At 39.7% G+C, this 144,179-nt stretch overlaps 2 protein-coding genes and 1 pseudogene across 14 annotated transcripts; all 3 read right to left on the reverse strand.

Annotated features, from left to right (window-relative positions):
• Positions 1–5,070: 5,070 nt before the first annotated feature.
• On the reverse strand, positions 5,071–23,001 carry NUP42 (nucleoporin 42). 5 transcript variants are annotated; one of them, XM_005549991.5, is made up of 7 exons: positions 22,773–23,001; positions 19,699–19,927; positions 17,907–18,001; positions 10,786–10,862; positions 9,937–10,023; positions 6,371–6,455; positions 5,071–5,755 (listed from the first exon to the last, which is right to left on the reverse strand). In XM_005549991.5, the coding sequence occupies exons 1-7, from the start codon at positions 22,891–22,893 to the stop codon at positions 5,178–5,180; spliced, it is 1,272 nt and encodes a 423-aa protein (XP_005550048.2). In that variant the 5' UTR covers positions 22,894–23,001; the 3' UTR covers positions 5,071–5,177. The 5 variants fall into 5 exon arrangements, 3 of the variants coding, with proteins under 3 accessions (XP_005550048.2, XP_045244851.2, XP_045244850.2); XM_045388916.3 differs by having other exon boundaries at positions 22,490–23,001; XR_012432597.1 differs by lacking the exon at positions 10,786–10,862.
• Positions 23,002–28,548: 5,547 nt separating this feature from the next.
• On the reverse strand, positions 28,549–98,868 carry KLHL7 (kelch like family member 7). 9 transcript variants are annotated; one of them, XM_045388913.2, is made up of 13 exons: positions 98,507–98,868; positions 86,658–86,788; positions 80,894–80,996; positions 80,012–80,105; positions 79,618–79,742; positions 78,984–79,022; positions 64,236–64,411; positions 60,801–60,975; positions 52,450–52,592; positions 38,297–38,537; positions 36,185–36,386; positions 31,270–31,367; positions 28,549–29,959 (listed from the first exon to the last, which is right to left on the reverse strand). In XM_045388913.2, the coding sequence occupies exons 2-13, from the start codon at positions 86,709–86,711 to the stop codon at positions 29,676–29,678; spliced, it is 1,734 nt and encodes a 577-aa protein (XP_045244848.2). In that variant the 5' UTR covers positions 86,712–86,788; positions 98,507–98,868; the 3' UTR covers positions 28,549–29,675. The 9 variants fall into 9 exon arrangements, with proteins under 9 accessions (XP_045244848.2, XP_065398279.1, XP_045244847.2 ...); XM_065542207.1 differs by lacking the exon at positions 98,507–98,868 and adding an exon at positions 97,864–98,205; XM_045388912.2 differs by lacking the exon at positions 86,658–86,788.
• Positions 74,807–75,774, reverse strand: LOC102136184 (GTP:AMP phosphotransferase AK3, mitochondrial pseudogene; annotated as a pseudogene).
• Positions 98,869–144,179: the final 45,311 nt, after the last annotated feature.

The following is a 144,179-nucleotide window of genomic DNA, read 5'->3' on the forward strand; positions in this document are numbered from 1 at the left end:
GAAATGCAAATCAAAACCACAATGAGATACCATCTCATACCAGTTAGAATGGCAATCATTAAAAAATCAGGAAACAACAGGTGCTGGAGAGGATGTGGAGAAATAGGAACACTTTTACACTGTTGGTGGGACTGTAAACTAGTTCAACCATTGTGGAAAACAGTGTGGCGATTCCTCAAGGATCTAGAACTAGAAGTACCATATGACCCAGCCATCCCATTACTGGGTATATACCCAAAGGATTATAAATCATGCTGCTATAAAGACACATGCACATGTATGTTCATTGCAGCACTATTCACAATAGCAAAGACTTGGAATCAACCCAAATGTCCATCAGTGATGGACTGGATTAAGAAAATGTGGCACATATACACCATGGAATACTATGCAGCGATAAAAAAGGATGAGTTTGTGTCTTTTGTAAGGACATGGATGCAGCTGGAAACCATCATTCTCAGGAAATTATCACAAGAACAGAAAACCAAACACCGCATGTTCTCACTCATAGGTGGGAACTGAACAATGAGATCACTTGGACTCGGGAAGGGGAACATTACACATCGGGGCCTACTGTGGGGAGGGGGGACGGGGGAGGGATTGCATTCGGAGTTATACCTGATTTAAATGACGAGTTAATGGGTGCTGACGAGTTGATGGGTGCAGCACACCAACATGGCACAAGTATACATATGTAACAAACCTGCACGTTAGGCACATGTACCCTAGAACTTAAAGTATAATTAAAAAAAAAAAAAAAAGAGGTTTAATTGACTCATAGTTTTGCATGGCTGGCTAGGCCTCAGAAAACTTACAATCATGGCAGAAGGAGACGCAAACACATCCTTCTTCATATGGCAGCAGCAGAGAGAATAAGAGCCCAGCAAAGGGGGAAGCCCCTAAACCATCAGATCTCATGAGAACTCACTATGATGGGAACAGAATGAGGGAAACCAGCCCCATGATTCAGTTATCTCCACATGGTCCCGCCCTTGACACATGGGGATTATTACAATTCAAGACGAGATTTTGGGTGGGGACACAGCCAAATCATATCAGTGCTTATTATCCACATGCTATTATTCCTATATTTATGTATCCATAAATAATACTATAGTATTGTTTTGCTCTTTTGTACTTTAAATGGTATATCATACATACTTTTCTGTACCTTCCCATTTTTGGTGGTTGTTTATACAAGTAACTAGAGTCATTATACAGTTATATTCCATTATGCCAAAGTTTATCCATTATCCCGTGGATGGACTTCTGGTGCTTTGTTTTGCTATATAAACAATACTGTGTACATTTTTGTACATCTCCTTTACACAGGAAATAGTTTCTCACATGTTCATGTGCATACAAATCATTTGGTTGGTCTTGTTAAAATGCAGACTGATTCAGTAAGTTTGGGGTGGGACCTGCAAATTGTACTCATATGAAGAGAAATGGGGGAAACATATAAAGTTAATGCTATTGTAGAAAACACAAAAAAAGACAAAGTGGCCTCATAATCTAGTATCTAGTATAGCAGAGTGGTTTAAACATGGCCCCTTTAAGTTCAGTGTTTGAATTACAACTCAACTATTTGCAAGTTGAGTGACTTTGTCTAGGTCATTTAATGTCTCCAAATCTTGCTCTTCTCATTTAGAAAATGAGGATTGTTATAATAGCACCTAGATTACATGGTTGTGATGAGGCAATTTGCTAATATACTAGATACAGAATGCTTAGGACATTGTCTGGCACATAGCAAAAACTCACTAAAATTTGAGCTATTATTGTTAACTTTTAGGCTCCCCCCCATGAATATATTATTTCCCTCCAAATGGATCACAATGTACATGCTATTTTTATAGCAAACTCTGGTCCACTGATTGCAGAAAACATTTCATAGTTATTCTCTATTAAGTCATTTAGACAGGCTATTTAGTATTCCAGTGTATGTATTTACCACAATTAAATCATTGTTGATGCATCAAGTTGAATTATTTTACTCTTATGAATAATACTGTGTAGCTAAATCATTTCATTCCTTTTAGTTTTAATGTCAGCTCACTTTCTCTCCCCTTCTAATCAGCTCTCAGCTGTTACTGTTCTCCCATTCTAATCTGTGATCAGATAATCAAGCGAGTTAAATCAGTTTATTTGCTATACCTTATCTGCAATTCTGTCACTTGCTCTAGGCCTTTGGTAAAAGGGACAGCTATTGCAGCAGCTGTGAAGGGAGGCTGTTTTTGCCTATTTTAGGGTATGCCTCTTAGTCAGTCCAGCTCTCCTAGTCTCACTGGATATGAGATTAGGAGATACCACCCAGAAGATGCTGGCACATCCTCTTGCTGTGGGTGCCTTTTCCCTTCTACTCCCTCCCTATTGGGGTCTGAACACTCAACCTACCTTTATGCCCAGCTGCTGCCACTTCATTACTACCTGTTTCTGATTTTTTGAAGCCCCGATGCCCCTTAGCCTAGGTCTGGGAGTTACCAGTTTTCTTGACTTCTGACACCAGTATGCATGCATGGTGCTAGATTCTACTTTGTGGGCCTCTCTGCTTTAGTTTCTCAATTTTTTTAGTAGCCGTAGCACTTATTTGTGCTTTTTAAAAAACTTTGGATCCTGTTAAATTCCCACATTTTGTGTATATGGGAGCACAGAAAACAGACTTCAACAATTAAAATTCCCAAATACAGCTGGATAGGCCTGTTTCCCAAACTTGCCTGAAAGATCACAAGGAATACCTGTTGACATACTCCCAAGCCCATCCCAAAGGGCAGCCCCTGTAATCTGGATATATTATCTGGAGATATTATTTAACAAACACCCCAGGTGATTCTTATAATCAGGCACAGCTGGAAACAATGGGCTTTTAACTTGAATTCTCTGAGATCTTCCAGGACACTGGGACGTTCAACTGATACCTCAGGGAGCTTGTATGCAATTTAAAGGTAGTGTAGGGCTCATCCCAGGGGGCAGGAAAATTCTAGGATTCAAGTATTAGTTCGAATACTGGAAAGTCTTTAGAGCTTGAGACCAAAGAAGGAATTTATGCTCTTTTTGTTTTAATCTTGCTCCTTCTAAAGGAACTTATGCTCTATTTACCATCTCTACACCAGCATGGTTTCAATCCCCTGGGTATAGTATAGATTCTGTCCCAAACACTGGGGTTCCAGAACTGTCAAATGAGTCGTGCAGCTTCTCAAAAAGCATAATGGAGCCGGGCTGGGTGGCTCACGCCTGTAATCCCAGCACTTTGGGAGGCCGAGGTGGGCGGATCACGAGGTCAGGAGATCAAGACCATCCTGGCTAACACGGTGAAACCCCGTCTCTACAAAAAATACAAAAAAATTAGCCAGGTGTGGTGGCGGGCGCCTGTAGTCCCAGCTACTCGCGAGGCTAAGGCGGGAGAATGGCGTGAACCCGGGAGGCGGAGCTTGCAGTGAGAGGAGATCGCGCCATTGCGCTCCAGCTGGGCGACAGAGCGAGACTGTCTCAACAACAACAAACAACAACAACAACAACAACAACAACAACAAAGCAAAATGGAGAATGCGGGTCCTTTGAGGACTGAATCCTTTGCATATGTTAAAATCATTTGGAGTGCATATCTTTTATTACGTAAGGTTTTATATTCACTTAGAAAAATCAGCTCAATGCCAGACCCGTGTTAGTAACTGCTTTGGCAGTGCTAGCTATGTAATTTTTGAGGCCTGAGAAAGCACAGAACTCTGATATACCTGCTTCAACTCGTGACAGGCCGTTAGTTTCTTGGATCATCCATACGTAAGATACAAATCTTACTCCCTCAATCTGAGGACACAGGGAGATCCAAACACGCACGATAATTCTTTTTTTTTTGGGTTGGGGGGAGAGGGGACGGAGTATGGCTCTGTCACCCAGGCTGGAGTGCAGTGGCGTGATCTCAGCTCACTGCAACCTCTGCCTCCCGGGTTCAAGCCACCCCAGTAGCTGGGATTACAGGTGCCTGCCACCATACCCAGCTTATTTTTTGTATTTTTAGTAGAGATAGGGTTTCATCATATTGGCCAGGCTGGTCTCGAACTCTCCTTACCTCAAGTGATCTATCTGCCCGCCTCAGCCTCCCAAAGTGCTGGGATTACCGGTGTGAGCTACCGTACCTGGCCATGCCTAAGAAGATCTAGAAACAGAAACTGGTAAATCCTGACCACACTACACACATTATTTACTCATATGAGATCACAATTTGTTTCTCTTACAACTCATCCATTTGACAGACTAATGTGATGAATAAATAGAATTCTATAAAAGTGAGGCCAAAATAAAAAGCAGCCTAAGATTGTTGAAGAAAACTCAAATGGTGGTCCATGAGACTGCCAAAGTTGAGAGGCAGTCTCAAACTAATGGGGGGAAATGCCCCTATGGTTCTAAAAATAAAAGCTTGTCACTCTTTACAAACTGTGATTTATCTCTTTGAGAGAATCTTGAACATGAAGTCATGCTATTAATGTTTATTCTAACAGTAGGCTAAATATTTGAGCATATTCCCCCTAATAGTTCCAGAAATTATCTCCTTCCTAAAAAAAAAGTTTAAAACTTTAAATGGTGAGATAGTAAAGTGGTGTGGCATGAGAAAAGTACTTTATTCATGCAAAATTTTTCGGTTCCATTCAAAATTACAGTACAAAAAAATTCCCTTGCTTGCTGAGTTTTTGTTACTTTTTACTTAAATATTTAGACTTAAGAAAAAATAAAATTTTTTTTTTTTTTTTTTTTTTTTTTTGAGACGGAGTCTCGCTCTGCCGCCCAGGCTGGAGTGCAGTGGCCGGATCTCAGCTCACTGCACGATCCGCCTCCCGGGTTCACGCCATTCTCCTGCCTCAGCCTCCCGAGTAGTTGGGACTACAGGCGCCCGCCACCGCGCCCGGCTAGTTTTTTGTATTTTTTAGTAGAGACGGGGTTTCACCGTGTTAGCCAGGATGGTCTCGATCTCCTGACCTCGTGATCCGCCCGTCTCGGCCTCCCAAAGTGCTGGGATTACAGGCTTGAGCCACCGCGCCCGGCCGAAAAAATAAAATTTAAAATCACTATTAATGGAAGCTTATATTCCTTATGAATACATGTATGCATATATGCACCTCTATATGAATCACTCAAAACAATTTCAAACATCATTCTTTTTTGTATTTAAAATTGCCCTTTTAAATATTTAGAAGTTCCAGAGGTGGAGGCTTTAATGGAATTTTTCCCAGAGTAAATTTCTTGGATTGAAATTGTTCCAGTTCTTCTACTGTTAGTTTATCTCTGGGTGTGAATAACACATTATCTGTTGCAAAGATGCTGCTTGAGGCTGAGAGAGAAGTGGATATGCTGCTATTTCCAAAAGTGTCACTGGATGGCTTAGAAAAAGCAGTGTGAGAATGTGAGCTCGGACTACCAAAACCAGCCACAGAACTGCCACCTCCAAAGGCTGGGGCCACTGGAGCTCTAATAGAACCTGTTGCCAAGGAAGTTGGAAGTCCTGAAAATCCAGGTGATCCAAAGCTGGAAGCTGCAGGGCTTTTGAATGAAAATGATGCAGCCGATGTAACTTCAGGTTTCCCAAATCCAAAAGCTGGAGCAGAAGTAGAGATAGCTGAACTGGTAGAGGCTGCAGCTCCAAATGCTGGGGAACTCCCAAAACCAGCAGGGCTTCCAGAAGAGGCAGCGGCAAATCCAGAGTTTGTTTTAAAACTAAAGTTCTGAGCATTATCACTGCTGCTGTTATTGACTGGAAAGCCTACAAAAAACAAAACAAAGCAGAAAAAAAATTTATTATAGTCAAAAAAATGTCACCATTATTTCCTTCCCCTATCTTTCTTTTTTATGTCATGTTTCAGTATTGAGAAGCTTACTGGAAGGATGAGATGAGAAAAGTAAAAATGAGAGGCTAGAACTACCCACTAAAGCCTGCTTCCTGCCTTTTCTGCTAACAATCCCATTTTCACCTTGATTGACCTTCACCCAAGGAGAAACCACAGGGACTAGAGAACAGACTTTCACTTTGGTTTCTACTTACCTCACCAGAGCTGCCACCTGAAGACAATGCTATGCTGTTAAACACAGTGACAAGAAAGTTCTCAAAGGTGCTGCTATCATAGCTATGTACTTCTACGAAACTCCTGAAAAACCATTCCTAAAATGGACTTCTAAAGCTTAAGTGTCTTTCAAAGAACATGCCCAATCTGGCCTCCATTTCACAAATGTCTAATGAGCCAAATGCTTTGAGGTTCTATGATGGAAGGTTGTAGAATTTATGAAGGTAATTTAAAATGGTGATTCAGGCTTATAATTTGAAACCTATAAAATCTAATTTTTCTAAATCAGTTAAGTCTTGTATTACTTTATCACTTACCTGGCGACACAAATATTGCTGCTTGACTACTGCCAAATCCAAATGCAGGTGCTGCTTGATTTACACCATCCTTTACATCAGAGAGCTGGAAAAAAAAAAAGTGTGCAAATAATAAAGTGCTTGATGAATAATGCTCCAGTATCTTTTCTATACATTTTATGGACAAATTCAATTTTTTAAAATGTGCATTAAAGGCTGGGTGTGGTGGCTCACACCTGTAATCCTAGCACTTTGGGAGGCTGAGATGGTGAAGGGCTTGAGCCTATGAGTCTGGGATGAGCCTCAGCAACACAGTGAGACCCCCATCTCTACAAAAAATTAGCCAGTGGTCCCAGCTATTTGGGAACCTGAGGTGGGAGGATCACTTGAGCCTGGGAAAGCCTGGGTGACAAAGTAAGACTCTGACTCAAAAAAAGAACAGAAAAGAGAAGAAAAAAGTGCATTAAAAAAGGCAAAGTTAAATGCTTAACATGGAAAATGCCCATAATATGATGTTGAAAAGGATAAGATCTAATACTGTATAAACAGTATAATCACAACTAATAATATGAATATGCATAAAAAAATGTACATTAGTAAGTTAACAGTGATTGTCTCTGGCTGATGAATTACGGTTGATTTAAATTTTATTTATGCTTTTTTATACTTTCTAAATTCCTAAAATGAGCAGATATTATAATGAGAAAAATATTTTTAAATTTTTTTCAGTGTCTATAAGGTTAGATCTGCATTTATAGAGAAATCTAGATATTAGGTAAAAAGGACCTTTATAGAATACCCAGTCAACTTTAATACTCGAAATGAAGTAGATCCACTATTATATAATTAAAAGCTTATGACCAAATATCCATTAAACATTTCCCATTCCCTGAAAGTACTTTATGTTCTTGCTATTCTGTGCTCTAGAAATGTCTTTCATCTCTGCTTACTGAAATCTTAATCCTCCTTTCAAGGAACTTTGTACTTGCTCCTTCCTTCCAAGAAGACTTTCTTAATCATCCAAAGCAAACATAAGTGATTTCTTTCACTTGGAAGCCTCAAAAGCATTCTCTGGCCGGTGCAGTGGCTCACAACTGTAATCCCAGCACTTTGGGAGGCTGAGGCGGGTGGATCATGACATCAGGAGATTGAGAACATCCTGGCTAACACAGTGAAACCCCGTCTCTACTAAAAATACAAAAAAATTAGCCAGGCATGGTGGCAGGTGCCTGTAGTCCCAGCTACTCGGGAGGCTGAGGCTGGAGAATGGCGTGAACCCCGGAGGCAGAGTTTGCAGTGAGCCGAGATCGCACCACTGCACTCCAGCCTGGGCGACAGAACGAGACTCTATCTCAAAAAAAAAAAAAAAAAATTTTTTTTTTTTTTTGAGACTGAAACCTCCACCTCCTGGGTTCAAGTGATTCTCCTGCCTCAGCCTCCTGAGTAGCTAAGATTACAGGCGTGCGCTACCATGCCTGGCTAATTTTTGTATTTTTAGTAGAGACCGGGTTTCACCACGTTGGTCAGGCTGGTCTTAAACTCCTGACCTCATAATCTGCCTGCCTCGGCCTCCCAAAGTGCTGGGATTACAGGCGTCAGCCACTGCGCCCAGCCCTCAAGAGCATTCTTTAAAGAATCAACTTTTTTTGAGGTATAGTCTAATACAATAAAATGCATCCATTTTTTGTATATATTTCAATGAGTTCTAACAAACTTGCAACCACCACAATCGAGATTCAAAACATTTTTGTTCCCTGAAAGTTCTTTTGTGTCCCTTTCCAGTCAACTCCCTCTCAACTCCTCGTCCCCGGCAACCACTCTATCTGCTTTCTATCACTACAAATGAGACTTGTCTTTTCCAGAGTTTCATACAAATGGCATCACATGGTCTACACTATTGGTTTTGTTTTTTGGTCTGGCTTCTCTTCCTCAGTGTAATATTCATTAACAGGCAGATGATAAATTATAATATATCCATACAATGGGTTACCATTCAGCATAAAGAAGGCATGAACTACTGATACATGTTAAGTCAGTTATGGGTGGGTTGTCCCACATCCTCACCTATGGGGGGTCCCTGGGCAGCTAGCAAAGAGCAGGGACTTTCCAGCCCTGAGGGAAGTTCCACAGTTCTTTGGACTCAGTTATCCTTTCTCCATCAGCTCTCATCCATGGTGATGGTGGCCCACCTCCCACACAAGGACAGACTACTTCCGAGAGGTCCCACTAAATTCAAATAGCATTACAACAACTAAAAGGTCAAAGAAATTAGCTTGCACAAGAGTCTAGTTATTCAGGAAGCACATATTTAAGAAAGGGGAGGGGTGTTGGGACTGTCAACCATTCACTAAGTGTAGGGACACAGTACTCTCATATCCTTTATACAGAGTAGAAACCATCTGAGAAATTGGAAATATTAAAATTATAAATGTGAATATCTTATTTTAAAATAAAATTCTTAAGAACTTTTTAATGGGTGTAGAAACATCATAACTTTATTTACAAGGATAATGAACTTGCTACAGTCAGGACCATAGATCTTTGGAGACACGTGGGTATATATCTTCCAAAGGCATTTCTGTTTAAGACAAGGAACATACTGTGTTCTTCAGTCACAAAATGATACATTACATTCTAAATGTGCATTCATATAATTGTTCAAAGTAATTTCTTTTTTTTTTTTTTTTTTTTTTTTTTGAGACGGAGTCTCGCTCTGTCGCCCAGGCTGGAGTGCAGTGGCGCGATCTCGGCTCACTGCAAGCTCCGCCTCCCGGGTTCACGCCATTCTCCTGCCTCAGCCTCCCGAGTAGCTGGGACTACAGGCGCCCACAACCGCGCCCGGCTAATTTTTTGTATTTTTAGTAGAGACGGGGTTTCACCGTGGTCTCGATCTCCTGACCTTGTGATCCGCCCGCCTCGGCCTCCCAAAGCGCTGGGATTACAGGCGTGAGCCACCGCGCCCGGCCAATTTCTTTTTACATACAGATAACTTTAAATACTTGAATTTATATAAGTTTGCCATATTCAAAACTAGCACTACCAAAGTTAACAACTTTACCCTAAAAAGCTTTTAAAAGCATAACTGGCCGGGTGCGGTGGCTCACGCCTGTAATCCCAGCACTTTGGAAGGCCGAGGTGGGCAGATCACGAGGTCAGGAGATCGAGACCATACTGGCTAACATGGTGAAATCCCGTCTCTACTAAAAAATACAAAAAAGTAGCCAGGCGCGGTGGTGGGCGCCTGTAGTCCCAGCTACTCGGGAGGCTGAGGCAGAAGAATGGTGTGAACCCGGGAGGCGGAGCTTGCAGTGAGCCGAGATCACGCCACTGCACTCCAGCCTGGGCCACAGAGCCAGACTCCGTCTCAAAAAAAAAAAAAAAAAGCATAACTATTTCTGCTTTTCTGACCAAGGAACACAGAGAAAACTATTTCAAGACCTTGACTCTTAAGTGATGCTATTTTGGGAACGTGTATCATAATTCTTGACAGAAAATTTTTGTTTTGCTTTCCAAATCTAAAGTAAAATATTCTCTTCAAAAAAGCAATAGGTAAGACACTTCCCTCAAGAAAACTCTCCCATACTCACCAAAGCTACTTTAGTTGATATATTTAGACTTTTCAGTTCATTTACCCTGTTCCTCCATTGATTTATTAAATGTTGGACAGAATTTAGCTGAAAAGGGAAGACAGAAAAATAACAGTTCAATATTGTATGTTTAAGTTAGTTTCTTCAATAAAAACTTCACATATTTTTTTGCCAAAATCACGAAAGGTTTATGTAACAGTTTTATGGCCCATGACTTGCAAAATTTGCATTGACTTGGCCTGTTTGTCAAAGATATTCCAGCTCCAGTTCCCTCTCCCTGTTCAACTCCTTGTATCATCTGGTTAATATCACAAGCATCTGGCAGCACGTAGTTAGTTATATTTGGATGGGAGGTGAACACATGTACTAGTTGAAATGCATGATCATGACTGTAGAAACAGAAAAATACAGCATTTAAACTGCTTCCTTCAGGTACTCAACTTATTGTCAAGATTTTTATTTTTTTTTGATATCTGATATATGAAGATGTTAATCTGTATTACAGACTGTATCTTATTTAACTTTGTTTTTCTAGCATTCATCACTGGATCTGTACCTAACAGATGTTCAATAAATATCTGTCAAATGGTAAAACGGTTTCATTTCTGGGACTGACTGTTAGGTAATTTGTAATAAAAATAGTAATATTCCTAATTATTAAAGTAAAAATATACTATCATTTTAATAACCAACCAATTTAAATGAAAATAATATAGAAAAGAAAAATAGCCTTCTCCTGAAAAAAGATCATAGACCTCATCGGTTTTGCCAAAATACAAGCCACAATAAAGAAAGCAGTAATTAACAGCTCATCTGTTATTGCAGTAGATTAATAGGAAACAAACTTACATAACTCTGTAAGTTATTGCTGGTTAAGAAGTTATGGTATTCAAGTCTCAATTCCTCTGGTGAAATGTCTGTAAAACCTGAAGTGAGGAATCAATTGGAATCTTTAAAATAAATGCCAATAATTTTGATAGTAAAGCTACAGGTGCTAAACAAGAAAATATCTAATGTTGATTAGAAAATTTTCATAATCATAAGGAAGAAACTTAAAGCCTACACTCTACTTAATGTTTAATAAAGTGTAAAATTACAGTAAAATATAGTTGGTTATTTTGATCTTTAAATGGGGAAGAATTTTCTAAAGATAGGTGGGGTAGAATGAACAACAAACACAAGAGAAAGATTTGACTACACTTATATTCAAACTTATATTTTAAAAAATCTGCCAGAAACTATACTAAGCAAAATTACAAGGTAAATTGTACACTAGGAAAATTGCAATTTTAACATGTATGACAAGAGAAGAACTAATGCCCTAATGTATAAATAGCTCTTACAAATAAATGAGAAAAGTAAATGAATTTGGGCAAAGATAATGAACAGGCAATTCACACACAAAAAAATCAAATAGTAAATAAATGAAAGTTAAATGCAACTTAAAATATAGATAAAATGCTTTACTTATCAGACTGGCAGAAATTTTAAAAGCTGGTATTTACTGTTGTTCCAAATGTGGTGAAATGTATCATTTCCTAAATTACTGTTAAGGGAATTAAAATGGTACAAGTTTTCTGGGAGGGGTAATTATTAATAAGCATCACAAGCCTGAAAAACATTCATATCCTGTGACTTATAATACAATTTACAGGATTTAACCTTGGGAAATAGTTATATATGTAAACAAAGGTCACTATGTATAGGGGTGCTCATTCTAATATTTTTAGTACCAGAAACAAACTGAAAGCAAAAATTAGGATATAAAACTAGGGCCAGGTGCGGTAGCTCATACCTGTAGTCCTAGCACTTTGGGAGGCTGAGGCAGATGGATCACGAGGTCAGGAGATCGAGACCATCCTGGCTAACATGGTGAAACCCCGTCTCTACTAAAAATACAAAACATTAGCTGGGCGTGGTGGCATGCGCCTGTAATCCCAGCTACTCGGGAGGCTGAGGCAGGAGAATTGTTTGAACCTGGGAGGCAGAGGTGGCAGTCAGCTGAGATTGCGCCACTGCACTCCAGCCTGGGCGACAAAGCGAGACTGCCTCAAAAATAAATAAATAAATAAAACTAGATTACAGCTGGGCACGGTGGCTCATGCCTGTAGTCCCAGCACTTTGGGAGACCAAGGCCGGTGGATCACCTGAGGCCAGGAGCTCAAGACCAGTCTGGCCAACATGGCGAAACCCTGTTTCTACTAAAAATACAAAAATTAGTTAGGCGTGTTGGCATATGCCTATAATCCGAGCGACTCAGGAGACTGAGGCTGGAGAATCACTTGAACCCAGAAGGCGGAGGCTGTAGTGAGCTGAGATTGCGCCACTGCACTCCAGCCTGGGCAACAAGAGCGAAACTCTATCTCAAAAAAACAAAACAAAACAAAGAAAAACTAGATTACGATCCTAATTATATATATGTATATGTATATATGTATAGATATACATATATACACACATAGAACAACTTGTACATCCCTGTACAAGTGGACCCTTGCAGTTCTGCTCAAGAGCCAACTGTACACAAAGCTGTACAGGGCCCACTTGTACAGGGATTTTCTTCTGCCTCTGCCACTCCTGAGACAGCGAGACCAAACCCACCTAGCCCTGTGCTTCTCAACTTAAAGACAACAAGGATGAAGACTTTTATGATGATCCACTTCCACTATGTGAAGAATATGTTTTCTTTTCCTTATGATTTTCTATTTTTTTTTTTTTTTTTGAGACGAAGTCTTGCTCTGTTGCCCAAGCTGGAGTGCAGTGGCGTGATCTCGGTTTACTGCAACCTCTGCCTCCCAGGTTCAGGCAATTCTCCTGCCGTGGCCTCCCCAGTAGCTGGGATTATAGGCATACACCACTAAACCCGGCTAATTGTTTTTGTATCTTTAGTAGAGATGGGGTTTCACCACATTGGTGAGGTTGGTCTCGAACTCCTGACCTTGTGATCCACCCACCTCGGCCTCCCAAAGTGCTGGGATTACAGGCGTGAGCCACTGCGCCTGACCCCTTATGATTTTCTTAACATTTTCTTTTCTCTTACAGTAGGTTATTAGTAGTTAAGCTTTTGGGGAATCAAAGCTTATATGTGGATTTTTGACTGCACAGAGGATCAGTGCCCCTAAACTCTATGTTGTTCAAGGGTCAATTGTATACATAAACAAGAAATATGTTTGTGTGTGTATGTTTTGAAAGAAATATACTAAAATGTAGTAGTTATCTCTGTGATAACAGGTTATTTTTATTTTATTTATATATTTCTGTACTTTCCAAGTTTTCTAAAGCAAAAGCTGTAACCGGTTTTTTTTTTTTATTTTTGAGACAGGGTCTCATTCCTGTCACTCAGGCTGGAGTGCAGTGGCTCATTGCCGCCTTAACTTCCTGGGCTCAAGTGATCCTCCCATCTCAGCCTCCTGGGTAGCTGGGACTATAGGAATGTGCTACCACACCCTGGTAGAGCCACGGTTTCGCTATGTTGCCCAGGTTGGTCTCAAACTCTTGGGCTCAAGTGATCCACCTGCCTCAGCCTCCCAAAGTGCTAGGATTACAAGCATGAGCCACCACATCTGGTCCAAAAGCTGTAACTTTATAATTGGGCAAACTACTAAGAAAGGCAAAAAATGTTCAAGATATTTTCTACAAAAAATTCCTTGTAACCCAGTTATTATTAACTCGAAGGACACCTGCTTCAGAATAAAGGAAAGATTAAATGTTCAAAGCAGAACCCTGGATTCCTTCTAATGACTTGTCTTCCCCATCTTTACTGACGCCTCAAGCCAAAAATCCCTAGGAATCACCTTGGATTTCTCTTTCCCTATATCTAATTAATCAGTATCCTGCCAGTTCAAGCTCCAACAGAACCCAAATATGACCAATTCTGTCTTCACTGCTATGAACTCTAGTCACAAGCAGCAACGTCTTCTGTCTCCCTATCTCTACTTTTGCCTCTGCTCCCAACAGACCTTTTTTATCCCCCCTCACACACATGTTGAGTTAGCTTTTCCTAATCAGATCACGTCCCTCTTTTGCTTAAAGTTCTTCATGGCTGCCTGCCCAGTGCAATTAGGCCCAACATGATCTGGCCCCTGGCTATCTCTCTGGCCTTACTGTCATATTACTTTCCCTTGTTTACTCTCCTCCAGTAATTCAGGCCTCACTAGTCTGTAAACACTGCCAACCTTGTTCTTACCTCAGGGCCTTTGCAATAGCTAGTCCTACTGCCAGGAATGTTTTCCCCCAAATCTTCCCGTAACTGATACCCTCTCTTTATGCAGGACTCATTCCCAATACTGCCTCCCAGGAATAGATAACCACTCTATCTAAAGGAACATTGTTCCCCTAATTGCCTCCTATTCCTTCCAGCCAAGCTCAACCAGAATTCCTCATCTGAACCACAGAACACAGAAAACGATTTGAGTGACAATTTTCTCAAGTCTCGTAAAATGGGGCAAAAGTAGTATCATTCTATTATAGCTGCATAGAAAAAGTTAATTTATTAATACAATGGATTAATTCTACATGCATGATAAACCAGTGGATTTTAATATAATACCACAAAAGGATAGAAGTACGCAAACTTTTGGTCTCAGGACTCCTTTACATTCTTAAAAATCATTAAGGACCCCAAAGAATGTTTGTTTACATGGGTTACTTACATTGATAATTACCACATTTGAAATGAAAACTGAGAAACTTAGTATTAATTTATTTAAAAGAAACCAATTACCTATCTACATAAATGAAAAAGCTATTTTCCAAAACAAAAAATGAAAATTTAGTAAGTTTAATAGCCTTGCTTTATGTTTATACATCTCTTAATGTTTGGCTTAATAGAAGGCTGCTGGATTCTTATATATGTTTCTGCATTCATTCTGTTGCAATATGTTGTTCTGACTGAAGTGTATGCAGAAAACGGGCACTCACACAGACACGTATTGGAAAAGGAAGACTTAAATGGCTTTTTCAAGTAACTGTGGACATTTTTCTTTGATACTACACCAAAACTTGACAAGTGGTAGTTTCTTAAAAGTTAATTATAACACAGACTCAAGCCATACTAATGAACTTTTTGTGGTATTATATTAAAATCCACTGGTTTATCATGCATGTAGAATGGACTTTCAGCCATGCATAATTTTGTAATATCACACATAAGTCATTTTAAAAATGCCAGTTCACCGAGTTATGCAGAACTTCCCAAACATTGGCATGTTATTATACAACATAAAATTTTTTTTTTTTTTTTTTTTGAGACAGTCTCGCTCTGTCACCCAGGCTGGAGTGCAGTGGCACAATCTCGGCTCACTGCAAGCTCCGCCTCCCAGGTTCACACTATTCTCCTGCCTCAGCCTCCCGAGTAGCTGGGACTACAGGTGCCCGCCACAACATCTGGCTAATTTTTTGTATTTTTTAGTAGAGACGGGGTTTCACTGTGTTAGCCAGGATGGTCTCCATCTCCTGACCTCATGATCCGCCCACTTCGGCCTCCCAAAGTGCTGGGATTACAGGTGTGAGCGACCACGCACGGCCATAAAATTTTTTTAAAGAGACAGGGTCTCACTCTGTCACCCAGGCTGGAGTGTGGAGGCACCATCAGAACTCATCATAACTTTGAACTCTTGAACTCAAGTGATTCCCCCCCACCTCAGCCTCCAGAGTAGCTAAGACTCTTGGCATATGCCATCATACTCAGGCTAATTTTTCTATTTTTTGTAGAGACAGGGTCTTGTTATGTTTTCCGGGGGGTGTCTCAAACTCCTGGCTTCAAGCCATCCTCCTACCTCAGCCTCTAAAAGCACTGGGATGACAGGCATGAGCTGCTGTGTGTGGCCCTCACATTTGTGAATGTTGCCATCCATTTCATCAGAAGAGATTTTTAAGTATTGAGAAGTCATCATGTTCATGATGACAAAAAAGTTTTCCGTAATTCCAATTTTTGCTTGAAAAGTTTTAATTTTTTTCTTTGGCAATAAACACTATCAACTGTTTTCTTCTAAATAACCATAGTTGTCATTCCTTTCAAATAAATATTGTCTTTGAAAAAAGTGGCTAGCTCAGTCCAACATGAACAATCACACAAGATAACCATCACACTTGGGCATGGGGCAGACACACTTTGTATGTGCTCCCCATTTTGTCACACAGAATACTAAAAAGGTGTGTACTCAGGGTCAAGGGTTAACAAAATTAATAATTTTTATGTCTTCATAAAGGAAGTTCTTAAGTTCAAATGGCATTAAACTTTTTTTTATTGTGACATCTACTAGTAATTTATTGCCTCTGCCTTGATTCATGCTAAGATACAAGTAGTTCTACTCATCAATGCTTTTGCACCAACAGTGCAAATGTCACCACAGTGAAAAATGGCAATTAATCACTTCGTATTATTAGAAAATATTTTTGAACTTAGGCAACTCCTAAAAGGGCCTCACGGATAAAGTTGCCAGATTCAGCAAATAAAAATACAGGATGCCCAGTTAAATTTGAATTTCAGATATACAATAAATACTTTTTTTAGTATAATGTGCCTCAAATATTACATGGGATGTACACATATTAAAAATACTGTTTGTTTATCTGAAATTTAAATATAACTGGATGTCCCATATTTTATCTGGCAACTTTATTCAGGAATCCACATTTTGAGAACCACTGCTTTAGGGCAACAGGCATTAGGTTCAATTTGGAATGGATTAATACTCAAGTACTAATACTTAAGCTGATTAAGGGCTTAATACTTTGTTGTTTCTCTATAGAAAATATCATTATCTGAAATCATCTTAGTTTATTTGCAGCACTTATTGTCTTCCTCCCTCAAGAATGTAAGATTCATAAGGAAGGGATCTTGTCTGTCTTGCTCATCACTATATTCCTTAGCACTTAGCACAAAAGAAATTCAGTAAATATTTGTCAAATGGACAAGTAAATAAATAACTAAGAAGCGTTGCAATGCAAATGCTCACAGAAAATGAGCAACTAGAACTGAGACAGAGGAAAGATCCCAAGGTTCTGCGATATTGATTGCAAGGGCTCCCATCTGCAAGATACGCACTGTTTCCTCAAAAGGATGGAGGCCCAGGAACACCTAGAGTGGGCTTGGAAAAGCCTGGTGGTGTAGGTTTCAGCCCAGAAAGGGCTTAGGGACTATGGACAAAAAAAAAAAAAAAAAAAGAGAGAGAGAAGAATATTCTAAAGCAAATGCTATTTCAGGCCCCAGGCCAGGTGTGGTGGCTCACATCTGTAATCCCAGCACTTTGGGAGGCCATGGCGGGCAGATCACCTGAGGTCAGGAGTTCGAGACCAGCCTGGCTAACATGGCAAAACCCCGTCTCTACTAAAAGTACAAAAATTAGCTGGGTGTGGTGGCGGGCACCTGTAATCCCAGCTATTCAGGAGGCTGAGGCAGGAGAATCACTTGAACCTGGGAGGCAGAGGTCACAGTGAGCCGAGATCGCATCAATGCACTCCAGCCTGGGGGACAAGAGTGAAACTCCGTCTAAAAAAAAAAAAAAAAAAAAAGTTGCTGTCCCTGTAGCCCAGCTAAGCCTCCTCACATCTAAATATTATCTCCAGAACGGGTCTCCACACAACTATTCTTAGAAGGAAAGATAGGGAAGAAAGAACAGAACCAGGCAGCCAAGGCCTCAATGACAGGCAGGATGTGACTCTTCTATTCACTACAGGAAGCTAAGAGGTTCCAAAGTTGTATATACAGGGAATCAAGAATGTAGACTCTCTTCCTGGGCTTTATTTAAATGTTTTCTCCCAAGAACTACATGTCTTAAAATACTATATTCTCCAACCTTAATCTCTAAATTATGAAGTTTGGCTAGAATACTCAAATACTTTAAACAATGTCCAAACTCTCCTAGTTGTAGCTAAGTTGGTGGTTGATTTCTTTATTTGGCATTCTTTTGGTTTTAGAAAATAATAGTTTTAGAACATATTTTTTAAATGCACAATTTTTCAGTTACCTGAAATATTAGGTTTCTTTTTCACTGGTGAATAAACAGAAAACATCCACTGCCCTGATGATTCCCAAACCTCCATATCTTTTACAATTCCTTCCCTGCAAAAAGAAAAAAAAACAAAAAAGAGTAAAGGATCTTCTTAGCTGCTTGGTAAAATTTATTGTTAATGGTTTTCCACAACTGAAAATTTAAATTCTAGTAAATACATAGTTCAAAATATTTTCCATTATATTTTCTGAAGAGCGTTCTTTAAAGCACAAGTTTATAGAAGTGTGAACTATATGGTTACAAATGGTATTATAATGTCAGAGAAGTTAATGAGTTTGATTTTCCAATACACTGACCCATTAACCAATATACTTACATAAATACTATCACAGATACCATACTTTTTTTAGGAATTAAAATCTAAAATAGTAACTTTAATCTTTCTTTGTTAATTATCACAAACATCAATAATCATTTAACTGGGAAGAACAAAGTACCACTTACGTGATACAGAATCATAATATTTTAAAGGTGGGTTATAGGACTTCAGAGATCATTTTATCTAATTCTCGCATTTTGCAACAGGGGAAACAGACCCACATCCATACAACTAATCTGTGGTAATGCCATGGGTAGATTCGGCTGTAAATTAGTTTCTTCCTACTTAGACTATGTCAATAAAAGGAGAATTATCACAGAGAAAACTGTATTAAATTTAGGACTGTAACAAATGCAGAAAGTAAGGTTTTGTTTGTTCATTTACTTAAAAAAAAAATCAGCTGTATATGGTACATGGCTCAAAATATCTACAACTGGTTCTGATTTAATTAGGAGAAGTAAAAGACTAACCAGTTACATTTAAATTCCATCCTGGTCACCATGAGTTGAGGGAACATTACAGATAGCCAAGCATTGTTTTGACACCAGCCATAAATTTTACCGTAAATATTCTCAAGAAATGTCATATATCTACCTCACAATAAATGTAGGAAATCAAATGAGATCAGTTTGAATAGGATAATCCAAGTAAAAGTTTTAGAAATAAATAAGATATGTGACTGGGTATGGTGGCTCATGCCTATAATCCCAGCACTTTGGGAGGCTGAGGCAGGCAGATCACTTGAGGTCAAGAGTTCAAGACCAACCTGGCCAACATGGTGAAACCCCATCTCTACTAAAAACACAAAACATGAGCTGGCGTGGTGTCAGGCACCTGTAATACCAGCTACTTGGGAGGCTGAGGCAGGAGAATGGCTTGAGCCTGGAAGGTGGAGGCTGCAACAAGCTGAGATTGCACCACTGCACTCTAGCCTGGGCAACAGAGCGAGACTCCATCTCTAAATAAATAAATAGAGAGAGAGAGACAGAGATGGTATAAGTGACCTCCAAGTTTACAAGTTGTTCTAAATTACATCACACTTTGTAAAGGACTTGTAAGTTAGAATGAACTTAAGGAGGACTAATCTTAGAAAGATATTCACAATATAGTGTTATCAACACAAAGTGGAAAAAGCATAATTATCCCTAGGAAGGCACTCTACTATTATAGAAAGATAATATATTTTTAAGTGAAATAAAGTTTAGGATAATACATAGCAAAAGAGTGGCTATCTATGAGTGATAGGATTGTGGGTGACTTTTTTTTGCTTACTCTGATTTAAAAATAATGCATTATTTCTTTTTTAAAGAAAATATTGTATTATGAAAAGATGTTACAAAAAAAGAGAAAACAAAATACAAAGATTGTAGGTGCTTTTGAAAAAACATAAGCAAATGGATAGTAATTTTCCTGAAAGCTTTCACTTACAGAAGTTTCTTTTCATCTTTCTGCTCATCAGGACTAAGTGAACCAAATGGGTTCTCAGACAATCCAAAGCCTTCTTTCCTGTTAGTTGAAGCTCCAGAATCAAAAGAACCGAAAGATGGCTTTTCTTGATCTCTGCTGCCCCCCCATGGTGTGGATTTGGAGAAACTGGATGGCTGGATGACATTGGAGTATCTCTGGCTAGTGGTATTCCATCCACGTCTATTATTACCTAAAATAAACAATAAAACAAAATAATTTTGCTAGCAACTTTTCTTTTTATTTTATTTCTTTTTAATTGAGATAGGGTCTCACTCTGTTGCCCAGGATGGAGGACAGTGGCATGATCTTGGCTCACTGTAACCTCAACCTCCCAGGCTCAATCCTCCCACCTCAGCCTCCTGAGTAGCTGGGACCACAGGCGTTTTTTGCACACCACCATGTCTGGCTAATTGTTGTACTTTTTGTAGAGACAGGGTCTTGCCATATTGCGTGGGCTGGTCTCGAACTCCTGGGCTCAAGCAATCCAGCCGCCTTGGCCTCCCAAAGTGCTGGGATTACAGGCATGAGCTACTGTGTCCAGCAACTGTTCTTTTAAATCTCAAAAATCTTTGTATCTTAGTATGTCTAGACATCATAGAAAGATTCAACAAGCACTACATTTAAACTCATTTTAAATGACAATCTCTTCATTTTTTATTTACAGACAGTAGTTAGGTTGTAATATCAACAAATCATATAGTGGCCAATTGCATTTCTGTTTGAGATTCAGAAGAAAATAATATAGAAAAATAGTGATATTTTACTAAATTCAGCTGACAAAGCTTATTAAATAAACAACTGCTTGATAGTCGAGTTGACAGAAGGCATGCATCATAAATCATAAACTCCTTCAGGATAAAAACTTGTGTTTTTATCATTCTTTGCTCCCCCACCAGGCCCTATATTGTAGTAAAGGCTGAAAAATGGACATTGAATTAGTTTCTTGAATATGAAAGATTAGATTCTACCCTCTGTTTTTGGACAGATGCTTAAGTCTATTTGATGCAGTCTTTTCTCTGGGCAAGCACCTACACACCTATTTTCATGGAGAGATTATACATGGTATTTACATGTGAACAAAATGCATGTAGTTCCTCTATGAGTAGCTTTCCAATATTTCATAAATATCAAAATGAAGATTATCTCCTCTGTTTACATATTGGTTTTGTTTTTTAAAATCACTTTAGCAATCTCATTTACTCATCACTTCCTTGTTGGGGCCAAGATTAAGGTAATTCATCTTGTTTCTGACTGAATTAGGAGATAAGCCATTAAATATATCAAAAGTTGGAATGACAAACATGCCCAGTTGTGAAAGTTCATCCTGCAACTCTAAACTACCCTAATAACAACAACAACAAAAAAGTGGAGATTGCTAGACCAGATCCTTCAAGTAGGAGTTAATGTTATCTTCTTCTAAAATTCCAAATTTCACTGGGGTATGATATAACTGAAGAAACTCACTTCCTCCTTTTTTTTTTTTTTTTTTTAAATATTGCTTTTGGTCTTCATACTTAAAATTCTAGAAACATTCATTTGTTTCTGGGAGCTAAATACAAAGTTTGTCTGCTAAATTTTGTTTACACTCACATTCTTCAGACCTGAGTCCTAATTTTTGGTTTGAAATATTTCACTAGATTAATTGTGGATGAAATAAAAGGACTGTCTTCCCTTAAGTGGGATCAGACGTGAAACCATCAAGCAATACAAGGTTTAAAGGTTAGACGTAGCCTGCCGCGGTCACTCACGCCTGTAATCCCAGCACTTTGAAAGACCGAAGCGGGCGGATCACCTGAGGTCACGAGTTCAAGACCGGTCTGGCCAACATGGCGAAATCCTGTCTCTACTAAAAATACAAAACTTTTCAAGGGCATGGTGGCGGGCACCCGTAATTCCAGCTACTCGGGAGGTTGAGGCGTGGGAATCGCTTGAGCCTGGGAGGTGGAGGTCGCAGTGAGCTGCCTGAGAGAGCAAGAGGCTGTCTCAAAATATCACATCACACCACACCACACCACACCACATCACATCACATGAAGAGCCCTAAAGGAGGGGAAGGAAGGGAGGCAGCACCTAATTATTAACCCGATCTTTAAAATCTTGTGTTGTTCTAAGGTTTCACGTCTAATCTCTCCTTTCCTTTAAGATAAAAAGCTTTGACAATGATCTAGGCCCAGGGATTAGATTAACGAGGCCCCCACATCCCCTTTCCTCATCTCCCGGAGAGTTACTGGACTTCCCACCTTCCCAATTTCACCCCAAATTTATGAGCAGGTGCATTTTTTCTGCGGTATGGCTCTATAGGTTTTATTAGATTTTCTTTTCTTTTCTTTTTTTTTTTTGAGACAGAATCTCGCTCTGTCGCCCAGACTGGAGTTGGGTGGCGCGATCTTGGCTCACAGCCACCTTCACCTCCCGGGTTCAAGCGATTCTCCTGCCTCAGCCTCCTGAGTAGGTGGGATTACAGGCGCGCGCCACCACGCCCGGCTAATTTTTTTTTTGGTATTTTTAGTAGAGACGGGGGTTTCACCATGTTGGTCAGGCTGGTCTCGAACTCCTGACCTCGTGATCCGCCCGCCTCGGCCTGCCAAAGTGCTGGGATTACAGGCGTAAGCCACCGCACCTGGCCGGTTTTATTAGATTTTCAAAGAAGTCCACGACTTATCCCAAATGAAGTCCTGATTCTGACCCCAGCTGCTAGCCTCACCCTCGAAAAAACAACTTAGTAATAATTATATTCAATTACGGCATTTACCTACAAGGTAGTTTCGATAGTTAATTCCGATTTAAAAACTCAGTTTCGCAAAAGCATCCAGGCCCAAACCCAGGTCCTCTGAAGCTCAATAAAAACGGACCCCATGAATAATATGTAGATAAAACCCTCGGTTTAAAAACGTTGTGCAGGGCCCATTGGGGCCGGCAAGGCAGCGATGCGGGCACGTTGGGGTCACCAGCACTGGGACACAAGTGGGACGTCCGGTCCCCGCCAGCCGGCCCTTCACGGCTCGGTTACCGCGGAGGATGCAGAGGACATTCACCTGAAGACTGCTGCTGCGGTTGCTGCCGTCCTCCTCCTGCACCCCTGGCACCAGGATGTTCGTTCCAGCACCGATCTCCAAAGCGGCACCGGCCTTGAAGGAAGAATTGACAAATGGCCATTGCAACTGCGCTGCCGACGGAGGGGTCTTCGGTCGGCACCGGTGGATGCCAGTTACTGGGCAGAGAGCCCCAGGCAACTTCCGCGCCCCGCCGGGCTACTGTGACGTCATCTTCTCGCGCCGGGGGAACCTGTCTCACCCCCCCAGTGCCATGAGACGCGTGGACTTGAGCCAATAAGATTTGAGAAGAGCGGACCGCTCTGACGCTTGAGTGTGTCCTGGGAAGGCGGGATGCTTGAACGGTTACGTGAAGACCGGAGGCGCGTTTGACCCCGGTGCAGGGCCTCGGACTACAGGAAGGCTTGAGGCCCAAAATGAGGGGAAAGCGGAGCAAGCAAACGCACAACTTCAGCAAGGCCCTGAGAGGAGACTTAGCTATGATTTGCGAGACCGAGTCGTTCTTGCTAAGACAGTAAAACTTAGCTTGGGTTGAGAAAGTAACAAAATGCCCAGCCTTTCATCTGAATGGATAACAGAGTCAAATAAAGCCAGACGTGACGTTAAGAGGAAACAATGTTTCTTTTAGGACATACTGCAACGGAAAAGTATTACCCCTTTGAGTGAGTAGTACATTCTTACTACTACTCAGAAACCTTGTTCTTTCAAGTCCACATAAACGTTGCTATTTGAAATTATATCAGAACCAGTGAAACGTCCCATCCTTGCCTGGAGGATCTAAGTCTCTCTGACGCAGAGAAGCAGCCTCAATTTCTACCTAGGTGTAGAGCTTCATTCATATAAACGGTTTCTGAAAACATTATATATTTTCTTAACTTTGCAGTTTCCAAGGAAACATGCCCTACATTCAGTTCTCGTCCAGACCTGATGTTAATGCCTTTACACACAGCTATGTTTTGAGATTTCATTTAAATTTCACCTAAACTTCACTCTCCCTGCCAAAACATACAATAACTACCTTTTATTTTGTACGGTGAGACACCCCACAGCTCCTCTGGTGTGCAGTCTTCTTGATTGCAATAAGTCAATAAATCTGACTTTGTTGGCTTACAGGTTTGTGCTGGTGGTTTTAGGATTATTGGGCTGGGAGTGAGCCATCATTCTTGCTCATGTAATTTGTTTGGATTTTGAAGACAGAATCTACAGGACGGGAACTACTTGTCCAAACTAGTTTTTTATTTTCTTTAATCAAGGCAATTCATTTATTTTGAAACAAATTTATGGAAAAGTTACAAATAGCAGTACAAAGAACTTTTTTCCTGAACCATTTGAGACTATGTTGCAGACCTAATGCCCCATCATCCAAATACTTACTGTATATTTTCTACAAACAAACCAGGGCATTCTATATAACCACAACACAATCAACAAAATTAGGACATTGATACTGATGCACTACTACTCTCTAATCCTTAGACTCCATTTATGTTTTGCCAAATGTCCCAATATTGTCCTTTAGAGGAAAAGGGTTCAGTTCAGAATCATTGTTGCTTAGGCATATTTCTTTTGTCTCCTTCAATTTGGAAGATTTTTTTGTTTTTCCTTTTCATAACCTTGACACCATTAAAGACTACAGGCTGGTTATACTGTAGAAGTTCCTTAGTGCAGGTCTGTTTGATGTTTTCTCTTGATTAGATTCAGATTATGCATCTTTGGCAGGATTATCACAGAAGTGATGCTGCGGTTTTCACATTGCAGGTTGTGCACAGTTTCAATTTGTCCTGTTACTTGTGATACTCAATTGATCACTTGCTTAAGGTGGTGTCTGCCAAGCCGCTCTCCCATAAAGTTATTCTTTTCCTTTTTGTTATTAATAAGAATTTTGTGGGGAGGTACTTTGAAAGTATCTAAAAATCTGATTGTTCATTCAACTTTTAGCTCATTATTTATTCATATCAGTATGGACTCATGATTTCTAATGTTACTCAGTGGGTTATAATCCATTACTATCATTATTTATTTTGATGCTCAAATCATCTCCAATTTGGCCAGCGGGAGCCCCTTTAAGCTCCTTTGCACTTTTGAAAAAGGAAAAAAAAAATCACCATGATTACTTGAGCACTTTTTTACTTTCTGATCTAGACATGTTCCAGGCTCATTTTTACATTCTCTACTCCAGTCCTGAAATCAGTTATTTCTCCAGGGGTCCTTTTGGTGCTGCTTAGAAACCAAAAGCTGAGCTTTAATGTGCTTATTGCTACTGGGATGTCTTTGCTCTCATGAACATTGCTGGGAAATACATAAGTATAAACAAACACAAACATTTACATCAAACATTTCTATATTTTATATATTAAAACTATTATGTCTTCTATATCAAAGACTATGAAAAAAAAGAAAAAACTTGAGTTCACACTGATAATCTCCAATTTCAATCCAAAATCACATGATTCATTTTATTTTCCTCTATTTTTAACTCCATTGATAACAAGAAACTTGGCTTTCATTAACCTTAATATATTTATTTTATTATCTCCTTGTGTTAACCAGAATTGCTTTGTAGCCACTGACTTCTCATTCCTGCAAATGTCAGCATGTATAAGGACTCTGCTGGGATTAGATACCTAAAATAATACCAGTGGTGGCTGAAACTTAAGTGAGGGTAAGCCCAGTGCTTGGTGAAAGTAGAGAGGGGCAAGGTCAGAATGCCGGTTGAGACTGTCTAGGTGGAGTGTGTGTGAGACAAGGAGAGCCTAGGGCTTGCAGAACTTGGTAGTGATCAGTTTGGTGATGGGTATAGGTGGAAATCAGGAGAGTGGGGTTACAGGAAGGAAACTTCTGATTTCTTCAAGATGGCAGAGTAAAAATACTGCTGCCTCCCCTTCCAATTGGATGACACAACTGTCTCAACTTGATAGGAGATAGGATTCCTCCCCCAGTAAAAGGGAACAAGAGACACTTCAGATTCTAGGACATAAGGTACAGAGAGGGCTTATGCTTATTGAATGGTGAGTCAAACAGCCCAGAAAAATACCTATGTATCTCTTATGGACCAGCAACAAAAATAGTTGGCCGTCTCCTCATCATATAATGAAGTTCACTGATTAAGCTCACCCTTGTACCCCTGAATTATCAATTTTCAAATGTCTCATTATAAATACAAATGCACAGTCAGGGACTAGACATTTGAAGGCAGATGCCAATAGGAAAGAGCACAGCAAAGAAACAGAAAGTTAGAGAAAACAAAAACACCAAAATATTTTAAAAGTTAAAGAAACTAAAATATCACCAGAGAGGATAACATGAAACAAGAATGGCATACTGTACAAAAGAACAACTATAGAAATAAAGTACTCTTGGAAAACATAGATAGTGGGAGCAAATTAAAGAGGGTTAGAAGATAATGTTTGAGGGAATTTCTGTAAGATTCAAACTAGATCTTGAACCTCATTTTAAATCTGTTATGAGAGAGGGCGTAAAGCTCTGGAGAGTAAAAAGATTTCTAGTTAATAAGGGCAACATTTCAAACAATTTCCCAGCACAGATTTCTTTTTTTTTTTTTAATTTTAATTTTTTCTAAAGTAGTGTGAATCATCTTGGGAAGGAGGAAGGTTAGGAAGATAAAAGTGGATTCAAGCTTTTTAAAGTCTTTTGAGGCAACTGTAAAGAGGGAGGAGGATTTTTTTTTTCTTTTTTTTGAGACAGAGTCTTGCTCTGTTGCCCAGGCTGGAGTGCAGTGGCGGGATCTCAGCTCACTGCAAGCTCCGCCTCCCGGGTTCATGCCATTCTCCTGCCTCAGGCTCCCGAGTAGCTGGGACTACAGGCACCCGCCACCGCGCCCGGCTAGTTTTTTTATTTTTTAGTAGAGACGCGGTTTCACCATGTTAGCCAGGATGGTCTCGATATTCTGACCTCGTGATCTGCCCGTCTCGGCCTCCCAAAGTGCTGGGATTACAGGCTTGAGCCACCGCGCCCGGCCGGGAGGAGGATATTTAAAGGAAGAATTTATCAAATGCTGAATGATGCCACCTGTAAAATGTCCTTTCATTAAAAGGACAAATTATTTGGACTTAAAGAGTCCAAATAATGACTCTCAGTGAGAGCTGGTTTGGTGCCATGTGGGAGTAAATTGGATTTTCTCAAGTCTTTGGTATAACCTTAGAAAGCAAAATTTCCTCTGAATACCTCCTTTACCCGTGCATATGTAGCAAATCCAAAATTTTTGCTGTTAACAGTATATATGGCAAAAGGAATATAGACTGCTTGGTGGAATAATTCTTTATTAAATGGCTGATTTTGATTTTGTTAGTAATACTGTCATGTCAAAATAATTCATGACTCAAAATTTTCATGGGACGATATGTCAAGTTTTTGCCAGCTAGGCCACAAAGTCACAAGTGTATTTTTTTTTTTTTAATAGCAACAATTTTTTAAAGATGCTAAACTTTTCTGTCCAAATTGTGATTTTTGAAAGCATAAACTGAATTACTTTGTCATCAAAATAGTATCACTGCAAAGGATATAACATTAACTTATCAAATGTCTACTAAAAAGCAAGCAGAGCACTTTACAGGACAGGAAGTTTTGGGGAACAAAATAGAAAATGTGCTTGTCAGTATGGTGGGTGTACTTTTACCCACTATCTTGATATTGACAATTCTGTAGAAATTTCCAAGGCAGAAAAAGACACTAATTAGGAATTATGATACAGATTACTAAGGAAAAAAACTACTTCATTATAATCCACACCAAACCTGTGTATGTATTTACTAGTGTGTTCTAGTCAATTGACACAGCCTAAAAGGAAATGCTAGTGTACTTAAAATATCTCAAACAGGTACTGTATATTCTACATAGGAGATTGTCAAATTATATAGCTATATTTTAATATAATAAATGAATATTTCATCCTCAAAAAAAATTAAAGTAGACACATTTTTCACTAGAGTACAAAATTGAAAACCCTACTAAAAATGTTCAGAATAGTCAAATCTAGAGACAGAAAGTAGATTAGTGGTTGCCTAGGGCTATGGTATTTGGGAGGTTTTCTGTGTTGAACAGCGTCTCCCCAAATTCATGTCTACCCAGAAACTCAGAATGTGACCTCGTTTGGAAATGGGGTCTTTACAGGTGTAATTAAAGTAAGGTCATACTGGATTGGGGGCCCTATGTTTTCCTTTTTATGTTTGTATTTTGCTTTTTTCTTCTTTTGAGAAGGAGTCTTGCTCTGTTGCCCAGGCTGGAATCAAGTGGCACAATCTCAGCTCACTGCAACCTCTGCCTCCCAGGTTCAAGCAATTCTCCTGCCTCAGCCTCCTGAGTAGCTGGGACTACAGGTGCGCACCACCATACCTGGCTAATTTTTCTATTTTTAGTAGAGACGGGGTCTCATCATGTTGGCCAGGCTGGTCTTGAACTCCTGACCTCAAATGATCTACCTGCCTTGGCCTCCGAAAATGCTGGGATTACAGGCGTGAGCCACTGTGCCTGGCCTGAATAGTATACTTTAAATGGTGAACTGTATGGTATGTGAATTATATCTCAATAAAGCTGTTCTGTACATTAAAAAACCTACACAAATAGAAATATAGCTATCATTATGTTTTTCCTAATTCCTTTTTGATTTAAACATTTTTAGGGTTTAAGACTATTATAACCTCTGTATAAAGAAAACTGAAAATTAAGAGACACTGCTTCACAAATTCTAAAAACAGCCATTACCTAACATACTTGAAGAACGAATAAATTGAGTGGCCTATTTTAAGTTAAAAAATATTTAATATTATCAGATAAAAACATTGATGGTGACAGCTTTACATGGTTCATTCCATACACAGTGAAAAAGGCAAAGTATTACTAAAAAAGAAATGAGTAGTTGGGTTTGTAAAAGATTTATTGATCACATAAAAGCAATGAATAGGAGATGACATATATATAACTCATGATTACAAAACTTTTAGAGACAACTAGGTTAAATATCTCATGTTTTGGCTAAGGGAAAATAATTCATGATCTCTTTAAAGAAGTTCAAAGTCAACACTGATATTGTGGTACAACTACCAGTGATTTTCTAATGATCTAGAAATTTGCTATAAATAGCTTAACCTTTTGCTAGTTAATCACTTATTATGATTGGATTTTATTTAACAGTGAGGACTAAAGAGGCAGAATCCTTTTTTAACCACTGAATAAAACATACATAAATTAATGATTGGTGCTAAGCTTTACATTTTGTGTTAAAAATATGGAATATATTTAAGTGGATCGAATACATTTCATGAGGAGTTGGACACATTAAACCCCCAAATCTGTTTAGGAAGTTTTTTGAGAAAGTGTGTATATGCCTTGACTCACTCTGGCTTACTTTAAAAATGGAATACATTTGGCACTAGAAAAATAAATAAAGACAAGCAAACTATGTGAGACTAAGCTGCTCCATCTGAGTTGCCCATCTTGACTTACAGTTCATACTATTTCTTAGTTCTTGACTGAGCACAAACAGACCTAACCACGTAGCACTTCTGTGATGCATGAAAACAGAATCTAGAGCTAAGATACTGCGCTTCACTGATGAGCCAATCTGCCATTCTGCCAAAATCATAGTTACAAATGTGAAATTCATTCAAGAAATTCATATTTTTAACAAATGCTTATACTTTTTCAAGTTTTCTTGCTAGATATGTTCTTGGTTTTGTGGTCAGCTAAAATATGATCTTTGAATTAAGGAAATCCATATAAAAGAAACATCTATTGAATAGGAACCTCATTTCACTTGAAACTTTCTTTACCAAAACACCAAACCAAAACTTTGTCACCAAACTCTTGGAACAAAGCACTGGTGGCTATATTTTTGAGTCTCTGATGATTCTGAAGTCCACTCATTTTTCATGTTTCAAGGGTCTCTTCATTTGCTCCACAAGTATCGACAACACAAATTAAACAACTTGTGACTGGAAAAGCACGAACTTTGGAGTTGGCAACCCATTTGTCCGTTTCAGTATTATATTCGAGAATGTGTCCCAATCGACCAACACCCTGAAAACCAGCCAAGACATAAACTATAGAGCCAACTGCTGCGCACTTCACTGTTACACCCTTCCATGGCATTGGTGAGACCATCTTCCATTCGTTCAACTTAATATCGTAATATTCCACATTGTCCAGACCACCTTTAAAAGAATAAAACATGAACAACATGAAAAACTGTATGAAAAATTCTAAGGTTTCTTAAAGTAATAACTTTTTGTATTTTTCCAATATTTTATTGTGAAAATTTTCAAACACACAGAAAAATTGTAATCATTTTACAATGAATGTCCACATAGCCACCACCTAAATTCTTACTCTTATTTTAACACAATAGAAATTTAATATTTCTTTTTAAATATTGATTTTTTTTCTACAAAATTAAACATATTCTATCTATTCTGGAAAAATGCAAAATAAACAGATCAGTGATTTCCCCTCTGATTAACTTTGACTATAATTATTCAAATGTCCTTCTTTTCCCTCTTATCTTTTAGCACTTTATGGAAAATAGCAATGGGCGGGGACACAAGAAGCAAAAGACGTTATTTGTTACATTTAAGTAATGCTTTAATGTACTGACTAAAATGAAGCTTGTGTCTAGATTCAGTTCCGACTCTCTTTCATTTAATAAAATTATTTAAGATTCTTTAGTACATCATTTACGAATATAAAATGCCAAATTTAGTCATTTAAAAATTACAATATTGGGCCGGGTGCGGTGGCTCACGCCTGTAATCCCAACACTTTGGGAGGCCCAGGCGGGTGGATCACGAGGTCAGGAGATGGAGACCATCCTGGCGAACACGGTGAAACCCCGTCTCTACTAAAAATACAAAAAAAATTAGCCGGGCGTGGTGGCGGGCGCCTGTAGTCCCAGCTTCTAGGGAGGCTGAGGCAGAAGAATGGCATGAACCCGGGAGGCGGCGGAGCTTGTAGTGAGCGGAGATCGCGCCACTGCACTCCAGCCTGGGCGACAGAGCGAGACTCCATCTCAAAAAAAAAAAAAAAAAAAAAAAAAAAAAAAAAATTACAATATTGATATTTTCATGCAATGTTTAAAAATATTTAGGAAACTTTACCATTTAGGCCCTGCATACAAGCCTTAAAACTTGTATTTAAAAAGTTTCTAAAGGTTTTTTAAGGTTCACATATTTCTATTGCTCAATAGTTCTTAAGCTGGTGTGACATCATTCCCCAGGAGGTATCTGGAAATGTATAGCAGCCATCTAAAATTGTCACAATGACTGGTGACCACTGCGACATTTCATAAACAAGAATGTTTAACATCCTGCGATATTTTATCAAGTATGTTAATTCCCAGAAACTATAAAAATAGATATAATAATATGCATGGCAAATGCTATCTAGATTTAAAAAAAATGCTTCAATAATTTAAGGAAGTATCAGCAAACTCATCAGGAAAGTGGAACAGTGAATTAACATCACATACCTAAACCATTCTGACCACCCACAGCAAATATCTTGTCTTTTACAAATACCAGCCCATGATTCTTCCTGGCTTCAATCATTGGACACAGCTCAGTCCATCTGAAAAAATTAAAGATTTTAGTGTGCTTGTTTACAGGAAGTAAAAGAACTCATACTAATAAGAAAGGTCTATTATTCTAATTAAGTGCTTATTTACTACTCACATATGTGTACATATACACACAAAATGTCTAGAAGGGTAGAAAACAAAAGTTTAACAATGATTATGGGTAATTTATTAATACATGGGGTAAACAGGGATTTTATTCCTTTCAATTCTGATAGGATATAAGAAAATGAGGATATCTGACTATTAAAAAACACATTTTTAGAGGAAATCCATTTCCTGAGGTTCATAAAAACTTGTAATATGGGAACAAAAAAGAAGAGGAAGATACTTAGAAGATAAAGAAATAATTCTTTTTTCTTTCTTCACACCTCTGCTGGCAGGAAATATGAACTAGTTCTATCACACGTAGCTTTAATTATTATTTATACATGTGTAAGTAAAACACAAACTTATAATGGGCCTCAGGCAATCAGGAAATTAATAGTATCTGTTACTATTCACATGTCCATCTTTAAATCTACATTAAGAAGTCTATGTTGCTCTGGTAACAAAAAAGTACTATCATTCTGTCAAGTTTAGTAACTCATGGTGCTCTGTTCACAGCCACTATTATAAATAATGAAGCTGAGAATATAAATGTGGACACAAGAGTTAAAGGATATTAATTCACAAGTAGCAGCATTATACATATATACACAGACAATAGAGTTTAGTTATTTTTTTTTCTGAGATTTAATACCTTCTTCTGCATACACTCCCAAGTCTGACATTTGTGATTGTGAAGGTGGTACTGGCACATAGGCTTGTGCTTTTAGCAGCTAACTTAAACCAAAAGACTCCAAACAACAGTAAGGACAACAACAAAAGGGAAACTTGGCATAAGTGTAACTCTCTATAATTATTGTTTATATTTCTTCTTTAAAACAATTTGATGGCCAGCCAGGCGCGGTGGTTCACACCTGTAATCCCAGCACTTTGGGGGGCCAAGGCGGGTGGATCACGAAGTCAGAAGATCCGAGACCATCCTGGCTAACACGGTGAAACCCCGCCTCTACTAAAAATACAAATTAGCCGGGCGCGGTGGCGGGCGCCTGTAGTTCCAGCTTCTCGGGAGGCTGAGGCAGGAGAATGGCGTGAACCCGGGAGGTGGAGCTTGCAGTGAGCCGAGATCGCGCCACTGCACTCCAGCCTGGGCGACAGAGCGAGACTCTGTCTCAAAAAACAAACAAACAAACAAACAAAACAATTTGATGAATTTAACTTTATAAAACGTAATTAGGGCACCATGATTAACTCTGAAATATTAACAATTCTTTTGTCTTACATTTATATATTGTTTTAAAAATGGTTTGACAGTCACCACTCTCATTTTCGAAGTACTCTGTTAAGGTGAGGTGGACAGCATGGCTCCTGTTTTTAGGAAAAACACCCTCATCCAGGTGAAATGACCGGCATACAGCTCGGATGTGGGAAAGCAGTAAAAACTAGGTCTTTACTGCCCTGCATGCAGTGAGATTTATAGACTGAGCTATCATCATGCATTAAACATAGTATTTGACTTGGAAAAATTCCATTTACATATCACTTTCTTCTCCATATACTATGTTAATGATACAAAAAGAGAGCATGTATTTATGTATATCTAAATCTCCTGAAGGTTTAGAAAAAAGTTTCGCAAATTCCCCTTCCTTCTATAATTCACATGTGGAGGACGAACTAGGTCCCTGCTATCTGCAATCTTAAGTTTAATGTTTAGAAGCATTTCTTCGCCTGTAATCCCAGCACTTTGGGAGGCCGAGGCAGGCGGATCACGAGGTTAAGAGATCGAGGCCATTCTGGCCAACATGGTGAAACCCCGTCTCTACTAAAAATACAAAAATTAGCCGGTGTGGTGGCGTGCACCTGTAATCCCAGCTACCCAGGAGGCTGAGGCAGGAGAATTGCTTGAACCTGGGAGGCAGAGGTTGCAGTGAGCTGAGATCATGCCTCTGCATTCTAGCATGGTGACAGAGCCAGACTCTGTCTCAAAAAAAAAAAAAAAAAAAAAAAAAAAAAAAAGCAAGCGTTTCTTAAAATTCTGACAGCTCAAACTGTGTCACATTGTTTCCACAGGCATAATTTATTTCTTCAGTTTGTTACTTTATTATGAGCTTCTGCTCCTCTCCATCTTTTTCAAAATTGATTTTAAAAATGCGATACATAATACATGTACATATTTTTATGGTACCTGTGATATTTTGACACATGTATACCATGTGTAATGATTAAGTCAGAGTAACTGCATTATCTATCATCGCAAACATTTATCTTTCCTTTTTGTTTCTTTTTGGGCTAGGGAAGGAACCCAGGCCTCCCATGTGGCTGCTGAGGGATATCTTTTCTTTGTCTTGGGAACATTCCAGTTCTTCTCTAGCTATTTTGAAATATGCAATAAATTATTGTTAACTATAGTCTCCCTACTGTACTACTGACTATTAGAATTTACCCTAACTGTATTTCTATACTTGTTAACCAACCTCTGATAACCATCATTCTACCCTCTACCTCCATGAGATTAACGTTTTTAGCTCCCACATGAGTGACAACATGTGTTATTTGTATTTCTATGGTCCATAGGCTCAGTTTTTCAGCTTCCAATTAAACACACTCTAATTGTAAAACACTTAAAATGTCAAAATTGGGAAGAAATTCTTATAAAAAATAACTTGGCTGGCTAACTTTTTTTTTTTTTTTTGAGACGGAGTTTCACTCTTGTTGCCCAGGCTGGAGTGCAATGGTGTGATCTCAGCTCACTACAACTTCTACCTCCCGGGTTCAAACGATTCTCCTGCCTCAGCCTCCTGAATAGCTGGGATTACAGGCACGTGCCACCATGCCTGGCTAATTTTTTTTGGTATCTTTAGTAGAGACAGAGTTTTACCATGTTGGTCAGGCTGGTCTCGAACTCCTGACCTCAGATGATCCACCAGCCTCGGCCTCCCAAAGTGCTGGGATTACAGGTGTGAACTACCACACCTGGACTAGGTAACATTTTTAAAAGGAAATAATATAACATTTATTTTGAGAGTTGGATAATTATATTCATACTAGCTTTTCATTTGTGAAAATTTAAAGGCATTGAAGGGAACACAGAGAATTGAAATTTAAGCTCAATATATGTAAAATGAAAGAAATGTTAGGTCTTGTAAGTTTTTAAATATTCCTGAAACTGAATATTCACCTAGTTTTAAAAAATGCAGAAGCTGCAGAACTCCTTTATATTTTTACTTTGAACAAAAGTAAGTAAAAAATCAATACTAATTTACATTGATAGTGCCTGAATAAAGATGTAAAAAATTAGAAACCTGGAGTTTTTATGGTTATGGCTTCTCTTTTAAGAGATTTTTTAGAAATAAAAAATAATTAGACAGCAGAATGAATCAGTTTTCCAACTAGTATGCTGTTACACTTTTTGAACCTAGGGTTTATGGGAAGTAAGGTAGAGGTTCACATGAAAGGGAGCAAAGTTGGTAAACATCTTTAACAAAAGGCAAATTTCAAGACAAGTTGCTTTTCTATTATTTGCATTGGAAAGAAGTTATTGATTATGCTTCCTTAAATCTTTTAAAAATAGGTGGGAGTCATAAATAGATAAATGCACATAATTAATCATATTTTATAATTAAACTCTTATTTCTTAATTTTTTTTTTTTTTTTTTTTGAGATGGAGTCTTGCTCTGTCACCCAGGCTGGAGTGCAGTGGCACAATCTTGGCTCACTGCAACCTCTGCCTCCTGGGTTCAAGCAATTTTCCTGCTTCAGCCTCCCAAGTAGTGGATTACAGGCATGTGCCACAACACTCAGCTAGTTTTTGTATTTTTAGTAGAGACAGGGTTTTGCCATGTTGACCAGACTGATCTCATACTCCTGACCTCAAGTGATCTGCCTGCCTCAGCCTCCCAAAGTGCTGGGATTACAGGCATGAGCCACCGTGCCTGGTCTCTTATTTCTTAATTATTAAAAAAGCAGCAGCTGGAGTTGAAGACTTCCATGTTTTGTACTTTGGCAATATTTCCTAAATATAAAACTTCAAGCACCAGAGTTTTGATGCAACTCTGGCACAACATTGTAGTGAACATATTTACCCAGTAACTTGTTCTAGTAAGGGAAGAACAATGGGCAATTCAGCCATATGATCAAGTGACTTTTCTTATCAAAGCTCTTTGGATGTTTCCATAAAAGGTACAACTAGGGTATCATCTGTTTTATGTCCTCATCAGCTTTAATGTCACTACTCACAACCCCTGCCCTTGTCTCCTCTCCATTATTCAATGATTAGCACATTTCCTTTGGCCACATTGAATGTGTTCCATCATTAACTACAAGGTCAGAAAAACTGGCTAACCAGTTATTTCTTTAGCACTTTACCTTTTTGATACACTTTGCCTTTTTAAAAGCAGTTGATTTAAGAATAATTTTATTTAATAAACATGAATCTAAACATACTTAGGAAGTTACCACCTAAAAAGAACTAGGGAGGCATGATTTATTAATGTCATGAGCCAGTGTCTAATATTTCTATTTAAGGACAAATCTATTTCTAATTAAGGACAAATTTATTGCTGATCATAAATTCCCCCCTCCTCCTCTACATTTCCTGACCGCTCAAACAAAAACATTTTGTTTGAGCCTAGCACACTTAAAAGTTTATATACACTCTTCACTCAAGGACAAAATTCTTCTGTTGGGTTCCTCTGGTCTTTTGACATCTCCTACAGAGCTTATAGAATACAATTAACTGTAAAATAAGTTTTAAATAGATACATACGTTTCTGTGGCAGGATCATAAACTTCACAGGAATTAAGCACTCTCCCAGAAACATTGTTTCCTAAACTTCCACCACAAACATAGATCAGGCCATTGGCTTCCACCATCCCATGGCTGCATCGCTGGGTCAGCATGCTGGGCTTTGTGTGCCAGCTTTCAGTTCTCGTATCATAGCACTCAAATAAATACAGAGCTGAGTTTCCTGTAAAAGAAAAAGGCCCCATCATACTTAACTTTAGTGTGTGCGGGGGTTTGGAGAGAACTGACTGTCGATCTTACTAGTTAAGGAAGGAAGAATTTAGGGTCATAGGGCCATTTTCATACTCAATCAACAACAACAACAACAAAGTGTAGGAATAGTTTAAGAAAACACTAATAATCCTGTTTGTATAGACCCTGGAAAACATCCTTAAAAGGATCTGTTGGAAAGACTTATTTATTGGTAATTAAACTTTAGAAAAAGAAATTTTATTTCAAAAGAAAAATTAAATACGAAGCCTTATATATGTCTTCAAGCCCCGTTATGCATGACGGGAATTATCCATGCTTCAAATGTTTATATAAAGTGGAAAAGCATAATAGTTCCTGACAGATGGTAGACCCACACCTTAAAATACGAAAATTACTATCTGATCATATTCTTATTTAATATTCTGGAATAGCTATAGCACCATTAACAAAACTATACTTCCTAACTATTCTCAGTGTGGTATTTCCTGAAATCACACTGGTCCCTGCTTGAGTATATTCTCAAAATACTGATGTATATTTCTGATGTATTTTGATTACACAACCTAAAGGCAAAACATACATTCATCATGTTTTGAAACTTCTACACACTGCAGGAGTTCAATAAAAAATTTTAGAAATGATACTATTAAAGATTAAGTGCTTTTTTTTTTTTTTTTTCTTTCCCAAGGACAAAAAATGTTAGAAGTTACCAAACTATTTCTCATCTCCCACCATTCTGGGCTAATATCAAATGATTTAAAAACAACATCACCTTTATAATTCTCCATTGCAACTAAGGTCTGTGAAAAGTAAAGATCAGAAAATAACAACTAGAAGAAGCAATGGTCATGACCAAAAATAATTTATTTTTAACTTTTTAAACATTTCTGATTTGGTAGGTTCAGTGGGTGGACACCATGGGAAAATATATAGTATATAGTAAATTTAAAAAAACTATTTAAGCTAAAAACACACTTAGCAAAGGCTGAAGAAATGAAGTTATCTGCAGTACCACAGAATAGTTACTGTCTATCATCTTTAGGATTTATTTTTTGTATTTGAAATATTCTACATTATAACAGCCCGTGAAGAATGCTTTTAAAGAGAGAAAATGGTTACAATTAGGAAATGATTTTTTTTTATTCATTTGACATATAGTTGGGGGTAAAAACCTAAGTATGCAGACCAAAAGTATAACTGTTTACTTGGTCTTCCTAGTTTTCTTTATTAGCCCATTATTTATGCTGAAGAAATTACTTGAAAATGAAAGCATACAAAAGCTATTATGTGTCTAGTCTGCACCTAGAATATTCATTTAGAAAAATTATTCATTTAGAAAAAGAGCACTACTGGACACTAACACACGATTCAATAAGAAAGGTTTTTATATCCACACCCACACCCCATTCTGCTCATAAGCATGAATACCATTACAGTCATTAAAAACTTAAAGAATAAAACGAATGAAAAAGAGCATTATTTTTTCTAATAAAAAGAAAGCAAAAATAATACAAATTTTAAAAGCCTGAATACAGTAATGAGTTCTTAAAGAGTCTAAAAGTTGAACTCTGAAATCTTTAAAACAAATATTATGTAGCCCAAATAACTAATTTAGAACTATAATTCTGATAGTGTCAACTAATGCTTCATTATGATAAAAAATGGACCATTAATCTACGAAGCTAAATTCTGTAATTTAATAGTTTGTAAAGGAATGAGATAAACCTTCAGGGAGATGAGCTCTAAAATGTGACAAACACGTATTTAAATTACCAAGAAAGTACCTGGAGAAATAATACCAGCTGTTTATTTAAATATGAAAGCCAAGATACTTGGCTTTAAAGCATTTGCCCCAAACCAAAATACTTAAGGAGTCCTTACCTACTTCTGAACCTCCAGATGTATAAATTTTGCCTTCTGCAGCACATGCAGCAAGGCTGTCTCGAGGTGTCGGAGGACCCAGTTTGGAATACCAGCTATCCTTCACTACATTATAGCAGTCCATTCGCTTTATCGGGAAAAGCTGAGAGCCTCCCAAAATGTATACTACATTGTCCCAAAACACGCATGCTGCATCTCTTCGTTTTTCAAAGGGGCAGCGGATGTCTGTCCAGCTATAATCCTGTAGCGGAAAAGGACAGGAAGCTTTCAGTAAGGAAAAAAATATAACTGAAAAGGACAATGCAAAGATATAGCCAAAAATATATAAGAATATGTTAATTTATTAGACTACACATACAAATGTTTGGCTTGAGACTATTACCAATTTAATCTTGTGTGGTTTCTGCAGAATGTTGATTAGATGGGGCAGAGGGCAGAAGGCAGGCACTTGACTGCTTTGGGTCCTTTCTGGCTCTAAAATAAACTTAAATATATTTGGATATACCATCACCACCCTGTTTTCTATTCCTTTTGTTACTGAAGATAATACAAGAAGATTCTAAAATAAGTTTTTATTATTTTTAAAAAGCTTCTTTTTCAAATGTAAATGTCTCCATCCCTTCCCTGCCAGATATGTAGTGTGATATAAGTAATCAATGGATAATATAAAGCTCAAATTGCCATTATCCTACCGATAGTCTAAAGCCAGAAGGTATTTTATGGATTTCTTTATTACTTTTCTATATTCAGTTGAGCCAATGTAGTCAGCTGGACTTTAAAACTGTTGATGTTTATAAGGAAATACTTGAGTAATCTCTTCTGAGTATTCTGGATACTCACTTTTCACCTCAACGATTAGAAATATACACCTATCAGTACTTGACAGTAAGGGCTGTTCACAGCACCTGTTTCTTCACTATGTTTGATAGCATCCAAGAATGCTTGTGCCACCCTTCCATGGATGTGCATGGAGGGATGCCCCTAAAGTTATAGTATCTTGGACCCTCCCCTTTTTTGAGATAGGAAGCTACAGTGTTCCTGCTATTTTCTGAAAATAATCAGGGTCAGATAGAAATTCATACCATTCCCAATCTCACCAAGGAAAGCACTATGTGTGATTATTGAGTTTCCTTTGAGAAAATCTGACTGATAACGTATGATCGTATCCAGTGTTTCAGGCAGTCACTGGATTAAAGTATCACAGAACATCAGGAATGGTCTCTTAGGAAAGGAAGAGCCCTTAATGTAGAATACTTTGACTCCTGACAAAGATGAACATTCTGCTTTTTAGGTGACCAGGAAAATAGAGCCTTAATAGCTTAGGATTTTATTCTCAAATTAGGATCAATATCCCCCTAGGTTACTCAGTGGTGGGCACACAAAACAATGGGATAAACATAACATGTTCCTGAAACTTCAATTCCACTCAACGAACACTTGAAAAACTGGGGGAAAATATTTTCACTTGTTCTCTTAAAGAAACTGTATACCACAGAATGAAATAAAGAGATAAAATAATGATCATATTGTACAGGCAACAATCCCTCAAAGATAAACTAAATCATTCTCTTAAATGTTCTTCAAATCTACTCATAATTCCTATCTAATCAGTTTTAGGTAGCAGAGAAATATGATTTCATTAACTGCATTAACTCAGTGAATCTCAAATCTTGTCCCTCTTACCCCTTATTTATTTGACATTTATTACTTGAGAGCTATATGGGAAACTTTTTTTTTTAATTTTTTTATTTCTTTTTTTATTATAGTACCTAGATACTGTATGTAGTTGTGGGAGGGGGAAAGAGTAGATGGGAAGTCAGCCTTGTCAGCTCAGTGGGTATGACTGGTTGGGCATTACCCTAGTGATAAAACTAGTTCCAACCTGGGCTTGCAGGTAAAGGCAGTGCTATTTATTGCTCCCTGCACTCATAGGCTAAAGGGAAATCTAGAGGAATATGCAGTTTTCGTGTTAGCAAGAAGATGGACAAATAACACTAGAGTCACAGATGGGAAGTTGTATGTGTGTGAGCAGAGTCAGGGAACGGTTACCCTAAAAATATGATTTAATTCAGTTAAGTTTTACTGAGTATCTATTCCATGCAAGTTCTTACACTTAGGTGCTGAGATGTGAAAATGGGAAAATTGGAAAGCCTGGAAAAGACATGGGTAGAAGGATTTTTAAAATTTTGATATATCTCTCATTATACACATGTACACATGCAGACACATCCATGTATAAAGTCCTGTCTTCCTTGGCCCTGTCAGCCTTTCTTGCCTCTGCTGTGATATGCCATGCTATACTTTTTTCTAAGCTCAAGACTGCTTTCCTTTTTGTAGGTTTTCCTGATTTCTTTCTTCTGAATCCTTACCACTTGAAGTTCAGGCCTGATGACTGAGCACTCCATTGTATCTTGCCCTGTGTGATTTTCTAGCTATTAATACAATAGCTCTCATTGCTCCTCCAAGAGTAAAAGCTTCGGGTGGGATGTGGTGGCTCATGCCTGTAATCTCAGCATTTTGGGAGGCAAAGACGGGCAGATCACCTGAGGTCAGGAGTTTAAGACCAGCCTGGCCAACATGGTGAAACCCCGTGTCTACTAAAAATACAAAAAATTAGCCGGGCATGGTGGCAGGCACCTGTAATCCCTGCTACTCGGGAGGCTGAGGCAGGAGAGTTGCTTGAACCTGGGAGGTGGAAGTTGCGGTGAGCCGAGATCATGCCATCACACTCCAGACTATGCAACGAGAGCGAAACTCCGTCTCCCCCAAAAAAAGAAAAAAAAAAAAAAAAGAGTAAAAGCTTGGGGGTGATAAGTTGTAAATATTTTTCTCTAAATGCCTCAAGGCAAAAGATCAGTGTGATATTTTCCTTCAGGCCGGGCGCGGTGGCTCAAGCCTGTAATCCCAGCACTTTGGGAGGCCGAGACGGGCGGATCACAAGGTCAGGAGATCGAGACCATCCTGGCTAACACGGTGAAACCCCGTCTCTACTAAAAAATACAAAAAACTAGCCGGGCGAGGTGGCGGGCACCTGTAGTCCCAGCTACTCCGGAGGCTGAGGCAGGAGAATGGTGTGAACCTGGGAGGCGGAGCTTGTAGTGAGCTGAAATCCAGCCACTGCACTCCAGCCTGGGCGACAGAGCGAGACTCCGTCTCAAAAAAAAAAAAAAAAGAAAAAAGAAAAAAAAGATATTTTCCTTCAAAGTAAGGATTGATTTTACATAATGTATTCTGAAAACACATAGATCCTCAAATAATAGAAATGCTGTAGTATGAAGGGAACCACAATCCAAAATGAAATACTTTTCATTTTTAACACCTGAGAACTTTATTTCAGATCATTTTGAGAGAAAATCGAGCCAAATTAGGGAAGGCAGGGTCTTACAGAAAAAAAGAAAGCAAAATTATCGAAACTTTAAGATTCCTTAGAGAAACCACAGGGAATCAATCCAACCTGAGTTTAAGATGACCAAATTGCAAGTACTTTCTCTTAAGCCATTATTTGATATAGCTCAGTTTCTAAGGGCTTTAAAAAAGGCCACACGCCTATGGTGACAATCTACATGAAAAGCAGGTTTATGCCAGATACCAGAACATTCCTAGAAGTAGTTTCATGAGAAACACATAGAAACAGTTTTGGCTTCATTCATTTTACAAGGACACAAAGAATGCAGTTCAAGGGAACTGGGAAACTTGGGTATAAAGCCAGGCTCTGTATGGAGGAGCTACGGATCTCAACTGGGTCACTTAACTTCCAAGGGACTTTACTTTATCTGTACAACAAAATGATTGAGCTAGATGACCAAAGGTCTCTTCACTTTCAGCCCGAACATCCAATGATCTTAGAATCTAAATGACTTAGGATGTATCCCTAACCAAATAGCTACTATTAATTTATTAGTTATTAAGTACTTACCTTTCCAGGAACTATGCTGAAATATTTTAAAACATCATCTAATTTAATTTCCTTAATAACTCTATAAGTTAATATACTCATTTACAGATAAGAAAACTAAGAGATATTAAGTAACTTATCAAAGGTCACATAGTTAGAAAATGGTGAACCCAAGATCTTAATCTAAATCCATCCGACTCCAAAGCTGTGTCTTTAGCCTCTACGCTGCTTCTCTAAAAGACTTTCACGGCCTATTAGAAAGAACAAAGGATTCGGAGTACAGTGATCTGGGTTGCTCTTGTCACTATTGTGTTTCTAGCAAAGTGATTCTGGGCACTCGAATTGTCATCGTTGGATCTCAACAGCCTCATCTATAAAATCAGGAGGTTAGCAGGATGGCTGCTGATGTCCTGCACAATCTCCATATCTTTTCACTTATAAACACAATGCTCAACCACCAAAAGCACAGCTGGTGTGAAAATAGAGTTTCTCTCCATGTGTTTGTACAGTATTTGGCCCAGGGCTTAGCATACTGAGGGAATGTTGTCATTGAGTGATAGTTCACATTTGTAGAAAATATATATCATTCAATTGGGCCACCCTCATTTTTGACTCTGCAAATGTCATAGACATTTGCTGCACTCTGCTACTGGTTTGTACCAGTTCTTCATTGCAGCACTATCTTTATACTACACTAGTTCCAGCTGGCATCTTATCACTATGGCTCCTGGTTCTGTGGTGGCTGTACCACTGAAGACCAGAGGGACCTGTAACCAACCAACTGGCAGTTCCTGGGGTTGAGGGCCAGGTTTTCATCTCCTGTTTTTGTAAATCCAAATAGTTTCCACTTTCATCCTTTGCTAGAGCAATTTTTCTCCTAGGAATTTATCCTAAAGAAAAAACTAAACAGCGTGTAAAGCTGGCAGATATAAAGGTGTTTCACTGCAGGAGTATTTTAACAGGAAAAAACTGTAAATCAACCAAATGTGTTTGATGAAGACAGGTATTAAATTATGGTATATCCTTGTGATGGAATACTCTACAGCCCTTCAAAAGGATGATATTCTCACTGATGTGAATATATCTCCATAATAAAATGGTGAGAGTAAAATACATTTTGTAAAATAGCATGTAGGCATGATCCCATATTTGTAAAATGTAAGGACTGAAATGATGTTCACTAACTACTGATGACTGTCTTTGGACGTTGGGGGCACTTTGGCTTTCTCCTTTATATCTTGCTATATTTGAATTTTCTACAAAGAATATGTATTTAAAAAAAATAACAAAAATACAAGGAATGATACCAAAAATACGGTACCAGGAAAACAACTACTTTTCTCAGCAGAAGCCTATACTAGTGCTAAATGTTTTAACAGGAACATTTAATTCAAACTAATTTAAAGGCTTTAAGAATTGAGAAACACAAATAGCTATATTATGAGACTAAATTTCAACTATAGGACAGATTAGAGGCAGTCTTTGCTTTCCTTCCAAATAGCACATTCTTAAGGGCACTCTGGTTTTCCAGAAGCAAACACTTGATCATGTCAAGTAATTCCACAGGATGTATCCATATTTTGAAATATGCTCATTTTCAGTAGAGTCACACAAATATTACTGGAAACATATTAACCTTAAGTCCAGAAAGAAATTTAATAATTAGCCATTAGGAAAAATACTCTTGTAACTCAAATTCTTCAACAACAGTAACATTGTAGCTCAATAGTTTCCACAGTTGGGGAGGAGGGAGATTGTGCTATTGCAGGCTGCTAGATAAAATCAGGCTTAATTAGCAACAAACAATATATAAATGGGCATTCCTTAGCTGTTAATGATTAGCTAAAATTAGCAAAGAGTCCAAAGTGAGGCCAGTGGCAAGCTGAAAGGGAATTATTAAGAATCACTGCTGCTTTATAAAGTCACAAAATGTTCTTCCTGTCTCCACTCTCAAATTAAAACCACACCACCAACAAACAAAAATCAAACCTAAGCTACTCAGAAACTCAACCATTAAATAAAACTCAGTCTGAAGGTGAATGAAGCATGACATGGCTATTACGCTTGATAACAGTACTTGTCCTTTGAGTAGAAATAACATATTAGAGAAGTATATAGTATCCCTGCACTAGTACCTTGCCAGTTATCTAAACAGAAGATTGCCTTTAAGTGAACTTTGCCATGCAATTTTTAATCTTGGTGTAGCAAGGTATATTATGCTTTAAATTATCTCAAATCCCAGAAAGTAATCGTATACTCATTTATAAAAACGTTCTCACCAATGAAACAAACATCTACTTTTTGTACAGAGTACAGGAGATGTCCCAGGTGTCTAGAAGAGTTCAGAAGATGAAGGGAAAAACAAAGTGGGGAAGATGGCAAGCATTTTTATATTTAAATATGGGAAGATTAGAAAACCCAAGGGTGGCAGGGAGAATCTGACAGAGGAGTTAAGGAGAGCAAGGAAATGAAAAAAGAGTCAGACGAACATAAATGACATTCACATAAATCCTGAGAAGATTTAAACTTTTTGGCTTTAGACCAGAAAACTGGTTTAGAAAGGCTGATGGTGGGGTATGGTGGTGCAAGCCTGTAATCCTAGCACTTTGGGAGGTTGAGGCAGGCAGATTGCGTGAGTTCAGTAGCTGAGACCAGACTGGGCAACATGGTGAAACCTGTCTCCATAAAAAATCTAAAAATTAGCAGATGTACTGGCATGTAGTTCCAACTACTCAGGAGGCTGAGGTGAGAAGAATGCCTGAGCCTGGGAGGTTGAGGCTGCAGTGAACCGAGATCACGCCACTGTACTCCAGCCTGGGCAACAGAGTGAGGGAGGGAGAGGCAGAGGAGGAAGGGAGGGGGAGGGGGAGGAGGAGAAGAAGGAGGAGAAGAAGGAGAAGAAGGAGAAGGAGGAGGAGGAGAAAGCTAACTGACTTGCCTAAGATCATATCTAGAAAAAAGAAAAAAGGAAAGAAAAGTCTCAGCCAGGCTTGGTGGTTCATGTACTTTTATCCCAGTGCTTTGGGAGGCCAAGGCAGGAGGATGGCTTTAGGCTGGGAGTTCAAGACCAGCCTGGGCAACATAGTGAGACCCCTGTCTCCACAAAAAAAAAAAAAAAAAAAAAAAAAAAAATGGCCATGTGTGGTGATGCACGCCTGTAGTCCCAGCTACTTGGGAGGCTGAGGTGGGAGAATCACTTGAGCCCAGAAGGTTGAGGCTGCAGTGATCACCACTGTACTCCACCCTATGTGACAGAGGAAGACCCTGTTTTAAAAACAAAACAACAAAAAGATCTCACAAAAGACAAAAGACCAATGACCTAATCCTTCAGCTCTTCCACCTATGTCTAATGTCTTTTTTTTTTTAAGTGCAAAGTCAAGTTAGATTCCATTCAGTTATATAATACTTTTGGTGGCTTTTATGAAAAATTTTAATAATCATACTTACCAAGTCAAGATGCATTCATACCCAGGATTCAATATACTTTTAAGTCTTTTCTCTTTCTTCCTACCCAAACCCTATGAGTAAGTCTCCCTCAAGAAAACTTCCATGAAGCTTCCACAGAGGATTCCTGATTGACAAATCCCACCCAGGCAGCTCTCTTCTTTCCATGCCACCAACACAGTCATTGTCTATCACACATCAGGACAATTAACTGTTAAGTTCAGCTGAGGTGTTGACCGCCACCTCTGTGCTAACTGCTGTGTGCTTATGTGTACACCTCATGCACTCTGTGAGGACAGGGTCCTGTTGTATGTGTCTTTCATATCCCCTGCTGGTGTTCAACCCACAAATTTCAAATCCTAGATGAACCATGATACTGGTAATATATGCTAAAATATTATTTGTTTAAATTATACTTTTACAACCAGCTAGCCATACAACACACCCTGTTGTTAGGTAAGGATAATTATCTTTTATACCTGGATTACCAAATTTTCAAAGAAAATAATCCGTGCCCAACCCAACCAAATATGATTCAATACTTCTGAGATGACAGCTCTTAATGCAGCTCTGGGTCAACATATGAACAATAACCAAAGGTAATCAATATTAATTATTGGTGACATGGTCTAGTAAAGAGTGTGAATTTATCTCCTTCCCTGTCAGTTATCCTTAGCTTGACTTATCCCTTTAGTCCTGTGCTCATAGACCCACTGCTGTCTAGCTACCTCCCAAAGGCTAGAGTCCCTTAAAACCCCACCCCAGGCTGGCTGTGGTGGCTCACACCTATAATCCCAGAACTTTGAGAGCCTGAGGCAGGAGGACTGCTTGAGTCCAGAAGTTCAAAACCAGCGCTGGCAACATAGAGAGAACCCTGTCGCTACAAAAAATGAAAAAAATTAGTGGGGTGTGGTGGCAAGTGCCCGAAGTCCCAACTACTGGAGAGGCTGAGGTGGGAGGTCACTTGAGCCTGGGAGGTCAAGGCTGCAGTGAGCCACGGCCGTGCCACTGCACTCCAGCCCGGGTGACAGAGCAAGAACCTGTCTCAGAAACACAACATAACACAAACTTCACGGAGGTATCATTCCCATTTTCCTCATTTCTTCCCATTTACAGCCTTCAATCAAATATATGCAGCTCTGTTTCCACTCTCCCTGAGCCTTTTTAGAGGGCTGATCTGTTAATTTATGATAATTAAGGCCAGCTGTGGCTATGGAGCATGAGTTTGATGTCATGACTCCCAGCATCAGTCATATTTTCCCTGGGGGTTTCTTGGAGATGCAGTGACATAACACAAAGAGAAACAAATCTTTGAAGGTGGGAACTTCAGGCACTATGCCAAGGTGGGGTGGAAGGGGCTGTGAAGTTGATTTTAGAACAACACTACCAACCAGTGTATTAGGGAGGTACTTGAAAATAAATTGAGACCCTCAATATTTCTATTTTGGAAGACGTTCTAGGAAACCAGAGCATATAACTGAGAACTTACCTCAGGATGTGATCTAATCTCTTCTTTACATGAACATGAAGACCACCTATCTTACAAACTGCCTTCAAAGAATCAGGGAGAATACCTTTCAAGCACAAACTGCAGAGAACACTGTTTACCCCTGGCTGCCCATGATGCTGACAACTAAGGAAGCTTAAGGGATACTTATGATGACCCAAACTTGCATCTCAGCAATGTCAGTTGCTGGGGCTTGCAGCTAGAGGTCCAACTCATCTGGGATGGTTGCTCCCTATTTTAGATATTTTGTTCTTGTAGGTACTTCTGATCATTGTAGCAGTGTTCACATTTTTACTTCTGTATAGTACTTCTAAAGCTCTTTGCTGGTGACAAACACTACTCATATACTGTTATAAAACTCTCATTTTTTAAAAAAAATGTAACACCATTTTCCTTTAAGGTTTACACTTCATTTATGCACATGATCTTTTAAAATTGTACACAGTTTATAACAGCTGATTTCCGCCATGATCACAGGGTGGGACTGTTTCCTCCTTAGGGAGGACCTGTTTAAGAGGGAGGGTGGCTATGATACAGGCACTGCAATACCTTTAATATAAAATATTTCTGACAGGAAAATGTGTCCCAAGTTAAAGATAACTTCTTTTTATCTTCTTTTCTTTTATTTAGAGCCCTCTATATTTAGATCCAGTCTTATACAACCGAGAAAATTATGTAAAGTTATATTGATTCACTCATCCTTATAAACTTGAGTACTCACCCTGCGCCAGACACTCAGCTCAGTAATGAGTCTACCTTAGAGTTCTGAATACGAAAATGCACCCAGGGTAAACCTTCTGAACCTGGTGGTTCCATGAATAGGGCGCCATATGGTTTTCTGCCTTAGTAATTTACAAGCTCTGGCCCTCGCCCTGCTAGTCTTACTACTAGTTTATTGTTGGCAGGGAATATGCAGAATCCTCTTTTCTCCAGGGCATAGTCTCCTGTTTCTCCACGTATGAAGCCAAGATCCTTACAAAGCCCCAGCTCATCATTTCACTGGGAGGAGGAATCCAAATAAAAACTGGTCAGTTAAGTCAACTTTTATTTAGGTATCAATATCGTAAGACATTACCATGCTACAGATTGAAAACACCAATACTAGGATAAATGGAACACTGAATACATAACTCTTTTAGAAATCACTAAGCATTTGATGATTTAAAAACAGATACAGGATGGGAAGAGGCAGCTCAACAGGCTTTATAAAAGGATAATAACAAGAAAAATATCATTTCAATTCAATATAGCAACCCAAGACTTCTTTTTCTGTCAATATTCAGAAAAAAAGTAAGATTTTTCTTTGCTATAACTTTTTAGTCACCAGTAAGAAAAAATATTTGCCTCCTGTCACCAATGAAATACAAGAACTATAATTGATGGAATGAAAATGTTTTTATTGGTAGTTCATTCCTCAATTATTTGAATTTTCCCATAAATTTTCAAAGTACAATTAGGAATGAGTCATTTATAAGAGCAAGGCAAGACAACAAATGAGAATTCTGAAGTTACAGTCTCACTTCCAGGCTTGTGTAGAAGAATATGCATCTCTTTTCAACTGTCCAATTAAAAAAAAATCAAGGAAAGAATTAGAACTACAGACTAAAAATAAAGTGCTAAGAGTCATCCCACATTTGCCTTATTGTAGGAACAGTGCTCCCTACCTCCTAAATGAAATCAGAATTCTTCTTGCCCATCTGTACATCAAAATAGCCATCTACTTTATTTTAAAATAAAATACCTTCCACCAACACTTGGCTTAATTGCTTTTTAACTGCCAAAATCAATACCACAGTTACGGTTTGGGAAACAAATTGGGTGTAATTATTACTAATACCTGAAAGCTGTGGTTTTTAGAATTACAATTTTTGTTTTGTTTTGTTTTGTTTTTGTTGCTGTTCTCATTACCCAGGCTGCAGTGCAGTGGCAGGATCTCGGCTCACTGCAATCTCAACCTGTCGGGTTCAAGCGATTCTCCTGCCTCAGCCTCCCCAGCAGCTGGGATTACAGGCATCTGCCACCACGCCTGGCTAATTTTTTGTAGTTTTAGTAGAGATGGGGTTTCACCATGTTGCCCAGGCTGGTCTCAAACTCCTGACCTCAGGTGATCCACCCACCTCGGGCTCCCATAGTACTGGGATTACAGGTGTGAGCCACTGTGCCTGGCCTAGAATTACAATTTAAACTACCATTTCAGTTTTTGTTTGGGAAAAAAGGAAGTTTATCATTTTCCTGTTCTTCACTCAAAAGGATCCTGAAAAGTTAACTGTCCTCACAGTGAGGCCAGTGTGCTTACTGGATAGTACACAGGCCATGAATTCTCATGGCACCTGCTAGTCACTCAGTCTTCTATTGAGAAAGCCAGAATTCTGTAGGTGAAAAATCAGCCTATTTTCTGGAGATGAAGGAATAGACCAGAAATCGATGTCTGAGCCAAGAGCGGGGCAACAGGGACAGTCCAAATATGATGGTGATTAGCCAGTTTAAACTGATCTTTCCCTCCTTGGGGAGCTGTTTTTGCTATCTGGCGGCATATTTGCTCTATGGGTTATGGTGTTAACTGTTATGGTAAGAAAGAAAAGCTGATGGAAGTTTCTTTCTCTACCAAAATATAAGAGGAACTGCTTGCCTTGGTGGAACTGCTGAGACTGGTAACTTTGTTGCAAGAGGGCCAGATGTGGTCTTCTTACTGGATCAGATTAATATAGCCAGGAAAACTTGCCATATAGCTAACACTTTGGCTAATGCATATTTCTGTTTCTATCTATTCAGATCATTAGATCGAATTCCTTTTCAGCCGGCAGGGAAAATTTTTAAATGTCATGGTCTGACTTCAAGGATCCCTTGACTCTTTAGCTCTATGCCATAATCTAAGCTGCAGGCATCCTGGACCATCTCACCTTCCCAAGGTCACATACTGGTCTCCTGTGTTGATGCGCATAATGCTAACCATTACTGGAGACCAGAAAATGGAAAGGATCCTACATCTTGGTAAGAAATGTTGCTTGACAGGACAGAAGATAAGTCTAGAATACAGTGCTGATTGCTTCAAAGTCCCTAGATGTTCTTAGGTCTAGAGCAGAGGTTGGCAAATTATGGCCTGAAGGCCAAATCCAACCCCTTAGCTGGTTTTGTAAATAGTCTTTTTTTGTTTGTTTGTTTTGAGACACAGTCTCACTCTGTCGCCCAGGCTGGAGTGCAGTGGCATGATCTCAGCTCACTGCAACCTTCACCTCCTGGGTTCAAGTGATTCTCCTGCCTCAGCCTCCCAAGTAGCTGAGATTACAGACATGCACTGTCATGTCCAGCTAATTATTTTGTATTTTTAGTAGAGATGGAATTTCACCATGTTGGCAAGGCTGGTCTCAAACTCCTGACCTCAGGTGATCCATCCACCTTGGACTCCCAAAGTGCAGGGATTACAGGCACAAGCCACTGCACTTGACCTGTAAATTAAGTCTTATTGGAACACAGCCATAACCATTCGCTTATGTATTGTTTATGGCTGCTTTCCTGCTACTGGGTCAGACTATGGATGGCATGCAAAGCTGAAAATACTTACACTAGTCCTTTATAGAAAAGTTTGTGAAGCCCTGATCTACAGCATGTTGGTATAATCCCTTGAAAATGAAGGACAGCTTGCTGACCCCTAGCACCTCCTACATATTAGAGATGGCATATGGTTATTACACTTCTGGGTAAACCGCAAAGCTATCAGTTACAAGTAAAATCTAGAGTACGAGAAATCTTTCTGAGTGGGACAGGCTACAGTAGTATGGTTCAGCTGCCTGTGATCCTGGGGCATTAGGATGCTGCATATAGGTTGAGGTATGTCTCAATATAATCAGAGCATGCCCCAAATTCTGGAGCAAGGCCAGCCTCCTTTATGCAGGTATCATTCTTTCAGTAGACAATTCCCAGCTGGCCATGAGGTTCTGACAGATGGCAAATGTCTGACACCAAGGTAAACCAGGTGACCAGTCATTAACCCATCTTGAACAATTTTACCTGACCTGCCTAGCCACAAATACAGCATGTCTTCAACCAATAATGCAGCATGTAAATGCAAGACTGGGCTTACGGAGGTTCCAAAGGCACAAAATACCCAAATAGGCTAATGACAGTCCTTATCCAGTAGCCCTTCACTTAATTCACTACCTTTCTCCCTCACCCAGGACTATGCCTTCATGGAGGGGTGTCACTAATATATCAGCTAACAAATTTGAGGGGCCTGGACTTGGTTCACTTTTGATAGTAATAGCCAATAATGAGCTGCAAAAGCATTGTAGCTCCCCGTGTCAGGAACTGTTTTGAAGGACAATATGAAGGAAAGTGTTCTGACTTGACAGAATTCCAAGCAGTTCATTTTACTGTCCATTATACCTTTTAGGAGAAAAACCCTAAGGTCAGTTGTTTATCAAGTCTTGGGCAGTTGCTAATGGTTTATCCAGATGGATGTAGGCTTGAAATAATGCTCTGGTCTCATCAGGTATCTATTCAACCAAAAATGGGTTTGCAAAATGATGAAAAAGATCATTATGTGTTTGGATTCAGCACCACTTATGGATATCACTGTGCAAGTTTGGGGTGTTATCCTTTAGGATTGTGGTATTTGCTCTTCCCCAGCAATACATGTAGTACCAGAAAAATATGGTATTCTTTCTCCCACAGCCAAAACATACAGGTCTAAGACACAAGGAGTAGAAACGTGAGTGGACTCTCTCAAGGTTATAAGTAATGACCCACTGAAAAAAGTTTTATTCCTATCCCTATGACTCAAGCTCTCCTGACCCAGTTGGTCGGCATAATATGTAATGAAAAGTTCACTAAACTTGGTGATCATTTCTAGATGGTTCAAATAAAGGTCATTTAATCTTTTTTCTTTGTGGTTTTCTAGGGTTTCCAAATATTCTAGAATGACTATGTATTATTTCATATTAAAATTACTAAGGGGAAAAAACAAACAAAATATAGCCCCAGCAGATTTTCATTTAAAATGGGACATAAGGAAGAAATCGTAATGAATGCAAGGAGCTGCTGACAAAGAGAGGTGGGGAAGAACTAGTTTCCCTTTTTCTTTGACAGTGGTTACCATGTAACATTCCAGAACAATTAAGGAAACATTTGGAATCTAAGCCTGATTTCCTTATCTGTAAAATGATCTATGTATCTCCTAAGGTATGTGAAAGAACACCATAAATTATAATCTCTGAAGGTATGAGTTATTACCACTTGTGGTTGGTGAGTGTCTTATGTATTCAGTGCTTTCAAAGACAACATCAAAAAACAAGAATAAAAATCAGTTACCTTTGGGTTAAAATATCTACAAGACTGTGGTTGAGAGCCTCCAAATAGGGCTATGCGGTAGTCATGTTTCTTTCTTCTGGGTCTTGTGCCATCTACGAGTTCTTCTCGGTCCTCTGGAGACAGTAGATGGTACCTCATTCCACCTGTAGTAAAATACATGGCAACTCTTCAAGAACTTCAGGCACTAACCAGTGCTTTGAAAAGGAAATACCAAGACATAACAGGGCCTTTATTTCAGTAACTTTCTTTTATCCTATCTTTATAGCATTTGAGGAAAGTGAGGGAGAAGAGGCAGGAGAAATGTATAAGGATCCGAGTACTAAGCAATTCATTATTCTCAGCAATCACCATTATTCTAAGACTGCCCCACCCAGCAAGCAACTTACTATGTACCAGTGAATTATCTGGCAACAGCTGTCAAAATAATATCCACATCTCCTAACCCAGTGGTTCTCGATCTTTACATTAGAATCACCTAGAAAATCTCTGAAACTATTTATACCTGGGACCTACCACAGACCAATTAAATAAAAATCTCTAGATAGAGTCTAGGAATTGGTATTTTAGAGGGCTTCTTAAATCTTGCCACTTAAAATGTAGTTCAAAGACCAGTGGCTTCAGCATTTGGGAGTTTGTTAGAAATGCTGAACCCCAGGCCCTATCCCAGACCTACAGAATCAGCATCTGCATATTTAACACCCCACAGTAATTAGGATGTACATAACACTTTGAGAAGCACTGTCTTAGATGACTCTAAAATGCAATAAGGTCAGAACTACTGTGATCTATCACGATCCTTTTCCTTCGGCAATTCCTTAATTTTGTCAATGCCACTTAACAATCAAAAACTGTTAAAGTATCATTTCAAATCAGTGTGGGAAAGGAGGATTGTCTATGTTAGACAACAATATGAAGAAAGAAATTATACCCCTACCTCATATTTCACTCTCAATTCCAAATCAATAAAAATCTGAATATATAAACTCATAAATGCAGTAAAAGCTTGGAAAAAAAAAACAGGCCCAGAATGGAGAAGCCTAAGAATGACCAAAAATATAGGAGCCAGAAAAAAATGTTCACACTTAACTATATAAAACTTTAAGTTAAAATAGTGCACAGCAAAAAAAAAAAAAAAAAAAAAAAAAAAAAGGCAGAATTAAAAGATGACAAACTAGAAAAATATTTATAAATAATAAAAAATACTATTAAAAGATACTTTATTAAGAATTACCAGCAACTTAACCAACAATTAGGTGAAGTATCTGAATATAGTTCACAGAAAAAGAACTATAACTCTTAAACATATGAAAAGATGCTTGAGTGCTCTAGTTAGAAAACAACAAATTAAAACCATACTTTTTTCACTTATCAGATTGGCCAAGATCAAACTGCCTGGATCACAGGGTATAAAATGGTTGTATCGGGGAGGCAGCACTCTCTTCCATTGATGGTGGGGATGGATGGGTATAACCATGGGAAGGGTGATATAGCCCAATCTACAAAAATTATAAATGTATATACCCTTTAATCCAGGAATTCCCCTTTCTAGGAGTTTATCAACTGTTAGCGAAATGGTTAAAAAATTATGCTATGCCTATACAATAGAACATTATATGTGGCTGTTAAGATGAGAAAGATTAGTATGTACACATGGAATGATCTCCAATAAATAATAAGGAATGAAAAAAGCAAGATGTAGGACAGTACACAGAGTGCAATACTGTTTGTGTTAAAAATGTATATTTTAATGTAAATATACAAATTTTATACATGTAATTTATACATGGATATATAAGTAAATGACTGTATGTACAGTCTCAAGACTACCTCTGGAAGGGTATATACAAGATAATAATGTTAATCTCCAGGGTAAGAGAATGAGAGAGTAGTGAAAAGGGATATCAGGGAGACTTACTTTTCACTATGTATCCTTTTAATATCTTTTGAACTGTACAATATTATTAATCTAAAGATAAAATAAGGCCATTTTATTTTATTTTTTTCTAGAGCCAGGGTCTTGCTCTGTCACTTGGGCCAGAGTGCAGTGGTGCCCTAACAACTCACTATAACCTCAAACTCTTAGGCTCAGCAGTCCTCTCACATCAGCCTCCCAAAGCACTGGGATTGCAGGCCTGAGCCAGCATGCCTGGCCCAAAAATTCCTGAGACATGCAAAACTTTTCTATAAATGAGGCTATGTTTTGGGTCTTTATTAAAAGGATAGAGAATGGAAACTCATTTGGAATAGTTGGTGAGTTAATGAACATCTTTATCAATATTTATCATTTCTTCCATTTCAGAGTTTGAGTAGAAGCTCTTTTGTATTCAAACAGCTGGATATTTCAGAGGCCAAGGCAAGCTGATGCATGCTGTAGGTCAGGGATCTGAAAACTTTTTCTGTAAAGGGACAAATAGACTTTGTAGGCCACATATGGTTTCTGTGGAATATTCTTTGTTTTATAATCCTTTACAATTGTAAAAACCACATTAGCTCAAGTCTGCATTTAGCCTGTGGGTAGTTCTTGAAGTGTGGTTCCATAACCACCAGCATCAGTATCATCTGGAAGTGTGTTGAAAATCCTAATTATTGAACACTAGCCCAGACCTTCTGAATCAGAAACGCTAGGGAGGGGTTTGAGAGCCACTGCTCTAGGATGGTTCCACACAGGTTGAAAGTGGACTGTGTAGTCTATGAATGCAAAATATTCCCAGTAAGAAAAAGGTTGGAGGGAAGGAGAGAGACAAGAGGGAACTGTTTCCACCAATAGGCCATGGGGTAAAAGTGGCTGACAGTGGCCAACTGTGCTGACACACTGGAGGAGGCATGTCTTTGGATCCTTCACTGATGGGCCTTTTTTTCCCTCCCCAAGAATAGGGCTGGGGGACACTTTGGTAACTTTCTCTGAGGAGCTCTTTGTTGCTTAGGCTTATTCCTTCGTGAGTTATTGTTTCCAGATTTAGGTATAATCATTTGGAAATTTTCAGGGAAGTTGGCCTGGCCCTTTGTGGTGGCTTTTACTGTGCACTTCATTTGTATTTTGTAATTTGTTTTCTTTTAGATGTAACTTTTTAAGCTTAGTTTTATTCTATTTTTCAATCGTCTTCTGTTTTTCTTCAACTCTGGAAAGGCAACAAAGTTAGGCGGTAGGAAGACAACTGATGATCTGAAAAAGAGAGGCTGGAAGGCTTTCCCCAATTTAGCTCTGCCCAGGCCCCAAAGCTTGGAAGCATCTCAGCTGCTTGTGCTTAGTCAAGGAGTAATAGAACAATCCACTATTATTTATTTTAAAAAAGGAAAAGAAAAAAAAATGTAATAAGCCTAGTAAGTTAAACTAAACAACAAAGCATCCTGCTCAAGTGTCTACTCCTCACACTTGGTTGACTTTCTGAAATAATGCCTCTATCCTGTTTCTTAATCAGTTCAGAATCCATGTAAGAACTAAACACTAGATTCTGAGACTGGCTGGTTGTTTTCAACAGCTCAGACCATGTATGAAGACATAGAAATTCTAAGGCCAGGAAAATAACACACAGTTTGGGAATTGGGCATAACAAAAAAACCTGATACTAGCATGTACAAAATCTAAGAGATAAAGTCCTAATGTAAAGGCATCTTCTTGGTCCTGATTTTCTTTCCTCTCTGCATTTAAAGAGACAAGTGGCCACCTATGTTCTACCTTCTAAACACTCTTTTACACTATGGTTTTCCAAGACACCAGGCTTTGGTTCAAGTAGCTTTGGGGCTGCTCTTTTATTTTTTTTCATTTTCTTGTACCCCTTAAATATAGGTATTTGTAAGGATGTGTCCTTGACGCACATTTCTTCTCCTTTTCCCTTGACAACCTCAACTAGGTTCAAACACACTTAGTCTTTTTCAGTTTTGTTTTCATTTAATTAAAAAAATACGCTTTTGCCACTTATGAAAATTTTCATTATTAGATATTCATGTAAAATATTTTTAGTAACTATAGAACATTACATTGTATGGATATATTTTTTTCCAATCTAGGGACGACATTGGGTCTACTTACCTAAAACCACATCATACTAGTAAGCAGTAGCTATGTGATAAGTCTAATGAAAATACTGGAAACCTAGAAATTGTTTTTATTGGCTGTGTGAGGCAGAGAAGATAAAGTCTTGGATCTGCTCAAGATAAGGAGTTGGAACTGAGATAAAGCTGGATCACTTGGATTGGTGGTTATACTTTTAGTGAAAGGATAGGCTAAGAAAAATATCTGCCCGATGGCAGAAGAAGCAGCAATAATTTTGTTTCAACTTCAGCTTCAGGTAAAGTGTCCCTCTTTTGAGAATTTATATTGACAGCCCTACCTTCATGCAGCTTTGAGGTTTGAATTTACCCCGCCTGCAAGTCTAGGAAACCATAAGCCAAAGAAAACTCAAAGTAGTCCTGGATTGTTGTGCCCTATAGAACTCGGCAAAAGCAAACACCATTCTCCTATTGAGGAGAAGAGAGAAGACATTCCAGAGAACAGAGAAGACACTACCTAAGCCTCCCAATATTCCTGGTGATTAAAGTCAATCAAATATAAGCATACCATTCAAAATTACAAAACATACAAGGAATTAAGCCACCAGAAATAAGTCAATAGAACCAACAAATAGCAGCATTGTTCTTCAGGGACTTCAGATACTGGCATTATGAAACATAGAACATAAAATAACATTTGAAAAGTTTAAGGTAAAGCAAGAACTGAAAACACAAGCAAGGAAAAAAGACCATAAAAAATGACCAGGGTAGGCCAGCCTTGGTGGCTCACAACTGTAATCCCAGCACTTTGGGAAGCAAAGGTGGGTGGATCTATTGAGGCCAGGAGTTTCAGACTAGCCTGACCAGCATGGCGAAACCCTGTCTCTGCTAAAAATACAAAAATTATCTGGGTGTGGTGGAGCACCTGTAATCCCAGCTACTTGGGAGGCTGAGGCATGAGAATCACTTGAACCCAGGAGGTGGAGGTTGCAGCAAGCCGAGATTGTGCCCCTGCACTCCAGCCTAGAAGCCAGCGAGACTCTGTCTCAAAAAAAAAAAAAAAAAAAAAAAAAAAAGCCAGGCTAATAAATAATACATACATAAAAGGAAAAAGATACAATTTACAATGACAACAAAAGTATCTGAAATAAATTAAGAATGCAGAACTCATAAGAAAATTACAAATTCTCCAGAGACACATGGCAATTTAAATGAAGGATAACAATAATTAAAAGGTATTAGAATGAAGTAGAAGAGAAACTGTGTGTATGTGTACCTACACTACACTTGATCTTAGCCAAAAGACTGAGAAGTGATGTGTGTACATATAGATATATGGAAATTTAGTTTAACGGTTTCAAATCAGTGGGAAAAAATGAATTATTCAATAATGGTATTGAACCATCTTATCAGATATATTAGGAAAAATATTATTTATTTCACACCCAAATGATTTCAGTAAGATATACCCTTAAAATTTTTTTTAAAAAGAGAAGAACTCTGTAAGTGATAAATGCACATGAGGAAAATTTAGTTAATTTTTAAAAATCACCTTGGAATAGGGAAGACCTTTCCAATCACATCACAAAGGAAAAGACTAGTTCAGTCTTAATATAAAAAACAACATGAGATCAGACTCGCCATTTTAAGATCTTTTTTCTCCTCTTCTCTCAAAAGCTATCCCAAACGACAAGGTAACAAGAAACAAACACAAACTCTATCTTTGATAATACTAAGAGACTTGCAACCCCAAAACACAATTAATGAAGACAGCTAGCAGATGGAGTGTCTGTTAAACCTAAATGGTTGTGCCAGGAGACACCAATGAAAAGCAAGCCAAATTACCCTGCAGAACCCTGAAAAGGCTCATAATTGGAGATACCAAGTGCCTAGAAGTGCAGGTAGGCATGAAAACAAGATAACTCTAAAATACTGAACAAACGACAATTGAACTTCCAGCTCTCCTTCCCCTGTTGCACAGTCAGGTACCCACTATACCTGTACCACTGTAGGACACAGGACTGGTCTCTGAAAATACTGAATGAGAAATGTTCCAGACTCAGGGAACAGCATAGAACAGGATGGGAGTCTGAAAACATGGATTAAGGCCAGGCACTGTGGTTCACGCCTATAATCCCAGCATCTTGGGAGGCCTCAGCAGGAGGGTTACTCGAGCCCAGAAGTTTGAGACCAGCCTGAACAAGATAGTGAGACATCATCTTGACAAAAATATACAAAAATCAGCTGGCATAGTGGTGTGCACCTGTAGTCCCAGCTACTTGGGAGGCTGAGGTGAAAGGATCACTTGTGCCGGGGAGGACAAGGCTGCAATGAATTGTGATTTTACCACTGTACTCCAGCCTGGGAGACTCTGTCTCAAAAAAAAAAAAAAGAAAAATAAAAATATGGATTAAGTGAAAGTCTGAATAGCAAAATATTATCTCATCCAGTTCCTAAATGCCTACACCCAGCTTATAGTTCCCTGAGACAATATCTACAAATATTGACATCTGGGGGTCCCCAATTAAAAAACTGAACAGCTACTCTGATTATGCTACAGTTTAGCCCAAGAACTGAGATGCCCAATCATACATACAGCATGATCTATCAGTTTTGTAATAACTCACTCTCATATGATATAAAACCAAATATTTAAGAAAAGCTTCCAATAAAAAAAGGAAATGAAAACTCAAAAATATAGAAAATACAGACAACATAAGAAAACCTCAAAAGCACTACAAAGACTACTTTAGAGTGATAAGATATTGCAGCCATGAAATAATAGAGAATAAAAACTCCAGAAATTAAAAATTATAGCTGAAATAAAAGGGTTGAAAAAAATCAAGCTATCTCAGAAAAAGGCCAAGAGACAAAGATGGATAATAAAAAAGAAAGAAAGAAGAAAGAAAAGAAAGAGAGAAAGAAAGGGAAAGAAAGAAAAGGATCAGATTGGCACTAGACTTCTCAAAATAACATTGGAAGCTAGAAGATAAATTCTACCTGAAAATGATTTTCAGCATAATTCTATCTTCAGTTTAACTTCCTTCCTTCCTTCCTTCCTTCCTTCCTTCCTTCCTTCCTTCCTTCCTTCCTTCCTTCCTTCCCTCCCTCCCTCCCTCCCTTCTCTCTTTCTTTCTTTCTTTCTTTCTTTCTTTCTTTCTTTCTTTCTTTCTTTCTTTCTTTCTTTCTTTCTTTCTTTCTTTCTTTCTTTCTTTTCTTTCTTTCTTTCTCTTTCTTTTTCTTTCTTCCTTTCTTCCTTCCTTTCTTTCGACAAGGTCTTACTCTGTTGCCCAGGCTGGAGTAATGCAGTGGCAGGATCAGAGCTCACTGTAACCTCAAACTTCTGGGCTCAAGCAATCCTCCTGCCTCAGCCACTGGAGTAGTTGGGACCACAGGCACATGCCTCCACGCCTGGCTACGTTGTTTTTTTTTTTTTTTTTTTTTGTAGAGTTGGAATCTTGCTATGTTGCCCAGGTGAATCTCAAACTCCTGACCTCAAGCGATCTTCCTGTCTTGACCTCCCAAAGTGCTGTGATTAGAGGTGTGGCCTACTGTGCCTGGCCTCCTTCAATATTTTATGATAAAATAAAACATATGAGATTTGTCAAGTCTCCAAATATTTACTGATCATATACTCTATCAGGAACCTTTTAGAGGATATATTGCATCAAACAAAAAGAATTAAGATAGAGGACAGCCAAGATCCAAGAAGACAACAGATCTAACAGGAGAAGAGTGAAATGGCTTCCCAGGATTGTGGAGACGGAAGCCCCAGGACAAGAACCGTGTCTCAGGTCTAGAGAGCAAACAGTTCATATTGGAATAGGCAGAAGGAAGGTTCTACAAGGCATGTTTCCAAGAAAGAAAAGCAACAGATTGTTTAATTGCATAGACAATTTTATTAAGTGGCATTTTACAAAGGTGTTGAGGGGTTGGGACTTAGCCGGCAAGCAAGAAAATCGAAGCAAATGAAAACAATGTGGCAATTTTTATCTCTGGGCCAAAAAAGAAAAAAATATATATACTGTTGAAGAAAGAAAACGTGATCACAGTAAACTACTTGGCTAAGTAAAATAAAAAAGGAAACACTAGAAACAAAAGTGCATGAAAGTTATTGTATATAAGAATAGAAAAAGCATAAGTAATTTGTACTTTCTATGATATACACCCCTATAAAATAAGGGCTGAGGCCAAGTCCCTTCCAAGTGTACAGTTCAGAAACCCAAGGGATTAACTATCTAGAAGAGCAAAATCTTGACTCTTTCTCCCTGGCTACTGAGTCTAATCCATTCTAAAGGGTTTCAAGCCCATGAGAAACTGGCTACATGATCAGGTTACAAATGGATATTAAGGCAACTTACTTATCACCATCTTAAGGCATTCAGGATTGTCTTGAATAAGTGGTTCAGCTTGTACCGTTTTACTTAAGAAATTCTTTGATATAAGAGGAAACCTGACTTTAGCAAGGATATCAACCATAAATGGCTGGCGATTAGGTTCATCGTATTTCAACCACCTGACTGCAGCATCATAAACCTAAGGGGGAAAAACAGCACAGTAAAGTTCTTAGAAGACAGCAACATTTCCAATTACCTATGTTTACTCTCACATTGAAGGGAGAGAACCTCATAAGGAGACAACCACTTATTCCTAATATTTTTCATCTCTGGACACTTGCTGGTACTTCAGAACAGTTTACTTACTGCTCTAGTGAGTCTTGTAGGTAATATGTTTTTTAGAACTAACTACTATTATGTAATGTAATGACAGTGAGGATGTTGAATTTATGATTTAAAAAAAAAGATAGCTTCATTTTCAGACAAAGACATGATATACATTGCACTAAAAAAAAAAAAAAAAAACTGCAGTCAACAAAAGTTTCAACATACCCTCATTTAGTTTAGTACCGGGAAAACAGGTTAATTTCTCAAGAGGCCGTCCATTCCAGGAGATATGAAGGTCACCCATGATTTTATTTCAATATTATATTCCTGCATTATGAATGGATAGACTTATCTGCTTTTTAGAAACTTTAAGATATGAAGAGTTCTATACTTAAAAATAAATTACAGGATATTTAAAAGAATTGTTTTCCAAAATAATACTGTTGCTGCACTTAACTGCACTGAACAAGTCCAAGTTCCTCAACATAATTTAACTTACAAATCATTAAACATCCCCCAAAACATCAATTGCTTCATATACACACACATCTCCCATACCCACTAAATTGATTTTGGGGTGATATTTGAAATTAATTTTGGGGTGATTTAATAAGGCCCAACTTCTGATCTCTTTCTGAGTTAATTTTTTATGGGAATTGGTGTTTTTTTAAACAAATTTTTTATTTTAGAATAGTTTTAGATTTATAGAAAAGTTGCAGAGATAGCACAAAGAGTTCTCATATACCCTGCCCCAGTTGTTAAGGTGTTGCATTAGTATGGTATATTTGTTACAACTAATGAACTAATATTGACACATTAACTAAATTTCATTTTTTTTTTGGATTTCTTTAGTTTTTATCTAGTGTTATTTTTCTGTTCCACAATACTATAAAAGATACCACATTACATGTAGTCATTAAACCTTAGAATCTTCTAGACTGTGACAATTTTTCAGCCTTTTCTTGTTTTTGACAACCTTGACAGTTTTGAGTTCTGGTCAGGTATTTTGTTGAGAATGTCCTTCAATCTGGGTTTGTCTGATGTGTTACTTATTAGACTGAGGTTACGGTTTTTTAGGAGGATGATCATAGAGGTGAATGACATTTTCATTACATCAAGTGTGCATACTAATCATCATGACATCACTGATGATGCTAATGGTGACCACCTGTAGGTAATGCTCGTCACATTTCTCCAGTCTAACGTTACTTGTTATTCCTTTCCCATACTGCATATAAGTCAACCAATTTTGAACATGGAAGTAAATTTTTTCTATTTACCTAGTGAGGTCCTCCAGGTCTAACCTGTTAACTTGCAAATTGACACCCTGGGCCACGAAGAAGACTGGGCAAAAGAACATTGCTAAGTGCCAATTTTTGTTTTTAGAACAAAAGCAACTTAAAACATATGATCTTTTTTTTTTTTTTTTTTTTTTTTGAGACTGCATCTCGCTCTGTTGCCCAGGCTGGAATGCAGTGGCCAGATCTCAGCGCTCACTGCAAGCTCCACCTCCTGGGTTTACGCCATTCTCCTGCCTCAGCCTCCCGAGTAGCTGGGACTACAGGCGCCCGCCACCTCGCCCGGCTAGTTTTTTGTATTTTTTAGTAGAGACGGGGTTTCATCGGGTTAGCCAGGATGGTCTCGATCTCCTGACCTCGTGATCCGCCCGTCTCGGCCTCTCAAAGTGCTGGGATTACAGGCTTGAGCCACTGCACCCGGCCTAAAACATATGATCTTATAGTACCTACATTAGTTTTCTATTGCTGCTGTAACAAATTACCACAAACTTAGTGGCTTAAAATACAGAGAAGCATGTGGGGCTGAAAACAGAGATTGAGTTTGCATATTAAAGTGTTCCCACAGCCAGGCATGGTGGCTGACACCTGTAATTCCAGCATTTTGGGAGGCTGAGGTGGGCAGGTCACCTGTTTTGAGACCAACCTGGCCAACTTGGTGAAACTCCATCTCAATTAGCAGGGTGTGGTGGCACATGCCTATAATCCCAGCTACTTGGGAGGCTGAGGCATGAGAATCACTTGAACCCGGGAGGTAGAGATTGCAGTGAGCTGAGATCGCGCCACCGCACTCCAGCCTGGGCAACAGAGTGAGACTGCATCTCAAAAAAATAAATAAGGCTGGGTACGGTGGCTCACGCCTGTAATCCCAGCACTTTGGGAGGCCGAGGCGGGCAGATCACGAGGTCAGGAGATTGAGACCATCCTGGCTGACACGGTGAAACCCTGTCTCTACTAAAAAATACAAAAAATTAGCCGGGTTTGGTGGTAGATGCCTGTAGTCCCAACTACTTGGGAGGCTGAGGCAGAAGAATGGCGTGAACTTGGGAGGTGGAGCTTGCAGTGAGTTGAGTTCATGCCACTGCACTCCAGCCTGGCCAACAGAGCGAGACTCCATCTCAAAAAATAACATACATACATACATACATACATACATACATACATACATACATGAAATAAAGTGTTCCCCCACCCAGCTCCCAAATGACTGCACCCAGCTTACACTTCTGACAGTTTATCTGATAATTCTATAGGTCAGAGTCCAAAATGGGTCACAGTGGACTAAAACCAATGTGTCTGCCTGGAGACGCTATAGAAGAAACCATTTCCTTGCCTTTTTCAGCATCTTGCAGCTGCCTGCATTCCTTGGCTTATGGTCCCCTTCCCCCTTCAAAGACAGCAACGACCAGTCAAGTCTTTCTTATATTGTACCACTTGACGCTGCCCTCTTTTGCATCCCTCTTCCAAATTTAAGGATCTTTATGATTACACTGGACCCATTTGGATAATTTCATCTCAAAATCCTTGACTTGGTCACATATGCAAAGTCCTATCTGCCACAAAGGTGTATTCCAGATGCTGGGGATTGGGAAGTGGACATCTTTGGGGAAGGCATTGTTCTGCCTACCATGGTACCCAATGGTTTTATCTCTATGAAGTGACCTATTTCTCAAACAGCCAGCCTGGCAAGCACCTAAGATTGCAATACTCTGTTTAGTGTAAAGAACATATTCTTTCCTAATATGACTCTTTCCCTTGTCATGTGTCCAAACATGAGTTATAAGAAACCAATAAAGACATTTTTATTAAGAAAAATGTGAGAAGCCAATTTAGTCACCTGATCCTCTGCTCTCACAGTCAGAGTGTCCTGGTTGAGAAGATGTGTTACTCGCTTGACATCAAGTTGAAGAAATTCATCAGTTTTGTAAACTTCAGTAAAATGCTGATGAATAAAGTCATCTGCAGTTGCTTTCAATTCAGGACAATCTAGACACTCTGCTAGCACACTTATACCTAAATACATAAAGAAAATAAAAGAATAGAAAATCATTTTTAGAAAAACCAAGTATACATTTAAGATGAAGCATGATCAGGAAAATCAGTTGAATAAATTTCATAAATCTGGATCCTTTTCTGTTTCATTGATTTGTCTATTCTTGTGCCAATACTATACTGTCTTATAAAAGACTGTTTTGTTTTTTTTTTGAGACAGAGTCTCGCCCACCTGGAGTGCAGTGGCGTGATCTCGGCTCACTGCAAGCTCCACCTCCCAGGTTCATGCCATTCTCCAGCCTCAGCCTCCTGAGTAGCTGGGACTACAGGCACCCGACACCATGCCCGGCTAATTTTTTTTTGTATTTTTAGTAGAGATGGGGTTTCACCATGTTAGCCAGGATGGTCTCGATCTCCTGACCTCGTGATCTGCCTGCCTAGGCCTCCCAAAGTGCTGGGATTACAGGCGTGAGCCACAGTGCCCGGCTGGTTTTTATATTCTGTAGGAGAAGCCCCCTTCAATGTTTTTTCAAAGTTTTCTTGGCTATTGTTGGACATTTTCCCTTGCAGACAAATTTTAAAATAAGCTTATCACATTCTACTTTACAAAATCTCCATGTGATATAAATCAGAATTGCACTGAACTTTTGGATTACTTTGGGACAACTTCTGCAGCACGGAGGAGCTCCACTTAAAAACATGACATACATCAAATTTATTCAGGTATAAACTTTTATGTCAGGAGTCTGCAAAGTACTGTTTATGGGCAAAATCTAGCCCATAGCCTGTTTTGTAGGGTCAGCAGCTAATAATAGCTTTTACATTTTTTTGAAAGGTTAAAAAAAAAAAAAAAAAAGAGGAGGCGAGAAGGGGAAGTGAAGACGGAAAGGAAAGAAGAGATAAGGACCACATGTGGTCCATAAAGCCTAAAATATTTTCTCTTCTGGTCCTTTACAGGAAAAGTCGGCTCCCTCTTCTATATGAAACCACAAATTATTTATTTATTTATTTATTTATTTATTTATTTATTTTTGAGAGGGAGTCTCGCTCTGTCGCCCAGGCTGGAGTGCAGTGGTGTGATCTCAGCTCACTGCAAGCTCCACCTCCTGGGTTCACGCCATTCTCTTGCCTCAGCCTCCTGAGCAGCTGGAACTACAGGCGCCCACCACCACGCCCGGCTAATTTTTTATGTATTTTTAGTAGAGACGGGGTTTCACCGTGTTAGCCAGGATGGTCTCGATCTCCTGACCTTGTGATCCGCCCTCCTCGGCCTCCCAAAGTGCTGGGATTACAGGCGTGAGCCACCGCGCCCGGCCGTCACTAGATTTCTTGACATTGAAATGATTGAACCATTGTGTCACTTTTAAAGTAAATTCTAGCTGGTCACAAAGTATTATTATTTTTAAAATAAATTTCATTTTTTCAGAGCAGTTTTACAGCAAAACTGAAGAAACATTACAGAGTTCCCATGTCCCTGTTGTCACCACGCATGCATAACCTTTCCCACTATCACCATTCCACACGAGGGGTATTCTTGAATTTTTTTTTTTTTTTAGCATCAATAAACGTTTTTAAATGAAACTAAAATGTTATATGTATTTGTACACATACGTATATACATACGCACACACTTTCTTCATCCAATGTTGGTATTATGGTAACCTTACCCTAGAAAAATGAACTGGCAAGTTTTTTACCCTTTCTAGAGATTTAGAAAAATTTAAATAACATAAGCATTAATCTATTCTTTGAAAGGTTGATAGAATTAACCCACGAAGCCTTCAAGCCTGGAGCACTAATTAGAAATACATCTTCATGGTGGCTCATACCTGTAATCCCAGCACTTTGGGAGGCCTAGGCGGGTGGATCACTTGAGGTCAGGAGTTCGAGACCGGCCTGGCCAACACGGTGAAACCCCATCTCTACTACTAAAAATACAAAAATCAGCTTAGTGTGGTGGTGCTCATCTGTAATCCCAGCTACTCAGGAGGCTGAGGCAGGAGAATTGCTTGAACCCAGGTGGCAGAGGCTGCAGTGAGCTGAGATTGGGTCACTGCACTCCAATTGGGGTGACAAAGTGAGACTCTGTCTCAAAAAGAAAAAAGAAATACATCTTTACTTTTTTTATTGTTCCTGAGGTTACCAGCTTCAGGTTTTATAACTTTTTTCTTTCTTTTCTTTTTACAGGCTCATGCCTGTAATCCCAGCATTTTAGGAGTCACTGTGCCTGGCCCAAAATTGTCTTAAAAAGCATAAAATCTGTCCAGGCATGGTGGCTCATGCCTGTAATCCCAGCAATTTAGGAAAATGAGGCGGGTAGCTCACTTGAGGTCGGGAGTTTGAGACCAGCCTGGCCAACATGGTGAAACCCTATCTCTGCCCAAAATACAAAAATTAGCCGGGCATGCTGGTGGGTGCTTGTAATCCCAGCTACTCAGGAGGCTGAGGCAGGAGGATCACTTGAACCAGGGAGGCGAAGGTTGCAGTGAGACGAGATCACACCACTGCACTCCAGCCTGGGCAACAGAGTGAGACTATCAAAAAAAAAAAAAAAAAGAGACAATTTTGGTCACTGTCTTTTGCTTTCATATCTATAGTTCTAATTCCTGATGCTGTTCTTTGATCTTTTCTTCTTGATAAGACTTGTTAAGTCTGAGGCTATTTTGTACCGTATTTTGAAATACTTAGCTTTAGTTTTTCTGACTAAGTCTATAGTCTATTAGTTTTATTTCTCTACTTTATTACTTTATATTTTCTTTTCTTTTTTTGAGATGTAGTCTCACTCACTCTGTCACTTAGCCTGGAGTGCAATGGCGCAATCTTGGCTCACTGCAACCTCCCCCTCTGGAGTTCAAGTGATTCTCCTGCCTCAGCCTCCTGCATAGCTGGGAATACAGGCACAAACCACCATGCCTGGCTAATTTTTGTATTTTTAGTAGAGATGCGGTTTCACCATGTTGGCCAGACTGGTCTCGAACTCCTGACTTCAGGTGATCCACCCACCTCGGCCTCCCAAAGTGCTGGGATAACAGGCGTGAGACACTGCGCCTGGCCTAATTTATATTTTAAATCATATTTTTTTCTACTTTCATTAGGTGTTTACAAATTATTTTTCTCTACCTCTCTGAATAGGATACATAAGTCAAGAAAGAATAAAAATAAATACATTTATTTGGAAAAAATTTAAGACTACAAATTTTCTTCTAAGAAATACTTTGGTTATATTCTAAAGATTTCAGTTTATTGTGTGCTTATTGCCATGTTTCTATATAGCCTATAAGTTTACCTTTAATATCTCTAAAAAATAACTTTCTAAATAATTCTTTGGTTAAATTTTCAAGTGTTCAGAATGGGGCGGGAGAGAAGAGTTGTCCTTCTATAGTTAATTTCTATTTTTACTGCACTATAATCAGGGGATGTGGCCTGTGTCTCCTCTTTTTTAGGTGCTCCAGCTTTTCTGTGGCTGGTGATCAGTACTTGTAAATACTCCAAGGGTATCTGAAAACAATCTGTGTTCTCTGATGACTAAGTAAAACATTCTGTGTTATCTAGCTGAACAAGTTTGTATTATTCAAATCCTTATTCTTTCTAAAATCTGACTTGAGATTTCTGGGCAATGCTATGAGTTACTCACTAGCCATTCCATAAATTCTCTTTCTGTGTAAACCAGCAACATTTGGTTTATTTTGCTTGCAAGTAAGAAAGCTAACCAGTACATCTTTATCTTGAGCTCTTTATCTCTCTCACTTAGCTAGCTTTAGTACTTCTTCCAATACTTTTCTCAGAAGGGATACATGTGATTGTTTTCTTGCAATATCCAAATGAATGATGCCTTGAAAGTCTCTCCCTCTCATTTGCAACCTTTGATATTATGTTCTAATTTTGCGTTGCAGATAAAAAATTAATGGCATTCTGATTCTCTTTCTTTTCTGAGTAACTTGTTATAAACACCAGCTGGGATAGTTCATCTCTGCCATATGGTCTCTAGCCTTCTTTTCATGACAGCAGAAGAGTTCCCAGCAACAATGGAGAGCAAATCCCAAAGCACAAGCATTTTTCTATCCTCTGCTAACATCCCCTTTGCTAATGTCCCACAGGCTATAGCAAATCACATGGTCACAGATTACGAGGCAGGAAAACAGACTCTATCTCTTGATGGGAGGAGCTATCAAGTGACATTGCAAAAGGGTGTACATAAATGGAAGGAAAGAATTTATGGTTATTTTTTGTAATATACTATACTGCTTCTCTTTGAAAGGCTGTAAATTTTTTAATATTGATATTTGTTCTTTTTTACTGTTTTAAGATCAACTTATTATTACACAGTCACTCATTCAGAAGCCAGGGAAACATCAGGGCAGCAGAAAGGAAGGTGGGATGGAGTAGGCTCTGTGAAGGACCAAAGACAAACTGCCACAGTTATGAAATTTTGTTTTATTCTAATAAAGACTAATGTATGCCTGATAGCCTAGTGATAATACATGTTTAGCAAGTCACAACATTTTTAGAAAGCATGTATCATTCAAATAAGGGCATTATATAGCTGGAGACTTCAACACCCCACTTTCAGCACTGGAAAGATCTTCCAGACAGAAAATCAACAAACAGCAGACTTAATCTGCACTATAGAACAAATGGATCTAACAGATATTTATAGAATATTTCATCTAAGAGCTATAGAATACACACCTTTTTCCTCAGCATGTGGATCATTCTCAAGGATAGACAATATGCTAGGTCACAAAACAAGTCTTAAAACATTAAAAAAAAAAAACTTAATAGTATCAAGCATCTCCCCTGACCACAATGGAATAAAACTAGATATTAATAACAAGAGGAATTTTGGAAACCATACAAACACATGGAAATTATACAATATGCTCCTGAATGACCAGTGGATCACTGAAGACATTGAAAAGGAAACTGAAAAATTTCTTGAAACAAATGATAACAAATGATGATAATATCCCCTAACCTATGGGACACAGCAAAAGCAGTACCAAGAGGGAATTTATAGCTATAAGTGCCTACATCAAGAGAGGAAAAATCTTAAATGAACAATCTAATGATGTATCTTCAAGAACTAGAAAAGCAAGAGCAAACCAAATCCAAAATTAGTAGGAGAAATAATAAAGATCAAAGAAAAAATAAAACTGAAATAAAAAAATACAAAAGATCAATGAAACAAAAAGTTGGGTTTTTGAAAAGTTAAAACAAAATGAACAAACCTTTAATTAGACTAAGAAAAAGAGAGAGAAGATCCAAATAAATAAAATCAGAAATGAAAAAGGAGACACTACAACTGATACTACAGAAATTCAAAGGATCATTAATGGTTACTATGAGCAACTATTAATATATGCCTATAAATTGGAAAATTTAGAAGGAAATGAACAAATTTCTAGATACATACAACCTACCAAGATTGAATCAGGAAGTAATACAAAACGTGAACATATCAATAACAAGGAATGAGGTTGAAGCTATAATAAAAAGTCTCCCAGTAAAAAAAGCCTGGGACCTGATGCCTTCACTGATGAATTCTACCAAATATTTAAGGAGGAACTAATACCAATCCTTCTCAAACTATTCAACAACAACAACAACAACAAAAAATAACAGAGGAGGGGGCAATACTTCCAAACTCATTTGATGAGGCCAGCATTACCCTCATACCAAAACCAGACAAAGACACATCAAAAAAAAAGAAAACTACAGGCACCAATATCTCTGATGAACATTGATGCAAAAATCCTCAACAAAATATTAGCAAACCAAATTCAACAACACATTAAAAATATAATTCATCATGACCAAGTGGGATTCATCCCTGGAATACAAACGATGGTTCAACATACACGAATCAATGTGATACAGCATATCTATAAAATGAAGGATAAAAACCATATGAAAATTTCAGTCAATGCTGAAAAAGCATTTAAAAAAATTCAACATCCTTTCATGACAAAAACCCTAAAGAAAACTGGGGATAGAAGGAACATACCTCAACATAATAAAAGCCATATACAACAGACCCACAGCTAGTATCATATTAAATGAGGAAAAACTGAAAGCCTGTCCTCTAAGATCCGGAACACAACCAGGATATTCACTTTCACCACTGTCACTCGACGTAGTACTGGAAGTCCTAGCTAGAGCAATCAGACAAGAGAATGATATGAGGGGCAGCCAAACCGGAAAGGAAGAAATAAAATTATCCTTGTTTGTAGACAATATGATCTTATATTTGGAGAAACTGAAAGAATCCACAAGAAAAGTATTAGAATGGATAAATTCAGTAAAGTTGCAGGATACAAAATCAACATACAAAAATTAGTAGCATTACTATATACCAACAGTGAACAATGTGAAAAAGAAATAAGAGGGCTGGGCGTGGTGGCTCATGCCTGTAATCCCAGCACTTTGGGAGGCCGAGGCGGGCGGATCACCTGAGGTCAGGAGTTTGAGAACGGCTTGGCCAACGTGGCGAAAACCTGTTTCTACTAAAAATAAAAAAAAAATTAGTCGGGTGTGGTGGCATGCACCTGTAGTCCCAACTACTTGGGAGGCTGAGGTGGGAGAATCGCTTGAACCCAGGAGGTGGAGACCACAGTGAGCCAAGGTTGTGCCACTGCATTCCAGCTTGGGTGACAGAGAGAAACTCTGTCTCAAAAAAAAAAAAAAAAAAAATAAATAAATAAAATAAAATAAATAAAATAAAATAAGTAGCCCCATTTATAATAGCCACACATACAATTAAATAACTAGGAATTAACCAGAGAAGTGAAAGATCTTTATAATGAAAACTATAAAACACTGATAAAAGAAATTGAAGAAGACACCAAAAAGTGGGAAAATAGTCCATGTTTATGGATTGGAAGAATCAATATTGCTAAAATGTCCATACTTCCCATAGCAATCTATAGATTCAATGTAATCCCTATCGAAATACCAATGGCATTCTTCACAGAAGTAGAAAAAACAATCCTAAAATTTATATGGAACCACAAAAGACCCAGAATAGCCAAAGCTACACTAAGCAAAAAGAATGAAACTGGAGAAATCACATTATCCAACTTCATATTATACCACACAGCTATAATAACCGAAACAGCATGTACTGGCATAAAAACAGACACACAGACCAATGGAACAGAACAGAGAACCCAGAAACAAATCAACATACTGACAGTGAACTCATTTTCAACAAAGGTGCCAAGAATACACACTGGGGAAAAGACAGTCTCTTCAATAAGTGGTGCTGGGAAAACTGGATATCCATATGCAGAAGAATGAAACTAGATCCCTATCTCTCATCATATGCAAAAATCAAATCAAAACGAATTAAAGACTTAAATCTAAGACCTCAAGCTATAAAATGACAACAAGAAAACACTGGGGAGAAATCCCCAGTACACTGGTCTGGGCAAAGATTTCTTGAGCAATACCCCATAAGCATAGGCAACCAAAACAAAGATGGACAAATAGTCACGTCAAGTTAAAAAGCTTCTGCACAGCAAAGGATACAATCAACAAAGTGAAGAGACAACCTATAGAATGGGAGAAAATATCTGCAAACTACTCATCTGACAAAGGATTAATAACCAGAATACATAAGGAGCTCTATAGGAAAAAAATCAAACAAAGCCAATGAAAAAATGGGCAAAAGATTTGAATAGATATTTCTCAAAGACATACAAATGGCAAACAGACTTACGAAAAGGTATTCAACATCCTTGATCATCAGACAAATGCAAATCAAAACTATAATGAGCTATCATCTCGCCCAGTTAAAATGGCTTATATCCAAAAGATAGTTAATAACAAATGCTGGCAAGGATGTGGAGAAAAGGGAACCCTCGTACACTGTTGGCGGGAATGTAAATTAGTACAACCACTATGGAGAATAGCTTGGAGATTTCTCAAAAAACTAAAAATTGAGCTAACATGTGATCCAGCAATCCCACTTCTGGGTATATACCCAAAAGAAAGGAAATCAGTATATCAAAGAGATATCTGCATTCTTATGTTTGCTGCAGCGTTGTCTACAATAGCTAAGATTTGGAAGCAACGTAAGTGTCCATCAACAGATGAATGGATAAAGAAACTATGGTATATATACACAATGGAGTACTACTCAGCCATAAAAAAGAATGAGATCTAGTCATTTGCAACAGCATGGATGGAACCAGAGATAATTATGTTAAGTGAAATAAGCCAGGCACAGAAAGACAAACATCACATATTCTCATTTATTTGTGAGATCTAAAAATCAAAACAGTTGAACTCATGGACATAGAAAGTAGAGAGATGGTTACCAGAGGCCTGGAATGGTAGTTGGGAGAATGAGGGGAGGATTAATGGGTAACAAAAAAATAAAAATAATAAATAAATAAGACCTATTATTTGATAGCACAACAGGGTGACTATAGTTAATACTTAATTGTACACTTTAAAATAACTTAAGAGTGTAATTGGATTGTTTGTTACTCAAAGGATAAATCCTTGAGGGGATGGATACCCCATTCTCCATGATGTGCTTATCTCACATTGCATGCCTGTATCAAAACATTTTATATACCTCAGAAATATACCAACTATGTACCCACAAAAATAAAAACACAAACACACAAAAAATAGGCATTAAAGAAAGTTTTATAAAGAATGAAATGTCTACTATAATCCTCTTTAAAAGCCTTGATTCATTTTCAAAGATCAACAATAATTTTTTTTCAATCAAAAGAAAAGGAAAATAAGGTTTTTTCCACCAAAATACACAAGAACCATTTATTGGCATTTTTGTTTCAAGTTCCTGGGGAAAAAAAGCCAAATTTTCAAAGGCAGTTAATAACAGCTATACAAGGGCTTGTTTCATTTGATTTAGCATCAAGTAAAAGTAAATATGCCATGGAAGACAGTCGAGTTTTATCTCCACCTCTCATATTGGCCCGCTTCTCCTACCAAGTCACAGTACATAAGCATGCATCCTTGTTGCCCCACTAAGGAATCTAAAATGATTCAAATTTTTAAATGGTTGCTCAGATGACATTCACCAGCAGAATTCTTTCCCCTTAAGATAGGGTGGCAGTGAACACTACCAGGTATCAATGTCATCAGAAATAAATAACTCTTTCAGGAAAGTCACGTTCCTGATCCCTGTTAACCATTATGTAAATTATTTTTGTTGCTATACCTGTTTACTAATTATGTTTGTTACTTATGCAAAGGGAATACTCCCCAGACTTGCCTGATCTATTATTTCTATTTCCTAACAACAAAGTATGTTCACTTTACATAGTGCCATAGGTTTACTCTTTTTTTTTTTTTTTTTTTTTTGAGACGGAGTCTCGCTCTGTTGCCCAGGCTGGAGTGCAGTGGCCGGATCTCGGCTCACTGCAAGCTCCGCCTCCCGGGTTTATGCCATTCTCCTGCCTCAGCCTCCCAAGTAGCTGGGACTACAGGCGCCCGCCACCTCGCCCAGCTAGTTTTTTTTTTTTTTTGTATTTTTTAGTAGAGACAGGGTTTCACCGTGTTAGCCAGGATGGTCTTGATCTCCTGACCTCGTGATCTGCCCGTCTCGGCCTCCCAAAGTGCTGGGATTACAGGCTTGAGCCACTGCGCCCGGCCAGGTTTACCCTTAATCTTTTTTCTTTCTTTTTCTTGGTACCAGATGTTGTTATTTATCAAGGCAGATCATGTTTGATCGAAAAGATCTTAAAACATACATTACTAAACCTGAGTAACAGATGAAAAAATAAGTCTTTAAATTACATTTTCCATTGAAAATTCATTCCACTGTGGTGCAAGAACTTATCCAAGAACTTACAATGTCAATTTCTGACATAAATCATATCCCTCAGCACATATGTATTTTCAAAAGAAAACAAGTCATCTTAAAGTAATATATTCCCATATGCTAATTGATAATTGTATAGCAAATTGAAAATTCTGAGTAAACTGAAGATACATTTAACAACAAAATAAATATAGCAATATGGTTAGCTTATAAATGTCTTGGTGTAAAGGCAGCAGTGAATTTGCATCTTGTAACAGATCTCTAAATCCAGTTGCTGGTTTTCTGGAATTTTATAGACATGATGTCTCACAAATCCATGTTCCACAGGGCTAGAAATATCTCTATGCAAAAACTTTTGAGATATTTTCCCCAAATGACATATAACTTTTAAAAACTTTTCCAGAAAAATATGAAAATTTTATCAACCACTTACTCTTACTGAAAAAAAAAAGACTACTAATTGCTCTTTTTAATTTTGCTCTAACAGATGTTTTAAAAGTTTAGACACTGCTGATGTTTTTGAATTGCACACTGCTAGAAGGTAACTGGATAAAACACATTAGATGATTTCAAAAGATGAATCAGTACCTGATTCATTTGGCACATCATTAGTATCCAGAATAAATAATTTTCAAAGAATTTATACATGCATACATTCTTATACATGCATACATTCTTATTTACATATCCTCCATTCTTAGGAAAAGGAGCTTCTAAATCCAAGGATAAGGAGGTTCTGCTCATCTTACTAGTTATAATCATTTCTCCTCATGGAGTAACTGGGGCTTTCTGCTTTATTTGTGGAACTTTAGTTTGTAGGAAAGCATAAACATAGTGTTAAATCTTGTTGGATTCTGCTCTGGAGAGTGTTTCCAACATCCTTTTTTTCTGGTAAATTCTGGGACTGGCTCCATAAATCTTCAGTCTCTTGATAACTGTGTCTCTGGTCTATCATCCTCAGGCTGAATGAGAGGCCTCCCAGTCAGATCAGCAATGCCCACAGTTTGGGGAGGGTTGAATTCAATGTAGCAGACTCCGCCACCGGCTGGATGAATAGCAGGCAGTGAAGTGTTGTTTAAATGCCCTCAAAGGGCACATACGAGTTAATCATTGTGTCTATCTGATAAGCTCATCTAGGGCTTCTGCCTATGGCAGTGTCCTTGGACAACCAGCTATATTAGGTGAGATTTTTCAGTTCGTGAAGGGCCTCAGCCGAGTCGTAACATCATTTGGAATGAGTTTCCCTTGGTCAAGAAAAGCCTTGGCTAACATACCAATTTCTGTGTCCTGTAGCATGTTGTCCTGGAGCAGTCCCTGCTGGAGAGGTGCCTCAGTTTGAAGTGTTTGGTGATGTACAACAACACGGCACCCTTGCCTAAGCCCAGGGCTGGGGCCCCCATGATCATTGCATGCAGTAGCTGCGGAGATGCCCCTGCAACCATGGACAGAGGCCCAAGCCATGCCAACCGCAGGGTTTTGGTCTGACCTGTGCACTCACCTGATCCACAGCCAAGGTCCCAGATGGCAGAAAGCACTTTTTTTTTTTTTTTTTTTGGTTCGAGTTAACCAGCGCTTTCCTTTTTCTCTATAAAATGTGCTGGCTTGGAAACAATTCAAACATTCACCAATCATTAAATGGATAAACACATTTTGGTATATCCATGCAATGGAATATTATTTAGCCGTAAAAAGAAAGGAAGTACTGATAAATGCTACAATATGGATGAACCCTAAAAACACTGTGCTCAAAGAGGCCAGACACATAGGGCCATCTTTGGTATGATTCAGTTTATATGAAACACTCAGAATAGGCAAATTTATAGGGGCAGAAAGCAGATTCATGGTTGCCAGAGCTGCCAGAGGAAGAATGGGGAGTGACTGCTAACGGGTGCGGGAGTTTCTTTTGGGACCTGCTAGCCATAGGGTCACTTTTTTTTTTATTGTAGTAAAATACACATAAAACTTACCGTGACATTTACTACATTCACAATGTTGTACCACAGTCACCACTATCTAGTTCCAGAACACTTTTATCACCCCAAATGTAAGCTCTTTTTTGATCTCTGAAGGTGAAAAATATCACTAGAATATATCTGAGGGAGGAATATTTTAGTTCATTGATCAGGTTTAGCACTCAGTATAACTTAGTCCGAGAGATTTTTCTTTTTTTTTTTTTTAAACCCAAAGAAGTCGTCGTCTTATTCGATTATTGCTTTCTCCATCTGTTTCTTCTGGAACTCCTACCTCACACTGCAGTTCCTGTATTTTCCTTCCCTTTCTTTTATCTTCTCACTAGTGGCTTCCTTTGCATTTTTGTTTTGCATCATGAGGCAACTTCCTGTTTGATCTTCTTCGGGTTGATTTTTAAGAGTATCCATTCCATTTTTCAATACAATTGAATGTCAAAAAACTGTAAAACCATATTTTTACATATCATGTTTTTAAGTTCGCTTCTTTTTCTTTTTTTTTTTTCTTGAGACAGAGTCTCACTCTGTAGTCCAGGCTAGAGTGCAGTGGCGCAATCTTGGCTCATTCACTACAACCTCCGCCTCCCAGTTCAAGTGGTTTTTCCCTCCTCAGCCTCCGGAGTGGCTTGGACTACAGGCGCGCCATCACCACTATTTCTTACATTAAATTTGCCTTACAGGAGCCATTCATTTTGGCTGTTTAGCTTGGTTTTCTGTTCCTCAAACTACTGGGTTTCTCTCTTTTTTTTTTTTTTTTTTTTGAGACAGGGTCTCACTCTGTCATGCAGCTGCAGTGCAGTGGCATGATTTCGGCTCACTGCAACCTCCGCCTCTTGGTTCAAACGATTTTCCCGCCTCAGCCTCCGGAGCAGCTGGGACTACAGGTGTGTGCCGCCACGCCTGCGCTTGGCTAATTTTTGTATTTTTTTGGTAGAGATGGGATTTCACCGTGTTGACCAGGCTGGTACTGGGTTTAATTTTTTATATGATCTTTGCCCGATTCCATCAGCTGCCACTGGTCCCTTTAGCATTTGTGGAAGCCCGATTGTTGGACACTTTCTGGGCAGCAGAGAATTGACAGGTGGTGAAAACTATGATAGGAATTCTCCAATCAGCTGACATTGAGAGCCATGCTCAGAGCTAAACAGAAAGCAAGCAGAAGCAGTTTCACCAGTTACTGGGCTATGGCAGTTGGCTCACCTGGCTGGGCCACTGTCTTTGCCACAAGCTTAGCCAGAAGTCAGGCTACTTTCTAGGTTGCTGGGCTGTCCTTCCTCCCAGCTTTGTGAACAATGAGGATAGAAGGTATCCAGAGGCAAAACTGAGGGTATCCTCAGAAGCCCAAAGCCTAAGATGTGCTTAGCACAGACTAACTCCAAGTTTCACACTATGCTTTGCACCACCACATCTACTACCTACCTATATTTCAGCCATTCTTCTTTGTAGTTGAATCACCCCAGGAGGAAATTTAGAGTGCCAGAGAGTTATAGAAACATACACAAGCCATCATCTTCAAAAAACTTAATTAAGGTAATTATCTTTTTATAGTACATTGTCTGAAGATAATTATTTATATAATGGAAGTAAGCTGAAATCTTAAGAATATAAATCTTATTGATGAGTGAAGCCCCAACTATGGCCCAAAGAGATGGAAGAACTCATGCCAGAGTGTCTCTGCTGTATACCTAGGATTAGAGATTGGCCTTTTATTTCCTAACATAGGGATCTTTTCAATACCTAGACCCATGGCTACCTTTTAAAAATTCCATCAATATATTCACCTGCATAGCTGCTTCTCTTCCTGCTCCATCTAGTCCAATTCCTTTTCTGGATATTAGACTAAGTCTCATTTTTATTCCCTTCACCTGGCTTTTACTCCCTCTTGAAATTTATTCTGCTTCTTTCCTACTTGCCTTCCAAGATCGCTCTCTCTGTGCTCACAGTGAGGGGGTATGCAGGAAGGAGTACTAAAGTGTCCAGAAGGAGGAAAGCCTAGAAAAAGTAGAGACAGAGGAGGCTTGCCAAAATTCTGAAGCATCTCCAGGAGCCCTTTGCCTCAGTCTTTGAGTTCTTGTCATTAGCACCCCTCTTCTTTTCCCCTGGGTCAAATACCTTAGCACTGACTTGAATCTCTGACCCCTCTTTATACTTTTCTTCATTCTACTTTTCTTTCCTCCCTGCTTTCCTAGCACTCCTATCCCAGCGCTCTTCCCTTTCTTTAAAGCCTCTGAATCACAGCAAGGGAAGGAAAATGGAATTAGAGTAGTCCCTCTTATCCATGGTTTTGCTTTCTGTCATTCAAAAACATTAAATGGAAAATTCCAGAAATAATTCATACGTTTGAAATTGTATGCTGTTTTGAGTTGTATGATGAAATCTCACATCATCCTGCTCCATCCTGCCTGGGACAGAAATCATCCCTTTGACCAGCATATCCATGCTGTTTAACCTACCTGCCTGTCTGTCACTTAAGTAAACGTCCTGGTTATGAAGTGGACTACCCTAGTACTGCAGTGCTCTTTTCAAGTAACCCTTATTTTACTTAATTATGGCCCCAAAATATAAGAGTAGTGATGCTGGCATATTGTTAAAGTTGTTCTATTTTACTATTGTTGTTAATTTTTTACTGTCTAGTTTAGAAATTAAACATCATAGGCATGTATGTATCATAGAAAAAAACACAGTATATATAGGATTCAGTACTATCTGCAGTTTCAGGCATTCACTGGGGGTCTTGGAACGTATCCTGCAGATAAGGGTGGGCTACTGCACAAACATCTGGACGTTCATTCATGTGCCACTAAGGATCATCACATAGCCAAAAGCATACCACACTCTGGAAGGGTCTGATCAACTTTTTCTGCTTCTCCTATCACAAAATAGAAAATACTTTATTAATAGCTTCAAAATGAATGGCTATAGCAGTCCCTCAGTTAGTATCTTAATTTATAGACTAAGGTTATATTTTCTAGTATAAAACATCATTTTGACAATGTGGGGAAGCAGCAAGGTGTAGTAGCTAAGAATTAGATTACTTGAGTTCCAATGCCAGCTCCTTCATATACTAGCTATGTGACCTCAGGCAAGTTACCTAACTATAAGTTGCCTTATCTGTGACGGACTTTAGCATATCATAAGTGCTTAAATAAAAGGAAACATTCATAATCATGTTACTATCACCACATGCAATCCTTATTCCTTGTCCTCGATCCATGAAAAACCATTATAAATGCCATTTTGTTTTAGAAAATGTTGATATAATATTTAATAAGCTTGCTGCTGCCCAGGCTAATATGCATCGCTCTAAGCCCCTCTTAAATTTTATTACTAGAAAATGTTCTAGTGGACAATGTCTTTAAGGTTAAATGAGGATACTTATAATCAGCCTTTTAAAAAAATTAAATTACAAATTGAGGATAAAACAAACAAAAAAAACCACACAACAGGAATCTGATATTTCTTACCAAGGCAATTTGAAGCATCAACTTGTTCTTTCAAAAAATCAACACACATTTTCTTCACAGGTTCAATCTGATATTGGTTTGCTGCATCCAACAAAGACTGAACATTGTTGCTATTCACGGAAATTCTGCAAATAAGTTAGAGGGAATATTAGTTACCCATGATTTTTTATTATTTAAATGTTACTGTAGAACGTATCCTAATAGCCCCTGAAATTAAACACAAAATTAAACTTTCAGTCCTTGAATCAGTATGGCATAGGATACTCAAACTCTTCCATCCTTGCGGTTTTTCATTTTGAAGAATTTGTAGTGCAACCATTTGTTACAACAATGCTTTGCCATGGCAGATACCAACATTACTTCTCTAAAATAAAAATAATCCTTCTTAACTCACCTAGCAGTATAAGCAAATTCCACAAGTTGTTCAATAATATCAGGTTCAGCATCTTTGAGTTCTACTTCAAAGGACTTTGATTCAAGCATGTTAGCTACAATGAAGAGAAGAAACATAAATGGCATCTGTAATACCACAAGTTTGACTGAGGAACCACGGCATTCCAGGCCATGTTAAATATGGAGAAAAATAACAGGACAGTTCTCTCTGGAAGAAAATACCCCAGCAAGCCCAACATTCCTACAGTAAATGCAAATTAATTCTCCACACAAGATGTGCCTTAAATTAAGCTAAGAAAACAGTGAATTAGTGTACTTTTTTTTAATTTAAAGACCATATTAACAGAAACATAAAACTAGATTTTGTTTTCTTCCCAAGCTCATAAAATAGTACTAAGTAGAGGAAGTAGGAGTTGGACCCAGTTCTCAACACCAAATCCAGGGTTCTTTCTAGCACAATATGCTATATCTATTTTTTTTTAAGTTTAACTTGCTGGCTAAAATATTATGAAATTTATCTGTTTCTTTGTCTTTCCACCTGAGGTTAAAAAGAAAGCGCTGGGCTTTTTTTTGAGATAGAGTCTCGCTCTGACGCCCAGGTTGGAGCGCAGTGGCGCGATCTCGGCTCACTGCAACCTCCACCTCAACCCTGGGCTTTTAAGTTGACGCTATACCTCCATCTATAAAGGCATCAGGCCTTTATGTCTAATGAAAGGACATTTTTTCCTTTGGTTATCAGCTGGCTACTTTTTCAGTCTCTTCACTGTTCTGCAGCCTTAAGTTCTTAACTGCTTTAAAAATTAGAAAAATGACATATTCTCTTTTAGATTTTACTTCATTCTCATAGAAGAAATAATGGCATGTTTTACTTTAAGATACTTACTTGTGAACATTAAGTTAAAAAAATGACTTGCTGCAGCAAGAACAACACGATGAGCAGGTATCTTTCTTTCCTGGACCATGAGGATCACGTCACACAACGTTTTCTAATCAAAGAAAAAATACATAATATAAAAAGAGGCTCACTAGCCTAGCTTGGCAATACATATTAAAAAGGTGCTTGCCAAATGCTTTATCTCTTTTTTCTATTTAAAGCCAATCTTTTTTCAGCACAGAATTTCTTTGAAGACATGTTTAGGAAGGACTTACAGAGTTGCTGCCATGTAGTATGAAAATTTTGCACTGAGTTGTCCAACAGTCAAGAGGAAAGAAAACGTTCCTCATAATCAGAAACAAGTCTACTAACCCTTCCGAGAAGTCTTTTTTTTTTTTTTTTTCTGACACAGATTCTAAGACATTTCTCATGGTAAGCTTTTCTGGGGGAAATTAAATGACATCATGGCAGTGCCCCTGATAGTTTTTCAAACACAGCAATTAGTTTTTATATGATTTGTTTTCCATTATTTATCCTTGATGAAATCGAGAACACACACTGCATTTCCTAAGAAAGTAGCATTCACAGATCTAACTTGAAACAGAAACAGCTCAGAATACAGAGAGGAGATGAACTAAATGTCCTTTCAGCAATCTTTTCTTAAATAACACTTCTCTCAAATGTACTTCTGATAGAAGCTGGATAGCAGCCAGTTTTAAATTGTGATTTCTGACCAAGGTCAAAATAGTATCACTATAAGCTGCTTAAAGAAGGCAGCTCTGAGTAAATACTTAATTCAAATGTGGGGAAAATGGAATAATAAAGAAAAAAATTTAAGGCTTACTCAAACACTTATAAATGATTATCAAGAAAAATAAATGTCCTTTTTGCCAAATCCAATCTTAATTTCTTAACGAAGTTAAAGATAAAATATAGAGGTTAGGCTTACAGAAAACTTGGTGCATACAATGTGTTAAACACTGTCCTAGGCACTGGGAATATGAGACAAATAACATATTCAGAGTAAAAAAAAAAATCGCTTACAAATCTAAGATTGGCTTCATAGCTCAGAGGATTTGCATTTTGCAAATTTTAAGTATTTTATTAAAACTGTTAATATAGTTTCTGATAGATAAATCCCTGTTATTTCTTACTGTATTATTTTGTGAAGATAAATCAAAATAAATAATAATGATGTTTATAATGAGAGAGAAAATAAGCCTCAAATAGCAGGCTAGGAAATGAACAAAATTTCACTTTTACCACTTATTTGAAGATTTTCAAATAAGGCCTACTACTGACTATTGCTAAAAACTTATATACAGGTTAATAGCTAAAGCTGTTTTTATTCTCATAGTGTCTTGAAGTTTTAAATTTTATTTCTTTTCATTTGGGGAGGGAATACAGAGGCAGATGTCTTAGGTGATTTTGCTACATACTACACCAAAAAATACCAAGTAGCAGAACCAAGTTAACTATTTGGTTACCACCAAAAAACAAGTGATCAATTTGCCTTGGAGGTCGAGGGAGGGAGAGAAGGAGAGGGAGAAAGGGGTGGGGAGTGAAGAATAAAGATGATAAAGCATCAAGCAAATCAGATTACATCAGATCATCAGGGAGAAATCTATGGCTAGTGATGGAACTTCTGTGAAACATAGGGTTAAACCAAAATACAGCAAAAATATCTCCAAGGCATACTCAACAACAGAGTTTAAAAGTAGAATGACTTTCTAGGCACTGAAGGAGGTTGAAGAAATGTAGATCATTGTAGAGCAACTGAGTTTTAGTCTAAGATTAATGGCCAGCTGGATATTAATGGTTTGAGGGGTGGGGAGAATAAGTCGGAAGAGTCTTTTGTATCCAAATGGTATATTTATTTGCCTGTACTACAATAGACTGATAATTTCCAATAAGAGATGGGATTGCTGGGCGCGGTGGCTCATGCCTGTAATCCCAGCACCTTGGGAGGCTGAGGCGGGTGGATCACAAGGTCAGGAGATCGAGACCATCCTGGCTAACACAGTGAAATCCCGCCTCTACTAAAAATGCAAAAAATTAGCCGGGCATGGTGGTGGGCGCCTGTAGTCCCAGCTACTCGGGAGACTGAGGTAGGAGAATGGCGTGAACCCAGGAGGTGGAGCTTGCAGTGAGCAGAGATCGAGCCACTGCACTCCAGCCTGGGTGACAGAGAGAGACTCTGTCTCAAAAAATAAATAAATAAATAAATAAATAATAAAAAAGAGATGGGACTGACCTATAGTGAAAGGCCCCTCCTGTTATCAATAAGCAAAAGAAAGGTATATCCACAAACAAGAAATGGGAGCTGGGTGTGGTTGCTCACACCTGCAATCCTAGCATTTTGGGAGGCCAAGGCAGGTGGATTGCTTAAGCCTAGGAATTCGAGACCAGCCTGGGCAACATGATGAAACTCTATCTCTGTAAAAAAAAAAAAAATGCAAAAATTAGCCAGGCATAGTGGTGTGTGCCTATAGTCCCAGTGACTGGGGGTGGGGGTGGTGCTGAGGTAAGAGGATCACTTGAGCCCCGGAGGTGGAGGTTGCAGTGAGTTGTGATTGCATCACTGTACTCCAGTGATATTATAACAAAGAGACATCTGCACCCCCATGTTTACTGCAGCACTATGCACAACAGCCAAGATACAGACTCAACCTAGGTGTCCAATGATAGATGAATTGATAAAGAAAATGTGGTATATATACACCATGGAATACTATTCAGCCATAGCAAAGAATGAAATCCTGTCTTTCACGGCAATGTGGATGGAAATGGAAGACATTATGTTAGTTGAAATAAACTAGGAACAGAAAGTTAAATGCTACATGTTCTCACTCATATGTGTATATCCAAGTAAAAAGCAGAAAAGAAGACACTAGAGGCTGGAAAGGGTAGAGGGAAGGCGGTGGGGGAAAGGAGGGATAGAGAGGTTTGTTAAAGGACATAAAATTACAGTTAGATGGGAGGAAAAAGTTCTAGTATTCTATATCACTGTAGGATGACTATAGTTAACAGTAATAGATTCAGGCTGGGAGCAGTGGGTTACACCTGTAATCCCAGCACTTTGGTAGGCTAAGGCAGAATTGCTTGAAGCCAGGAGCTCAAGGCCAGCCTAGGCAACATAGTGAGACCCTGACTCTACTAAAAATAAAAAATTAGCCAGGTATGGTGGCACATGCCTGTAGTCCCAGCTACTTGGGAGGTTGAAATGGGAAGATCACTTGAGCCCAGTAGTTTGAGGTTGCACTGAGCATGATCATGCCACTGCACTCCAGCCTGGGTGACAGAGCAAGACCCTGTCTCTAATAAAATAATAAAAAATCAACAGCAGACATCACATGTAATGGGAAACATCAGACATGTTCTCATTTCAATCTTGAAACAAGGTATATGGGGCTGGGTGTGGTGACTCATGCCTGTAATCCCAAGCACTTTGGGAGGCTGAGGTGGGCAGATGGCTTGATCTCAGGAGTTCAAGGTCAGCCTGGGCAACATGGTAAAACCCATCTCTACCAAAAATACAAAAATGTAGCCAGGTGTGGTGGCACGCATTTGTGGTCCCAGCTACTTGGGAGGCGGAGGTGGGAGGATCGCTTGAGCCCAGGGGCGAAAGGCTTCCATGAGCTGAGATTGTGCCATGGCACTCCAGCCGGGGTGAGAGAGTGAGACTCAGTCAAAAATAAAATAAAATAAATAAAATAATAATAAAATAAAACAAACTACGTATACAAATCCTTGTCATTACTATTATTCAACCTTGCTCTGGAAATCTTAGCCAAATTAGTAAGAAGATAAAGATAAATCAATTTACACTTATAGAAATAACAAGAAAAGTCAGTAAAATGGCCAGACACAAATAAGACAAATATGGAAATGCAATTAACTATCTTGTATGAGAAATAAGCCGTAAAGAAACACAAATGAGAAAAAAATCCCAAGGCACAGAAGCAACAAAATAATTAAATATTGAGAAACAAAAAAAAAATGTGAGGGATCTTCATTAAGTGGCAATTTGATATATGATAAAGATACCATTTCAAAAATGTAGTGGGAAGGTGGAGAACAGGACATGTTTAGGGCAGTGAAACTATTCTGTAGGATCTTGTAATGGTGGATATGTGTCATTATACGTTTGTCAAAACCTGTAACATGTACAACACAGAGTGAACCCTAATGTAAACTATGAATGTTAATAATATGTAACAACATTGGGGGTTGGGCACAGTGGCTCACCCCTGTAATCCCAGCACTTTGGGAGGCCGAGACGGATGGATCACTTGAGGCCAGGAGTTTGAGACCAGCCTGGCCAACATGGCGAAACCCTGTCTCTACTAAAAATACAAAAACTAGCTGGACATGGTGGTGCCCGCCTGCAATCCCAGCTACTCAGGAGGCTGAGGCATGAGAATCACTTGAACCCAGGAGGCAGAGGTTGCAGTGAGCAGAGATCTTGCCACTACATTCCAGCCTAGACAACAGAGCGAGATTCTGTCTCAAAAAAAAAAAAAAAAAAAGTAACAATATTGACTCATCAATTGTAACAAACATACCACATGAATGCAACATGTTAATGATAAGGGTAACTGTAGAGAAGGAGGTGAGGGAATAAATGTAAATACTGCACTTTCTGCTCAATTTTTCTTTTTCTTTTTTGTGACAGGGTCTTCTCTATCATCCAAGCTGGAGTGCAGTGATGCAATCTCGGCTTACTGCAGCCTCAAACTCCTGGGCTCAAGTGATCCTCACCCCCTGTCCTCCCAAGTAGCTGGGACCACAGGCACGTGCCACCATGCCTGGCTAATTTTTTATCTTTTGTAGAGACGAGGTCTCACTGTGTTGCCCAGGCTGGTTTCCAACTCCGGGATTAAAGTGATCTCACTACCTTGGCCTCTCAAAGTATAGGGATTACAGGTACAAGCTACCTCACCTGGCTCAAATTTTCTATGAAGTTAAAACTGCTCTTAAAAAAAAAAGTCTATTAAATAATGTGGTAAGAGATCAGATAATCAAAATTGATATTGAGATAACTTAATCATTTAGGGAACCATTAGATTCCTCACTCATAATATACTCCCTCTTCCCCTGGGAAGGTAAGTACTAGAAGGAAGTTTCAGTCTCCATCCATCACATGTGGAAGAGTGAATACAGGATGAACAAGAGTGTAGCAGAGGTCACTGACAACACAGAGCCAGGCATTGTGGCTCATTCTTCTTTCCTAGGTCTGCCCCAAAAGTGGGACATCAATCATTGGGGCAGGCTTGCCCCTCTGGCAAGAGAGGACTGTTCCTGCTCATCAGTTGCTCTGCCTCAGACTGGGTAGGTAAGTTGAGTTTAGGAAAGAAAGAACAGAAAGCCCAATTTAATGCTTAGGTCAATGTCCTATAGTTAGAACTAGTAGTGACGGGTCCTCAAATATGTATGCATAGATACTCAACACATCATAGAGAAAGAAACTTTGGTGCTGCTTTAGTGCTTACAAGATTTGGGGGCTTTTACAGGAAGAATCCTTTGGTTCTAGGAAAGGTTAACCTCAGAAGAGGCAGACATTTTAGGTATCTGTTGGTATCATGACCTTTTGCTCTCTATCAAGTTTACCACATGGGATTACAAAAGGCAGCTGGGTCCATGTAAGCGCTAAAGCACTGTATGAAGATTAGCTTTTAATCACACGTGCTGTCATTAGTAAGAGGCATGCAGTCAACTGCCCCACGTTCTATTCTTTGTTATATCCCAAGGAGGAGACTGAGGAATGACTAACCTTTAGATTTATGTGGCTTGTCAAGAAGGTTCTGCAATCAGTCCCTCCCAGCATGATATCAAATTGGCATTGAGTATAAACCCCTGAGCAGATTGTAGATTCAACTATAGCTGGGTGGTAGATTTAAGTCACTGAAAATATAAAGGGAAATGAAGCCCTTATTAGATGGGGTAAATAATTTTCTTGGATTAGTTACTAGAAAAGCCTCAATAAAGCAATAGTAAATGCAAAGGCTAAGAAACATTAAAAAGACTTCTCTAGAGATCACATTTGTCAGAAAAGCAATGAAAAACAGGACTGAACTTAAATACACATATTAGAATAAGGCAAGTGGGATAGTGAAGGAAAAACAAAAGAAGATACCTAGACTAAGCAGAAGGAAAAGAGGGACTGCCTTCCTCAAGGGAAACATATACCAGGTCAGGCCGAACAGCTTTGCAAAGGAAAGGAGACTTTGGCATAATTGCCCTTTAAGAGATGGGACTAAGAAAAAAAAAAAAAAAGCTATTTTTGTTGTTATTTATTCAAGGAAAGTGTTATGGACCAAACAGGAATAGAAGAAGAGAAGTAAGAATTCAGGAGTAGATTAAAACGGTTCTCTCAGAAAGGCCTGGATCAGCACTTTGGGAGCCAAGGCATGTGGATCACCTGAGGTCAGGAGTTCAAGACCAGCCTGGCCAACATGGCAAAACCCTGACTCTACTAAAAACACAAAAATTAGCCAGGCTTGGTAGCACGCATCTGTAATAGCAGCTACTCAGAAGGCTGAGGCAGGAGAATCACTTGAACCTGGGAGGCAGAGGTTGCAGTGAACTGAGATCATGCCACTGCACTCCAGCCTGGGTGACAGAGCGAGACTTGATCTCAAAAAAAAAAAAAAAAAAAAAAAAAAAAGCCTGGATCTAGGAAAATTTTATGATTCCTCTTAATGCTAAAGATATTAAGAGAAAATTAGAGGACTTCCCTTAAAGAATAGGACAACTATAATAGGCCATTACAATTAAGTTCAGACAGATTTGAAAAGGAGGAAGATCAGCAAGAGTATTTCTTGCATTATTAAGTAATTTTCAAGTTGATATTGCTGGGAAGACAGGTGTGGTATTTGCTATATGGCATATGGTATATAGTGGAACTGAGAAGTTTGTGGAACTAAGACTCTAAGGGAGAGTACTAGATCACATTAAAGTAAGGCAAATAACCCAAAAGTAGTCCGGCTCTAAGTTATATGCTGGACATCCCCACAATTAGAATTACCTTTCTGAGATTAGTGAAGGCTGGCAGTACCTGAACTAATTCTGAACACATGTGCTCTCTTATTTTCCACTAGGGGAAGCTCTGTAGGAAATGCATTAGAGGAATAAGTATGTAAGCAAAACAAACAGCAAAATCATAAGGAAAAGAAAAAGAAAGGTATTCTAATCTAAAAGGGTCAGCTACCTGATGTAGAAAGGAAAAGATCCAACTTAAGCAGGTTAACAAGTCAGCTGAGGCTGCCTGAAAGAACAGATGTACCACAGAGGAAAATGCAACACTAGAGACATAGCCCATTTTGACACCAATAGGTAACAGAAAGGAACATGTCTGCACTGCTGCTGAGTTTGCAAGGCCTAGAAAATTCAAATACTGAGGAAAAGCAAGGTTTTTAGGAGCATGCTGTAAGGGCCATATTGGTCCCTGTGGGACCACAGGTCTTAAAGGAATGTTAAAGGCCATTCTCCAGCTGAGACAAATGGAGAGGAAAGGAGGACAAACCCCTCCAAGAGACAGGATTCATAGATATAAGGAATTTCACAGCATGACAGGATCTTAATGGGCACACAAAGGTGCAGAACAATCAGGAAGCTCAGAATTTTAAGGAATGCAAGGCCACAAACTGGTCTGCAGAACTGCTGGCTACAAATGTGAATCACTCTTCTCTCAAAAATGAGAGAAGCTTTGTCATTAGATAGAACTCAATCATTTCAGTATCAGGTTGCCAGGAACACAGGGTTCAAAAAAGATGTCAAAATTAAGCTTTAAATGTGCAGGATGGACAATAGGGAAAGAAGGGAAACTCTATGATACCTGATAGCTGAGTATTATCACCCTGGCAAATTTCTAACAATTGTCCAAGACAAAGAATGAGTCCTGGCCATGTGTGGTGGCTCATGCCGGTAATCCCAGCACTTTGGGAGGCTGAGGAGGGCAGATCACGAGGTCAGGAGATCAAGGCCATCCTGGCTAACATGGTGAAACCCTGTCTCTACTAAAAATACAAAAAATTAGCCAGTGTGGTGGCGTGCACCTGTAGTCCCAGCTACTCGGGGGGCTGAGGCAGGAGAATTGCTTGAATCCAGGAGGCAGAGGTTGCAGTGAGCTGAGATCACGCCACTGCACTCCAGCCTGGGCTACAGAGCAAGATTCCATCTCAAAAAAAAAAAAAAAGAATGAGTCCTATGCCACAGAAGCATCAATATATATGGAAGAAATCTCTTCTATAGATGGTAAACAGTGCCCCTATAAGCATGGAAGATTCCCCCCAACTGAGTTTAGCCTAGAGTCTGTAGTTTATAGAAAGCTGATTCAGACTGGCAAGCCAAAAGCCAAGATTGTTATGTTTTATTTGAAAACCCTCTGTTCCCCAGAAACCAAAGTTTATACTCTGTTTTTGGCTGTGAAAAATAATGTGGGTTAGGATTGTATAAATAACATGTCAACATCTGGGCTGTTTGGTATAGAGATGAGAGATCTTCTTGTATCAATCCTAGGGACGTTCTGACATACTGGAAAAGTGTGGCATCAACTACCTCGAAATTGGAGAAAGTCAGCTTTGGAGGTGCTAAGCTAACTAAATCCATTCCAATGGAAGCTAGCCCACATTGCAGCTGCTGAAGAAGCTACCCTGACTGTACCCAAACACTCAAGCAAATGCTTTCTGGCTGACTAAACTGAACAGTATAAGAAACCAGGGTGAGCACATATTTGGAATTCAACTGCCTTTCATTTTAATTCAGAGGAAGAACATAGATGTTGGAATTTAATCATGAGAGGGCTCATAACAGTCAGATTTGGGAGATTTTGTGTTGCTAATACAGAATTATACAGAGTGCTTTAGGCTGTCATTTGGTTCACCACAGAACATCTAGAGAGCTATGAATGACACCTCGGCTTAGAAAAATTTGAGATGGGAAATAGAAGTGAATAACTGCCAGCCTGTAGTATCTCAAGGCCTGGTGTTAATAGTTATCCACCCATTTCAAAGCATTCTTGGGTAAAAATTTTAAAAACCTCTTAAGCTGGTCTTCAGAGGATACAAAAAAGAACAGTTATTGGTAGAGGAAAATAGCCACATAAGCACTGAAGATAAAGCATTCCCTGAGGTAGTAAGAAAATAGCCCAAAAGACAAGGCAAACTTGGAAAAAATAACTTATAGCTACTTGGTCCAGCTACTTTGTGCTGGAGGTTTGCGGCGGGGCTTTGGTGCCTGAATTCTATCATTCAGCCCACTGAGATTCTCAACTCAGGTTGTTTATATAAGGAAGGATCAATAACCAAATAAGACATAACAAGATGCACTTTTGACTGAAGGGCAAGTACTTGTTAATCTCCCATATGCAGTGCTTCTCTCATAAAACAAAGTTGGAAAATGAAGCTTTGCTTGATAAGCCAACCTTTAAATTGCCCCTACATATCCCAATAATCTAAATTTTGGAATCTGCACAGTCATATGTCCTACATGGGAAAAATGAAAGAGATGGCTTGGCCCAAACGCAGCTTATGGAGTCCATCATAACACATACCTTATCTGTCCTACTCAGCAGATGGAGTCCTTAAATACAACAAGGTAGCTCTCAACAGAGTAACTTTACCATTAATAAAACAGCAGTGTCTTCAGTTCCAACTTAATTAGATTAGCTACTCCTCTCTCGTTTGACAAAGTGAGGAAGTGAGACAGATACGAGCTCAAGATGCCTCATTTCCTTTCAGCTTCTTACATTCGTGCTTTTTGAGCTTCTTTTTTATGTAGCAGCATTCTCAAATAAGCTAATCTAATATAATTTATATAGACAGAATGGTCTCTCTGTAGCAAGAATTAACAGCCTGGCAACCAAAAAGTGGAAGAGGCTCCCTTCAATATTTTTTTTTTTTTTTTTGAGACAGAGTTTCGCTCTTGTTACCCAGGCTGGAGTGCAATGGCACGATCTTGGCTCATGGCAACTTCCGCCTCATGGGTTCAAGCGATTCTCCTGCCTCAGCCTCTTGAGTAGCTGGGATTACAGGAATGCGTCATCCAGCTAAGTTTTGTACTTTTAGTAGAGACGGGGGTTTCACCATGTTGGCCAGGCTGGTTGCAAGCTCCTGGCCTCAAATGATCTGTCCACCCCAGCCTCCCAAAGTGCTGGGATTACAAGCATGAGCCACCGTGCCTGGCCCGGCTCCCTTCAATATTATACTTAATGATTCACTTACAAATATTTTGCTTCTAATCTCAGCAATTAGTCTTTCTACTAGTGGGTTCTGTTAGTTTAGAGATTTGGAGGCCCAAAAGAAAAGTGATTCAACCAAGTGATAGAAAAATGTTTCCACAGGATTGAAAGTTAAGACTGTGACCTGCCTATATTAGCCTCCTAATTTTTACCTCCTCATCAGGTAAAAAGAACAAAAGATAGGGCTTTGAAGGCTAGCTTAATATTCAACATAAGTTCATGACAACCTCAAAAGAATCTTCAAAAATACTGACAGCCATAATACCATTTCTATTCTTTGCAAAGACCACTTTCCTCAACCTCCAGCTTTGCCTTCTTCCTTCTTCATTTTAGCAGATGATCTTTTTCTTTCTTTTGTTTTCTTTTCTTTTTTTTTTTATAGAAAAGAGAAGTCACTTGATAGAAACTCCTTCATTTTTCTGATTTCAAACACACCTACTATCAATCCCTTCCTCCTTCCCACTTTTATGGAAGAGGAACTGCCCCCCACCCCTGTCTAAGATTAACCACATTTGCTTTGGATCTCATCTCAGGAATTATCTATTAATTACCCACTCTGTCTCATATACATTCAACCTGTACATCTCTTTTTCTCACTAGTTTTTAAAGACATCTATATCTTTCCCATTTAAACAAATAAAACCCAGCAACCTTCGTTTGACTCCCTCTCCCTTCAAGGCCAAATTTCTCAAAACAGCTGCCTGAATTTCCTCATATTCTACTCACTTCAGCTTACATTAATCGGACTCGCATTTGTCTCCCCATCAAAATAAGTCTTACTACAGTCAACAAACCACTCTGTGTTGCTATGTCCTACAAGTATTTTTAGTTTTAATCTTATTCTGACCTTTTATCAGCTTCAAAAATTGCAGTCCTCCTCTGAACACAGTGCTTTAGACCATTTGGCCATTCTGACTTTCTGTGATCCTCCTCCTGGGAAGGAGAAACAATTTCTTACCAATTTTCAAAACTCTCCATTTTTCTCCTATTCTTCTGGTGACTCCTTTGTTATCTCCTCCATAGGCCCATTTCCTATCCTTTATTCTGGACTCTTGACTCTTCACAGCTTCAATGAAGAAGTTATCTTCTACGTGCAGATAATTCACAAATGTATACATCTAACCCACAACTTTCTAGACCTGTCAACCTGTCATATATACTTGTGTCCCAATGATATCACAAACTAAACACATCTAAAACACAAATTATAATCCTTTCCCCAATGCCTTGCTCCTTTTCCAATACCTCCTTTCTCAGTGAATAGTGTCATCATCCATTTCGTTATGCATTCCAGAACCCTAGAGATCATAAGTGACACCTTATGCTGAATCCCTCAACATCCAATCAAGTACCAGCATCACAACACAAATAGCTAACACTTATTGAGATGTTACTTGTTATCAGGTCGTATTTTAAGTTATCTTAATTTGGTTACCTAATTTAGTTACCTAATTTAGTTATCACAACTACATATGGTAGTTATCATCACCAAGTCCTGTTGATTTTATTATCTTTTTAATCTATCACCTTTTCTTCATTAATGTTGCTTGTGGCTGCCACTGTCATCACCTCAGTCCAAAGGACCATCATGTCTCACTGGACTACTACAGCTTCCTATTTGGTCTGCCAACAACCACTCGGAAAACTCTTTAATTCATTTACCATAGAGCAGTAAGTTTTTTTTTTGTTTTTTTGTTTTTTTTTTTGATAGAGTCTCACTCTGTCTCCAGGCTGGAATGCAATGGCGCAATCTTGGCTCACTGCAACCTCTGCCTCCCAGGTTCAAGCAATTCTCCTGCCTCAGTCTTGTGAGTAGCTTGGACTACAGGCACGTGACACTATGCGTGGCTAATTTTTTGAAGTTTTAGTAGAGATGGGGTTTCACCATGTTTGCCAGGCTGGTCTCAAACTCCTGACCTCAGCCTCCCAAAGTGCTGGGATTACAGGTGTGAGCCATTGTGCCAGGCCGTCATCTTTTTTAAAGAGGAAAACACCCCACCTCTACAAACATGCATGCACATGCACACAAACATGCACACACAGATTTTAGAATAAGGGCAAATCGCCTAACTTGAGTTATGAAGCTATGCATGGGCAGGTCCCTAGCTACTTCACCAGTTTCATCTAGAACCATTGTCCTCCTTATGTTCTGTGCTCCAATTACACTGACCTTTAATCAGTCTCAAACTTGCCATTCTATAATAAAGTAGGTCTCCAACTCAGAGCCTCTGAATATGTTGTTCCCTCTACTTGAGTCACTCTTCCCTTTTCTCTTTACCTAGTTAACACCTACTCTTATTTCAGCTCTCAATGACCACTTCCTTAGAGAAAACTTCCTGATGGTCAAATTACCCACCCATATGCCCTCATTGTACCATGTTATTCTCTTGTGTAATACCTATCACTGTTGCAATATTACATTTATTTGTGTGATTACTTGATTAATGTCTTGCTTTTCTACTAGACTATAAACCACATGAGTATTGGGACTGTCAGGGTTTGCTTATCACTGCAACCCCAGAATCTTGCAAAATGTCTAGCATACAGTGGGTTGTCAATAAGTATTCATTTCAATGAATGAGCTTGCAAGCCAAATTGAACTAGAGGAATAAATAAATAGTGACTAAGAAAACGTAGTGAATTTACCCAACTTCTCATTTTAATGGGGGGAGAGAAGTATTTACAGGGGTACGTTGATTAAACCCATGAAGAATGGGTTTGCTGGTTGGTTGGTTCAAAAGTTGGAGAGGTTAAAACAAGCTTAAGTGCCAATAGCAAGAATCCAGCAAAGAAGAAAAGTTAAAGATGCTCAACAAAGATGGAATAACCAACAGTATAATACTTCTGAGAAACCCAGCATCCAGGAAGCCAAAGCCTAGGTAGAAGTACTGGCCTTAGAAAAAGAAGCAGCATCTCCATTGTAGCAGGATAAGAAGAGAAAAGGGAAAGTGTCAAAATAGGTTTATAGATCTGGTGGTAGAAAGTGAAAAGGTAGATAGTTCTAGACTAATGACTTCTATTTATCTATGATGTCAAAAGAGGGTGATCTGCTGAAAGTGAGGATCTATAGAAAGGACTCAGATTGGAGGAAAATAGTAAAACAAAAAGATGGCTCACCGGCACTGATAGTCTAGTGGAAATTAGTGGCCAAGCACTTACTTGGCAGAAGTTGCCCAATAATGAGATATTTTCCAGCTGTGCTTGGAGCCGTGCATGAAGAAGGTAATCAGTCATCAGTACTGAAGTTTGCCAGATGGACATGAAAAAGGGACAGAGGGTCAAGAAAGCTGGGGCACTGGAGAGACAGTGGAGTGACAATAGCTTCTAAGCTGGACAGACAGAAAAAAACAGAAAACAGTAAAGTACAGGAAAAAGAATACAAAGGTCTGGATGACTGGAGTTGTCAATGAAAGTTAAGAGAATTAAATGAGACAAAGCATGTAAAACATTCTGCAAAGTGGCTGGAACAGAGTTATAAGGGCTCAAGAAGTCTTATTATTATCAAGGGTTTAACACTAAAGGTTTAGATTATTCACAAGAGAACCTAAAGATAATGACATGTAGTAATTTACAGTCAGACAGATAAGAATACAGACGCAAAGTCATTTTAGCCAGCAGGTGAGCCCAGTTAACTGCCCAGTACCTAATTGTCAAATCAGCTTTGTAGTTCTCTCACATAACTCTCAATAAGGAATTTAACATAAGCTTTCAAGTTCCAATTACGCTTTAATTCATTTAATGTGGAGAAACTACAAACTATGTTGGTACTCAGGAAGGTCTTAAAACATCTTCCTCCAATGTTAAGAGACTCCTGGACTTCATTAACACAAAAGAAGAGTATGGCAACAGCAATGTACATGTGCAATAGTGATTGTGACCCAGACCTGCCTTGTAAAGCTTCTATTTTACATATCAGGTAATAACATTAATCTAAGCAAAAAGTTAAAGAAATACATGAAAAAGTACTCAATCCAATTAAATAAGATGCCACCCAGTTAGAATTGCTAAAGTGATAAGACTGACAACATCAAGTGATGGCAAGGATGCGGAGCAAAAGCCTCTCTCACACACAACTGGCAGAAGCATAACATGGTACAATCACTTTGGAAAATACGTGACAATATCTTTTAAAGCTGAAGGTGATATAGCTTATGACTCAAAAATTCTTGTTTGGTATTTCCCAACACAAATATTTTTTTTTTTTTTTTTTGAGACGGAGTCTCGCTCTGTCGCCCAGGCTGGAGTGCAGTGGCCGGATCTCAGCTCACTGCAAGCTCCGCCTCCTGGGTTCACGCCATTCTCCTGCCTCAGCCTCCCGAGTAGCTGGGACTACAGGCGCCCGCCACCTCGCCCGGCTAGTTTTTTGTATTTTTTTTAGTAGAGACGGGGTTTCACCGTGTTAGCCAGGATGGTCTCGATCTCCTGACCTCGTGATCCGCCCGTCTCGGCCTCCCAAAGTGCTGGGATTACAGGCTTGAGCCACCGCGCCCGGCCTACAAATATTAATATATACATATGCATACCAAAAGGTATGTACAAAGTGTACAAAAATGTTCAAAGTAATACTAGTCTTAATAGTCCCAAACTAGAAATAACCCAAATGTCCATAATGATAGAATGGATAAATTGTGCTATATTCATTCAATGGGATACTATATACCACAAGGATGAAGTAGTGCTACACAAAGCACAGAATAATCTCACAAACAATGTTGGCTTTAAGAAATCAAAACACAAGAGTTTATGCCATATGATTACATTTATTTAAGTTCAAAAACAGGAAAACCCCACCTTTTGCCAATGTGCTGCAGACTTTCATGAATGCACCACACACCAAAGACAGAACAAAGAGCTCCTCTTAATAACAGGTGCGCACAGTGCCCTTAGAAGGTGGTATGGCATTTATCAATGGCTGCTTCTGCCCTAACTTCTATGGTTACAGAAGTTAGAATAGTTGTTACTACTGTGGGGTTAGTGACTGAAAAGGGCATAAGGGATACCGCTGGAGTACTGGTCATGTTCTAGTCTTGTTGGTGGGATGTGCACTTTGTAATAATTGAGTTGTACATTTATGATTTGTGCCCTCTTTTATGTATCCCATACTTCACTGGAGAGTTTACTTAGAAACAAAAGGCTAGAAATGACAAAAACAATGTAGGCAAAGGCTTTAGAAGAAGCTGAGGCTGCTGGCTCTGCAGAAGCCCCTTTTGCCTCGATGTATAGAATTGGCCACTATGCTATAGAGAGATGGAATGACCTAAATCATGTTATCTAAAATAACAAAATGAAATAATGAGACAGCAGGGATTGGAACTGAAGTATGCTAATCTCACAATGTTCTGAAATTTTTGAAGGAATGTTTCTGGATGTTTACAGAGGGGTCCTTGTCATCTAAGCACTCATTATCCTGATCCTTAAAGCAATGAGATTGTAAAGGGATGCAAAAGTAGTCATAACACAAAAATATTTACTGAAGAACAAGAGCACTTATAAAGTTGGTCCTCGCTCAAACATTCCTCCTCTGGCTCAGGCCAGCTACTGTTTCTGCCAATTCCCATCAACTGCCCTTGTCAGTCATTCTTGGTGAATTATTTCCTGTGTTATGATGTTAAACAGGACAATACAATATAACCATAATGTAAATCAATTGCAAAGTGAAACTGCACATCTTGCAAAAGATGCATGATTCCATGAAGTTGATAAAAGTGCTATCGGAGAACTGTTTGAATCACATGCCAAACCACTGACAAAAGGAGAACCTGGCAGATTAAGGTCAGTTAATCATTGTGGAGGGGATCCCTGGTTGTTCACCAAGTAACCATTTTTTCCTTCCTACTCAGTAACAGAACCCTGATTTTTCAGTAACTGTATTTCTATTGTAACAGTAAATAAGTGATGTTAATATACTCCAAAGCTAGGAAATGTGAGTCAATTTTTAAATCCAAAGAGCTAAATGGACAGTCTCAGATAATCCTCTCCTCCTCAAGTAAATATTTGCTACTGCAACCCAGTTGCACCCTATCTATTTAGGGATTGAGGCAATGCTTTACCATGCTATGATCCACGAATGAAAACATATTTGAGGGAGTGGGAGGGAACCTAATGAGTCTTCAACAAGTTTAAGCACTGGTAAACTATGTTCAACTACCATTACAGGCAGGCAATAGCTAAATGCACCAGCAATTTGAAGTCTGTGGTATTGTAGATACAATAAGGTTTACATGAAAGGAACATGAATTTGAAAATAGATACATGGAAGTAAGTCGCACGAATTAACGAATTCAGACATCCACAGTACTTCAGCACAAAGGCCAGGAAAGATTTGAAAGCATTCCCGTAGACTGCACTAGTGCACTGTAGCAGGAGCTGGTGAACAAAGACAAGATCCCTGCAGTCAGCGTTTGCTTATAGAAACCAGAAGTTAATATCTTCATAAAAATCTTAAATTCCTCTACTGTTGCCCATATTCCCAGAACCACTAGACAAAGCAAACTAGGTTTTGCAGTTACACACAACTCACATCCTGCTTTGTCCTCTTGAAATAGGATCCCAGTCAACAAAACCCAAACATTCCCACAAATCTCCTTAGATGTGTATTATCTATAAATAAAGCTTACAGAAAGGAAAAAGTGACTTTCTATGCTTATCGGTATAGATGTTATGGAATTAAAAATAATAATAATAAAGCCTCTTTGGTTCACCTTCGCCAGCGTTAAAATCCGTTCTTTTCATAACCCACCTTTCGCCGATGTGCTGCAGACTTTCATGAATGCACCACACACCAAAGACAGAACAAAGAGCTCCTCTTAATAACAGGGGCGCACAGTGCCCTTAGAAGATGGCATGGTATTTATCGATGGCTGCTTCTGCTCTAAATTAACACGTACAGGAGGACGTTTTCAACTAGCTCCACCGGGGAAACACTGGAGGGGGCGGGGATCCTTATTTAAGAGCAGCTGATTTCAGGCCAGCAACTCTCCTCCCTTTGGGGGCTTCGGTTTGGGCTATGCCAATGGGTTTCTTCACACAAGATCTCACGACACTTTAAAACGGCTCGCCGGTGGAAGAATCCTCGCCTCACAAAGAGATAACTAGGGCAGAGCTGTTACACAACCGATACCCGACGGCGAAAGCCAGCCCGAGGAGTCCCCCAGGAGTCTGACTTGGGAGCTACATCCTCCGCAGGCGAGAAGCACTTTTGCTCGAGAATTGTTTTACGCGCCCCTCTACCAACTGCGGACTCGCCTGCGAAAATGGAAGAAGGGGCGAGGACCGAGGAAGAGGGGCGCGATCCACAGGGCGCGGGGTTCGACGCCGGGAGCCAGGGACCCGAGCCCCGGACCACCTCCCACCGTCGTCCGTCACTCCCACAGAGGCGGTACCTGTTTCCGCATGTTATTCATGACGCCCATGAAACCCGCCAACAATTTAGCTTCTTCCCGAGCAGCAAGTTTCTTCTCTGTCTTCTTCTTGCTGTTCTTCTCCACCCCGGAGGCTGCCATCCTCCCTCAGCTCGGTTCACGCCCGGGACTCGCCGGGCCGGGCGAGGGGTCGCACTCTCTGGGTACACTGGGGATTCTATCGACCAAACACGGCGATCGGAACTGCGGCTGCAGCACCCAGCTCTGGAACGCGCGACAGGCGGCGGTGGCTCGGCCACTGCCGAAAGACAAGGCCGGGCGGCCCCCTCAGGAGCGCTCAGGGAGCGACGCTGCCAGCTGGCCTGCGTCCCCGGGCAGAACCCGAGTCCGGCCGAGGAGCCTGCGCACTTCGCGCAAGGAGGCGGGGGCCCTTTGAGGGGAGTCAGGGGCGGGGCCTCGAACGTCACAGTGGCGCGCCGCTCCGAGCAATGTGACTGCAGGCATAGGTGCGGCCTGGTGGTTTGTCGCTGTCCCGCGCTGAGTGAATTTTGCCTCGGAGCTGGTCCGAGGTCGCGCCTGCCCTTCTGTGTGCCCAAGGCAGATTTCCAGGTTTCGGTTACGTGATTATCTTTTTGTTTTTTGATAATAGGGCGGTGGAACATGCAAAGGTGTCTCCCATCAGTGTAAGGCTTCATAGGAACAGGGTCGGTGTTCAGTGCAGTATCTGAGCCTGGTGTATGGTAGGCGCTCAGTAGATATTAAATGATGAAAGGATGTTACTGCACGTTAAAGTCTTGTTACACCGAGTACAAGATTTATTTTCATGGAATTCATAAAGCAACAGCACACAGTCACGTTGCTGTCTCCTTGGCGTGCAGTGAGTGTCTGCCTAACTAGGCTGGCTTACTATGTGTTCACAACTGAAATCAGTTGTCAGTTCTAGAAATCTTCAGTTAGGCTTCTCTAAGTGTTTTTACGGTAACACGGAACTCAATCACAGCCCTCATGGAAATGCTTTTTGTAACCATATTCTTTCTAGTGTATAGTAATATACAGGATTATTTGAAATTGTACATTAATGTTATGAAAACTTTATATTTCATTGGTTTTCCTCCTCAGTCTATATAGGACTGTATAGAGACCTATTTTATGTAAAATAATTTACACTATTGAGGCTTTTTTTTTTTTTTTGAGGCAGGGTCTCTGCCCTGTCACCCAGGCTGGGGGTGCAATGCAGTGGCTTGAAGCCTCAGAACTCCTGGGCTCAAGCAATCCTCCCATCTCAGCCTCCCAAGTAGCTGGGATTACAGGCGTGCAACACAACTCTGGGCTAATTTTTAATTTTAAAATTTTGTTGTTGTTGTTGGTGTTGGTGGTGGTGGAGAAGAGGTCACACTATGTTGCCCAGGCTTGTCTTGAGCTCCTGGCGTTACGCAATCCTCCCACCTAGGCCTCCCAAAGTGCTGGGATTACAGGAATGAGCCGCCAGTCTTGGCCCACAGTATACTTTTCTTGTTGGGGACAAACAACATAACATAATCCAGATGAAAGAGCAAACTGTATATATGCCTCAATTTTTACAAAAGAGTAAGATATTTATGTCTCTGTACACTTTATCTTTCTTCTTTTAATCTAGAGGTTCTCAGATGTGCCTCTATTTTAACTAGTTGATTTGGGGATTTAAGGTGAACTCTGGCAATAGGAATAATTTATTGTTAATAAAATTAGAAATGAGAAAATTTTTCATTCAGTTTATTAAATGACCCAGGACACTGAAGAAAAACAGAATAACTTTTTTTTTTATTTTTTTTAATCGAAAAGAAGTAGAAATCTGTCTTCTAACTCGAAGGCCTTGAGAGATGAAGGATCCGTGATTCAAAGGCAGAAATGTAGGTGGTGAAAAAGAATGCTGTTCTGCAATAAAGCAAAAAAGAAACAAGGAACAGCATCCTTAGTGCTTGGTGTTAGAACAGTCTTTTTACATATTGCTGAATATAAAACATCAAAGTTCATGGAAGAGCCATAGGATTCAGAACTCAAAGAGACCACAGAGATTATACAGTACAGGGGTTAAGCATGAGACTGCCTGGATGCAAAATCAAGCATCTCAACTTTCTAGTTGTGCAACTTTGGACAAATTGCTTAACTTCTGTTATGCCTCAGTCTCATCTGTGAAAATAGAACCTACCACATGGAACTGCCATAAAGATTATAAAAATGCTTAGAGGGGTGCCAGCACAAGACCCTTAAAATTACTTTACTGAGTTAATAATACACACATACCTCAGAGATATTTCAGGTTCTGTTCCAGACCACCACATAAAGTAAATATCGCAGTAAAGTGAGTCACACAAATTTTTTGGTTTCCCAAAACATATGCAAGTTATGTTTACACTATACTGTAGTCTGTTAAGTGTGCAATAATACTGTATCTGCAAAAGCAATGCACATATCTCAATTAAAAAGTACTTTGTTGCTAAAAATTGCTAATGATCATCTAAGCCTTTGCAAGTTGCAAGTTTTAAATTTATTTTTATTTTTACTTTTATAAGAGATGGAGTCTTGCTGTGTTCTCCAGGATTGAGTACAGTGGCTATTCACAGATGTGATCATAGTATCCTACAGCCTCAAACTCCTGAGGTCAAGCAGTCCTCCTGCTTCAGCCTCCTAAGGAGCTGGGACTACAGGCCCATACCACCATGCCCACTAGATTCACAGTCAGTTTGCTTGTGGAAGGTCTTGCCTCAATGTTGATAGCTGCTGACTGATCAGGGTCAGGTTGCTGACTGATCAGAATGGTAGTTTCTGAATGTTGGGAGTGTTTATGGCAATTTCTTAAAATAAGACAACAATGAAGTTTGCTGCATTGATTGACTCCCTTTCACAAAGGATTTCTCCATATCATGCAATGCTGTTTGATAGCATTTTACCCATAGTAGAACTTCTTTCAAAATTGGAGTCAGTTCTCTCAAACCCTGTCTCTGCTTGATCAACTAAGTTTATGCACTGTTCTACATCCTTTGTTGTCATTTCAACAATATTTACAGAGTCTTCACCATCAGTAGATTCCTTTTCAAACAACCACTTTCTTTGCTCAGTCATAAGAAGCAACTCTTCACTCATTCAAGTTTTATCATGAGATTGCAGCAATTCAGTCACATCAAATTCCTCTTCTAATTCTAGTTGTTTTTCTATTTCCACCACATCTGCAGGTACTTTCTCCACAGAAATCTCAAACCTCTCAAAGTCATCCATGAGGGTTGGAATCAACTTCTTCCAAATTTCTGTGAATGTTGATATTTTTACCTCCTCCCAATCACAAATGTTCTTAATGGCATCTAGAATGGTGAATCTTTTCCAGAAGGTTTTCAATGTGCTTTGCCCACATCAGAAGAATCACTGTCTGTGGTAGCTCTAGCCTTATTAAATGCATATTTTAAATAATAATACCTAAAAATCAAAATAACTCCTTGATCCATGGGCTGTAGAATAGACGTTGTGTTAGCAGTCATGAAAACAACATTAATCTCCTTGTACAGCACCATTATAGCTCTTGGGTGACCATGTGCATTGTCAATGACCAGTAATATTTTGAAAGGACACTTTTTTTTTTGAGCAGTAGGTCTCAACAGTGGACTTAAAATATTCAGTAAACCGTGTTGTAAACAGATGTGCTGCCAGCTAGGCATTCTTGTTCAACTTATAGAGCACAGGCAGAGCAGATTTAGCATAATTTGTCAGGACCCTAGGATTTTTGGAATGGTAAATGGGCACTGGCTTCAACTTCAAGTCACTAACTGAATTAACTGCTAACAAGAAGGGTCAGCCTGTCCTTGAAAGTTTGAAAACAGGCATGGACTTCTCCTCTCTAGCTATGAAAGTCTTAGATGGCATCTTCTTCCAGTAGAAGTTGTTTCATCTACGTTGAAAATCTGTTGTTTGATGTAGCCACCCTCATCAAGATCTTAGCTGGATCTTCTGGATAACTTGCTACAGTTTCCACATCAGCACTTGTTGCCTTATCTTACACTTTTATGTTTTGGAGATAGTTTCTTTCCTTAAACCACATGAACTAATCTCTGCTATCTTCTAGCTTTTCTTGGGCAGCTTCCTTACTTCTTTCAGCTTTCATAGAACTGAATAGTGTTAGGATCTTGCTCTGGATTCGGTTTTGGCTTAAGGGAATGTGGTAGCTGATTTGATTTATTTAGACCACTAAAACTCTTCATATCAGCATTAAGGCTGGTTTGCTTTATTATCATTTGTGTGTTCACTGGAGTAGCACTTTAAATTTCCTCCAAGTGTGTTTGCTTTTCATTCATAACGTGGCTGTTTGGTGCCAAGCAGCCTAGCTTCCCAGTCTTGGCTTTCAACATGCCTTCCTCACTAAGCATAGTCATTTCTAGCTGTTTATTTAAAGTTAGAGATGTGCGTCTCTTCCTTTCACTTGAACACTTAGAGGCCATTGTAAGGTTATTAGTTGGCTTAATTTCAATATTGTGTCTGGAGGAATAGAGAGGCCTGGGGAGACAAAGACAAATGGGGAACAGCTGGTCATTGGAGCAGTGAGAACACATGCAACATTTATTGATTAAATTTGCTGTTTTATGGGCTCAGTTCATGGTGCTCCAAAACAATTATAATAGTAACATCAAACATCACTGGTCACAGGTCACCATAACAGATATAATGATAATGATAATAATGTTTGAAATATTGCAAGAATTACCAAAATGTGACTCAGAGACACAACAAAGTGAGCACATGCTGTTGGAAAAATGGTACCAATAGACTTGTTCCATGCAGGGTTGCCACAAACCATTAATTTGCAAAAAAAACAAACAAAAAAAAGAACATGTAGTATCTGTGAAGCACAATAAAGCAAACTGCAAATAAAATGAGGTGTACCTGTCCTGTATTAACTTTGTTACTATTTAGCATTTCCCAAAATGTGTTTCTTGGAATACCACTAGTCTTATGATTCCCCTAACCTGAATTGGTTCTCTGGGAATGCACCCACAGGAGGATAGGTCCTTGGGTGATCTTGGCCAATCCAGCTCTTCCTGCAACTTGTAGTTCTCAGAATAACCTTAGAATGCAACTTTCTGAGATAGAGAGGTAATGTCCAGAATAATCCACGTTGTGTCCTTGTTCCTCGCAGAACAGGGTGTACTGCAGCGCTTGTTCTCGGTGATCCTAGTGCCACCTAGGGTATAAAACCCAGAGCACAGTGCTTCAGTGTCCCTCAGCTGCAGTGGGATGTGAAGCACACACAGATAAGGCCCTTTCCACACTCAGCAGCTTTCTTGAGCCTTAGAGGACTGGCTTGCTGTGGATCCTAGGCTTCTATTTATTCCTGCTGTTCATCTATCTGTGCATAATAAATCTGTTTGCAATCACAATCATGTGATTGGTAGAGAACCTTTGCAACAATTTCAGGAGACATGTAAAATATACCCTTAGTGAAAAATCCCAAAATATATTTGCATATTAAGTGTTTAGAGAAGGTTTTCTGTACCTATTACTTAAACCTATTCAACTTTTCTATAGTCCAGTACTTTTTGAAGTGTCAACTTAGCCAATTCCCATTTTCTGTGAATTACTTACACCTCTATTCACGCACAGGAGGGATTCCTAAGGCTGTACCTATTCTGTGGGACTTTACCTCTACCTGGTCTCAGTTTATTGGATTAAGGTTGAGCACCTAAACCAAAGACTTCCAATTAATAAGCTGAAGTAAAGAGCATCATGTTCTCTTTGGACACTGGACAGATGGATGTTGATGAGCTGGTGTGTAGCAGTTCTACTGGAAGTACGTACAAGGGGCTCAGCCAGCCAATCTGGACGGTGTATGTAGATAAGCAGAGAAAGGCAGCAGTCTGCAGAGACTGCAGAATGAAAAAAAAAAAAAAAAAAAAAAAAAAAAAAAAAAAAAAAAAAAAGCAGAAACCCAGAGAGAAATCAGACAAAGGACCAGGTAGTGGGCAGGGTGATAGGGGTTATCTAAGCTTAAAATTCAGGGTCTCTGAACTTGAACAGGCTGATTTCAAAGCTGTGGGCCTAGTAATGTGTTCACATAGCAATTTGGCTTGGTAAAATTTATAAAAGTAAGATATTTTAACCACAATAGCTTAAGTCTATTGTCTCATTTCACCCTGATTTTCCCTCTATCACATTTTCTTTCTTTCTTTTTTTTTTTTTTACTATCTGGTGGTGTTGAAATGGCCATATATATATTTGGGAACGCATCACAAATTGAGCTGGGGATATATTTTTTGGCATCTAGCAGGATATATATTTGTAGATCACAGTTACTTCCATATAGTTAAGCTATTTCCAGCCCTTCTAATGTAAGAATGGCATCCAGGAATAGTCCCTAGTCCCACTGTGCCAGCCCTATCTTGTGATGCAAAGATGCAGGGCTTGAGATCTTCTCCTAATATTTCTTTTTTTTTTTTTTTTTTTTTTGAGACGGAGTCTCGCTCTGTCACCCAGGCTGGAGTACAGTGGCCGGATCTCAGCTCACTGCAAGCTCCGCCTCCCGGGTTTACGCCATTCTCCTGCCTCAGCCCCCCGAGTAGCTGGGACTACAGGCGCCTGCCAAAACGCCCAGCTAATTTTTTGTATTTTTAGTAGAGACGGGGTTTCACCGTGTTAGCCCGGATGGTCTTGATCTCCTGACCTCGTGATCCGCCCGTCTCGGCCTCCCAAAGTGCTGGGATTACAGGCTTGAGCCACCGCGCCCGGCCTCTCCTAATATTTCTTACAGTAACCAGCACTGAAAGTATTTAAGTAGTGGAGGAGAAGCAAATTTTAAACAGGTTTCATCAGCTAAGCCACAAGCTGGTCTATGGAAAATTCTTCAATCATCAAATATGTAAAATTGTAAGCAGAAGGTTTGGTACTCACTTCCAGTCAGAAGTGGAAGGAATATATATGTCATGCTTTTTTTTTTTTTTTGTTTTGTTTTGTTTTTTGAGACAGAGTCTCACTCTGTTGATCAGCATGGAGTAGAGTTGTGCAGTCTTGGCTCACTGCAACCTCTACCTCCTGGGTTCAAGCGATTCTGCCTCAGCCTCCCAGGTAGCTGGGGTTACAGGTGCCTGACACCATGCCCAGTTAATTTTTTTTTTTTTTTTGTATTTTTAGTAGAGATGGGGTTTCACTATGTTGGACAAGCTGGTCTCCAACTCCTGACTTCCGGTGATCTGCCCACCTTGGCCTCCCGAAGTGCTGAGATTACAAGTGTGAGCTACCATGCCCAGCTAGTCGTGTGTATATTTTACAATATAACGTATGAATGGGAAGTGTGACCTCAACTTCCAGAATGGTAAAGTAAGGGCCTCTGAAAATCTACTCCTCCATAAAAGCAACAAGAACACTGGGAAATTGTCAAAATTAACTTTTTCAGAATGCTGGAAACTAACTAAAAGCTTATAAAAATCCAAGAAGTATTTATTTAATACAGATGGCTGAATCTCAGTAAGAACAATGAGACTTGTAGTGTTTTAACTCTTCCTAATCCCTTCTCACTCTCCCCAGCTTTACAGTAGCTTTAAAGACCAACAGCTTCACAACTATGGTAGCTGTGAAACCCACCAGCCCACCGTCATTGGAGAAGGCAGAACAGGTTAAGAGGTCCTGGAAAGCCTCATCCCTAGGGTATTTTTTAGTATTCAGCCTGTCTGGCACCTTACTGAAAAGCTCCATTCTCAGGGCTTGTATTTATTTGACATGACTCAGAGCTCACTTTGTGCAAACAGCTCTGCCAGCAGGGAATTTGACAAAGACAATAAGTAGCAGTTGTTTAATATTGCAGCTGCCTAAGGCAGTATTGCCATTTAGGGCTAGCAAAAGGCTGACCTAAACACTTAAAAGGAAAAACTGAGTATATTAGGCAGGATTCTCCAGAGGAAAAAAAACGAATAAGATGAATGGATGGATGGAAAGATAGATAGATAGATGATACATACATACATGTATACACACACACATGTATACATACATATGTCACAGGATCCTTAGGATGTTGCTTCACCAGCCAGAAACCTCTGTGGCTGGTGGCACCTTCTGCCTGAGTTTTGCTTACACCTGCTGGACTCATTCTGCCCACTTGGCCTGGCAAGCTGTGCTCAGCTCGGGCTACTGGCCTAGATCCCACACCTGCCAACAGTGAACCAGGTTCAGAGTGGTGAGGAGTGTGTGAGACAGTGAGCTTGGGGTCCAGCCACTGTGCACGGCCTGGCATGCCAGCTACTGTGGCAAGGCGGGCAGCTCCAGGCACCAGCACAGGTGCTGGCTCCATACGAGGCTGTGGCTGGTCCAGATGCACTGTGTGCAGATTCTGTTCCAGATACCCACATCTGGATGAGGGGAACACATAGCACCCGGAAGCTTGGAGATGCCAGGATCCATAGAGCCCTAAAGAGGGTGTCACAGTCTTGGCTTGGGAAGCCTCTAGGTCTGGGCTTCCTAAAGGGCCACAGTTCTTCTCTCCTTCTTGTTGTCTGTAACATGGCAAGTGGGGTGTGTGTGTGTGTGTGTGTGTGTGTGTGTGTGTGTGTTTCATCCCTGTTTGTGTTATAGCTCTTTCAGTCCTGCCATTTGGTGAGACTTGAGTTTTTATCCTGCATCCAGGAAGAATGAGGTATGCAAGCAAGCAAGGTGGAGAGGGCAAGCAAGGTGAAGAGTTTCACTAAGCGACAGAACAGCTCTCAGGAGACCTGAAGTGGGTAGCTCCTTTCTGCAGGTAGGTCATCCTGATGAATGTCCAGCTCTCAGTGGAGAGGAGACCCACAGTGGGTAGCTCTTTTCTGCAGGCAGTTCATCCTGATGAGTCAAGGAGACCCAAAGTGGACAGCTCTTTCCCACAGCTGGTAGTCTTGACATCTGTGTGAGTCTGGCTGAGTCTAGGGTTTTTATGGGCTTCAGAAAGGAGGAAGTGTGTGCTTGTTGGTCCATGGGCAGCCATGGGTGGGCCCAGGAAAACCACCATAAGTTCTCACTCTGGGCCACAGACTCTACCCGAACTGGCAGCCTGGCCCCCAGGCTTCAGGCCATTCTTGGCTCAAAGGAGGGGCTTTACTGGGGACCCACCCCTTCCCATCCAGGAACCTGTCTGCCTGCTGCCCTCATCAACATGTCATACATGGCACCTTGGCTGTCCACACTGAGGGGTGTCTGCAGGCCCATGCCAAGCTGCCATCAGTCACTGCCCTTCCCACCTGCCTCCCATGCTCTTTGGTGCCCAAAGTCTAGAGGGGGCTGAAGCGGCTGGGGGCTCTGTGTCAGCACCATCCTGAACACATGTACAGCTGGCCAGGTTGTGACAATGCCCAGGCTCAACCACAACTTTGCTCTGCCCCAGAGCAGGTGCTGGAAGCAGGGAGAGGCCAGGGAGTGGGAGCAGGCACTTCCAAGCCTGTGGGAGCAGGAGAGCTTCCCAGTTCCTGAGAGCACAGGGATGCCCAGGTCTGGAGCTGTGGCTGGGTGGCTACAGCTGAGCCCCAGAGAGAGGGCTCCTAGCCTACCAACTTGGTAGGGCAAGGAGCTCCCACCTATTCCTGGCCCCTGCTAGCTCTGGGGAGTGCACAGCCCCAGCTGCACCTCCCTGACTGCAGCCTGTGTCTTCACAGTATGGCCACTCCAGATGGTCTGCTGCTGGTATTACATATACATACATAAATGCATGCATACATACATATGTAAATGCACACATATTTGTTACGGAAATTGGCTCATACAATTATGGAGGCTAAGATGTCCCAAGATAGGTTGTCTGCAAGCTACAAAACCAGGGAAGCTGTTGTTGCAATTAGTCTGAGTACAAAGGCCTAAGAACCAGGGGAGCAGGTGGTTTAACTCTCAGTCCTAGGCTGAAGGCCTGAAAAACTGGAGGGACCATGTAAGTCTGAGTCCAGTTGCCTGAGAATCTGGAGTTCATGTGTTTTTTTTTTTTTATTTTTTTTTTTTTTTGAGACGGAGTCTCACTGTGTCACCCAGGTTGGAGTTCAGTGGCTTGATCTTGGCTCACTGCAACCTCCACCTCCCTGGTTCAAGTGATTCTCCTGCCTCAGCCCCCTGAGTAGCTGGGACTACAGGCATGTGCCACCATGCCTAGCTAAGTTTTGTATTTTTAGAAGAGACAGGGTTTCACGATGTTGGCTGGGCTGGTCTTGAACTCCTGACCTCAGGTAAGGTTCCTAAGGTCCCTCCCAAAGTGCTAAGATTATAGGTGTGAGCCACCACGCCCAGCTGAGAATCTGGAGTTCTGATGTCTGAGGAGAGGAAAAGATGGATGTCTCAGCTCCAGAAGAGAGAGCAAATTCAAACTTTTTCTGCTTCTTTGTTCTATCTATCATCAATGGTTTGAATGACACCTGCCTACATTAGTGACTGTGGGTCTTCTTTACTCAATCTACTGATTCAAATGCTTATCTCTTCTGGAAACAGCCTCACAGTATTCTTAGAAATAATATTTTACCAGTTACCTGGGTATCCTTTAACCTAGTCAAATTGACACCTTAAATTAATCACCACATTAGGTAATGAGATGTCCATAGTTGACTTTGAAAACTATGGCATATACTTGGGAATCTAGAAGGCCAGGAGAAACCTCAGAAGGCCTGAAACTCTTACTTCTGGTTGACTTTTGTGGCTCTATGCAAGCAACAAGTGACAGGTAAGGCAGAATTATAAGCTGCCTGCTGGAGCATTAAAGCTGCAACCCAACACACACATAGAACCCCTTGGCAGAGTAAAATAATTATTGTTTTAAGTGATTTTTTATATAAAAAGGATTTTACATCATGACCAAGAGGAATTTATCCCAGGAATGCAAGGTTGGTTTAACATATGAAAAATCAATCAACATAATATATGTTATATTAATAGCATAAAAAACAAAAATAACATGATTATAGATGTGGAAAAGGCAATTGAAAAAATCTGGCACCCTTCCATGACAAGAACATTCAGTAAATTATGAATAGAAGGGAACTTCCTCAACCCATTAAAGGGCATCTATGAAGAACCCACAGCTAACATCATACTTAATGTTGAAAGATTGAAAGTTTTCCCTCTAATATTAGGAACAAGACAAAGATGTTTCATCTCTCCGCTTCTATTCAACATTGTACTGTAGGTTCTAACCAGGGAAATTATGTAAGAAAAAGAATTAAAAGACATTAAGCTTGGGAAGCAGGAAGGAAAACTATCTTTATTCACAGTTGACATTAACTTATATATAAAAAATACTAAGGAACACACACACGTGCACACACACACACACACACACACAGCATTAGAGCTAATACAAATTCAGCAATGTTTCAGGATACAAGATCAAGATACAAAAATCAGTTTTCTATATACTAACTTAAAAAATAATACATATGAAAATGGAATTAATAAAAGATTCTATTTATCATAGCATAAACAAGAATAAAATAAGAATAAATTTAACAAAGATAGTGCAAGGCTTATACACTGGAAAATATAAAACATCATAGAAAAAAATTAAAGAAGACTTAAATAAATGAAAAATATCCCATGATCATGGAATGAAAAACTTAACATTGTTAAAATAATAGTACTGTCCACGTTGATCTACAGATTCAATGTAATTATTATCAAAATCCCAACTCCTATTTTTTTTTTATAGAAATCAACAAGATAATTCTAAAATTCATATGAAAACACCAAGAGGCCAGGCATGGTGGCTCACACCTGTAATACTAGTATTCTGGGAGGCCGAGGCTAGTGGATCACTTGAGGTCAGGAGTTCGAGACCAGCCTGTCAACATGGTGAAACACTGTCTCTACTAAAAATACAAAAATTAGCCAGGAGTGGTGGCATGTGCCTGTAGTTCCAGCTACTAGGGAGGCTGAGGCAGGAGAATCACATGAACCTGGGAGGTGGAGGTTGCAGTGAGCTGAGATTGCACCACTGCACTCCAGCCTGAGTGACAGAGCAAGACTCAGTCTCAAAGAAATGCCAGGAACTCAGAATAGTCAAAACATTTTGAAAGAAAAAGGCGAAGTTGAAAAATTGTAAACTTCCATGTTTTAAAACTTACTACAAAGTTAATATGTAGAACTAACATAAGAATGCAAATATAGATCAATGAAATATAATTGAAAGGCCAGAAATAAATTCTTGTAGTTATGGTCAATTGATTTTCAGGAAGAGTGTCAAGACCATTTAACGAGAGAAGGAATAGTTTGTTTTTCAACAAATTATGTTAATATAACTGGATTAGCCACATGCACAAGAATGAATTGAGATCCCTATCTCACATCATATATAAAAATTAACTCAAATGGGAACTAAATATAAGACTCTTATATTTAGAGAAAAACTGTAAAACTCTTAGAAGAAAAATTATGCTTAAATCTTTATGACTTTGGATTGGGCAGTGGCTTCCTAGACACCAAAAGCACAAACAACAAAAGAAAAAAATAGATAATTTGGACTTCATAAAAATGAAAAACTTTTGTTCTTCAAGGGATACCATCAAGAAAGTGAAAAGACAGCCCATAGAATCACAGGAAATATTTGAAAATCATACATTGGAAAAGGAACTTGTATCCAGAATATGTAAAACACCAATAGCCCTATTTAAAAATTGGTAAAGGATCTTAACAGACATTTCTCCCCAGAAGACAAATGGCCGATAAGCACATGAAAGATGCTCAACTCTATTAGTCATCTAAGACTAAGTAAAAAAAAAAAAAATCAGAACTACAAGATACCGCTTCACACCCACTAGGGTGACTGTAATTTTAAAAATGTATAATAACAAGTGTTGGCGGGATGTGGAGAATTTGGAATGCCCATACATTACTCATGGGATCGTAAAATGATGCAGCCACTTTGGAAAGCAGTTCAGCAGTTCCTCAAAATGTTTTTTTTGTTTTTAGGAATTATCATATGACCCAGCAATTCCACACTTAGATATATATACAGGACAATTGAAAACATGTCCACACAAAAACGTGGGCACAGATGTTTGTAACACTGTTACTCATAATAGCCAGAAAGTGAAAACAACTCAAATGGTTATCAATTAATGACTGGATAAACAAAATGTGGTGTATTCCATATAATGGTAATGTTCCATTAAAATGGAACATTAGTCATTACTAAATCATAAAAAGAAATGAGATTCTGATACATGTTATAATGTGAATGAACCTTTAAAACATTATACTAAGTGTAAGAAGTCAGACATAAAAGACCACAACTTACATGTTTTCATTCTTATGAAATCCCCAGAATAGACAAATCCAAAGAGACGGAAAGTAGAATATTGTTTGCCAGGGATTGGGGGGTGGTAAGGAGGCAATGAGAATTGGCTGCTTAGATGTACGCCTTTTTTTTGGAGTGATAAAATGTTCTGGAATTAGATGGTGGTGATAAATGCACAACTTTGTGAGTACACTAAAAACCACTGAATTGTGTATTGTAAAGTGGTAAACTTTATGGTATACAAATTATATTTACTATAGCTGTTTTTATTTATCTTTTTGAGATGGGATCTCACTGTCACCCAGGCTAGAGTGCAGTAATGTGATCTGAGCTCACTGCAACCTTCGCCTCCTAGGCTCAATTGATCCTCCTGCATTAGCCTCCTAAGTAGCTGGGATTACAGGTGTGTGCCACCACGCCCAGCTAATTTTTGTATTTTTTGTAGATACAGAGTTTTGTCATGTTGACTAAGCTGCTCTCAAACTCCTGAGTTCAAGTAATCCACCTGCCTTGGCCTCCCAAAGTGCTGGGATTACAAGCGTGAGTCACTGTGCCTGGCATATTTTTAAAAATTATAAATGCACCTTATTTTTTCATTTTTGAGGGGAAATGCATGAAATATAATTTATCAGAATTATTATGTTTTTATAACAGTACTACCAACAGTGAGTTTGTCTATGAAGTTTCATATTTTATGCATCCTGACATATTGGACCACATCTTGACAATATAATGCATCATGTCCTGATAAAGTCTTGTGATCCCAGAAGCACAGGTGACTGAGAATGAATTAGGATATATAAAAATTGCTTACAAATCCATAAGAAAAACATCTCTAAAAAAGGACAAAAGAAATAATTAGAAAATGTACTCAAAAGGAAACTGGAATGACCAAGAAACATATAACAATGTGTTCAACATCACTAGTAATCCGAGAAGTGCATGTTAAATGCAAAATGAGATAGGCTGAGGTGGGTAGATCACTTGAGGTCAGGAGTTCGAGACCAGCCCAGTCAACATGGTAAAACCCTGTCTCTACAAGAAATACAAAAAAAAAAAAAAAAAAAAAAAAAAAAAAATTAACTGAGTGTGGTGACGGATGACTGTAATCCCAGCTACTTGGGAGGCTGAGGCACAAGAATCACTTGGACCTGGGAGCAGAGATTGCAGTGAGTCATGATCGCACCCTTGCACTCCAGCTTGGGCAACAGAGCGAGAACTCAACTCAAAATAAATAAATAAATATAAAAAAACAAAATGAGATAGGTTTTGGCATCCATTCATCCATCTGATTGACCAAAATTCTATAGGGATACAATACCAAATATTGCTAAGGATATTTAGCATTTATCAATTACTGGCAATGTTATAATTTGGTACAGTCACTTTGGATGAATAATTTGATGAAATCTAGTAAAGTTGACAATGCATACTCCCTATCTAAACAATTGCACACCTAGACCGGGCATACCTACAAGGAGAGATATATGGGACTAGCATATTCATGGCAGTATTTTTTGGTTGTAAACAATCTAAATGTCCACTTATAGGAACATAATAAAGTAGGCACACTGTACTGTAATTATATTGCAGTAAAAAATGAGTTAGAGCCACAGGAATAAACATAGATTCAGTAACATAGAGGAAAGAAAGTAAGATGCATAAAGGCGCACACATTATGAAGCCATTATAACGCTGTTGAAGTGTAAGAAATAGTAAACCAATGTATTGGTTAGAAATTGATGCACAGGTAGTAAAAGTATTATTTTTTAAAAAGTATGTGAATGATAAACACCGAATTAGTATAATGGTTAGCCATGTGAGGAAGGGAGATGGGTGAATTTTAGGATGAGTTCACTTGAAGCTTCGATAATTTCAGTAATGTGTGTTTTATTTTTGTTTTGTTTTTCTTAAGCAAGACGCTAGGTACATGGCTATTTATTATGCATTTTGCATATCTAATCATCTAATTATATAATATTAAGTTTATTTATATGAGGTTTATATACAAAAACCAAAACGAATGATTAGCAAAAAAAAAAAAAAAAAAAAGGGCAATAAACATGGAAACTAGGAATATCATTCAAAGTGTTACCACTCTAAAAATGAACATCACTATCCTTACATGACTTTAGGCTTATGATTCTGACATTGTTTATAGTCCAGAATCTATATTATTTCTCAATTATTTCCTTTTTTAAAATTTCTACTTGGGAATATCCCAGTTTTATCAGTCTCAAACTGCATGGTCCAGTAGTTGCTTATTTCTTGTCTCTTCTTTTTTCTCAGGTCACAAATTAACATTTTCTCCTACCTAGTATGTATCTGCTCCTTCAGAAACAATCTTCCTTATATTTTTATATTATTTTACTCTTCATAGGATATTTGCATGTTTATTATTTCTTATGATATTTTATATGTATTTCTCTTTTTAAGGATGGGAATATAATCATAGAAAGGCTAAGCCATTTTTCCAAAGTCACTTTGCATGCGGTTGAAGCAGGATTAAACTTCAGGTTCTAATTTTTGGTCCACTGGGACACTAACTACTCTTTTCTCCACCAAGTGTCACAGCTTCAATATTTCTGCTCATGCCAAAAGGTGCTCCTTATGGGGGAGGGGATGGGGAACGTGGACGGGGGAAAAGAGGAGCATGTCTGCCTACTCTCACTTAACCAGCTAAAACATTTTGCTTCTTTCCCAGACATCCACTCCTTTTACCTCTCGAAATAGCTCTGCCCCAAGGAAGGAATAGTTGCTAATCTAATTGGTCAGAGCCGTAAGTCATTGGGTGCCATTTTACTAGTGGGTAGGGTCACTATGCATTTAAAGAACGGCACCCACACTCATCACTCATTATCTAATTCTATGGAGTTGTAAAAATGCCCAGGGAGGGCCTGTATCTGTTGGGCAGGTCTATTTATTTGAGCTTCTTCCAGCCTGCAATTTGATGTGTAAGTCAGGCTGAGCTCTGCCCCTCTAACACGGCCATTTCTGATTTAGGGGGTGCTGGCCAGGGAGGGAGGCTCTCTGCCGAGTTCCATTCTCCATTCTGGTTCTGCCAGAGTTCTGCCTTGAGGGGCTGTGAGTGCTTCTCTAGCTGTTCATAAAATGGTATTTTCTCCCTTCTGACTCTTGTTTCTCACATCTATGCGTGGCTTTTATACTTGGGTACCCTGCCTGGTAGGCCAGTGGGTTAGTGGTAGGATTTTCAAAACTCATCTCTAAACTATTAATACCATTTAGCACCCAAATTGGCATATATTGTTCAGCAATGCCTCGCTTCTCAGTGAAAACAAATTGTCATTACTCCCTTTTGCCCTGGCATGACTGGGGAATAAACATTCTCTTTATTTTTCAGGACTCGAGGGTAATATATAATGCTTCCTACTCTGTCCGTTTTACTACCTCTTTTTTTTTTTTTTTTTTTGAGACGAAGTCTTGCTCTGTCGCCCAGGCTGGAGTGCAGTGGTGGATCTCGGCTCACTGCAAGCTCCGCTTCCCGGGTTCATGCCATTCTCCTGCCTCAGCCTCACGAGTAGCTGGGACTGCAGGCGCCCGGCACCACGCCCAGCTAATTCTTTTATATTTTTTGTAGAGACGGGGTTTCACCGTGTTAGCCAGGATGGTCTCGATCTCCTGACCTCGTGATCCACCCGCCTCGGTCTCCCAAAGTGCTGGGATTATAGGCGTGAGCCACAGCAACTGGCCCATTTTACTACCTGTTTGTTTTATCTATTTCACCAGCTACCATAGCTTTATCACATATAACTGTCAGAAAATGACAGTGATAAAAGATAAAAGGAGTTTGATGTGACATAAAAGAATAACTTGAATAGGAGTGAATGTTTTTGGTAAACACAATTGACACTCAGTGATTTCCCTCCTAGAAATAATTCATTTACATTCGTCATAACACCCGATAATAGAAAACACAAGTTTCATCTGCTTTTTTATTTCAATATGATTTAGATTAATGTTAAATAATTGTCAGTATTTCTTTTTTTTTTTTGAGACGGAGTCTCGCTCTGTCGCCCAGGCTGGAGTGCAGTGGCCGGATCTCAGCTCACTGCAAGCTCCGCCTCCCGGGTTGACGCCATTCTCCTGCCTCAGCCTCCCGAGTAGCTGGGACTACAGGCACCCGCCACCTCGCCCGGCTAGTTTTTTTGTATTTTTTTTTAGTAGAGACGGGGTTTCACCGTGTTAGCCAGGATAGTCTCGATCTCCTGACCACGAATCGTGATCCGCCCGTCTCGGCCTCCCAAAGTGCTGGGATTACAGGCTTGAGCCACCGCGCCCGGCCAGTTGTCAGTATTTCTATTGGATTATCTCTCTTAAAATAAAATGCTTTGAAATTATTTGTATATGATTTTGTCTAGCAAATAGAATTTTATCATTGTCAACAAAAGAGAATTACCCATGGCTATGAATGTTCACGTATGGAAAGAGCCCCAGAAAATTGCCTTGATCCCCAATTCCTGCCCACAAGGCTCACAATCAGTTAGAGTAAGAAAATGAGGGATTTAAGCTGATAACTAGTTTTGAGTATTTAAGCCATGTTTTCCTTCAGTAAAATAGACAAAAACTAACATTTAGTGAGCACTTGCTATGTGCCAATCACTGTGTTATATATTTTCTCTATATAGTCTCCCTTTACCTTTACATGCCCAACTGAGCTTAAGTGCTGATAATTTGGGATTTATGAAAATTAAGGATATCTGCTCTTCAAAAGGCATTGTTAAGAGGACGAAAGGACAAACTACAGTGTGGGAGAAAATATTTGCAAATCACATACTGATAAAAGACTTGTATCTAGAACATATAATGAACTCTCAACTCAGTAGGAAAAAACAAACAAATCATTTGGGGAAAATATGGGCAAAAGATTTGAGCAGATAATTCTCCAAAGAATATACATAGATAGGAAAAAAGCACATGAAAAGATGCCCAACATTTTTATTTATCGGGGAGTACAAATTAAAACCACAGTAAGATGCCACTTTACACCTAAAAGAATGTCTAAACTTAAAACACTTGATCATATCAAGTGTTGATGAAAATATGGAAGCACTGGAGCTCTCATACACTGCCAAGTGGGAATACAAAATGTACAACTACTTTGGAAAACTGTTTGGCAGTTTCTTAAAGTTATACAATATGCCTCCTATGTGAATTAGCTATTCCACTCCTGGGTATTGACCCAAAAGAAATGAAAGCATATGTCTTTACAAATACCTGCATATAAATGTTCAAACAGATTTATTTATAATAGCCAAAAACTGAAAACAACCAACTATCCATTAGTAGGCAAAGGGATTTAAAAAAGGACTGTATCCATATAATGGAATATTCTGCAGCAATAAGAAGGAATGAACTATTGATAAATGCAACAAATGCATAAATATCAAGATAATTATGCTGAGCAGAATAATATAGATGAAAAGAGTACACATTGTATCATTCTATAAATATACACATTTATAGAAAGTTCTAGAAGATGCAAACTAATATTTAGTGACAGAAAGCAATCAGGGGTTGCCTGGGACAGAGTTTAAGAAAAGGTGGAATAAGATAGGATTAAAAAGACGTGTGAAGCCAGGTGCAGTGGTTCACACCTGTAATCCCAGCACTTTTAGGAGGCCGAGGCAGGTGGATCACTTGAGGCCAGGAGTTAGAGACCAGCCTAGCCAACATGGTGAAAACCCATTTCTACTAAATGTATAAAAATTAGCCAGGCGTGGTGGTGCTTGCCTGTAATCCCAGCTACTTGGGAGTCTGAAGCATGAGAATTACCTGGACTCGGGAGGCAGAGTTTGCAGTGAGCTGAGATTGCGCCACTGCACTTCAGCCTAGGCAATAGAGTGAGATTCTCTCTGTCTCTCAAAAAAAAAAAAAAAAAAAAAGATCAAGGAAGCATTTTGGGATACGTATATGTTCATGATCTTGATTGTGGTGATGATTTAATGGGTGCAAAAATTATCTAATTGTACATTTTAAATATATGCAGTTTATTGTATGTCCATTATACCTCAATACAATTGTTTTTTAAAAAACAACTATGAGGCCATGGAGGCTTTTGTACATTTGAGCAATAAATGTTATTTGAACTGCCTTAGTACTTTTAAAAGCACCTAAAGATTTAACAGATTTAAGCTGGTAACAAGCTTGGAGGCATTGGGATCACTTTTTATTTTTTATTTTTTGAGATGGAGTCTCACTCTGTTGCCAGGCTGGAGTGCAGTGATGCAACATCGGCTCACTGCAGCTTCCGCCTCCCGAGTTCAAACAATTCTTCTGCCTCAGCCTCCCGAGCAGCTGGGACTACAGAGGCATGCCACCACGACCTCCTAATTTTTGTATTTTTAGTAGAGACAGGGTTTCACCTTGTTGGCCAGGATGGTCTCGATCTCTTGACCTCATGATCCACCTGCCCTGGGCTCCCAAAGTGCTGGGATTACAGGCGTGAGCCACCGCGCCTGGCCGGGATCACTTTTTAAAAGGAGCTTTACATATATATATATATAATGACAATGGAATCCTAGGTTTTGGAAATCTTTATCAATATGATATACAAAAAAAAAAAAGACTTTTCAGTGTTATTGTTTTTGAGACAGGGTCTCACTGTGTCACCTGGAGTACAGTGCCACAATTATAGCTAACTATCTTCTGGGCTCGAGCAGTCCTCCTGCCTCAGCCTCCTGAGTAGTTAGGAGTAGAGGTGTGCACTGCCATGCCCAGCTAATTTTTCTTTTTTTGTTGTTTTTTTAGAGACAGGGTCTCACTATATTGTCCAGGCTGGTCTCAAACTCCTGGTTTCAAGCAGTCCTCCCATCTCCTTGTTATTTTTAAAATTCTTAATGAGATTAGGCATGTTTTCATACATTTATTGACTATTTTATTTTTTCTTTTGTGAATTGCCTGTTTATATTTTTGTTCATTTTTCTTTTTTTTTTCCTTATTGACTTGTAAGGATTTTTTGTTGAGGTAGATTTCAGACAAACTGAGTTGGAGATAATGTACATATAAAAATGTCCAGTAAGTCATTGAAGATGCAGATTGAGGTCTCCAAGGAAAAGAAAACAAATGAGCAAAAGCAAATTACGAAATCAGAGCCCAAGGAAGAAACAGATCCAGTGGAGGCAAAGAAGTATTCAGAGTGACCTGGAAAAACATGTCCTTATATGACCCTTAACCAGTCACACGTCCTTTTACTATCCAATTTAGTGTGCATGCCTGACTGCAGGAAGTCCGTCTTTTTTTTTTTTTTTTTTAGTTTGCCTCCCCAAGTATTTCCAAAAAACCCCAGGGATGCTGAAACATGTCCAAGTGTCTGTTCTTCTAGCTATTATTTTCCTCTTGGCAAACACCAAACTCAGTGCGCCCCCTTGAGGCTAAAAGCTTCCACAGAGTCACTCCCATGCTTTAACTCCAGAACAGTGGGGCTCCTGCAGTGTTGAGTAAGACACCCAGTGACCTTCTGAAGCCCTGGTATCAGAGACGTTTGAACCAGAGCACTGTGAGAGTACATGTTCCCTTTTCTATGTCTGATTTGGCTCTATGTAAAGAGAACTTTGGCCATTTCTCTGAAGATCCAGGAAAATTCATAGATGAGTTTGAGAAATTACCTCTCACCTACAGTTTAACTTGGCAGAATCAGCATGTTTTGTTGTCTCTGTGTTGTACAGTGGAAGAAAAACAATGCTTTTTTTTTTTCCTGAGACAGAGTCTTGCTCTGTCACCAGGCTGGAGTGCAGTGGCACGATCTTGGCTCACTGCAACCTCTGCCTCTTGGGTTCAAGCGATTCTCCTGCCTCAGTCTACTGAGTAGCTGGGACTACAGGTGCACGCCACCACACCCAGCTAATTTTTTTATTTTTAGTAGAGACAGGGTTTCACCATGTTGGCCACGATGGTCTCGATCTCTTGACTTAGTGATCTGCCCACCTTGGCCTCCCAAAGTGCTCGGTTATAGACGTGAACTGCCGTGCCCAGCCAAAACAACACATTTTGGGGACAGCTAGGACCCATGCAGATGAGGTATTGGCTCGTAACCCTAACCATCACGTGTATCAGGCAGGAGGTATAGCAGTTCCAGATCAAGATCCAGGGTGGAACTATCAAAGGTGCAGTGAGGACCCGGGGAGTAGAGATCATATGGTCTCTTGTTTGTTGGAAGGGATGAAGAAATGTATGAAAAAGCCTGTTAACTATGAAAAGGTTAAGGAAGTTTCACAGGGCAAAGACGAGAATCTAGCTTTGTTTCAAGGGGGTTTAGTTGAGGCAATCAGGAAATATACTAACACTGATCCTGCCTCAAGGGAAGGACAAACCCTTTGGGAGTACATTTTATATTCCTGTCCGCCCCTGATATCCACAGGAAACTGCAAAAAGCAGTTATGGGTCCCCAAACTCCTATGGAGCACCTTTTTTTTTTTTTTTTTTTTTTTTTTGATGGATTTTCACTCTTGTTGCCCAGGCTGGAGTGCAATGGCATGATCTTGGCTCACTGCAACCTCTGCATGCTGGGTTCAAGTGATTCTCCTGCCTCAGCCTCCTAAGTAGCTGGAATTACAGGTATGCACCACCATGCCCAGCTAATTTGTTTGTATTTTTAGTAGAGACGGGATTTCACCATGTTGGTCAGGCTAGTCTTGAACTCCTGACCTCAGGTGATCCACCCACCTTGGCCTCCCAAAGTGCTGGGATTACAGGCATGAGCCACTGTGCCTATCCTAGAACAGCTTTTGGATACGGCATTTTAAATTTCTAATAACAGGGACAAAGCAGAGGAAGCAGAAAGAGCAAGAAGGACCTCCCACAAGGTGCAACTCTTGGCTGCAGCCTTAAGCTCACCTCCCACATGGGGTTGCCCTCCTGGCTCTTGGCCTGAACAAGGGAAGCTGAAAGGTAGGAAGCCCAAAGCTGGGTCTCCAAGTCACCATGCCTTGGGCATGAATCAGTGTGCACACTGTAAGAAAACTGGCCACTGGAAGAAGGATTGCCCAGTGTTCCAAAGGGAGCCATCGACACCTGAACCAATGATGGCAGAAATAGCCAGGCAAGCCCAAGAGTGATGGGGCCTGAGACCTTCTGCCACAGCTTCTGTCGGGCAGCTAGCCATATCTCCGGAGGAGCCTCGGTAACCCTTGACGTGGCAGGTAAGAATATTAACTTCCTTCTGGAATGCTGATTCTGTTTTGACCCATTATAATGGGCCTCTGTCACCCCAAAACTGTATAGTCATGGGGATAGATGGACAAGCTCATAGATGACATTCACCTATCCTGTAAGCTCCTCTTAAGGGACTGTGGTTTTCTCCTGAATGTCCCACCCTTTGTTGGGAAGGGATTTGTTAACTCAGCTGAAAATAGTAGTATCTTTTGGAAATCATAAAGCAGACAAGAAACGGTTCCTTCTCCTTTCCTGTGAATGAATATCAGGCTTTGTTGCTAAATGTCCTGATATAATTCTTTAAGCAAGCCAAACTTTGAATCCAGCTACCTATTTGCCTGAACCCACAGGCACCCTAGATCATTCTTGCATACAAGTTATGGAGAAAGTTTACTTCAGCTATCTGGATTTAAAAGACGATCCTCTAGATAATCCTGAGGTAGAATGGTTTGCAGATGGAAGTAGCTTTGTGCACCAGGGAAACAGAACAAAAAAACTGCCCATACCAGGTGCTAATCAGTGGGAAACAGTTAAACATTTGCATGACTCTACTCATTTGGGAAGAGAGTCTCTGTTTCAATTAATGTCTTGGCATTTAGTAGGAAAGGCTTACTTAAAAGAGTAAAACAGGTAACTAACTCAGGCCTGTGAACTGTGTGCCCAGAATAACCCAAAAAACCAGTCTTTACCTCCTCCTCTAGTAAGGCCTGTTCAGCATAGGGGAATGTACCCTGGTGAAGACTGGCAAATAGACTATACTCAGATGTCCCCATGTAAAGTGTCTATTTATTAGAATTTGTTGACACCTTTACCGGCTGGATCAAGGCTTTTCCTACCCGGTCTGAAAAGGCAATTGAGGTTTCTAAACTCCTACTAAAGGAAATAATTTCTAGATTTTGGCTGCCTAAAAGTTTACATAGCGATAATGGCCCATATTTCACAGTGATAATTACCCAAAACACATCTTCAGCCCTAGGAATTCAGTACCTCCTTCACTCGCATGGAGGCCACAGTCTTCGGGGAAAGTAGAAAGAACTAATCAAACTCTAAAAAGGACTCTTGCTAAACTACACCACCAGAAACCTGGCTGTCTTTATTACCTGTAACCTTATTAACCTTAGTAGGCATAGATACTTTCAAGCTACAGAATTATGTGATCAACTTAGGACAAGTGCAAAGCACACTCCTTGAATGTAGAAATCAAAGACTCCCTTCCCCCACTAAGGAAGAGAATCTTGTTGCAACCCAGCCGGGAGACTGGGTCCTATTAAAAACTTGGAAGGAAGGATCCCCAGCAGATCCACTTTCCCCAAAATGGAAGGGACCCTCTTAAGTTCTCCTTAGTACCCACTGCAGTGGAACTTCTGGGAAAAAACAGCTAGGTCCACTTATCTTGAATTAAACCTGTCTCTTAGGAAGTCCCACAGGCCTGTGGAATACAAGAGAGTGATCTCGTTTATTCCTGTGAGCCAATCAGTGACCTCCGACTCCTGTTCAGAAGAAATGAAAGGGATGGATAACATAAAGATATAGATTGGCATTCTACTTTTGCATATAAGTTGGAATCATGCAGAGAGTAACTTATTTACCGAGTGAGCATAGACTTTAGCCTCTCTACATAATCAGACAAACTGTTGGGTATGTGGAGATTTTAACGGCAGCCCAAGGGGGAACTTGTGCTCTGATCAAAACCAAATGATTGTATGTTTCAGACTATTCACATAATATTACCTGGGATATGAAAGCTTTAGATACTCATATCTCTGCCATTGATGCACTATCAGTTGACCCTACATCGGCTTGGTTCCAACAACTGCTTGGCTCTTGGACAGCCTTCCTGTTTATTTTACTTGGAATGATTTTACTTATTTTACTTTGCTGTTGTGGAATATATTGTGGTTGTACTCTTTGTGTAGGAATGCAAGACAAATTTACTCAATGCTTTCTTAAACTGGACACTTATTTATTTATTTATTTATTTATGTATTTATTTATTTATTTATTTATTTTTGAGACGGAGTCTCACTCTGTTGCCCAGGCTGGAGTGCAGTGGCATGATCTTGACTCACTGCAAGCTCCGCCTCCCGGGTTCACGCCATTCTCCTGCCTCAGCCTCGCGAGTAGCTGGGACTACAGGTGCCCGCCACCACGCCCGGCTAATTTTTTTGTATTTTTAGTAGAGACGGGGTTTCACCGTGTTAGCCAGGATGGTCTCAATCTCCTGATCTCGTGATCCGCCCGTCTCGGCCTCCCAAAGTGCTGGGATTACAGACATGAGCCATCACGCCAGGCCTAAACTGGACACTTATTAATCTTCCAGGTATCACCTTTTGTTGGAACTCGGAGTTACGAATGACTTTCATCATACCAATGCTGTCTGACTGAGCTTCTCTCTACCCTGAATGCAAGAGACCCTAATAGGCAGGAATATAATCGCCCCTATTCAGCCTGAAGAAGTTGCAGAAGACAGATCTGCATCCTTCTGCAACCCTTAGGATTAAGGGTCCTGTTGTAAAGGGTTGGGGGAGATACGGCAGAGGAAGTCAGAGTTTGAACCAGAGCAACTCTAACTTGAATGAGGGCTAGGAAGATGAGGCTGGGACTTGCTGGGCTGCATTCTCAGAAAGTTAGGCATTCCTAGCCCCTAGATATTTATGGTTAAGAGAACAGATTAATATTGTTTACTAAACAGTAACAATTGGGAGTATCTGGTATCCTGATATCTGGAGAACAAAGACTTGGGAGTGTCTGGTATCCTGATATCTGGAGAACAAAGGCATACCTAATTTTGCTTTGAAGATAATAATGTCCGCCGGGGGTGGTGGCTCACACTGTAATCCCAGCACTTTGGGAGGCCGAGGCAAGCAGATCACGAGGTCAGGAGTTCGAGACCAGCCTGACCAACATGGCGAAACTTCGTCTCTACTAAAAATACAAAAATTAGCTGGACGTGGTGGCGCATGCCTGTAATCCCAGCTACTCAGGAGGCTGAGGCAGGAGAATCACTTGAACCCAGGAGGCAGAGGTTGCAGTGAGCTGAGATCACACCACTGCACTCCAGCCTGGGCAACAGAGTGTGACTCCGTCTCAAATAATAATAATAATAATAATAATAATAATAATAATAATATTGATCCTTGCAAAATATAGTAATTAAGAAAATCAATCCTTTATCACAAACCCTTGTAGCAGAACACATCTCCCCACATATACAAGCATTGTGCCTAGGGTGGATGCGTTCCTTCTCTTACTGTCAGGAATGTCCTACTCTATCTATGGAATAGCTGCCCTCTCACCATTTTACTTTCTTAATAAACTTGCTTTTTTGCACTGCAGACTCACCCTGAATCCTTTCTTGCACGAGATCCAAGAACCCTCTCTTGGGATCTGGATCAGGACCCCTTTCCTATAATACTGGCAGTCTGGAGATGTGTGCCCTAACCAGGCCATACTCCCGTTGCCCTGTGACCATCCATGCTGTGGCTACTATTGCTGAAGCTGAACCTCAAGGTTACTGTTAAATAGGGTAAGCCAAATAACTGTGGCTCAAGCTGGGCCACCTGCTCTAATTATTACCACAAGGGTTATTGCAGATCCCAGCAAAGGCTATGGTCATTCCTTATGATGTACTCTTTGGAGAGATGTATAATTTGTTGGCTAATGGGTCAACACCAAAAATGGCCCAGCCTTACCACTTTCAAACTCTTTTGGTTCATGTAGGTATTTCCTTGGGCCCCCAAACTGCCTTCAGGATGGCTGCATTGAGAGCAGATTGACTAATGGATCCAGATGCAAGGTTCACTTTTCCCAGCTGACCTTCTAGCCTGCCTTTTTCCTGTTTTCATGGTAAAGATTTCCCAGGATCTTGCTGCTCTTTCCTGTTGCCTAATTTGGGTTAGGCCACCAAAGTCCATCAAACAAATTTGACTCATTTGGACTTGGGATGCAAAAAGACAAGTTCTCACTTCCATTCCCCTCAAGAGTACCCTCATGTGTTGAAGGCTCTGATCGACACACATCCTAATTCCCAGCAGCATCTAAGTTTCCTCAGCAATGGATACGTTTGGGGGTGGGAGGAGATGTCTAAAGCTATCAGAATGTCCTGTTGCATCACAAAAGCACCTTCTCACTCTCTCAGCCAGGCAAAGGTAACTTGAAGGGTTGAGTCCCCAGCAGAGGCGGATTTTCTATGATGTTAATGAAGCTTACGTGTCACTTGCTCTGGCTCCTTCCAAGTGACGGGAAGGATCTTACAATGTGTTCGCAAGCTTATATGTTTTTGTAAAATTTGTGAAAGTAAGAAATCTTGTGGCCGGGCGCCGTGGCTCACACCTGTAATCCCAGCACTTTGGGAGGCCAAGGTGGGTGGATCACGAGGTCAGGAGATCGAGACCATCCTGGCTAACACGGTGAAACCCCGTCTCTATTAAAAAATCAAAAAACTAGCCGGGCATGGTGGCGGGTGCCTGTAGTCCCAGCTACTCGGGAGGCTGAGGCAGGAGAATGTCATGAACCCGGGAGGCGGAGCTTGCAGTGAGCTGAGAGTATGCCACTGCACTCCAGCCTGGACGATGGAATGAGACTAGGTCTCAAAAAAAAAAAAAAAAAGATATCTTGTATTCTTTCTCTTAAAGAAGTTATCTCCCCCCAATTATATAAACTTTATGCTCCTCAAAATCTGGATCCATCCCTGATTTCTGGCAAAACTTTGTGAAAAGTTGTTTGTTGTTTTAACTAAAAGGAAAAATGGCATAAAGAACCCAGCTGACCTAATAACATTTCTCCTTCTACTTCTTACTAGCTGTGTGATGCAAAGAGTGTTACTTAACCTCTCTGAACCTGAGGTTCCCAACTAGAAAATTGAGATAATAGTGTATGTCATGGAGTATTGCTGTAGGAATCTATTATTACCATCAGGGATACTGCAGATGGGATCATATAGTACCTAATATGGTGTTTGTCACATAATAGATAATCAAAAGTATTGTGTGTTATTGTGGTAATTATTACTTTGTTAACTGTATGAACATCTACCTTGGAGGACTGGAAACTTACATTGCATATTTCCCACATTCCTGTTTATTCTCATGTTGTACCTAGACCTGATTAAACAAAGCCTTGAACATGAAGGAGGAAGCCAGAAGAACTGGGCTCAGCTTTGAACTCTTAACTGAGTAATTAAATTGCCAAGCACTATTATCTCCTTGCAGATCTCAAATTTGAGGTATTCTGGGTAATTACATTGCCTTGCCTTTATATATATAGATATGAAATCTCTAGATAGATAGATAAATTTTTTTTTTCAGACATGGTCTTTCTCTGTCACCCAGGATGAAGTACAGTGATGTGACCACAGTTTACTGCAACTTTGACCTCCCAGGCTCAAGGGGTCCTCCAACCTCAGCCTCCTGAGTAGCTGGGACTACAGGCATGTGCCACCACAACTGGCTAATTTGTGTGTGTGTGTGTGTGTGTGTGTGTTTATAGAGATGGGATTTTGCAGGCTGATCTCTAACTCCTGGGCTCAAATGATCCACCTACCTTGGCCTCTCAACTTGCTGGGATTACAGGTGTGAGTCACCCTGCCCAGCCCAACATTATATTTTTAAAAATTCATATGTAGTCAAGAAGTCTAGAAAATGTCCTTCATAACCATGCACTTTTGGGCTAAACCTTAAAGGGAAAAATCTGACACTGAAAGTATAATATAAGAGTCAACATTCTTTCAGAGGTGATTGTAAAAGGGCAAGTTGGTGGTCTTCAGCTTGTAAGTCGATATGTCAGTTCAAGTGCCTGTGCCCAGAAATGGAGCAGTTCTTTTATTTTCCAATTAAAGAGCCAAACATTTTAAGTCGTCCAACTTCATCCAATTCTTAAGTTGAAAAGAGTTGAAAAGAGTATAATTTAGTCATATCCTCAATTTAAAAGATGTAAATTGTATATTAATGCATAGATGCTCTAATGAAAAAGGTTCAGGAATGAAAGGCAGTACCGTATCTCAAGGACCCTCAAGGAATTATTTAGGTTGATACATTTCTTATAATTACTTAGTTGGCTGTTTGCCTGTGGGTCATACACTAATTTGCTGTAACCACAGCTAGTAACTGAAATGCTGTTTTAGTTAAAGAAGATAACGTGACGGTGAATCCTTCTATGAAAGGATTTCAGTCCAAGGCATTTAATTCTGCTTCAGATTTGCTAGATGAATGTTAAGTGTTGTATCTCCTGAGTACTTAAAATATGTACAGAGTATCTCACAGCCATCTTGATTCAAGTGTATAAATATTTATGCAAAGCACTAAGCTAGGCTGGGTGCTGTAATTGATTGCAAATGGAAACTTTTCTCATTATGTAAATTAGCAAATGATTTGCTTCCTTCTATTAACTTTGCTGTTTGAAGTCATTTTTTAGTAATTTATTTAATAAAAAGAATTAGTGTCTATTGCCATAAACTACCCAACACAGTAGACACATAAATGCTGATTATATCAAATCATTAAGTGCTAAGGGGAATTTTGGATGTAAAAGATATGATCTCTGTTCCCTAGTACTTTCCAAAGTTGATGTCCAAATCCCAGTTGAGTGGACTGGGCAGTGATGGTTGCCAGAAGGGCATAGCACCTAAGGCAGACTAAAAGTTGTGGCCAGAGTGATGATACAGGTGCCAGATATTGAGTTTGCACTATGTGCTAGACACTGCACTAAACAATCCACATTCATTATTTCATTCAATGGGAAGAAAAATATATGATATAGAGAATACTATCACCCCTGTTTTACAGATGAGGAAACTGAGGCTTCGAGAGATTCAGCAATTTGCCTTAGGACACAGTGGTAGAAAGTGGCAGGCCATCTGACTCTGGAAGTCCACACTGTTTCCTATTATACTAACCCTGAATAGAGAGGTAAGTATTTCTCCAAAAGTATCAGGCACCTATCCACTGAGTGGACCTGGGACCCTCGGGGTAATTGGACCTTATATGACCACCCTGTGCTGTGGCTCCTCTGGTCCCCTGTTGCAGCCATTCCTGCCTGCCTGCCCTCCCAGCACTGACTTGGTTCCATAGTTGTGACTTCCTCTCTTGCCTAACCCTGGATGAGAAGTCAGGACCCCAGCTTAGCTCTCAGCTCTTACCTACTTGGTTGCTCTCCTTGCCTGCCTAAGCCAATGCTTTATAAATCACTCGGTCTCAGTTTTTAAAAATTTAATTTAATTTAATTTAATTATTTTTATAACAATGCAAGAATGGCCTGATACCCCTCTGTAACAACTTCTGCCATCCTATGCCCTGGGATCTTCAGGAACAGACAGTGAGGCTCCTTTCTGCCAGCTTTTTCTCCCACATGCTTATAGAGCAAGTCTGTGAGCCTTTTGCCTGGCTTCTCAAGTCAGAATGAGTGAACTGTAAATATGATTAACAATTAGCCTTAACCTTAGCCTTTCTGTTATCCAAAGGCAAATCTACTTGAAATATAAATGTGGAGAATCTGCTTTCTTCTCCTGCTTTATCTCTCACCAACTTCCTATGCCCCTGGCTCTTGCCCTTGATGCTCCAGCCAACTGGATTATCATCACCAACCCACGGTACTATTTTTGGCTTCTGGGTCTTAGTATCTGTTGCTTGCTTGGCTGGTGCTAGCTCTGCTTGTTTGTCAGGTCTAATCTCAGATGTTTCCCCTTTCAGGAAATCTTCCCAGATTCTATCTGCATGCTAAAACAAACAAACCCTAAGTTACTTTCCCCTCCTTTGTGCTTCCCTATCTGAACAACTAAGTAGTGTTTTACTTCTTTGTTTACACATCAGTCTCCTCCATTGGGATAGTCTTTTTAGCTTTGATAGCTGTAATTCTAACAACTAGTACAGTGTGTCTGGCATAAACCAGATGCTTGATCAATAGTTGTTGAAGGAGTGAATTAGTTTGTTAATCTTATTTCACTTCATAGGTCAAGTTGGCTGGAGGAAGTATGCACTTTTTCTAAATGTATTCCCATTGAGCATCAGCATTCTTGTCCAGTTCGTCTTAAGTATCCATCTGCTGCCCCTCCACCCCACTCCACTTTTTAAAGGATAATTGTGTTCTCCTGAGCTTATAGAGTATTTCTTTTCATCCTTCCTTATTGTCCTTCCCCTACCTGCAAACACACACGAGAGTGGCCCTGAAAAGTCAGTGGAAACTCTTCTCCCCCACTCCCTTCTTACTGGGGACTTGTGGACTAGGCATTCTAGGTAATTCCTTACAGCTTCTCTAGACTTATTTTCTACCCTCTTCCCCTCTGTATTTCCACCTACCTTTCCCCACTCTCTCTATTCCGTGAGCATTTCCAACAATAGACTAAACAAACAGATGAATTACGAAACAATGAATTTCTGAACCGCCAAATAGGGCAAGCACAATTCCCAAGTATTTCATTGCTGGAATTCATTCCATGCCATTCCCCAACATTTAAAATCTATTGGGAAATTGTTTCATAATGGTGAGGAAATGGTTCAAAAAGACATCCTTTTGACCTGGAAGGATAGCAGAACATATTGAAAATACATATAGAACATATTGAAAATACATAGAAAAATTGCCTGCAAGCCAAATTATAAACCAAATCGCTAACATTGGTTATATAGGGGATGGGAAACATTGAAACAGAAATAAAAAGGGAAAAAATATTCTCATAACCCTTCAACATAAGCTCTTCTTATTTTAAGTTTTATTACCTGTTTTAGGGAAACAAATAAGGGGTAACAGATATAGCAAAAATAAGGAAGTTATAAATATTGCAAAGTTCTTTCAGAAAAGGCTCCTGGGTCCATTGCTTTTGGCACAGAGCTTTGGCATTTTACTATATTAAGACTTCGGTATTTTACTATATTAAGACTTTGGTATTTTGTTATCTAAATGGGCCAGGGCAGGTCATTTGCTGTGTCTTTCCTTTCTGGTTACAGTTAGCTGATGAGAGGCTGGAGAGGAGAGGCCTGGGGTGCTGCCGTCAACAGAAATCTCTCTTGGTCCCAACCATGAAGGTATCAAAATAATCAAGGAAGTGGTACTCCTGGGGCAAATGTTAAGATGGCTCCCTCCTGCTGCAGACAGCTTAGGAGCTAAAAAGAAAGTGACCCAGATCAAGTACCTGCGAGCTTGTTAGTTTTTATGGACTGAAGGACAGGTAGTTATATCAGATAATGTGTGGAAACAAACAATACAGAACTTTAAAAGCAAAGTCTCTGAACAAAGTTAAAACATTATAATGTGTCAAAGTTTTATTTAAACTACTAGTGAGGGAACTGGAAATTAGACAACTAGACAAAAGAATTAGCTTTTCCAAATGCTTACACACACGCGCGCGCACACACACACACGTATCCAGTAAGCAAAAGAAAATATTTGCTAATTTAGATATAAAATTGGCTAACATTCTACAGGGCAATAAAACTATAACATCTTTGGGGGTAATTTATCTAAAGCCTGTAAAACATACCACCTGATCAAATCCTTCAGGGTGACCTCTAACTTTACAACACTGTAACACTGTTGGCCCTTTTATAAGTTGTGGGTTGTTAGTCAAATATACTTTGTAAACAAAGTTACAGTGCACACTAGAATCAGAAAGAATGAACCAGAACTACGTGGTTTGACTCCACTTCTGGGCTAGAGAGTCTCCTTTCAGTATTAACTTTGGAAATTTTCCAAGTTTATCTTTGAAAGGGAGCCAATATTCTTTTACACCACAATTGCTAGAATTGTATATAAAGCAGGAAAAAGGCTCCAGGAGTCATGTCTAGGGATTCAACCCATAACTTTAGTATTTGGCATGTGTGGAATCTGTTTTTGGCTGCCTAGAAACCTTTTTTACTCACCAGCTAGTTCCTCACTGAGTTCTATTTAGCAAAATGATCATTCCCTTTCTATAATAGCTGCCTTCACAACCAAAGCTGCTTCTCTTAAATGCAAGAGTCAGAGAACTGTTGGTGAAACAGGACCAAGAGAAATCTTGGTGCCAGAGATTATTTTTTCCCCTCTTTACCTTTGTATCCACATTCCTAACAAAGAACCTGGCATAGCAGGCGTTTAGTAAATGAAGTAAGCATATACAAACGTAGCTAAACTATAAATACTTCTAGCTGACGAAGTTTACCTAGTGCTGGAATGTGATGAGATTGGATAAATGGAGTTTGTTAATTGCCTATTTGAATTTCAGTATCTTTTCAGAAAGTAGGAAAACTAGATATTGTGTTAACTTCACCTTTATGTCTTTGATCATGTAAAATATTTTCTAAATTTCTTCATTCCTCTCTTTCTATATATAGATAGGTTGGTAGGTAGATAAACAGAGACAGAGCGAGACTTTGTCTAAAATTTAAAAAAAAAAAAAATTAAGACAGAGTCCTGCCCTGTCACCCAGGCTGGAGTGCAGGGGTGCAATCTCGGTTCACTGCAACCTTGGGTTCACTGCAACCTCTGCCTCCCGGGTTCAAGCGATTCTTGTCCCTCAGCCTCCCAAGCAGCTGGGACTACAGGCACACACCACCAAGCCCAGCTAATTTTTTGTATTTTTAGTAGAGGCAGGATTTTGCCACATTGGCCAACCTTGTCTCAAACTCCTGGTCTCAAAAAATCCACCCACCTTGGCCTCCCAAAGTGCTGGAATTATAGGCATGAGCCACCATGTCTGGCCCTTTCCTCTATATTTGTGATGATGAGTTTCCAAAATTTGTCTCCTAAATGCTTCAAGAGAGATAGTAATTTGAATGTGTTCCCAAATTTGGCTGGTTTGTGATTTTTAAAAAATAATTTATCTCCTTTGGGGGCAACATTAAATTCTCAGTTAATAGAAATAAATGTAGCACTTTGTTGCTTCATAGTCAGTTGGCATTAACTGCTACTTTCTTCAGACTAGTAAGGAAGAAGCTATTTTCTTTTCTTTTCTTTTTTTTTTTTTTTTGAGACGGAGTCTGGCTCTGTCGTCCAGGCTGGAGTGCAGTGGCCGGATCTCAGCTCACTGCAAGCTCCGCCTCCCGGGTTTACGCCATTCTCCTGCCTCAGCCTCCCGAGTAGCTGGGACTGCAGGCGCCCGCCACCTCGCCCGGCTAGTTTTTGTATTTTTTAGTAGAGACAGGGTTTCACCGTGTTAGCCAGGATGGTCTCGATCTCCTGACCTCGTGATTCGCCCGTCTCGGCCTCCCAAAGTGCTGGGATTACAGGCTTGAGCCACCGCGCCCGGCCGGAAGAAGCTATTTTCAAGACTAGCATATAATAATCTCAGTTAATGGACACTTTAGTATTTCCACAAAATGTATACCAGCATTCAAGTATATTCTTTTCCTAGTGACACAGTCTTGGGAAGAATCTTATCATCACACAACAGCATTTAACTGTTTTGTGTGTGCTTTTGTGTGTGTGTGTCTGTGTGTGTGTGTGTGTGTGTGTTAGAGAGAGAGAGAGAGAGAGGGAGAGAAAGAGAGAGAGAATGAGATCTTAAATGTTCGATTGCCTTTGAGAAACAATCTAGATTTGATCCCAGGTCACATGAGTTCTGTGCTAAGGCACAAGCAATCCCCCTTTTCCCCTCTGGCTGCCTTACAAGAAGACTGGAGGGTGCCTGAGCCTTCTAACTCAGATTTGGCTGTATTTCACACTGATAGGCAGGTTTTAGATCCCACATCATTCCAGTCCTCTAGGTGGGGCAGGATGCAATTTTCATCTCACAAAACCTGCAACTTAAAGAGCGGAAAAAAAGGAAACACTCTAAAATCAAGCGATACCTTCAATTCCATCAGGATTTGGGAGAAAAAAAAAAAAAAATCAAGTGATATCTGATACAGGCAAAGAGAAAAATTTCACAGTGAAAGTAGGTGTATTTCCTGCGTTAGAGAAAGCTCCAGGAAATTGTAAGCCACAATTCCAGTGTCCTTTGAGACCACTGACATCTTTCTGTCCCTGCCAAGTGGGAGGTTAAAATGAATATTTTACTTCTCCCAGTGGACTGGGGTCCATTTGAACCCGGGGGAATGGAGATCGATCAAGACAGAATGCTTGACTTTTCTTCTTCATGGTTCATATCTTCTGTCTCTAAAGAGATATTCCTGAATCCTTGTGGCTTCCTACCCTCTTCTTTTCTTTGGTTATATGTAAATAACTATACACACGAGATAAAAGCAAGGAAACGGGTTACAGGTAAAATACAACGTTTCTTTTATAGCCCTTCCCCAAACCTTTCCTCATTGCATCTGGAAACCTATATCTGTGTGTGTGTGTGTGTGTGTGTGTGTTTGTTTGTTTGTTTTTTATTTTTATTTTTATTTTTATTTTTTTTGAGACGGAGTCTCCTCTGTCGCCCAGGCTGGAGTGCAGTGGCTGGATCTCAGCTCACTGCAAGCTCCGCCTCCCGGGTTCACGCCATTCTCCTGCCTCAGCCTCCCGAGTAGCTGGGACTACAGGCGCCCGCCACCGCGCCCGGCTAGTTTTTTGTATTTTTTAGTAGAGACGGGGTTTCACCGTGTTAGCCAGGATGGTCTCGATCTCCTGACCTCGTGATCCGCCCGTCTCGGCCTCCCAAAGTGCTGGGATTACAGGCTTGAGCCACCGCGCCCGGCCGTTTGTTTGTTTTTTAATGAGCCTAGCATCTTTTCTTTAGCAGAAACACAGTAAGAAATCTTAGAGGTCAGTGAAACCCCGGACTATAAGAAAAGTAGGGCATAGCAACTTAATATGCTTGGGAAAATCAGTATGAACTCCGGACTTTAAAAATACATATTTTCTAGCCCTGTGACTTCTCAAATGAACCAGCAGCCGCAGCAGGGGCACTCATTCACCACCAACTCTCTTGTAGACTTACAAGGTCCAAATTTTGGTCTTTGATACTTTTCTCCACTAGAAGGAGCCTGAACTCCTTGAACTGTGGTAGTTTCCAAGACATGAGACAGGAAAACAAAACAAACAAACAAACAAAAACCCAAAAGGGTCCGGAAATAGTCTTCTATTGGTAGAAAACAAGGATTCTTAAAAAAAAAAAAAAAAAAAAAAAGAATTTAGCAGCTGGGCATGGCATGGTGGCTCATGCTTGTAATCCCAGCACTTTTGGGGGCTGAGGTAAAAGGATTGCTTGAGCCCAGGAATTCAAGACCAGCCTGGGCAACGTGGTGAGACCTTGTCTCCACAAAAAATGCCACAAAATTAGCTGGGCGCGGTGGTGTATGCCTGTAATCCCAGCACTTTGGGAGGCCAAGGTGGGCGGATCATGAGGTCAGGTGTTTGAGACCAGCCTGACCAATATGGTGAAACCCTATCTCTACTAAAAATACAAAAAATTAACCAGGCATGGTGGCGTGAGCCTGTAATCCCAGCTACTCAGGAGGTCGAGGCAGGAGAATTGCTTGAACACGGGAGTCGGAGGTTGCAGTGAGCTGAGATCGTGCCACTACACTCCAGCCTGGGCGACAGAGTGAGACTCCATCTCAAAAAAAAAAAAAAAAGAAAAGAAAAAAAAGAAAAAAAGAAAGAAGAAAAATGTGGATATCAAACAAGAGAATGATGAAGACAAATAGATTTGTTCAAGTCTTATTAATGGAAGTAATTAGTAAATTAGTAAATAATGAATAAGTGGGTAGCTTTTTTTTCAATTATGTGTCTTGCTAAAGGACTATTTTTAAAAGACAGTATTGTATCTATATGACTCTCTTGGGTAGATATAAAATAAATCCATGTGAAAGATTTTACTTAATTCATTAATTTTTTTTTTTTTTTTTGAGACAGAGTCTTGCTCTGTTGCCCAGGTTGGCATGCAGTATTGCATCTTGACTCCCTGAAACCTCTGCCTCTGGGGCTCAAGTGATTCTCCTGTCTCAGCCTCCTGAGAAACTGAGACTACAGGCGCATGCCACCATGCCAAGCAATTTTTTTTTGTATTTTTGGTAGTGACAGGGTTTCACCATGTTGTCCAGGCTGTTCTTGAACTCCTGGCTTCAAGAGATCCACCCACCCTGGACTTCCAAAGTACTGGGATTATAGGAGTGAGCTACCATGCCTGGCCAGATTTTACTTAATTCATTAATTAACCAGGGAACCAATGCTATGTTACTACTTGGTCAAAGGAGGATTTAAAGAATCACCTATATATAAGCAATAAGGAATGCCAAGATAAATTTACAAATAAATGCAAAATGAATCTATCCACAAGGCAATAATTAAGTGCATTCCACTTTAGTTTGCTTTTCTGTAGACAAGAATCCATTGTACTACTATCAGTTCACTACAACTTACAGAGTTATAAAATAGTTCAAAGACAATGAAACCTAGAAAAGTGTGCTAGACAGGGCAGCCAATAATTTTTTGTTGCCTTTCAAAATCTTTTACAATTTTTCCTGACAGCCTGTTTATGAAGTATAGAAAGATTTTTATTTTATTTTATTTTTCTGAGATGGAGTCTTGCTCTTGCTGCCCAGGCTGGAGTGCAATGGCACGATCTTGGCTCACTGCAATTTCTGCCTCCCGGTTCAAGCAATTCTCCTGCCTCAACCTCCTGAGTAGCTGGGATTACAGGCTTGCACTACCATGCCTGGCTAATTTTTGTATTTTCAGTAGAGATGGGGTTTTTCCATGTTGGTCAGGCTGGTCTTGAACTCCTGTCATGATCTGCCCGCCTTGGCCTCCCAAAGTGCTGGGATTACAGGCGTGAGCCACTGCACCTGGCCAGAAGGGTCTTTATTTCTGTGTCTGTGTACAGGAAAGAATAAACAGGGAGTGTCAAAGAAGTAGACATTGTTTCAAGAAAGAGAACAATTGATCGACACTAGTAGGCAAATGAAATAGCCAGGGAAGTGAAGGTTTGACAGTTAATCAGCAGATGTAATAACCATGCAGGAAGATAATGTGTTCCAAGAAAATAAAGGAGCCAGATACCGCAGAGGAATTAGCTACGTAGAGTCAGTCCCTTACCACCCAGGAGAAGATATTCCTACATTTTTGCTATGCAAAGTACTTGCATGGTTCAACAACCAGTAGCACTGGCATCTCTTAATCTCAGGCCCTACTCCAGCTTTACTAAACCAGAGTATATATGTTAACAAGATTCTCAGGTGATTTGCATGCACCTTGAAGTTTGCAAAACCCTGAACTAGATATGCTACCTATTATTATGAGATATTCATGAGACAGAAGTCTCCCTTTATACCTTCGGGCCAGACCATCATATTAGAGTGGCAGGACTATTGGTTAGGTACTGGCAGACATAGAAAACATGAGATAATTTATCATTTTGTAAAGAGAGACCATGCATTGGAAAATTCAAATATATAAGAAAGGCAATTGATTAGAAGCAAAAGTGAGTATTAGTTGTAATAGAAGTTTAATTTAAATTCTAGTAATTTGGGGATGAATTATTTTGGGCTGTGTGATCAGATTCCAAATCCAATGGAGAAACAGTCATTTAACCACCCAAATCCTGCAGTGCTGGTGATCAGTATAACATTGCATGAATGCTTTGTCTCTAGTTTAAGTTGTTTAAAACATTTACCTGCTATGTTAAATTTGTGATTTTAAAGTAATTATTTAGCATATAATTAAAGAAGTTTATAATCAGTGTTTGAATAGCTGGGACATTTTTTTTTTTTTTTTTTGAGACGGAGCTTCGCTCTGTCGCCCAGGCTGGAGTGCCGTGGCATGATCTTAGCTCACTGCAAGCTCTGCCTCCCGGGTTCATGCCATCCTCCTGCCTCAGCCTCCTGAGTAGCTGGGACTACAGGCGACCACCACCACTCCTGGCTATTTTTTTTTTGTTTTTTTTGTATTTTTAGTAGAGACGGGGTTTCACCATATTAGCCAGGATGGTCTCGATCTCCTGACCTTGTGATCTGCCCGCCTTGGTCTCCCAAAGTGCTGGGATTATAGGCGTGAGCCACCACGCCCGGCCATAGCTAGGAAGTTTTAAGTTGTTAGATCTGTGATTTGGTTTATCAGTTGTATGAATAGTATATGTTTACAGTAACTGTTTAATATTTAAAGAAATATTAATTGCTTAATGTATCAGTCAGGTTTTTGCTGCAATATTGATATATGAAAAACTCCCAAATTACTTCTTTTATATTCCTGACCTGCAGGTAGGCTGGGGAGGGTTCTCCTTCAGTCTGTGAGTTGAGTTTAGTATGTTTTACATGTTTCTATTCTGGGACCAGTGATTACCTAGGGTTATTCTCATGGCAGATGGCAGAAGAGTAAGGGAGGAGAATGGAAATGTGATGGCTAAAAACGGACATGTTCTCTTTTCCACCCACATTCCATTGTCTAAAGCAAGAGATGTGGCCAAGCCCACCATCAAAAGAGTAGAATGCCTGGGCATGGTGGCTCCTGCCTTTAATTGCAGCACTTTGGAAGGCCAAGGTGGGAGGATTGCTTGAGCCCAGGGGTTTGAGATCAGCCTGGGCAACATAGGAAGGCTCCATATCTAAAATAAATAAATAAATAAATAAATAAATAGCCAGGCATGATGGCATATGCTTGTAGTCCCACTTACTGGAGAGGCTGAGGTGGGAGGATCACTTGAGCTTGAGAGGCTGAGGCTGCAGTGAGCTATAATCTGAGCCACGTACTCCATCCTGGGTGACAGAGCAAGACCTTGTCTCAAAAAAAAAAAAAAACAAAACAAAATAATTCAAAGGAGTAGAATGCTCTACCTGCAGTGAACCATGCAAAGCTGGGGAGGGAAAGAATTGTGAGTAAATAATGTAATCTCCCACTCTTAATAAATCTATGAGATTAAAATATTAGATATATAAGTGCAAATAGTCATGATCATTCTTCATGCACAAAAGCCTCACATGAATGACTTTATAGAAAACTTCTGAGTCATGAGAGAATCTTTTGCTTTTTGGGGTCAAATGCAATATAATGTGAACTTATTATTTATTTGAGTATTTTTATAGCAGGGTTGCAAAATTACTTGTGATACAGAAATTTAGAAGAGATTTAATTTCGTTGTTTTATCTATAGCTTATTTAGTCTTGTGACCTGGTAGGTGGTGGGAAAGAAAAACAAAACCAAAAAACACAAATTAATCTGGTTTAAAATGTATTCTGATCTAGTCATGTAACTCTCAGGTTCTAGGACTTCTCCCATTTTCACCCCTTATTTGCCTTCCTACCTGGAAGTACATGGGGGAGGGGTACAGTTTATTGTATTCTTATGATATAGGGTGGGAAGAGGAGTCTCTATAGCCTTAATCTTGGTTCTTGAGTGTGCATTGATTAGTGCCTATTGAAGTTCATGCAAGTTTTGGCATTAGACTTCAATGGCTGCTAAAGTTGTCTAGTTTTTCCTGGTTTAGTCAACGCCTAGTCACCCTTCCTTGTTGGCTTGGCCTACCTTCAGCTCTCTCTGGCTATAGACCTTTCTGAATCTCTCCCTTATCCAGACCCCAGTCAGGCTATTCATCCTGAAGACTTTTGCTGTGGGATCATCTATCCCAGTGCCACAGCAGGCCCCATGGCAGGTTTGTGGCTTTCAACTCCATGTCCATGTTACATAGGTACCAAAGTAGGCTTTGGAGTGCACATTAGGATCATTCTCTCTCTTTCTCTCGAGGACCTTATCAACTCCAGTCTCCTAATCGTGCCAGGAAATCTCATGTTGAGGTGAAGACACTTGGCAGAACTGACCTGGAATCTCAAATGGACAAAATGACCACCTTGGAGCACAAGTTTCTCACCATCCACCTTTCCCTTCCCCTGTTTCCTGTTTTCCTTCTTGCCATTCCCTGAACAGCAAGAGGGGGGTTTTCTTTTGCTTCTCTTCTATCACATCCTGTTTCTACCACAGAGTGGGAAGCTTCTTGGCAAAATGTCATGGGCAAAAGAGGAAATCTCTATGATTTAGATTGCCAAGTCTGGCTCCTAACATGTGAAGTAGGAGTCAAAGAGATGTGGAAAATCTTCTCTTTCACCATAACAGTTGTCTCATTACAAAATCCTACTTTACATGCCAGATGCTGACTATTGCCTCTTTCATTCCTAATTACTACCCTCCCCCCGAATCACACAGACAGATGCTTTGAACTCTTTAAAGAGAAGATCGTGACTAGGAAAAACAAAAGAGAAAAGCATGTGAATTTTTCAAAACACTGCTGCTGTTACACCAATACTTTACATTTGTCAGGGCATGAGTTGAATAGCATTTCAGAAAATCAGAAATGTTTCCATCTTTAGGTCAATAACCTTCTTAAGGCAACATGGTGGAGAGGAATCTGAGATATACCTGACAGCCATGGAGTTTATGTTTTTTGTGTATTTGGGGTTTTTTTTGGGCATCCAGGAGTGATAAGAATTATCCAAGAATAGGAAAGAGAAATAAATTTGTCATCATCAAATTACCTATCATTACGGGCTAAGCAATAGGAATTCTTGTCCTGTTTATCATCCTCCCTTCGTTGTTGATGAAAAGATTTGCATTGTCATGATTCCTGTGCCATCTCTCTGTGGTGAGACCATAAGATATACAGCTTTAGGATAATAAGCTGCCACTCTGGCATTCAGTCTCTCAGAAGGACATACATCTCTTCTACCAGTCATCTGGGAAGATTAGGATCTTGATTAAGAGTACTGTGGTAATCAGAGCCCTAATTCACAGTGTTAATGCCACTCGCTTTTCAGTGCTTTCACGAAATGGAAACCATGTCATACACATCATTCAGCTTATAAAATCCTAGCCAGAGTAGAGTTTTGTAGAATTTTCTGTAGGAGGATTCAAACCAATCTCTACCTCCATTAGGACTTGCCAAAATCTGGAAGATCAGCTGATTTGTCCAATGAGAGGGAAAGGTCATACCTACTACTTCTATTCTCTTACTGTGCTGGCACCTGGGGTTGGTAGATATACCTTGATAACAAAACACTTTGATAGCCTCCTTGTGGAGTGATACTCTGAGAGTTACAGCCTTTTTCGTAGAAGATATTGTTCTTTCATCTCTCTACCTGGACCTTTAAAGTCTTTTTAAAACTCAGAATCATATTAATATAAACTTTATGGGACAATCCAGACTCTTAGATTAATTATCCAGTCAAGAGGAGAGCCGCAGATATTTTAGAACCATTCTAGGCAAAGACAGAAACAGCATTCTAGAGACTGCTTCTGTATTACTCACTACTCTCAGCAATATTAGCTTAATTGGCATGAGCATGAGGCCAGTGAGACTAAGGTTGTGTGTTCACACTTCCAGAAGGCAGTCATCTTGATGCTGTTTCACGACCTTATATGAGTATCTCAACCCTAACGAACTGCCCTTGGTCACAAGGAAAGCAAACAAGTGACTGAAATGGTGTCTCACGCTCAGGTCTTACTGATCTCCTAGATCCTTACTCATCCTATGAACCTAGGAGACCCTAATTGTATCATGGCTTCAGGGTCTCAAGATTTTCAATTTTTGCTGCAAAACTTGTCAGATTTAGTCACTGGTTACAGGTCTCCAAGGTTAAATATTTTGTTATATCTGTGTTTTTTGTTTGTTGGTTGGTTGGTTGGTTTTTTGAGACAGAGTCTCTCTCTGTCACCCAGGGTGGAGTGCAGTGGTGCGATCTCGGCTGACTGCAACCTCCGCCTCCCAGGTTCAAGCGATTCTCCTGCCTCAGCCTCTCAAGTAGTTGGGACTACAGGTGCATGCCACCATGCCTGACTAATATTTTTGGTATTTTTAGTAGAGATGGGGTTTCACTGTGTTAGCCAGGATGGTCTCAATCTCCTGACCTCGTGATCCACCAGCCTCGGCTTCCCAAAGTGCTGGGATTACAGGCGTGAGCCACTGCACCCGACCAATATTTTGTTATATCTGAACAGAGGTCCCGACTGGTTCTTGATTCCAGGCACCAAATTTAGATGGATTCAAAGATTCCTCAGGCCCCAGGAAGAGGCTCAAGAAACCTTAATATTTTTAATACAGAAAACAGTGATCTTCCTTAACTTGACAGGGGGTGGGCACTGTTCTTGAAAGAGCCGTTTAAGAATCTGTGAGAGAAAGCCAGGCACAGTGGCTCATGTCTGTAATCCTAGCAGTTTGGGAGGCTAAGGCAGGAGGATTGCATGGGCCCAGGAGTTGGAGGTTGCAGTGAGCCATAATTGTGCCACTCTACTCCAGCCTGGGCAACAGAGTGAGACCCTGTCTCCAAAAAAAAGAAAGAAAAATCTCCAAAAGGAGGCATTAATTTTAAGATGTTACTTAATACGATAATGTACTTTGGGAATAGGATATTAAATGAACTTTCCCTGTTATCTCAGAGTTTTGTCAGAGGCTTCAAAGGGCAAAAATAATACAAGAGGTGTCAGCTATTCTCACATCCTAAAGAAAAGACTGGCCACCTTGGGCTGGCCACATTTATTCTGCTGTCATCTGCCCATGGCCCACTCCCAGGTTATCTCAGAGGATGGGAAACATTCAAGTTTCAAGAGATTTGGAAAGAGGAGCAGTGTATTAGTCCATTCTCGCATTGCTATAAAAAACTACCTGAGACTGGGTAATTTATTAAAAAAAAAAAAAGAGGTTTAATTGACTCAAAGTTCCACAGGCTGTACAGGAAGCATAGTGGGGGTGGGGGGTGGGTGCTGAGGAAACTTAAAATCATGGCAGAAGACAAAGGGGAAGCAAGCATGTCTTACATGACCAGAAAAGGAAAAAGAAGGCAAAGAGGAAGGTGCCACATACTTTTAAACAACCAGGTCTTGTGAGAACTCACTATCATGAGAACAGCAAGGGGAAAATCTGCCCCCATGATCCAATCACCTCCCACCAGGCCCCTCCTCCAACACTGGAAATTACAAATGGATGTGAGATTTGGGTGGGGACACAAACCCAAACCATATCAGCAGGTTGCTGTGCATTTCTTCTGCTTCCCACCAAGGAAGCAGAATTCAGAGGGGAGAGACTTCACTTACTTAAAATTTATCTGAAGCCAGTGAAATAGGCTACAATGGAGCCATTTGGAGAACTTGAGTTGGAGGGACACAAAGACTGACATTTGACACACACCCAGGAAGTCTGAAATTGAGAAGTTGTGTCCAGGTCTGACTGAGTAGAAAGCACTTCAGCAGGTCAAGAACACAGGCATATTTCCCCTAAGCCAGGGTCAATCTGATTAAACCTGGGCATGGGTTGTATCATTGTCTTGAAATGGGCCGTGCCCACAACGGCTTCCTGATAAAGATGAGGCAACCGCAGCAGGGAGAAGCTGCAGGTGCACCTTCAGACTCAGAGTGGAGGCAGGGTAGCCTGAGGGGGCAGAGACAGGAAGACGGACAGGCAAGGGGTAGGGCTTCACCCAAGATCCCAAAAGAGGTGTCCCAGAGAGAAGGAATACATATTTGGGAACTAGCACACCAAGACCACAACTGTAGTGGTCAAGTGGGATTGCTCTGTCCTTATGCTGCTTCTCTCCTGCCCCAAACCTGTAAGGGGTTCTGACTGCAGCCAGCAAATGAGGGAAAGGATTGCTGGAAACAGAGAGAAGAAACTGATGCAGCACCCCTGCTAAATCCACCTAAGCAGAAAGGAGGGGACATGTTTCCAACTGCATCAGAGTTTAGAATTTTGATATTTCACCAAACGAAATTATTTGAGACCTGACAAAAGAAAATATTCCTTTATTACCACAGAATGGCATCTCCTTTTCCTTTTTTCATCCTAATGCATGAGTGAGTTTTGGATATATAACAACGTAATGTTAATATGAGCCCAGTTAAATTACGTATTTCTTATTTCTTCATACTCTTTTCATAGAGAGCTTTAAAAACTCTTCTGACTCAATCATCAATGATTTTTATTATAAAGCCTAATGGATGGTGCTTTGAATTAATTAGGAAGATTTTGATTGCAAGTAACAGAATACCTGACTAAATATGGCTTAAACAGTAGGGGTCTATTATCTTACATTAAAAAGAAGTATAGGTGTGGGAGGTTCCAGAGGGGTTAATAATGCTTGAGCTGCTGGCCAACTATGCTGAAATTCTCTTGACTTCTCCTCATGGCAGCAAGATAGCTGCCACCATTGTAAACATTACACTTTCAATCTGACAACACCAGCAAAAGGAAAGGATTTTCTTTTTATATGACTATTTCATCAGGGAAAAAAATCTGGCTGGGCATGGTGGCTCACGCCTATAATCCCAGCACTTTGGGAGGCTGAGGTGGGCAGATCACGAGGTCAGGAGTTCGAGACCAGTCTGGACAACATAGTGAAATCCCATGTCTACTAAAAATACAAAACATTAGTCAGATGTGGTGGTGTGCTCCTGTAGTCCCAGCTATTTGGGAGGCTGAGGAAGGAGAATCGCATGAACCTGGGAGGTGGAGGTTGCAGCGAAGTGAGATTGTGCCATTGCACTCTAGCCCAGGCGACAGTGCGAGACTCTGTCAAAAACAAAAAACAAAAATCTATTTCACCGCCTTCAGCAGATTTTGCCTTATAATTAATTCACCTTCATCGAGTCTCATTCTCATCCTTAAATCAATGACTAGTAAAGGGAAATGAGAATACTGTGATTGGCTTGGACCAATTATGATTCATTCCCAGAGGCAGAATCTACCTTTCTCAGCATATTGCTGCCTGGTACTTGAACAGATTTGACAGTCTAATAGCAATGGAGAAGGGAGGAATGGCAGTTGTACTCACAATGTCTGCTACAGAAGTCTGTGCCAAAGGCTCCTAACAGTGGAACTGTGTGGGCTGGGCTGCGGTGCTGAGTCACTGTGCTAATGTGTTGAAGATCCTCCTTAATAACAGATGCCTCTGTCATCCCTGCTCCAAGGCCTAATATGAAAAGTTGGGTTAGAGTTTTTGAAGTTTTGTTTTGTTTGTTTTTTGAGACAGAGTTTCGCTTTTGTTGCCCAGGCTGGAGTGCAATGGCACTATCTCAGCTCACCACAACCTCCGCTTCCCGGGTTCAAGTAATTCTCCTGCCTCAGCCTCCCGAGTAGCTGGGATTACAGGCATGTGCCACCGCGCCTGGCTAATTTTGTATTTTTAGTAGAGATGGGGTTTCTCCATGTTGGTCAGGCTGGTCTCGAATTCCCAACCTCAGGTGATCTGCCTGCCTCAGCCTCCCAAAGTGCTGGGATTACAGCCGTGAGCCACCGCACCCAACCCGAGTTTTTGACTTTTTAATTGTGAGAAATAACTACCATTCTTCGGTACATGATGTTTTAATATAAAGCATATTATTGTTCCATATTATTTCTACTTTGCTTCAAGTATTTTTGAAGAAAGAATAATATGTTATCTTTCATAGGACTAGAAATATGAATACCTC

Source organism: Macaca fascicularis, chromosome 3 (assembly GCF_037993035.2).
Source record: "Macaca fascicularis isolate 582-1 chromosome 3, T2T-MFA8v1.1".
In the NCBI taxonomy this organism is placed as follows: Eukaryota; Metazoa; Chordata; class Mammalia; order Primates; family Cercopithecidae; genus Macaca; species Macaca fascicularis.

What these genes read in the sequence shown, in the direction of transcription:
- NUP42 (XM_005549991.5), bottom strand. Translation starts at nt 22,893, where the DNA reads ATGGCCATTTGTCAATTCTTCCTTCAAGGCCGGTGCCGCTTTGGAGAT. An exon ending in AAAGATGAAAAGAAACTTCT is followed by an intron (nt 18,002 to 19,698) that starts GTAAGTGAAAGC and finishes TTCTTTTTGCAG; the next exon opens with GGAAGGAATTGTAAAAGATA. An exon ending in TATCAACTAAAGTAGCTTTG is followed by an intron (nt 6,456 to 9,936) that starts GTGAGTATGGGA and finishes TTTTTTTTCCAG; the next exon opens with CTCTCTGATGTAAAGGATGG.
- KLHL7 (XM_045388912.2), bottom strand. Translation starts at nt 98,626, where the DNA reads ATGGCAGCCTCCGGGGTGGAGAAGAACAGCAAGAAGAAGACAGAGAAG. An exon ending in GAATTTGCTTATACTGCTAG is followed by an intron (nt 79,743 to 80,011) that starts GTGAGTTAAGAA and finishes ACTTATTTGCAG; the next exon opens with AATTTCCGTGAATAGCAACA. An exon ending in TATGATCCTGCCACAGAAAC is followed by an intron (nt 31,368 to 36,184) that starts GTATGTATCTAT and finishes TAATTTTTTCAG; the next exon opens with ATGGACTGAGCTGTGTCCAA.